Source organism: Lygodium microphyllum, chromosome 2 (genome assembly GCF_053477565.2).
Source record: "Lygodium microphyllum isolate KBCC chromosome 2, Lygodium_microphyllum_v1.1.10, whole genome shotgun sequence".
Taxonomy (NCBI): domain Eukaryota; kingdom Viridiplantae; phylum Streptophyta; class Polypodiopsida; order Schizaeales; family Lygodiaceae; genus Lygodium; species Lygodium microphyllum.
The window spans coordinates 64,237,089-64,381,267 of NC_141136.1; the positions used below are offsets into that span (position 1 = coordinate 64,237,089).

General features: G+C 40.2%; 2 protein-coding genes across 4 annotated transcripts; both read left to right on the forward strand.

The window, feature by feature from the left end:
• Positions 1-6,115: 6,115 nt before the first annotated feature.
• LOC148039820 (BTB/POZ domain-containing protein POB1-like) lies at positions 6,116-61,120 on the forward strand. The gene is made up of 6 exons (XM_087694313.1): positions 6,116-6,485; positions 41,519-41,674; positions 59,194-59,315; positions 59,397-59,460; positions 59,539-59,818; positions 59,951-61,120. Exons 1-6 carry the CDS (start codon positions 6,269-6,271, stop codon positions 60,786-60,788), a joined length of 1,677 nt encoding a protein of 558 aa, XP_087550439.1. The 5' UTR covers positions 6,116-6,268; the 3' UTR covers positions 60,789-61,120.
• A 10,154-nt stretch (positions 61,121-71,274) lies between these two features.
• Positions 71,275-98,302, forward strand: LOC148039821 (uncharacterized). 3 transcript variants are annotated; one of them, XM_087694332.1, is made up of 7 exons: positions 71,282-71,610; positions 75,576-75,967; positions 96,521-96,563; positions 96,650-97,097; positions 97,328-97,475; positions 97,567-97,951; positions 98,089-98,296. In XM_087694332.1, the coding sequence occupies exons 1-4, from the start codon at positions 71,493-71,495 to the stop codon at positions 97,081-97,083; spliced, it is 987 nt and encodes a 328-aa protein (XP_087550458.1). In that variant the 5' UTR covers positions 71,282-71,492; the 3' UTR covers positions 97,084-97,097; positions 97,328-97,475; positions 97,567-97,951; positions 98,089-98,296. The 3 variants fall into 3 exon arrangements, with proteins under 3 accessions (XP_087550467.1, XP_087550458.1, XP_087550451.1); XM_087694341.1 differs by having other exon boundaries at positions 71,275-71,610; positions 96,521-96,545; positions 97,567-98,302; XM_087694325.1 differs by having other exon boundaries at positions 97,567-98,299.
• The last annotated feature ends 45,877 nt before the right edge of the window (positions 98,303-144,179 follow it).

Here is a 144,179-nt window from a genome sequence, read left to right on the forward strand (position 1 = left end):
ATTTTTGCAAAAGGACCAAATACACCGAGAAGTTCAGCCACGGCAAAAAAAGGTCCCAAAAGGCCTATATTGCAATTGTTAAGGAAAAAGAAAGAGCATGGAGCAAAAGAAGAAGAAGACCACCAAGAGAAGGACAAACATCATTGGTCCTTCTATTATGATAGACTTTTTTAGCCTTGTATTGCCTAGCCCTAATGCTTCAGACATAAGCTTGTAAACTCCTCATGCAGCCTTGTACTATAGCTTCTGTACACTTTGTGAGGCCCTTGTTACGGCCTCTGGATGTCCACCGTGTTTGTGGTACCTAAACTTAGCCTCTTCTGCGATAACCTCTGGTGTTTTGCCATGTTTATTATGTGCCACGCTTTGTAGGTGTTGCTTTTACTAAAGCCTCTACGCACTTTGATGTGCCCACACTTTGTAAGTGTTGCTTTCACTAAAGCCTCTACACACTTTGTACTTCTGGTTGTGATTGAGGAGGGGTATTGAGATATTTGCAGTCACACCTACTTCAATCTCTTTAGATGGAGCTGTGAGGGCTCAGGACAAGAATCCCATAAGCACATTAGGAGAATGTGCTGCCTAAACTTTCCTATAAAGCATTGTACTTGCCTTTCATTTTCATGCAATATATGATGGTACTTTTGTCCTTTCAATTAAGTGACTGAGTCAATGTCCAACTACACAAGATTGTGTTTATGAGTCCAAGTCTCAATCTTGGAACCTAATTCACTTGTGTGACATTCTACCTGCAGCTCTATGTCTTCATGAGTTCACTCTATACCTTCAAGCCGCCATAGCCATGCTCAGATCCATGCATTCCAACAGTCTCGAGTTGTGGAATATTCCGTATCTTATTAAGTTATCATTATACCTTGTGCCCCTATGTGGGATTATCTTGTTATTGTAAAAAATATTACATCTAATTTAGTCTCTCGAGCATAGTCTAGTGCTCCCATAAAATCCCTACTGGGCACCATGGAGGTGACCCTTGAAAGAATCGTGGCCTCCCTTCAAAACCTCCAACAACAAAATGCTTGAATGAATGATAAGTGCAACTTCAAAAAGAACACCCTATGCATCTAGGCCTTGCGCTTCAAGAGATGTAAGACTAGGTTTGAGACTTGCAAAACAACAAAGAAAGTGATCAAATGATTCCACATGTTTATCAACCCCTAACAAGAGAACCCAAGATTAGCATGTCGAAGAAGTTAAATGGTGACCGTTTGAAGTTCAGGGTGTTTTTGCAACAAGTAAAGCTCTATATGCGCATGCAACTAGATAGGTATCCGGATGATGCTTCTAAGGTGGGATTCATTAGGACTTTGCTTTATGGTCAAGCTTTATCATGGTTCGCCCCAATCTTGAAAAAGAATATACCAATACTTCATAACTATGAGGCATTTCTTTGTGAGCTTACTTCCACATTTGGAGATGTAGACACTAGTCGAGTAGTAGAAACAAAACTTTCAGAAGCTACGACAAGGTAATTGCCGTGCCTCCACTTATGCATCTAAACTTAGGCCATCAATCTCTAATTACTTAACATGAGGAGTATTTTATCAGCCAATTCAAATGGGGTCTTCGAGATGATATCAAGTACCTCATGCTCACTATACCTAAGGCAAAAACACTCAACGATTATATCATACAAGCCATCCAATGTGATAATAGACTGTTCAAGAGAAACTAAGAAAAGCGAGAAGAATTACAGCCTTGTCAATGGAACTTAGCTCCAATCAGAGAAGAAACCAAGCTTGAACCGATGCAAATAGATAATACCAAATTCTAGCCCTTGACCCCACAAGAGAAGCAAAGATGAAGAGAGAATCATTTATGCCTATATATGTGGAAACCCTGGACACATCGCCCTAAATTGCCCAAATAAGAGGGCAAGATTCCCAAGAGTTGCTGCAACCATCCTTGAGCAAGAAAACAAGGATGTCTAATTGTAAATGAGATTGTACAACTAGACGTTGATATAAGAAAGGGTCTCTTGATCGTAGCCACACCCATGGAAACTTTCCTTATCACAATCCAAATGATCCTACCAAGAAAGACCCTTTCTCTCAAAGCCCTGGTTGACTTAGGGCCTCCCCATGTTTCATTGATGATGGCTTTGTGAATAGATACCGGATTCCAGTACTACTCGAAAAGACCAATCTTGCATTAGGTGAAGTCATGGATGGAAGACCTCTAGCATTTGGAGATATTACCAAGAAAACCTAACTACTCGTGGTAACTCTTGGTGATCACAAATCTTGTTTATGCTTTAATGCCATATCTAGTCCCACAAATCCAATCATCCTTGGGATGCCTTGGCTAAAGAAACACAACCCTGAATTTGATTGGGTTAAGTAAAAGATTACACATCGTGAAAATCAAGGAAAATCAGTATATCTAGGAGGCAAATCCTTTCTGCACACAACAAGGTGTAGGAATCGACCTACATGATATATCGTATATCAGCTCAAAAATCCAGTAAGGATGAGCTAGTCAAGTTACTAAGCCAGTATCAAGAATTCCAAGATATCTTTGAAAAAAAGAATGCAGATCTTTTGACTAAACACCGACTATATGATTGTGCTATAGAACTCCATGAGGGGGATTCAACCACCTTTTGGATCCATCTATAGGCTATCCCTTGTGATGAACTAGCCGAACTATGCAAAGACATTAATGAAAACTTAGCCGAGGGGTTTATTAGGTACTCAAAGTCTCCTACTATTGGAGTCCCAATTCCATTCGTGAAAAAGAAAGACATGTTACTTCGAATGTGTGTGGATTATCAAGAACTCAACAAGATAACTATCAAGAATCAATACCCTTTGTAGTTGATACCAGAGCTATTGGAATGCCTTGGAAAAACCAATATCTTCACAAAGATTAATCAACGATGGTCTTATAATCTTGTATGGATCAAAAAAGGGGGCGAATGGAAGATAGCCTTCCCCACAAGATATGGTCACTTCGAGTATGTTGTTATGCCATTCAATCTCACCAATACTCTTGTAGTGTTCCAAAATATGATGAATGATGTCTTTCGAGAGCATCTAGATTATTTTGTAGTAATATACTTGGATGATATCTTGGTATTCTCAAAAGATCCAAAGGAGCACGAGCACCATGCAAAATTAGTTTTGGAAAAGTGGAACTCATTGCTAGAGGAGGAGGTGATGTACGAACATGCTATGATCAAGTGTACGCATTAATTCTTGCCCATGCCATATGAATCTACACCCCATGCGAATGTACCCTTAACAGGACTTCCTCGAGCCAAGCATGCGAACCTACCCTTGCCATGTCATCATAGAACCTTGTTGAGAGTGGAAAAAGACTGAATTTTTGACTGATTTTTGTTATTTTTGAGCTCTGAATGATGATTTTTGAGGGATTTAGAGTGATGTATGGTTGTTAACGAAAGTGTTTGAGAGTGTTTTGGATGATATTGATTATGTTTTGGAAGCTTATGATGATTTTTAGTGGAAATATGAGGCTCTGTGATGTTTTGATAGGTTCTGTTGAGGTTCTGATACTTTCTATATAGCTTCTGTTTTGTTCTGATTTTCTTTTGTATGAAGCATGGATTGATGATTGATGAAGGTTGAAATATTTTGAAAGCTTATCGAATAGTTTTTTATAGTTTGAAATGGTTTTAGTATGAATTATGAGGATTTGATGTTCTCTAATGACCTTCTGTAACCCTCTGTAAACCTTCTGTAGAGCCTCCGTCTCTGCTGTGTATCTACTCTGTTCCTGTTCTGTAGATCTTCTGTAAGTGCTCTGTCGAATATATGTGTGACTTTGGGAAAGTTTTCTAACTTTTGGAAAGGATGAATCTAAGTTCAAAAGGGCTCAAACAAATGGAAGAAGCAACTGTCGAAGACTGAAGTGACAGTGACAGTAGTGAGCTATGAAGAGACACTGTAGTGGCTCTGGTGCCTCTTCACATCAGACATACCTCTTGGGAGGTGCATCCACGACCTAAGAAGGATTATTGAGAGTCATTATAGAGTCTTGTAGTGAGGAGATGATGTACTATTGAGAGATTGAGAGAGAGAGAGTCAGAGATAGCCAATTCTATCAAAACAGTATAACTGTATATGAGAGATTGAGAGAGAAAACTATGAAGACATTGGAGATGAATACTATGTGATTGATTTCCATTCAAAAATGGTGTATTCCTTTATGTTGTTTGTTCTATTGATGGATTTTGTGAAGAAGTTGAAGATTATGATTGATTCTATCAAATCCATGGGAGATATCTACTATGATGCTGTGTAAAGAATTGCTGTTTTCTTTGTTTTGATCATCAAAATAATGAAATAAAAGCTTGTTGATGTTACACGATAGATTTTCTTGCAGTAGAACTAGAAGATATGCCATGTCATCGCTTGTATCATCAATGATGTCATCATGGAACATTCTAAATATCTTTAGCCACCCTCCAAGACCTATAAAAGGAGGGGCTTGTCATAGAGCTTCTCAATCTTGCTGATGCCAATCTTGGCAGCTCGAGTTAAGACCTCCAATCAAGTAACTCCAAGTTCTAGTTCTAGTTCTTGTCTTGTCTTCCATTATACTCCTGTTGTCTTGTCACCTTGTGATCTCTTAGTACAAGATCTTGTCTACTACTATATTGTATCTTATTTATCCTCATCGAGGGAGATATTGTATCCATATCTATGGTCTTGGGTTGTGAGATCCTTCATATCCTATCGAGTCTTGTTGCCTATACCTATGGTCATGGGTGATGGGATTTTCCATATCTTGTTATCATTGTACCTTGTACCCCTATATGGAATTATCTTGAAATTAGAATTCTTGTAACAAATCTTGCATCTAGTCTAGTCTCTCGAGCACAATCTAGTACTACCATGAGAGAGAGAGAGAGAGAGTCGTACTCGAGGTACTTAACATGGGGAAAAAAAACATGGGTGGGGATGGTGGTGGTGGAAGCAATGGAGGTGCTAGAGGTGGTGGTGGCAATGGAGAAGCAATAGTGGTGCTTAAAACATGCCCAGGAGACGAGGAGGAATAAGTGGACTATGTGGAACAAGAAATGGAGATTGCCTAGAAAAGCTCGCTTCTTGCATGCACTCCAAACCATGGGAAGAAAGCACCAAAGTGAACTTGCATATATGGAGTAATTATAGTTAGAATTTGATGACCGATCATGTAAAGCTAGGATTATCAAACCTGCCATGAGAAGGGGGGAATCATAGTAGTAGTAGAAGCATACATTCATGGGTTGCCATCATGGCGGAAGATATAAGTGAAAAGGTGGTAATAGTTTATGTTCCAAAGTGGCACAAAGATGTGTGTATCTCTCTCATAGAAATTGTTTCACATAAAAATTTGCATTCAATATCCAAGAATTTAGGTCGCTAGTTTTAAGTAGTTAAAAGAAATACATCATAATACCTGAAGCGCATTGCTTGTGGAGCGAGTGAGGTATAGCTTGCGAGGTTTACAACGACGCCAACCATACGAAACATAGTAAGAGCCAGGCCGCATTGAGGGTGAGTGGGGGGAGTGAAACACCACTCCCTCCACTCACCTTTGGTCGCACCATGTTGGTTTGGGAGGAGTGGGGTTATGCAAACCCTTTCCTTCCTCTACTAAACCCTTCAAAAATTGTAGTGCTAGCATCGGGTTAATAGCGCCAATGAATGGTTATGCACAATTGAAAACAATGTGCAAAGAATCCTCCAATAGCGTGGTCATTGTTGGAATTAATACTAAAAAGCTTCCACTTCTAGCCAATCGCATGCTTCATGCTGCCTTTAATGCTCGATAAGCTTCTTGTCAAGACGACCTAGTGCAACCACACTATTTCAAAGATTGCTGTATTCTGCGCTTTTCTTCTAAGCCCTAGTGTGACCCAGCTCTAGGCGTGCGGGGCCAGCAGTTAGTACACGAGAGATGTTATTGACACCGAAAGGTGCTTCTGAGAGTAAACGCGACCATCGAATTTAGCCTCGGCGGCAATCGCCCGTAAGTAATTGACTTGGGGTTGGAATGTTGTGGGTGACGCTGAAGATTTGAGAGGATAGGGATCGTTTACATAGCGGCCGGGCGACTCTCGAAAGTCCTCCGACTCTGTCGCTCTCTCTCTTCCAAGTTCCCCCCCTCCCTCCAGCTCTTTCTCTCTCTCTCTCTCTCTCTTTCTCTATTCTACCCCCCTCTCCGTTGGTGCATTCTTCCCTCCATTTTTTCATCTCATCGCACAGGACAGCTCGCTCTACGTATTCCTAAGGGTTTGGCCATGGACCACGACGGCCTTTACCGGGGCCATGCCTCAGCTCCTCCCAACTTCGGCTTCGCCTTCAACGACAGCAATTTCTCTGATCGGATCTTGCGCATCGAGGTTATGGCCAATGCACAGTCCATGAAGTCCGAGGATGGTGCCTCCACCGTTCTTAGCATCGCTGAATGGGCACGGAATCGGAAGCGCAGAAGAGCTGATGCTAAGAGGGATCCAGGTATCCCGGTCTGAGTTTTTGCTGCTCTGTTATTGACAACGCTTATCAGAATCAATGGAAGGAGCGTGTCGCTGATTACTGCAAGCTTTGGACCTTGGCTTGTTCTAAATATCAATTTCGTTGTTCAGTAATTCCTGCGTGATACATGCATTTGTAGTCTAGGTTTTTGTGATGTATAAACATCATCTCAATGAAATTGTTTCTACTGCAAACCTGCAGTTTCCTGATAGATTGCTACACTTCTAAGAAGCAAGAGAAAGGGTCAGTAATTCTGGACGTTTTCACTTACTAAGTTGTCTGCTGTGGATGTAGAGCTTTAGGATATTGGGCAAGGTCAGTGCGCCAAACCTCTGCCTGCATAGGATAGGAGGAGCCAGCTTATAGGCAATTGCATAGGCTAGTAAAAGCTATGCTTTGGAAGAGTCTGGAGGCAGTTTTGGTCTCAGCATCCTCATGTGAACGTTGGAACATGACCAGATGGGGGATCAATTCTGGCATAAGTGTCCTTGTATGGGGGCATTTATCTCTCTATCATTCGTGAATGTTGTGTAGCGTTTGTATATAGTTTGGCAGACTTGTATGTTATCTATATGCAAGTAACCCTAATTCATCATCTTTTCTACAATGGGTAAACGTTGTTTGATTTTTGCCCATAATTGAGCACACTTGTAAATTATACGTGTGCAAGTTACAATTATTATCCTTATCTCTGGTCAAGTCTTAAGATTCCCCTCTACAACAAAGTGGCCTTGAGCCTTGGATTGGATACTTGTTACTTGTTACAATTGTAGGTAACCTCTACCTATTTGGTCAGCCATCTTGGCTGTCTAGCTGTTGCCAAATATTAACGTTAGCTGTTCATCTTTTGTAATTAACGCTAGTTAATCTTTTACTATTCTTGGGAGCAGAGCATTCTTTCTCCCTTAAGGATCATCATTCTTAATGATGGATTGTTTATAGCGTGGATGAATGGAGGAGTCCAACTCCCATCTTAGCAGCCATGTGCAATATGGTATGCGTGGATTAAGTTGTTTTCATGATGAGATAAACAAGGAAAATGATAGTGCAAGATAGGAAGAAAAGGATTTAGTCATCAACACATGAAGGAGTTGGAGTTGGAGATGAGTAGTCTCTCTTGAAGGTAATATTGTGTTTGCTCAATCTCAATTCCTTAGGGCTGAGCGCAATCACAATCAAGTTATCAAATCAAGAGAGAGCAATAAGACCTACATCTTGCGCTCATGAATCATACAAATATGTACATACGCACATATGCTTATCATTCTGAATTGGTGATAATGTCAAATTAAAGTGGTTGTATGAGAAATTAATTCATTACAGTTATCTTGCTTAGGGCTTGAGAATCAATGCATATCTTACATACTAAGGGCTCAATAATCAATCCACATCTTAAACATGCCATTCTTTTCTCCAATAAGAAAAATTGGAGGACACCAAGGAGAGCTACTTAGCCAAGTGCCTATGATTGAGTAGATTTTCACTTGCTCTCATTTTTCTTATTTTTGAGTGTAGCTCATAATTGCATGGAACAAATCTATAAGAGAGCTATTGTTTTGCCAATCATCTTTTGGCCTTTCTAAAGGATGCTCATAAAGAAGACATCGTGGAAACAAATTTCGTACCTTTTTGAAGAGCTTTTCTTTTCATACAATTGAATTGGACCCTAGGTATATAGTAGTCGGTACATCTCAAGAGTATGCTTTTATCACTTCACCACATTGTGTATGGTGTTGATCGTGACTGGTGCTTTGCTTTGTTGGTAGACGTGTTCATAGTTGTTTTTAGACACGTCTGAAATTTTTTCCAAGCATTTGTAGATGTCTAAAAAACATACATCTGTAAAACACTTTTTAGACCTGACGTTTCATCATAGTTGGTACATTTAAGGAGCATGCTTTTATCTCTTGACCATGTCATGTTTGGTGTTGAGTATGATTGATGCTTTGCTTTGTTGATGGAGGTGTTCATAGTTGTTTTCATACATGTCTGAAATTTTTTAAAGAAGTTTGTAGATGTCTAAAAAAAAAACATGTGAAAAGCATATTTTAGACTCGACAAATATTTTTTCCAAAAAAAGGGAAAATTAAAAAATGCAATGATTTCAGGTTACTTTTACTTGTTTATTGGTTCACAATTGCGTTGGCTTGGAAGTCACCTTCTTTGACTGAAAACAATTGAAAATACTTGCATGAATTCCACAAATTGTGGGAAAAATAGCTGCTTGCTTAGAAAAATAGCTTCCCCAAACTTTTTGACCACTGGGTAATATCTTTTTTTCTTAATGGGCATTGGTTAATCTCTCTCTCTCTCTCTCTCTCTCTGTGTTTCTCTTTCTCATCCTTTGAGCCATGTAGTGTATTGAGTTTGCACTATTATTGTTCATAGTCTGAAGGGTGAGCTGAAGTCTCAAAACTCCAAAGTTTGAACATTGAAGAGAAGACTTCTCTCTCTCTCTCTCTCTCTCTCTCTTTCAACCCTCAGATTGCAGTGTGCAATGCAATCAGCTTGCACCATTAAAGCTTCTCTCTCTCTCTCTCAGTTGAAGCTTGAAGGTTGAAAATTTGAATTTGAAAATTGGGGCTTTGTTATTATCAGAAGGCATTAAGCTTTGATGGCCCAATGTCTTCATTTGACACTAATGATGTCATGTCGTGTCAGGTTTTGAAGATGGGAAGAAAGCGAAAGGTTGAATGAGACTACATGACTCTTGTAAAAAGAGTTGGGAGAGGCAGGATGCATATGGATGCAAGTATTGTGGACCACATCGGATGGCAACTTGCTATGGATAAGGACACACATTTTGGGTGTGACAAGTCTTGGTGTGGAAAAGTGCAATACAACACCGAAAAGTTCAAAGGATGTATGTTGTAGATAGCATGTGGGTGTTGGAGTGTAAGACTCTATGGCAAACATCAATGCATGCGTGTTAGATTTGGGAGATGCTTCGGAGCTTGCATGGAAGCATGTATGTTGCAGATAGCATGTGGGTATTGGAATGCAAGACTCCACAGCAAACATTGATGTGCGCATGTTAGATTTGGGAGATGCTTCGTAGCTTACATAGATGGCAAAAAACTTGGTGTAAAATTTAAGAACAAGCTGCCCATTATTTGGTACAAAAATCGATTGCCTAGCCATTGAAAAAGAAATGCAAGTGTTTGGTGCGAGTGTGAACATATCTTAGACACAATGAAAAAGAAATGCACACTCATAGAATGGGTAGAAAAAGTTAAAGCTCCTTTGTCTTTGTCAAACTCTGATGAAGCTCACAACCAAGAGACGATAGATTGACGAACACCTCAATCTTTCTTTTCTTTGGCTCATATGGCCTATAGTTGTGTTTGGAGGACTAGGGCAAAGGTGCTGAGCAGGAGAGTGTGTCGTACGCTTGATGGATCCCCAAACGCAGCAAAGGTAGCCTTTGAGAGTTGAACACAAGCAAAAAGCAACCACAAAAAATTGGATCTAATGTAGACAGGTAGTAGGAGACAGAATATACAACAAATGCAAAGCGTAGAGAGAAAACGTGGCGACAGTTGTAAGAGGTAAACACAAACAATCTGGTGTGGGCGACAAGGTGGAGAGTGTAGGTGACAGTGTAGATGACTCCATGGAGGAGAGAGGATCAAACATAGATAGATAGCACTTCGATGATGGTGATAGCTCCAAAAGGCCTTGATGATAGTAAATGCAGTTTGAATGATGATGCCAGCAATTGAGGATGAACGGTTGGTAGCAAATGTAAATCAGTAAGTGATAGGATTAGTATGTGATAGTTGATGTGGGTGATGGAGATTGGAATTATATGCTAGATGATAGTAGATAGCAATGAGAAGCTCTGACCGTGATATCCTATGTGGTTGTGGTGTGGGTAGCAGAGGTACAGCTCTTGAAACTTGTAAATATGAGATTAAGACTGAATGGAGGATAGTTGGCCTATTTATAGAAAGTTTCGAGACCTCGTATTGTGCACTATTTTAAAACTCTCTCAAACCACACACCAAATTAGGGATTTAATTAATTAGGCATTTTTTGGATTGTTTAAGAGGCTAATTTAGCATGTAATGCTTGTTTTAGCTCAACACCCCCTCTTAGGTCCAAAAATTGAGCAATAAAAAAAGCCTAACTCGAAGTTTGATTTGGTTGGGTTTTCTTTATTTTTTTTCTACATATTTTTACCCTAAGGTGCCCCACCCCAAAGTAGCTAGGGCTTTAGACACAAGGTACATGTGTCAGAGATCATAGCCTGTTTTCAGGCAGCAGCTGCACAGTCCAGCTGCACAGTCGGACTGTGCAGTCGGACTGCCACGTGGCAGTCCGACTGCCTGCAGCCACTTTTACCAGGCTGCGCCCCAGTTTTGAGCCCCATTCCAGGCAGTTTTTCGCCTATTTATTGCTGACGTTTTTCAGCAGTCTCCTGATCATTCTCTGTCGCAGATTACAGACCGGTGCCGTGCAGATCTCTGTCTCTGTTCGCAGATTTCAGACAGCAGACAGTGCAGACTGCAGCAGACTTCGAGGTGGACAGCAGGTTGCATTGTCGAGGTGGAGACACGCAGTCCAGCGCACTGCGCCCGTGTATATCTTTGTATTCAGCATTCTTTATACAGCAGATCTTCAGTGTACACTGTCTCTTTCTCTCCCTTCTCTCTCTGCGTTCTCTCTCTCTCAGTCCTACGCTTCCGCACCGCTGCACTCTGACATGGTATCAGAGCAGTGTTTGAGGGCTGACTGAGCGCAGAATCAACCTGAAGAGGAGTTTCCATCGCGACACAAATTTGCGTTTTTTGCGTTTAAGGGCAGACAGGAGGGCTGCCCCTTGGAACAAGGCTGAAACGAGTGTGGGCGCACAGGAAAGGAGTACAGGTGGTGGATTTGCTGCTGTTTGACGCGGAGAAAGTTTGAGTTTTCAACCTAAAAGTGCAGGTTTTGCTTTTTCATCGCCTCCGGCGGGTGAAGAAGCTTCGGGACGCAGAAGAGCCTTAGCAGGCTGAGTTTACCCAGTCAGAGGGGGCTGCTTTTGCGTTTGAGAAGGCATTGCAGGTGAAGATGTCTACAGAGATGGACCTGGAGTTCCAGGCGATTATGGACCGGAAGGTGCCTGTCCTACCGGCTCTTCCTACAGATCAGAAGCTCGACGGCGACAACTACCGCATTTGGCGCGTTATGATGTTGGCCATTCTGGAGTCCTATGATTTGGCGGAGTTGGTACAGGAAGATATTGACCGGCCTTCGGTAAGAGATGAGTCCAAACTCTCTTCCGATGCTCGTGCGGAGTTGGCCAGGGCCCAGTCTCATTGGGACAAACTGAATGCCAGGATTCGATCCTTTCTCTTTCTATCATGCACTACAGCCGTGATCGCTCACATCGAGCACTTGACGGTGGCTCGTGAGATATGGCTGGAGCTTGATCAAATGTACAATCGGATGACCCTGATGAAGAGGGTTTCTTTGGAGGTTCAGATGCGGACCTTGTCCGTCAATAAGTCTTCTTCGCTAAGGGAACACATTAACAAGCTAAGGCAGCTACAGATGCAGGTTCAGAATGCGGGGAAGCCGATCTCCTCCGAAGACATGGCGATTACACTCTTGTCCCAGTTGCCGCCACGATTCGGTACATTTTACTCTGCCCTTATTGCTTCGGGGCGAGAGTCTACTCTTCGGTGGGAGGAGTTGGTTCCTATGGTCTTGGACCAAGAGGAACAGTTAAAGGGACAGAATGCTTCCAAGACGGAGGCGTTGACAGGTCAAGCCTCTCAGAAGAAGGGGAAGGACCAAAAGAAGAAGAAGGGGGATAACAAGTCCAAGAAGGACAAGGAGAAGGACAAGGACAAAGACTCCTCATGCCATATTTGTGGAAAGACTGGCCATTGGAAGAAGGATTGCCCTGACAAAGACTCGAAGGACACCAAGAAGAAGGAAACCAAGGATTCTGGAGCGGTGGCTGCACCCTCATCAGTTGCATTTCTACATCTAGTTGTCATTGAGGACGCTTCACCGAATGCTTCTGATGCTGCGATGGCGGCTTCCCAATCTCGAGAGTGGATTATTGATAGTGGTGCCTCACGGCACATGACTCCTTCATCAGATGGTGTTGCCCAGCTGCGACCTTCGCGTGGGCAGGTTCTCATTGGAGACAGCTCTTCAGTTTCTATTGCAGGTCGAGGTAAGATGCAGCTTATTCCGGATGGACGAGGTGGCACCCATACTTCAGAGGTTTTGCATGTACCAGGATTGGGGTACTATCTCCTTTCAGTCCATAAGATTTGCTCTCTTGGTCTTCTGGTGGAGTTTGATAGTTCTACAGTGCGAGTCCTTGATCGTGAATCGAGGAAGGTTCTATCATCTGGATATGAGGAGAACGGCATTTACAAACTGAAGTCTTCCACTGCCCTCTCCACTCTTCTTCTTACCTCACAGTCACAGTCTGAATTATGGCATGCTAGGTTTGGTCACCTGAACTATGACTATCTTCGGAAGGCGTCACGGGGACAGCTTGTTCGAGGGTTGCCGGATATAGTGGTGAGCCAGCAGCCATGTGTCTCCTGCATAAGGGGGAAGCAGCATAGGGATGCCATTCCCCACACCGCTTCGCGGCGGTCTACTTCACCGATGGAGTTAGTATCTACGGATCTATGTGGCCCTATGAGGAATGAGTCCCTGCGTGGGAGCTCTACTTCATGCTGATCGTGGATGACTATAGCAGGATGACATGGGCCTACTTTTTGGCACTAAAATCAGAAGCTTTCTCGCACTTCAAGCATTGGCTTCTCTTTGAGGAGAACCGATCAGGCCGGAAGTTGAAGACCTTGCGATCCGACAAGGGAGGTGAATTTGTCTCTAATGAATTTGCTCGGTTTTGTGCAGATAGAGGAATTCACCAGGAGTTTGCCAATACGAATACTCCACAAGAAAATGGTATTCTCGAACTGAAGAACCGCAGTGTGATCGAGATGGCGCGCACCATGATGGAGCACCGACAGACCCCCCAGGTTCTGTGGGCCGAGGCTGTGGCTACTGCAGTCCACATTCTTAACCGATCTCCTACTTCGGCCGTGGAAGGGATGACTCCATTTGAGGCGTATTTTGGGTCGAAGCCAGATGTTTCTTACTTTCGGGTCTTTGGGTGTGATGCCTATGTTCACATTCCCAAAGCTCACCGTGACAAATTCGAAGCGGCTTCCCGCAAACAGGTATTTGTTGGCTACAGCTCCCAGTCCCAAGGCTACCGACTCTATGATCCCGTCAAGCGGGATGTATATACTAGCCGTGATGTGTGGTTTGTGGAGGTTCCGGCTTCTTCAACGGGTGAGGAGCATCCCGTTCTTGGAGATCCAGGGGAGAGTTTGGCTCCTTCTACAGTTCCACTGGAGCCTATGCCGTTTGATTATGATTCTGTTTCTGATACAGAGTCTACTGTTCCACCGGCTCCTTCTGAGGAGTTACCACCGGTGGACATTCCAGCGTCTTCTACTGATGGAGAACGACGAGGGGAGGTTCGGCCTCCTCCTCGTTGGGCCCGTGACACACTCCGTGATTCAGGGATCGAGGGGGTTCCTGAGGAGTGGGGACCGCAGGATGGTCCGCGGCGGTCACGGAGGCACCAGGCGCATTCTTCGGAGCTTGTGTGCTCCAATTATTGTTTGATGTCCCGAGTTATGCAGGATCGAGAGCCCACCTCCGTGAAGGAGGCTTTACAGTCCGCCCCATGGAAGAAAGCTATGGAAGCTGAGTTGGAGGCTATTGAGAGGAATGACACTTGGTCACTTGTGCCACGCCCCCCGAAGAAGAAGGTGATTGGAGTCAAGTGGGTCTTCAAGACCAAATATCTCAGTGATGGTACTTTGGATAAGCACAAGGCTCGCCTTGTTGCTAAGGGTTTTGCCCAGCGCCCAGGGATTGACTGTCATGACACCTTTGCCCCTACAGCTCGTATGGCAACCATTAGAGCTGTTCTTGCTTTGGCTGGCCATAGGAGATAGCCTGTTTATCAGCTGGATGTGAAGTCGGCCTTCCTGAATGGTGATTTGAAGGAGGAGATCTACGTTGAGCAGCCTCTTGGCTTTGGTTCTTCGGACGGGAAAGTCTACAGGTTGAAGAAGGCCCTGTATGGTCTTAAGCAGGCCCCGCGAGCGTGGAACGAGAAGATTGATTCGTTCCTCCAATCTCAGTTGGAATATCGGCGGTCCAAGGCCGATCCGCAGCTGTATGTTCACACTTCCGAGGATGGTTGTGTGCTGTTTGTATTATATGTTGATGATTTGATTGTCACAGGTGATGATGCACAGCAGGTCCAGGAGACAAAGTCAGCTTTACATCGGACGTTCGAGATGACGGATTTGGGGCTACTCCATTTCTTTTTAGGACATGAGATTTTTCAGTCTCAGAGGGGGATCTTTCTCTCTCAACAGAGATATGTACAGGAGCTCTTGGTGTCTTTTGAGATGGAAGATTGTCGGGCCCTCTCTACTCCTATGGATCCGAACTGGAAGGCCACTTCCCACTCAGCTTCTCCTTTGGCGGATGCTTCCCGCTATCGACAGTTGATAGGGTCTTTGATTTGGCTTCTCAACACCAGGGTTGATCTATGTTTTGCTGTTGGGCTCTTGGCAGGGTTCATGAGTGAACCTAAGACGGTGCATTGGCAGGCTGCTCAGAGGATACTTCGGTATCTGAGGGGGACGTTTGATTTGGGGATTCATTACCCCGCAGGGACAGATGGGTCAGATCTTGTTTTTGCAGGTTGGAGCGACTCGGATTGGGCCGGTGACGTGGACCACAGGCGGTCTACAACAGGTTACTGTTTTACTTTGGGTGCAAGTGTTATTTCTTGGAGTAGCAAGAAGCAGCCCACGGTAGCCCTTTCGTCTACTGAGGCGGAGTATCGGGCCGCGTCTTCCACCACATGCGAGGTTGTGTGGCTTCGGAGACTGTTGGAGGAGCTTGGGTGCCCCCAGACTCGTCCTACATTGCTGCGATGTGACAATGAGAGTTGCATTGCCTTGGCGAGGAACCCTGTTTTTCATGCCCGGACGAAGCACATTGAGATCCAGTACCACTTCATCCGAGAAAAGCTTTTGGATAAGACCATCACTGTGGAGTATTGCAAGACGGAGGATAATCTTGCGGATTTGTTTACGAAGGCGCTTCCTCAGGCTCTACTTCGGCAACATTCCCGATCCCTCAGGCTTCTGCCCTGTCCAGGCTCTGAGAGGGGGTGTCAGAGATCATAGCCTGTTTTCAGGCAGCAGCTGCACAGTCCAGCTGCACAGTCGGACTGTGCAGTCGGACTGCCACGTGGCAGTCCGACTGCCTGCAGCCACTTTTACCAGGCTGCGCCCCAGTTTTGAGCCCCATTCCAGGCAGTTTTTCGCCTATTTATTGCTGACGTTTTTCAGCAGTCTCCCGATCATTCTCTGTCGCAGATTACAGACCGGTGCCGTGCAGATCTCTGTCTCTGTTCGCAGATTTCAGACAGCAGACAGTGCAGACTGCAGCAGACTTCGAGGTGGACAGCAGGTCGCATTGTCGAGGTGGAGACACGCAGTCCAGCGCACTGCGCCCGTGTATATCTTTGTATTCAGCATTCTTTATACAGCAGATCTTCAGTGTACACTGTCTCTTTCTCTCCCTTCTCTCTCTGCGTTCTCTCTCTCTCAGTCCTACGCTTCCGCACCGCTGCACTCTGACAACATGGTGGTTGCTCAAAGGCCTACCAAGACTATAGAAGCGATGGTTATCTTACCAAGGGAGTCCAAGTGGTCATGCCAAAGAGGCCAAGGCATGAGACAAAGAGCGCATGTAGGTTGCCCAATGGTCTATTTAGTCGTGTAAAGGTGGATTGAATCATAATGAATCTTTTTATTTGGGTGGTTTGATAATCATTGTTTCAGAAGGGGAAGGTGGTAGCCCTTATAAAATAAACAGGCTATCCCTATTACTACTGGGTGTCGATGACTAAGTAATAGGCTAGTGGCATGTGCAACAAATATGGGGGGGTATGTGCAAAGGATGCATGTAAAGCAAGCTAGCAAGGGCTCAGCAAGCAGGGGAGACAAACTTGGAGACTCCCATGTGCAATGTTGTGACTATGGTGGATCCAGAGTTAACCGCTCAAAAAGATTGAAAAGGGATAAATGTGTTTAGAGGCATGTTTATAGAATAGAATGCCAATGCATTGGAGTTATGTAAGAGACAATGCAGGGGTGATCATGTCATGCAAAATGCTATGCAATGGTGCTACTTGGATAATGTCCTCGTAGGGGAATTGTTCACTTGCCCAAGTGTCCTTTTACAATCATGTCATCTTGAGAGTGTGGATGAAGATACAATGTTTAAAATGCTTAATAAATATAATAATAGAATTAGAATTTGTAAGCAAGTTCATTGTCACTATGAAGAGAAGAAGTTGCCCCCTCTCAGATCGAAAGGGAAAGCTAGAGGAAAGCATCCTTTGTCAATTTGAAGAAGTAGAGGAGGGTGCAGCTAAGCCGATCTTGAGTAAAAGATACTACAATATTGTTTGATTGATTGCCTTGGCCAATATGTTAGCCTTGGTCAATATGTTCGGGCAAAATTGCCAGAAGAAGGCACAAACTCTAGGCGTATGATGCCTAGTTGCATTCGGTCCGTGGTTGGAATCATCCCGTTCGATTTGTCTTGTCACGAGGACATGTATTTTTGAAACCTCACTTAACGTATGGATCAAATTTTAATCACATGGCCAAGTAAATGTTATACATGTGAGGTGTAACTAGGATTAGAGTAAATGTACAACCCCAGGACCCAAGTAAATCACAAGATGTTGAAGGCAAAAATTGCTACAAGCTATGTCACACAGGTGCATGGTGATGTTTGGTGCTAGTTGTTGGCCTAGGTCATTCATTTGGCCATTAAGTTTCAATTGGTGATGTTTAGATTTAGGCAATCACACCTAGTATAGCCTCCTTGAGGAGCAATCTAGGTAAAGGATATGCAGGCTATCCAAAATCCCACATGCACAAAGCAAAAAAATACCACCTATTCTCAAGCTATGAAGCATTGTACTTGCCTTTTATTTGCAATGTAATATGATGGTACTTTTGTCCTTTCAGTCAAGTATCCGAGTCATTATCCAACCACACAAGATTGTGTTTATGAGTCCAAGTCTCAATCTTGAAACCTAATTCACTTGTGTGACATTTTATCTTCAACTCTACGTCTTCATGAGTTCACTCTATGTCTTCAAGCCACCATAGCTATGCTTAGATCCATGCCTTTCAACAAGTGATACTAGAGAAGTGGTTTTTAATGGTACCCAACACTAATCTAATGGTCAAGGATAGTGTGCAGACACTCAATAATGGAAGTTGCCTAGCTATTTGGCAAGTCAATTGATTTTTTTGGGTATTGAAATAATTATTGGATCAATTTTTAGTATTTAAAGATTGAAAATTAATATTAATTATGGACAATACTGAAAAAACCATTTGGGAAGGTTGCCGCTTTAAAAAATGCCCATGCAAGATTGAAAAATGTCTTTAGAAACTGGAGAGAGGTATTTTTAATGCATTCAACTTGCAAGAGAGAGGGAGGAGATGTTGCTGGTCTGATCTGTAGCCATTGGAGTGTTAGTAGATATGTTAGCTCATGTGTGAGTGTCATGAGGATGTGAAAATTTGATGCTTTGCTTATGTTTAATTGACATTTGATTAAAGGGTTAATCAAATGTGCAATTAAAATATGCACATGTGTTGCACATGTGAGGTGCAAGCTACGTTTTCTTACAGTTGAAGGCCCAAGGACCCTGTGAAAAAGATGGGTGTTAAAGGCAAAAGTTGTAACAAGTTACACTTGTTAGATTCTAGGTGAATTTTGGTGTTAGTTTGCCCCTAGAACCATTAATTGGCCATTAAGTGTCAGTGGTGATACTAGGGACTAGGCATTAATTAATGGATTAATGCTTGTCCAAGGGTCAATTAATGCATGGGACCACTTTGGGTTGCAAATGGCCTAGCCAATTAATTTTTGGATGGGCAAGGTCAATTTTTTAGGCATGGATTAAGGGCTGAATTAATTTTTAGAATTAATTAATTCTGAAAATGATTTAAATGGCTAGAAATTGCTGAAAATGGATTAAGAAAGTTGCCACTTGGCAAAACTTTCCCATGCAAGTGGGGGAAAGGCTAAATAGGGCTGAAGGGAGAGGGAAATCTCGTTTTTGCATTTTGGAGCTGTTGGACTATGGCTGCCAGCTTTTGGGGCCATTTTCTAGCCATTGTAGACCATTTTGGTGGTGGAGATTGCATATTCTTGACCTTGGGAAGTTGACAATTGCTGTTGATGCACTTTCTCTTGAAGATCACAGTCTCTGATGCTCCTATTGTTGTTGGTGCATTCGTTTGGGGCTGGTACAGCAGGGCAGCAGCTGATTTTGATCAGTTCTTCACGACAAATCTCAAAATTTTCTCTCTCTACAGCATTCTCTCATCCCCTTCAGCCTATGCTCTCAGCCATTCTCAGCCATTCGGAGGAGATCTCAGCAATTTTTGGTGGGCTGATCTGTAATTTCTGCAGTAAACCCTAATTTACAACAAAATTAGGGTTTAGCAGCCACCTTGGGATTCGGTCCAGAGATTGAAGGCTCAAGGGACTGAAATCAGCAGCTGATAATTGAGGATTATCAAGGGATTTCAGGAGCTAGCCTATCCCGAATTGATTTGGGGCAGCATTTGGCCAGCCAAGGGGCAAATGACCCAAAAGGCTTGCTGGTCATTTATGACAGCAAGAGCAATTGGTTAGCAGGAGAAGGTTGAAGAATCTCGAGTTGTACTCCTTCCAATTGAATGAAAGCTAAAGAAATACCGCAAGGGGCGCCAATTTTGGGGCCAATAGGGTGTCTACTGTCCAAGAATGTTATGGTAAAGTGTATATTTCATTTTATGTGCATTTATTTATTGCTGTAATTAAGTGCTTAATCAGGTTAAACCGCCCTATCTGAGAAGGAAGGTTGGTTTCAGTGAGTCTGTGTATGCTTTAGGATTGGGCATTATTTAGATTATTTTAGGCATTTTTTATGGTCTTCATTTTGGTCATATTTAGCATTTATTGTTAGCTGACCAACATTAAATACTAGCCGACTTGATCATATTGAGGACATATTTTTTTCCTATTTATTTAGCCTCCTTCTCTTGAGTCACTTAGTCACCATCACACTTGTGGATCTTCTAGTGGGAGAGGAGTCAGTCCCAGTGCCCACACAGCCAAGTGACTCATTGTTGTATGCGATTGTCTTGTGTTGGATATATGGATTCCATTTCCCAAGCATACATTTGAGTTCTCATCTGTATTGTGTTCTTCAGTGTTTCTTCTTTCCTTTCTCTTTGTCTTGTGTTCAACAGTTTATCTTAGCACATATTTATGCTTACGTTGTTGCATCCACTTTTGACATGGTATCCGATTTTAGGTTTGGTGTTCCTATTGTGTTTTCCTTATTGATTTCAGGACTGTCTTGACCATTGCTGATTAGGTGACTGTTGCTCTAACCAAGGCGATTTGTTTTCTTGTAGTTAATGCTGCGTTTGTTGACATCAGCATCTATACAGCCTCCATCAGCCCTTTTGCTGCTTGTGTTTCTGATCCAGCCTGCGTTTTGGTGTTTTTGCATCTTCTCTTGGTTGGGTGACTACATCCTTAGGCCGTTTTTGCTGTTTCAAGCAATTTCAAGCTGATTTTTTGACTTTTTGCAGCAGATTTTTCCTTATTTTGGTCAGATTTTGGTGAATACTGCATATGAACTCTCATTTATTGCAGTCTATGCTTATGGTTTGGCTGTGTTTCCTCTTCAACTCCCTTATTTTCTCTGCTTATTTTCTCATCCTCTCCAGATGTCTCCTCTGTGCACATCCATTGATAAGTTACATGGCCTTGACCATCTCACATGGAGTGCTGCAATGAAAGCTTGGTTTGTGCAAAAGCAATTATGGTACGTCGTATGTGGAGCTATTCCTCGTCCTTGGCGTTGTACTCCAACATCGGATGATTTTGATGACGACAACCATGAGGAAGCGGTGCTTACATGGAAGTCGAGCAATGCACGTGCCTATTTGGCCTTGCTTCGATGTATTTCTAAAGAAGTCTTACTGGCGGTTAACTCTTGTTGGACATCTTCTGAAGTATGGATGAAGTTGCAGTTGATATAAGTGGCACCTTCCACCCTGAGGCCAGTCACTCTTTACGGACAACTCCAGCAAAATACATTCGAGGCCAAAGATATCGGTCCCTTCCTTTGTTGCCTACTAGTGATGGTGATGATATCCCTCACGACTATCCAATGCAAGAGGGAGCGTGAGAGGGTGGACAGATGGGGCGGTCGTGTCTTATCTATACACCTATATAGATGCACAGAATCTTGAGAGGTATTTTGTTGACGCATCTATCAAAGTCTGATAGGTTCAAATCTTGGAGCTGGGATTGACATCCAGGTTCATGATGGGTTGTCTGACAAAGTGAAACCAGCCTTCCTTCTTGGAATGGGTGGTGATAACCTGATTTAAGAGTTAATTACAGCAATAAATAAATGCACATAAAATGAAATACACACTTTACCATAACATTCTTGGACAGTAGACACCATGTTGGCCCCAAAATTGGTGCCCCTTGCAGTATTTCTTTAGCTTTCATTCAATTGGAAGGAGTATAACTTGAGATTCTTCAATCTCCTCCTGCTAACCAATTGCTCTTGCTGTCATAAATGTCCAGCAAGCCTTTTAGGTCATTTGCCCCTTGTTTCGCCCAGGACTTCTTCTCCAATTTGACCCTTGGTTGGCCAAATGATGCCCCAAATCAATTCGGGATGGGCTGGCTCTTGAAATCCTTTGATAATCTTCAATTATCAGCCGTTGATTTTAGTCCCTTGAGCCTTCAATCTCTGGCACGGATCCCAAGGTGGCTGCTAAACCCTAATTTTTGCTGTGAATTAGGGTTTATTGCAGACATTACAGATCAGCCCACCAAAAATGGCTGAGATCTCCTCTGATCTGCTCAGGTACCAAAATCTCATCTAGTTCCTCAACCCTTCTGGCACATCACCATGAAAAGGTCTCAACAAACTGACATGAAAGGCATTGTGTATCCGCCAATGTGGAGGTAATTTCAGCCGATATGCAACATTGCTGACCCTTTCCAACACTTGAAAGGGCCCATAGTATCTCATGCTTAACTTCGGATACAACCTCTCTTTCCTTCATCTTTTTCAGCCTTGCGTTTTGAAAACGCAACAATACATAATCGCCCTTTGCAAACTGCAAAGCACGTCTATGGCGATCAGCTGCCCGCTTTTGCTTGTCTTGTGATCTCTGAAGTGCATACTTTATCTTTGCATAGGCTGCATCCAAGCATTCCACAAAGCGATCAGCCTCAAAGATCTTATCCTTAGTGTGCAAAATAGGTGGAACCTTCTTGCCACCCTTAACCACCTCAAATGGAGCCTTGCCAGTGGAACTATGCACCATATTATTGTATGCAAACTCAACCAATGGTAAATACTGCTTCCACTGTGTCTTGTGGTTTAAAACATAGCACCTCAAAAGATCCAACACTGTGGAATTTGCTTCCTCAGACTGACCATCTGTTTGTGGATGGAAGGAGGATGAGAATTTCAGCGTGGTACCCATATTCTCAAACAACCCCTTCCGGAATAGATTGGCCATCCGAGGGTCTCGATCACTGATGATCGACTCAGGCATACCATGATACTTGAAAATGTGTTGCATAAATAATCGTGCCATATGATCAGCCTTTATCTTTTTTCTCACCGGAATGAAATGGGCTTGTTTGCTAAACTTGGAAATAATAGTCCATATCCCATCATTCCTTGTAGGTATCCTAGGAAGCTCAAAGATAAAGTCCATAGCAATGCTATGCCAAGGCCTATCTGGAATAGGCAAGGGTTGCAACAAGCCCATTATCTTTTACCTATCATGCTTTACCTTTTGACATATGATGCATGCCCTAACTTACTGCTCTACATTATGCCTCAAAGCTAGCCAATAAAAGAAATGCTCCACTGCCTTGACTGTGGCATCAATATCTCTGTGTCCTGCATACGGAGGGGCATGACTTTCAATGATCACTCTAGGCCTCGACTGCTTTGTGACACACAGTCGTCCATGCAGCAACAAAAATCCATCTCTTAGCATAAAATGCTCATGCCGTTGGCCATTGCAAAGCTGATCATAAACATTAGCAAAGTGCGAATCAGTAGCATATTGCTCTTTCATGGCATCCAACTCAGTGTGATAAACCATAGTAATGGTTGAAATTGTGGCTTACGTGACAGTGCATCAGCCACAACATTCTTTTTACCATCAATGTGCACAATTTGAAAATGAAACATACAGAGAAAATTTGCCCATCTCGTATGCTTCTCTGACAACTTTGTTTGTGTCAGAAAGTACCTCAAAGTGTGATGGTCTGTCTGCACTATAAAATCAGCCCCCAAAAAATGTTTCCATGTAGACAGTGCATGAATTACAGCCAAGAGCTCTTTCTCATAAACTTGTAAATTCCTCTCTGCACCATGGAGAATTCGGCTCTCATAAGCCACAACTCGGCCATCTTGCATAAGGACACAGCCCCAATGCTGTTACCACATCCATCACACTGAACCACAAATGGCTTTCTCAGATCCGGCAACACAAGCATAGGATCTGAAGTCATCTTTTTCTTCAACTTTTCAAATGCTGAAATTTTCAGTGTTGTCGATCTAAATGGCACATCTTTCTTTTGCAAAGCATGCAATGGAGATGCAATTTCAGCAAACCCGCGTACATACTTGCTATAGTAAGAACATAAACCCAAGAAGCTACAGATCTCATGAACATTCTTCGAAGCTGGCCATGAACGTATTACTTCAACCTTAGCAGGGCTCATACGAATACCATCAGCCGATACAATATGTCCCAAGAAGTGGATTTCATGCAAAAAGAATTCACTCTTCTTGTCATTGATAACCAGCCTATGCTTACGTAGCTCATTGAAAACAATGTCCAAGTGCTTTCTATGCTCTGTCTCATTCTTTGAATAGACAATCATGTCATCAAAGAAAGTACCCACAAATGCTCTATGTGGCCGAAAGATGCGATCCATCATCCGATTAAAAGTGGTAGGAGCATTTGTAAGTCCAAAAGGCATGACAAGAAATTCATATAACTCAAAAGATGTCCTAAAAGCTATCTTAGGCACATCCTCCGGTCTAATGCATATCTGATGATATCCACTTTTCAAATCTATACGGCAGAATATTGCTACCCTCTGCAATCTATTCATAACATCATCGATTCAAGGGATCGGAAAGCGGTTCTTTATCGTGATCTTGTTTGGAGCACGATAGTCAATGCACATGCGCCATGAACCATCCTTTTTCTACACCAAAAGCACTGGAGAACAAAAAGGAGATGAGCTGGGCTGAATCACCCCTTTTTCTAACAGCTCATTTACCTGACTCATAATCTCCTCTTGTTGGGCTGCACTGACTCTATAGGGTGGCTTATTAGGAGGGCTATTTCCAGGGATAAGGTCTATGCCATGATCTTTGGGTCTTTCAGGTGGTAGCTGCCCTGGAAGTGACAGAGAGAAGCAATTAGCATACATTTTCAGAAATGACATGCGATCATTCTCTAATTTAGACATATTCCTAACATTCTCACTATCATCCTTATCCTTAGCAAAAACTAAATACGCTGAAAGATGATTTTTCATCTCTTTAGAAATAGCAGTTGCAGATACAACAAGGACAGATTCCCCTTTCAACTTTACATTAAGTGTGAGTGTCTTTCCCTTATGTTGAATAGTAATCTCTTTTGCATATGAATCAATCACTGCATGCATACGGTGACACCATGGCATACCAAGCAACACATCACAACCCTCAAGTGGAGCAATGTAAAACTCTTCGCTGTCCACATATCCCTGTATGTGCAACCGAAGATTTCCAATGAGTGGTGTGATAGGTTCTACATGACCCTTACATGCCATTCCAACTTCCCCCATGGCTCCCATCTCATCCTCTTTGATGCCTAGACGAGCTGCCATGTTAGCAAATATGAAGTTGGCTCGTGTACCATTATCAAAGAAGATCAATGCATGCTGATCCCTAATTTTGCCCCATGCTCTGCAAAACTCAGTAGCATCATCATTGGGCTGATCACTAACAACATCGGGCACCAATCCCACTGATGTTTTGGGCCTTTTACTCTTAGGATCTCCCTGATTTTCTGATTTTGCAGCTTGCTGCCTATTGGGACAGTTCTTTGCAATATGACCCTCCTGTTCACAAATAAAGCATTTATTTGCAGCCATCAATTCCCTACGTTGTGCCAATGTTTTCGAGCCCTCCCTTTGCACCGAATCCTCTAAGATTCGAAAGACAGCCACTTTCTTGAAGCGGAATGCATTGCAATGGTGGTCCACGCTCTTGATGCAAGGTAGAGCACCGTCAACATGGGTACAATTCAAGCAAATGTTTGCATCGAATTGGTTGACTAGTACCTTTGAGGTGGACATCATGACAACTTGGAACAAGCTTGATGCAAAGGAATTCAAGAATTTAGAGCAATACAATAAGAAGTTTTGGGACGCACTGCTACCCGTCACTTCTTATCGTGCCGTACCTCTTCATGAGCAAGTGGAAAAATATGTATGTGGGCTGCCCAAAGGATTCAAGGATTTTTGCATAAAATCCACCGTGTCTAGCATGTCTCAGCTCATAGAGACTGCTGCTACAGCCAATGCTTTGCTGCGTGGAAAGGATTTGGGCTTCCAAGAGAGTGGGGAGAAGCCGAATAAAAAGTTGTTTAAGGCTGAGAAAAGGGGCATATTTGAAAACCAGCCTGAAAAGAGGCCAAGAATAGGCTGCATCAAACTGCTGAATGAAGGTCAAAGCTTTGAGCCTATCTTGTGGACCACTGAAAGACTCAAACTTCATTGCTTTTCCACCCTCATCATAGTCTTTTGCTTCTTCTTTGGGAGTCAAGTTGTCATACACTGGCTGCTGCAAAAAGGGTGCATTTGCTGTATTTACATCATGACCAAGCCCAAATGAAGCATTTGGATGACTAACAGTCATTCCTTGAGCCCCATAAGCATTCGGGGGTGCAGATGCATTGCCAAACATTCCACTTTGTGCCCCAGGCATCAAGCCAATGCTACCATATATAGGGTGTTGCACATTTCTAGCCATTCCTGAATACAATGGGCCTTGCACACCATGCATTGGCTGCTGCATACCATAGGGATTTGTGCCATGCATTCCCATATGCGGCCCTTTGCCAACCATTGCATGAAAAATCGTACTACCACCAAAGTATCGTGGTTGCCCCATCATAGCATGCATGCCCGGCTGTCCAAAATCCATTTGATTGGCACTTCTATAATGGCCTTGCATTTGCATTCCTTGCCCCATAGGTACCAACTGTTTAGCTTCATTGGCCTCTTTAGGAGCTTCAAGTGAAGGATTTGGCACTACTGTCGGTGCACCTTGGTGTCCCGAAGGTGTAGAAGTTGACTTCTTCTTCTTGCCTTTGCTGTCCTTCTTCGGAGCATTCAAAAATTGGGTGAACTGAGGATCCTTTGCCAATTCAACACAGAGATTTGTTGCTGTCCTCATCCGATTCTTGAATTGGTCATCAAATTCCTCTTCACTTTGTTGGTCATCTACTTCATGACGGCTTGAAGGCCCTGCATCTTGCCCAACAGCAACATTTTCAGCTTGTTGTCCATCATGAGAGCCTTGTCCAAGATTAGGCATTGCATTTCCTTCATTCCCATGAGAATGTCTATACTGAGAGGCATCATCAGTGCTTGATTCCATCTCACTGTATGAAGACATGTTGCTGTAATTTCTCAGCTGAGCACAAAAATTAGGACTAGCACAAAGCTTGGGCTTGCAATCAGGTGCCTCGGGCCCACCAAATCAAGAGATTTGATGTATCCCGGAAATGGAACCATGAAACCAGCCTTCCTTCTTGGAATGGGTGGTGATAACCTGATTTAAGAGTTAATTACAGCAATAAATAAATGCACATAAAATGAAATACACACTTTACCATAACATTCTTGGTCAGTAGACACCCTGTTGGCCCCAAAATTGGCGCCCCTTGCGGTATTTCTTTAATTCAATTGGAAGGAGTACAACTTGAGATTCTTCAATCTCCTCCTGCTAACCAATTGCTCTTGCTGTCATAAATGTCCAGCAAGCCGTTTAGGTCATTTGCCCCTTGTTTCACCCAGGACATCTTCTCCAATTTGACCCTTGGCTGGCCAAATGATGCCCCAAATCAATTCGGGATGGGTTGGCTCTTGAAATCCCTTGATAATCTTCAATTATCAGTTGTTGATTTCAGTCCCTTGAGCCTTCAATCTCTGGCACGGATCCCAAGGTGGTTGCTAAACCCTAATTTTTGCTGTGAATTAGGGTTTATTGCAGACATTACAGATCAGCCCACCAAAAATGGATGAGATGTCCTCTGAATGGCTGAGAATTGCTGAGAACTGCTGAGAACTGCTGAGAACGGCTGATCATAGGCTGAAGGAGATGAGAGAATGCTATAGAGAGAGAAAATTTTGAGATTTGTCGCGAAGAACTGATCAAAATCAGCTGCTGTCCTGCTGTACCAGCCCCAAACGGATGCACCAATAACAATAGGAGCATCAGAGACTGTGATCTTCAGGAGAAAGTGCATCAGTAGCAATTGTGAGCTTCCCAAGGTCAAGAATATGCAATCTCCATCACCAAAATGGTCTCCAATGGTTGGGAATTGGCCCCCAAAGCTGGCAGCAATAGTCCAACACCTCTTTCCAACAGCTCCAAAATGAAAAAACGAGATTTCCCTCTCCCTTCAGCCCTATTTAGCCTTTCCCCCACTTGCATGGGAAAGTTTTGCCAAGTGGCAGCTTTCTTAATCCATTTTCAGCAATTTTCAGCCATTGAATTAATTTTCAACCCTTAATCCATGCCCAGAAAATTGACCTTGCCTATCCAAAAATTAATTGGTTAGGCCATTTGCAACCCAAATTGGTCCCATGCATTAATTGATCCTTGGACAAGCATTAATCCATTAATTAATGCCTAGTCCCTAGTGTCACCACTGACACTTAATGGCCAATTAATGGTCCTAGGGACAAACTGATACCAAAATTCACCTAGAATCTAACAAGTGTAACTTGTTACAACTTTTGCCTTTGACACCCATCTTTTTCACAGGATCCTTCGGTCTTCAACTGTGAGAAAGTAGCTTGCACCTCACATGTGCAACACATGTGCATCTTTTAATTGCACATTTGATGAATCCTTTAATCAAATGCCAATTAAACGTAAGCAAAGCATGAAAATTTCACGTCCTCGTAACACAAAGAATGGGATCAGTTCTTAGTCATGAGCTCACATGCGGTGATACTTTGGCGGTCTAGCTAAAGGCGGGGAATCCATGGTCACATATGTTCTAGAGGCATTTTTGACAAGATATTCATGTATGCTCCTTAGAGACATTGGGACAAACACAGAGATATGCTATGATCTTCTGTATTCTCAAGTACTAGTTTGATTGACATGGACATCAGGCTTTCTTCGAGGCACCTTGGTGGTGACTAGCGCAGCCATTGCTTGGGTATCTATGGTTCTACTTGGTGGTTCTATGTTGTTTGGTTTATGATTTCTTATCATTGTTCCATTGTTTATATTAGGTCACCCATGATCTGCGAGAGGGTGTTAGCAGATATGTCAGCTCATGTGTGAGTTTGTGCATGCTGCAGAGATGGGCATTATTTAGATTATTTTAGGTGTTCTTTATGGTATTCCTTTTGGTCATATTTAGCATTTATTGCTAGCCAACCAGCACTAAATGCTGGCCGACCTGATCATATTGAGGACATGTTTTTGTCTTATTTATTCAGCCTTCTCCTCCTAAGTCACTTAGTCACCACTTGTGGATCTTTTGCTAGAGAGAGGAGCCAGTCTCGGTGCCCACATAGCGAGTGACTCATTGTTCTATGCGATTGTCTCGTGTTGGATATATGGATTACATTTTCTGAGCATACATCTGAGTTCTCATTTGTATTGTGTTCTTCAATGTTTCTTCTTTCCTTTCTCTTTGTCATATGTTTAGCAGTTTATTTCAGCACGTATTTATGCTTTCATTCGTGCATCCAATTTTGGCATGGAGGACCCTCTGAGGCAGCGAGGGGTGGGAGAAGACCAATTAACAACAGGTTATAGCATTTAGAAGCTGTTGAGACAAGGCAGCAGTAGTAAATGACCAATTTTCTTTAGTTTCTACGTGAAGAAAGTCTGAATTTTCTCTCTCCTCAGCACTCTCTCATCTCCCAACCTTTCTTTATAGCCTTATGTCGAAGATTACAGCATTGAGATCACTAGAGGTTGAGAAATTTCAGATTTCTCTGTTGTAAAACCTAATTTGTAGTAGAAATTAGGGTTTAGCAGTAGCTTCGGGAAGTGTGCTAGAAATTGGAAGTTCCAAGACTTGGATTCAAGAGGGCTGAAGCTGTTTTCAATCAAATTCAAGTGGAGGGACCAACAAATTAATGAATTTGGGGTATTTTTCATCGCCATCCAAGCGGGTGAAGGCCAATTGATTGTCCGAATCAAGGGGCAAATCAAATTGAAGACTTGTTGGTCATTTTGGACAGCAAAGGGAGTTTGAATACAGAAAAGGATTGGAAATATCCCATTGTACATCAATTTCTTTTTCAATTGAGTTAAAGAAATACCGAAAGGGGCGTTAATTTTAGGGCCAACAGGGTGTCCATTGTTCAAGATTGTGAATTGAAATTCATTTCTCATTTTTGTAATAAATGTTGCTGTCGTAACTAGGTTGTAATCAGGGAATAATTACCCATCCATGGAAGGAAGGTTTGTTTTACGTCTAATTCGGTCAAATCTGTGAGGTCTGAATTGTACGTGCACAAATGATCGCTTTTTTGACTGTTGTCCACGGTTGAATTTGATCGTTTCTGCTCGTTTTTTTACCATTTTTGCTTGTTTCTTCTACTTGTTTTTTCTGAGAATTTTCCCCTTCCCAAATTGTTTTGGGCCTCTATAAACAGTGTCATTCCATTTGAATCTTCACTCTCAACTTTCAAGCTTGCTGCCTTCTTTACTCAAGTCTCATTGCTGGAGCCTTTTCTCAAGCTTACGAGTCATCTCCACCTCTTTCTTCTACTTTCTACCAACTTTCAAGTTACCTTCTCTTCTTCTCTTTCTCTTCTCACCTCTTTTTCTCCCTTTCAACTTCCAAGTTCCATCTCTGTCTTTTTCCTTCTCTTCCTCTCAATTTTCAAGTTCCCTCTCTCTCTTTTTGCTTCTTTTTCTTCATTACAACTTCCAAGTTACTCCATGCTACCTTCTCTTACCATATCCTCTTCCATCTCTCTTATCACCTCTTCTATCTCCGCCTTGATCTCTCTTACTACCTTCACCTTTTCACCATCCCTAAAGTTCTTTCTGGAGCCTTCTCTCTTTATACCTCACACCTTGGGAAAGCCACAAATTGCATCAATGCCTATTATTGGACTTGCAAGTATTGCGGGGAGGTCCAAATGAGTTGTGTGATACAACTTCTCATCCATTTGTCTAAGATAGGTGGAGAATGTCGTCTATGCTTGAAGATTCCTGAAGCGATGTCCGTTGAGATCATCAAGAAATATTCTCCTATTTCAAAGTTATCATACAAGGTATCCTCTAGTATGGCGCAAGCTCAAGAGGAGGTAGTCTCCCTCGATATGTGCACATCCTCGATCACCCCTTCGGCTACACCCATGGCTGCTATGGAGGGATTCATAGATCCCTTGGATTCCCCTTTTGCTTCAGTTGCCTCCGTCGCCATTACCACTTATGGGTTTAAGAGACTTAGGAGACAAGCCACACTTGTTGAGGCAATGGAATGTGTTTCAAGTTTACTCTCATTCCTTTGAGAGCGATAAAGGAATGTGAAAATTGAGATTACATGATTAATCATTTTCCACTCATGGGCTCAAGCGGCTCAAGAGACAAGCTAGACTTGTTGAGATAAGGAAATGTGTTTTAGGTCTATCCTCATTCCTTTGAGTGACATAGGAATGCAGAAATTGAGATTGCATGAACCATCATCGAGTCCAATTTTCATTTCTATATTCTAAGAGAAGATAGGTGGAGACGAATGGTGAAGGCTATCATCGTCGTGGGTCCATGTGAGGGGTGGCATGGAGTTATCCACAATGATATGTGCATAAAGAAGCTAGATGAGGAGAGGGAGAAAATTAACAAGTCTCTTGAGCTTATTCAAGCCGGTTGGGTGAAGTATGGATGCTCCATCCTTTTTGATGTATGGAGTGATCGAAAAAAGAGAGATATTATTAATATACTTGTCTCTTGTCCTCTTGGTACCTACTTATTGCATGTCGTGGATGTGATATGAAGTCATCTAGAACAACTGGCCAAGTCATCTACAAGCAAATCTGACAAGTCATTATAAAGGTGAGTCTTCATTCTTCAATATTTTATGTTTTTGTAAATTATCTTTTATGTTTTATTTCTTGAATATTATTTTTTATGCTTTATGTTTTATCATTTATGTTTTAATGTTTAAACTTTTATGCTTCTTGAATCTTGATTTTTGAATATCTTGACCTCTCTCTATATTTGTTTTCACCTCCACATTTGATTATCCATCTCTAAGCCATATTATATTTTAAATTTTTGTGTGTATGTAGGTGCAACCAAGCAAATATGTCCAAGTTGTCATTGACAATGCTTCAAATTGTTGGAGGATGGAATGATTGCTTAAGGAGAAATTTTCCGCTATAGTGTGGATATCTTGTGCCACACATTGTCTTGATCTCCTCATGGAGGACATAGGTAATTTGGATTGGGTGAAAAAGATTGGGACGGATGCAAATGCAATTGTCAATTTCATAAAAAAGAAGGTAAAGTGCTTGCTATTTTCCGCATGTATAGTGATGTGGAATTAAAATAGCCATAAAAAAACTCACTTTGTTGTCCATGGTTGCTCCTTGTGTATAGTCTCTGAGGAATTTAAAGCATGGATGGATGAGGAGCTTGTAGCGAGCATGAAGGAGGGCAAAGGCATTTAATGGATTTGCCTAAAAGAATCATTTTAGGCTAAGGTGTGAGCCGTGGTCATTGTGATCACATCCTAGTATAGGATTCTTTGCATGACGGATATGGAGGGCGCTACTGTAGGCCTCACTTTTTTCATGAGTGATCCGCGGAGGAGATTAAGACTTTGACAATTCTGGATGTTGGGATTTCATGGCAATAATTTAAAATTAGATTTAAGAAAATGGATATTTTATATTTTTTAATTGCAAAATGAGTCTCACTAATTTTAGTGTCTATTAGTCTTTTTCATAAGCAATGGCACAATTGATATTTTGGATGATATTACGTGAAGGGATGACATCCTCTATCTCGTTGAAAAGAGGTGGAAATGGATGAAGAGCCCTATCCACGGCCTAGTAGCTCTCTTGTATCTGGCTTTCAAGAGCCTCTTTCTCTTCATGGATCGAGAGCTAGCTCGGATAGGGATGCTTATCTCTTGAGGCTTTACATCATGAGGAAGTGTATGGTCCATTTCTCTAGGAGCTAATCAAGTATGGAGACCAAAGAAAAATGGCCTTTATTAGCACTGTGTGTTGAAAAAGGGCCTCTTTGGTTAAGCCACTATTTTGGTAGGAGTCGTTTGGATATCAGTTATCAAACATGCAGAAGGTGGCTTTAAGTATTAGCTTAGGTAATTCGATGTTGATGCCACGATAGATGGCTTTAAGTATTGGCTCATGTAATTAAAATTTAAATCTTATCATTATGTTTTTAGTAAAGGTTTTATTTTTTTTAAAATAAATTTTTAATTTTAACGAGCTGAAGTTATTTTATTAACTTCAATAGAATTGTTTATTTGGTGTGAGAGAAAAATTGGTGAGTCTATTCTTTGATATACACCAAGATCCAAAACAAACTTAGCAGCAAGTAGTTAGAACGACTTAACTATTATTGTTCTAACTTGTGTATGCTTACAAACATACATGAGATGTCGATGGCACGATATGTAATTGTGAACTTGAGTTCATACTCATTCTTAAGTCATATTACTATTTATATATCTCAACTTCGATTTTCAAGTGAATGTAGATGAGTTGAAGTAACAAGGGCCACACTTAAAGGTGTGAATAGATGGAGAGACGAAGAGTAAAATGCCATGTTCAGAGAGCTGTATATGGAGTTGGAAGAGATTGATTGTCGAGTGTCACATACTTGTAGGGGAAGGTAGGTCACTCGAGGCATCACAATTGGTAGTAGTTAGAACCTATCTGAGATTTAGTTTTGTAAGCTCTTTGCTCCTATTGCTTGTGTTTCAATGGATGCTTCTGTTTCAGAGCCCGAGTATGATTAGCATAGCAATCTCCTTAGTTATGGGGTTTTTGTTCCACACATGTTAGACTCATCTAGCGATGACTATGAGTCTCATTTGAGTAAGGGGTTTGAGGATTGATTTGAGTAGTACCCCTGACGGTCTCTACTACCTAGATACTTTTTCAGTCTTGACATTTGTGTCTCTTGCTTTTCTGTATATGAGTCTTTCATATGATACTTGTCACTTGTGACTTGTTTTAGACTCTTTTTTTGCCCTATTATACATGCCTTAAAACTTATAAATGAAATTGGAGTATATGTTTTGTCTCAAGTACTTGTTATGTTCATGAAGTATTGTTGTGCATTCTGCAGTTCAAGCTCCATAGGTTCATATTGGCTCATTGAGGTTTCATGAACTTTTTAACACCACAAAAGTAATATTACTACATTATCCCTTAATTTTATCTAATTTTTTTTCGTATATGTTTGGTATCGTACCAAGTCCATGGAGTGGACGGATCAGATAGATTGTACTTCACTATCTTGGTATGGTGCTTAGCTCAACCTGCTCTTTGGTGAAGTGAAAGTGGACCCTCACATGCCACATCTGTGGTGTGGTGATTGGTTTGTTCGCAAGGGCAATGACACTTTGGTTGTTGCAATAGATAATGGTGGGAGAGTCGCATGAAAAGTGTAGTGTTGCCAGTAAGCTTCTTAAGTAGATAGCCTCTATGGTATCATTGAAGAGAGCTCGATACTTGGCCTTCGTCATGGAAGCCGCCATCATCTCGTACCTACGGTTGGCCCAAGAGATGGGTGCCATGCCCAAGGTAAAGAGGTAGCCGTAGTGGAAATGCCATGTGTCAAGATCTCTTGTTCAGTCAGAGTCAATGTACCTCGGCAAACACAAACAAGATCCATAAGTCAGGCCATAAGAATAGGTACACCGCAAGTATCCCAAAACATGTAAATAGGCAATCCAATGTGACATCTTAGGTGCATTAAAATACTGACTAAGTAAACTAATAGAGTAAGCTAAATCTGGCCTAGTGTAAAATCAATCAAAGAAGCTTTTTCACAATAGACTTGTAGGTGTGCTTATCTAAGGGTTGATTGAGGGTGTCCTTAGAAAGACGGATAGTGAGATCTAGAGGTGTGGTTGTAAAGTCAGAGTTGGTGATAAGTAAATAATCTACATATAGTAGGATATAGGTGAACTCCTTTGAAGTAGTACATATATATAAGTTTGGGTCATAAGGGGTACAATGGTATCCTTGAGTCCTAAGGAACTCATCCGTACTTAAGAACCAAGATTGTGGTGCTTGCTTTGGCGTGCAAAGAGCTTTCTGCAAGCAAAAGACCTTATCTTTTTGGTCAGTAGAAAAAAATCTAGGAGGCTGCTCCGCATAGACTTCCTTCTCCAAATAACCATTCAAAAAGGCACTTGTGTCGTCCATTTGTTAGATTGGTCAATTGTGGTGAGGGGCGAGTGCAACCAATAGACGAAATGAAGTCAATTGTGCTATAGGAGCAAAGGCCTCATCATAGTCAATACCTTGCTTCAGTCGTTTTCCAAATAATTGTTTGGAAAGGCACTCTTGTCGTCCATCTGTTAGATTGGTCAATCGTGGTAATAAGCGGCAAGTGCAACCAATAGACGAAATGAAGTCAACTGTGTTGTAGGAGCAAAGGTCTCTTCATAGTCAATGCCTTGCTTTTGTCAAAACTCTTGCACCACAAGGTGCGCCTTATATTTTTTAAAGTTTCATTAGCTTTTAGCTTGGTTCTAAAAATTCACTTTGTTCCGATGACTTTCTTGTGGCTCGAATGATCCATCAAGATCCAAGTCTCATTTCAATCAATACTCTTAAGCTTCTTTTCCACGTCCTCTCGCCATTGGGGTGCCGAAGAGCCTTCTGTCAAGTATCTGGCTTAGAATGTGCTATATAATCAGTTGTAAATGGCAACACAAATGAAGCTTGAGGTGCAAGCTGGGCAGATCTTCTAGGGCCTTGCGGAGTGAAATCCAATAGAAGGATCCCCGAATCCCGTATGGTTTTTTGTTACCAATGAGGTAACAGGTTTCGTAGAGGGGGCTTGGAAGGTGAAGAATTTGTTGGTGGGTCAAAAGCAGATAGTAGACTCACCTCGGAAGACACCGTCTTAGTAGGAACAATGTGAGAAAAGGATAGAATCTAGTATAGAAGATTGCACAATGTCCCTCTCATCAAATACTACATCACTTCTAACAATCACCGTGTTTGTCGGAGGATCGAATAAATGATAGGCTTTCACTTAGAAGTAGTATCTTGTAAAAATCAAGAGATCAGCTCGAGAAGTGAGCTAACCTATTTTATCATCAAGGATGTGCGTATAAACACAACTCCCAAAAAGTCTAAAGTGATAAATACACGATGAGAGCAAAAGAATATCTCATATGGAGTTCTTGGAGGAACAGCCATAGTTGAGGATGTACATCAAGGTGTTAATAGCCTCAACCCAAAGGCACTTGGCGAGCTTTGTTGCGAATAGCATAGAGCGTGCTATTTTCATGATGGTTTAGTTCCTACGCCCTATGACTCCATTCTGTGAGGAGAAGTTGGTAGAAGTGAACTAGCGGAAAATACCATGCTCTTGTAGAAACTGGAAAAACTTGTGAGAGGTGAACTTGCTCCCATTATCACTTCTCATGCATCTATATGATGACCAGTTTGGTTATGTACCCAGCAACACCCAAGCAAAGAAATATGTGAAGGTAGTAGACGTATGCTGGAGAAAGTACATCCACATGTAATGAGAATGATCATCCACAGTAAAAAAGTACAATGTCCTGCTTAATGTAGCGGTGGTGTCAGAGCACAAAGATCAATATGAATCAATTTGAGAGATGTCTTAGCTCTATGCGTAGATTGCAGAGGGAATGGGGTATGGTGTTGTTTCTCGAGTTGATAGGCTTTATTGATATTGTGCAATAGCTTTAGGTGGAGAAGGCCATTAAGCATCTATCGACGCAACAACTCGTAAAGAGAGTTGTGTTCGAGATGCCCTAAGCGAAAATGCCAAAGATGCTTACTACTCATAGGCTCCTATGTAGCAATGAAAGCTTGGAAGAAGTGGAACTTAGAGCCCTTGGGTGTCAGCTCGGAAAAAAACTATCATGACGTACATGCCACTAGGTTGTATCGCACCGCAAGTAATCACTAAACCAGTCTCAAAGACGAGGAGCTCGATCGTGGTTGCCGTGAAAAAGACTATTTGACTCAACTAGCAAAGTTGTTGAATGGATAACCAATTTACTTCAAGTTGGGGGATTTAGGATACATAATTCAATGTAGTTCGGTAGTGAAAAAATTGATGTGACTATGAACCTAGATCATGAGCGAGGAGTTGTTCCCAACTTGGATGTGTTCAGCTGCAGGGGCTTAGGAGAGGAAAATTTTTGTGATGGGGGGTCATGTGATGAATAGCTCCACTATCCGCAATTCAAGGAGCAATTAAAGTACTCGGCTATGGTGGGTGGGTCTCTATAGTTACCTCATCAGGAGACAACTTGTAGATATGGATGAGACTCGTACCCTCAAATGTCTTTATGGAGACGATGTGGGCCTTTGCAGACAGACTCGAGAAGCCCTTAGTGTTGAGAACATTGTTGAATGTGATGGTTGACCAGTGGTAGTGTGGGTTTGCCCTTGACCTTGGCCCTGTTGAGGGTTACTACTATCCTACTTGGTGTGTTGGGGGTTGCTCGACTGAGGGGCGAGGGTTTGATTTTTAGCTTTTGATGCTATCTCTCTTGTCTTTGATTGGCACTTATCGTAAAAATGCCAACCTTTTGACAATATTGATAATACTGATTTTTTTTCGGTATAGTTTGCTACCTGGGTTTTAGAGATGATTGGGAGTTTCCTTGGGTCTCAGTAGTTTGGTTTTGATTTTGATTTTGATTGGAATTTTGGTTTTGTTTACCCTTTCCTTGTTGCCTCTTTTGAGAAGAAGCAATGAGAAGCCTCTCTTTAAAGGTCAAACTATGAAATTGATTGAACAACCACGCGTAACATAGCACTTGATACTCAAATTCATAGAATGTGGACATGGTGGGTTGTGAGATCATCTGGTACACAAAATGAAAGTATTTCCTTGGTAGCTTGTTCAGAAATAATGTGACTTGATTGTTCAAGGACTTGGGAGATCTTGTAGAGAACTTAGTGAGAAGACACTGATAGCCAACCAACTTGACTTTTAAGTCATCCTGGTCAATGATTTAAAGTTTTGGAGCTCATGATTCAAATTGATGCGACGGGTCCTATCTCGAGCCGCATAGTTGTTAGTCAAGTGTACCCCATGCATGGATGCTAAGTCAAAATATTGAAGCTGTGAATGAATTTCAAGTAATAAACCTTACATCAGCTCGACAATAGCGGGGGCATTTGTAGCCTTCCATGAGCAACAACCTCGTATGGGACAAGTGTGGGATTTGGGCGAGGTTTCAACCCTTGGACAAGATCCTGTAGGTTCTGGGAGTCAAGGACATGTCTCATTAGATTTGACCAAGTAGTGAAGTTCGACACGTTAAAACGAGTCTTATCATTAAAGGCATGTTTGGTTGATGAGGACAAAGAACCATGAGGTGTTGGATAAGTAGAATAAGGAGGTGGAGTGGGATAAGTGGGAGGGGGATTAGGTGGGTAGGCAGAACTAGGCGGATAGTGTCCAATGGGTGTTGATTGATGCGAAGGCATTAGAACATGAACGTTTTCATAAAGTGCCGATGAAGGTGGAGGCATCGGGATACATAAGTCCTGTCCAGTAGATGGTCGGGGCATAGCAAAATGACTAGAAAGCTAACCAGGTAATGCCATGGGGGCTAATTGTGGTACCAATTGATCCACACTCGTTGGTGGCTTGGTGGCATTCCCAAGTCGTGAAAAACCCGAAAGTGTGGCAAGGAAGGATGAACCTCCATCATGGGGACACCATCCAATTGGGGAAAAGGCGAGGTTCTAAAAGGCATGCTTATGGGTGAAGGACCCCCCGTGTGATGTGAGAAGATATGTGTAGTGCACTTATCGGAGGCTGAAGGAAGGTGTAGCAGAACTAATGGGTGGGATGGCTAGGAGATTAAATGGATTTGTCATTTGAGGAGTAGTTGAAAAAGTATTAGGTTTCTTTTGTCCATTAAATGCAAATGAAGAAATAGATGCATAACCAAAATCATATTGACCATGAGATGGAAAAATTGAAGGAAAGGTGAAGAATGAGCACTCATCATAGATTCTTTCAATTTTTATTTATCTTTTCTTGAGTGCAATTTGAAATACCTATCCTCTTTAGGGCTAATGTACCAATACTTGGTATAGATAGTTCCTTCATCATGAGCATCTCTGATGTCTTGTGGAAAAGAGGGAGTAAAATCAAAAGATTGAGAAGTATCATGTGTACTTGACATGGGAGTGAATGATGGTGGAGTAGAAAATGGCTTGTACTCCATGTTAGTTTCCATGTAAGGGTGATCAGTCCTTTGTGAAACTTTCGTTCTTCTTGCAAAATTATTAGACCAGTGCATCGAATCTAGAGGAAGAAACTTAGATTTACATGAAATTTGCTGTTGAGTTGGATACATGATATTTGGCTCGTGAAATCCCACATGGTCTGTTGACTCCATGGTAGTTTGACGACTCTCTAGCCGTGTTGGGTGGGGGAGCAATTTGTGAAGCCCACTCCGTCACATGTCTCGATGTGCTAGGCTCGGAGCATCATGTTGATATGGTGAATTTGTGTTTGAAGTCATCTTGCCCTCTTGTTCTTGCTTCTTGCAAAGGGCTTTCCAATCAAAGGCCAAGGTTTTGTGGAAGAGAACCTTACTCTGATACCATGTGAAGAAATACCCTAACATAGAAACATAAGCTAAAGCTTATGACAAAGCACAAACTCAAAAGAATGTAGTTAGGGTTAGAGTAACACAGAGACAATGAACACAATGAATATGAATGAATGAATGACTACTGAATATATACAATGCTCATGTAGCAAACAAACTGTGTAGGAATTAAAATTGTAGGCCGAACTCTAGTGTCTCAAGGACCAAAGGCAGAGGTGTTGAGTTGGAGAGCGAGTGGTACTTCTGATAGATACCGAAATGCAGCAAAGGCAGCCTCTAAGAGTTGAACACTAGCAAATGTAGACACAAAAGAGTGGATTTGATGCAGACAGGTAGTAGGAGGGAGAATATGCAGCAACCACAAACTGTAGAGAGAGAAAACTTGGCGACACTTGTTGGAGGCAAATGCAACTAGTTTGGTGTGGGTGACAGGGTGCTGAGTGTAGTTGACAATGTGGATGATCCCACAAAGGAGAGAGCAGATCAATCATAGGCAATTTGATGTAGACGACAACACTTGGATGATGGCAACAACTCTAGAAGGCCTTGATTATAGTAAACACAGCTTGAATGATGACGCCATCAGTTGAGGATGAATGCTTGGTAGCAAATGCAAATCAGGAAGTGATAGGATCAGCAAGCGACAATTGGATGTGGGTGATGGAGGTTGGAATCAGGTGCTAGATGGTGGGAGATAACAATGGGAAATTTTGATTGTGATGCCCTTTGTGAGAACGGGGTGTGGACAATAGAGATTCAGCTCATGAAACTTGCAAAAACGAGATTGAGATTGAATGGAGGGCAGCCATTCTATATATATACATTTTTGGGACCTCGAACCGTGCATTGTTTTAAAACTCTCCCGAACCGCGCACCAAATTAGGGATTTAGTTAATTAAGCATTGTTGGGGATGTTTAAGAGGTTAATTCAGTATGTAATGCTTGTTTTAACTCAACATGCCTCACCCCAAAGAGAGAGGAATACCTCAATGCTTCAACATTGAACGTGCTATCTCAAGCATGGTCTTGTTGGCGCGGTCTACTACACCATTCTGAGATAGTGTGTTTGGATGATAATACTTTATCCGAATCTTGCGCTCTTTGCAAAACATGTCAATAGCCTTGGAGCAAAACTCTCCACCATGATCAACTCTTACAATGAATATTGAAAGAAGTTTGCGTTTCAGCAAATACCTTCCAATCACAAAAGCCGGAGTATGCTTGACTTTTGTACTCCAAAAAATATGGACACATGTACTTGCTTAAATCATCAACAATAAGCATTTGATGTTTTGCCTTCCTAATGGAGAGCGTGCCCATAGGAATATTCAAGTTGGTATGCACTCTCACGAGGACGTGAAATTTTATTGCTTTGTTTGCATTTGATTATAAGTTAATTAAATGTGCTAATGTGACTTGCACATGTGAGGTGCAAGTTAATTATTTCACAATGTGGGACCTAGGACCTTGAGATATTAGTCGATGCCAAAGGCAAAAGTTGCAATAAGTTATGATTGACAGGTATTGGAAACTACTAGTCTGGAGTCTTCTTGCTAGATTTATTTCCTCCCCATTAGCTAGGAAAATTTGGTCCCTTTGATTTGATAGCTATTTCGGGTCTTTGATGCGTCCATCTGATTGGATCTTTGGCAAGTCAAAAGATCCCACTCTTGTGCAACCACATTTGAAGAAGATCTTGTTTCATTTTCTTAGTTTTAGGGCCTTTTGGTGCAATTGGGTCACCCAGAATGCATTCATTTTTGATTCTGCCTTTGGGGTTTAAAGTCATATTGCTAATTAAGGGTCTTCTGCTTTGGCAGTTGGATCTTATTTAGCATGTTGACCTTCTTTCTAGAGAGGATTTGGTTTCTTGACACTATGGTCACTCTTGTATTTCTCATGTGATAAATATAACTGCTCATTACGAGAAAATAAAAAGACGACCATGGTGTGCATTGTGTCCACACACATGGAGGTGAAAGATATAACTAACAAAAGATCCTTTGTCCTCTTGCAATGAGGCCATTTCTTGGATGATCCATCCTTCCCTTCACCTCATCCTCCTCATTTCCCTTTTCCTTCTTCCTCCATCCCTCACTAGAAATACCTGTTGGAACGGCTTTGGTGATGGTCTTGAGCTTGTCCTCCAGCACTGATGGAACCAATCCGTCCCATGTCAACATCACACACCCCCATGAGGCAAGCAAAGTGGAATAAAAAGATGCCTTACAGTTAGAAAGTACATAGTTTTGGGTTTGGTTGGCTCAAATTGAGAAGGGGTAGGGCAAACCATGGTATTTAGTTAGGTAAGAATGTTATTATATAATGGCTAGGTTGTGGATTCGCAATTCATGAGAGGGCTGGAGGGCTATGAAAATGCAGTTGGAACTGAGCACTTATTACTGTTTCATACTTTTTATTAAGCAATTGCATTATGTTTTTGCAGGCTGAGTACACATATGCTACATTACATGTATGTCTGTCTTTGTGGCTGTGTCAGTTGTCAGTACAGCTTTTTAATCTCCATTACAATGTGACTTTAATATTTACCAGAGTTTTGAACTTCAGTACTCCATGTCTTTCATGTGATTTGTGATATGTTTATGATTCTTTCTTCTCCTTTGTGTCTTTTTGAAATAAAGAGAGTTCATATATGAATAGAATGCTCCTTTGGAATGACTTCAAGAGGAGTAATATTAAGACTAAATGGATACTCGTTTTGTTTTGCAGCTGTTGAGGCAGCCATTGATTTTGTAGAGGATCAGGAAGAAGAAATAATGGTTGGTTGTCAACAAGAGGCTGATGAAGCTGATAGTGTCGAGGATGAACCTATGGCGATTGTTGAGGAGTCACCCCCTCCAAATGCAATGCTTTCGAGTCCAGTTGGTATGTGCACTTTACTGCTTCTCATGGCGCTGTTTCTTTTTCTAGTAGGAGCTCACAGTTTTTGAAGCACAAAGACATGTATCTGAAGTCTAAGTCAATTGCTATTTTAACCTCCAATGGGATGCTCGGTGGATCCAGCCCTCATTTTTTATTGGACTTTCTGTAAACAGCAGAGTTGATGACTGTTGACTCAAACATCTCTGACATGTCTCTGGCCTTGGCAATTTGACCTGATAAAACACTGCATACTGCATTTGTTTTGTGCCAGTAATGGTGATAGGCATCATCTATTTTGTTAACTGAAACTGCTCCGCTCCTTTACTTTGTGGGTTGTGTATTGCATTCTCGGACATTGTACATCATGTTACTTAGGTGTTTGCCAAGCACCTGCCTTTCTTTGGCCACATAATTAGCACAGCTTTGTCCCAAATAAATAACAACACTAGTGACGAGAATTTAGAACCACAACTTGATATTTGATGGTGATGAGAATTTGGAACCACAATTTGGTAGTTGATGCATGTGAGTATACCTCGAAGTATCTAAAGTTGAGCCAGATTGGGTAAAGCCTCCTTGAAATCCATAGAAAAATCCATCACTTAAACCTCACATAGGACATTGATGCCCAATTAAGAGCCTATTAACGTGTGGTAGGGGCTTAAGATAGAAAATACATGTTGGGAGTACTTTAAGTCTTCTATTGTCAGTTGTACATAATGGACTAGTGAAGGTTATTGTAAAAGAGTATTTCTTTCTATTGTCAACTTGGCACTTGGCCACTCCTAGCCGATCATAACTTGGTATTTTATGCATGTGAGTAGAACATAGAGTATCCAAAGTTAAGCTAGATTGGCCACTCTTAGTAGATCATAATTTGGAACCATAAAATCGATCACGTAAGCCACTCATAAGGCATTGATGCTTAACGAAGAGGGAGTCTAGTAACCTTTGGTAGGGGCTTAAGGTAGAATATGCATGTTGGAAATACTTTGTCTTCTATTGTGAGTTGTATGCAATTGACTAGTGGGAGTTATTGTAAAATACTATTTCTTTCTATTGTCAACTTGGCACTTGGCCACTCCTACTAGTTCATAAGATGTTCTCTCTCTCTTTCTCACTCTCTCTAGCTGCCTCCCCTCTTGCCACTGCTTTTCCTCCTGCCATCACCTTTTGCCATGCTTGCCCCCCTTGCCCTCTCTAGCCATCTCCCTGTGCATGCAATCCTTGCACCTCCCCCCAACGTTAAAATGACTCCCCCCCTCCTAAAGCCCCTTGAATTGAGAAATGGCTGTACATTGAAATGGCCGTCTAAATCGAGCTCTCCCACAGGCACATCAAGAAGCTCACCCCCAAAGTGGTGAAGGTCCAGATAGAGTAGATGATTACCATTGCCATCAATGAAGTGGAGGAGGAGTATGACAATGGATTGAGTATAGTGAATAGGTAGTTGAACGATAAGATTGAAAAGTTGGAATCAAAGATTGAAGCCCAAGACGAGGAGATTCAATCACTTAGGGAGCAATTGACTGAAATTCAGCTCAGCCCCGAGCTGAAGAAGGAGAAGTTCAACCTAGCATGACTTAAAGAGCTCATCCGCATCAAAGAGGAAATACAACTCCAAAAAAAGTAAGAGGAGACAATAAAGGAGGCCGTTTCTTGGGTAGAGATGCTCAAGAATGAAGTGAGCGATGTGTAGTGGTGATGCAATATCTGGTGATGAAAATGTCAGGTAGAGTGCAAAATGTGAGCAAGAGTAGAGAGTGAGAGTCAGAGAGAGAGATGCACGATGTTCTTGGATACAATCTTTTTGTGTGTATCTCTTTAGGTTTTAGATAGATATATATATGAAAGTACAAATGTGCTAAGGGTGTGTTTACACTCGTGCACATATAAAAGGCACGGTGTCCCTTTATTCCCAACAACCTCCCACCTAAAGGCAATGTGCCTTAAGAGGAGAAAAGAATCAACTAAGTCTAGGTATGTACAAAGCTGAAATACATATACCTATCCAACTCCCATCATCTGTCCACAATGAGGAAACCGCTCTGTTGGAAGACCCTTCGTGAGAAGATCTGTAGGATTATCATCTGTATGCACTTTGACAAGCTCAATGCTCTTGATGTCAAGTACATCTCAAATGAAGTAATACTTCACATGTATGTGCTTCGTCGTTGCATGAAAGACGGGATTCTATGCTAGCATGATAGCACTTTGACTATCACAATGAAGAACAGGTAACTTTGTGATGCCAAGCTTTCCTACCAGACGTGAAAGCCATAAAGTCTCCTTGCATGCCTCAGTGGCAGCCACATACTTTGCCTTTGTAGTAGACAATGCAACACACTTTTGTAGCCTTGAGATCCAAGAGATTGCTCCTCCTGTGAAGGTAAACACGTGCCCAGAAGTAGACTTTCTGCAGTCCACATGACCAACATAGTTTGCATCCGTAAAGCCAACGACGGATGCCTTCTGCTTTTCAAAGCAGATGCACAAATCCTTTGTGCCTTTGAGGGATCTCATAATACCTTTCACTGCTTCTCAATGCTTTTTACCAAGGTTTGCCATGTATCTGCTAACCACTCCCACTGGAAAGGCAATTTCAAGACGTGTAGCAACCATAGCATACATCAAACTGCCAACAGCTGAAGCATATGGTATCTTGGCCATTTCAGCTTTCTTATCATCAGATGTAGGGCTGTCCTCTGCACTGAGTTTCACATATGGAGGCATTGAAACCCCAATTGTTTCCCCCCTTTCATATTGAAACGCTGTAAAACCTTGGAGATATACTCTTGTTGAGATAGATAGAGTAATCCTTTTGATCTATCTCTCAGTATTCGCATGCCAAGAATATGATTTATATCACCAAGTGAAGGAATCGATTAGGCACGGAGATAGAGGTAGACAGACCTTACGTTCAGTGAGGGATACAGAGAGAGTGCGAGTGAGCAGAGTAGAGTGTGAGCACGTTTTTTCGGTACAATGATGAGTGTACCACTTTAGGTTTCAGATAGATATATGTATGAAAACACAATGTGCTAAGGGTGTGTTCACACCCGTGCACATATGAAAGGTACGATGGCCCTTTATTCCCAACAACCTCCCACCTAAAGGCAATGTGCCTTAAGAGGAAAAAAGAATCAGCTAAGTCTAAGTATGTACAAAGCTGAAATAAATATATCTATCCAACTCCCATCATCTGTCGGCAATGAGCAAACCGCTCTGTTGGAAGACCCTTCGTGAGAACGTCTGCAGGATTATCATCTGTATGCACTTTGACAAGCTCAATGCTCTTGCTGTTAAGTACATCTCTAATGAAGTGATACTTCACCTGTATGTGCTTTGTCTTTGCATGAAAGACAAGATTCCGTGCTAGCATGATAGCACTCTGACTATCACAATGAAGAACAAGTAACTCTGTGATGCCAAGCTCTCCCACCAGACGTGAAAGTCATAAAGCCTCCTTGCATGCCTCAGTGGCAGCTACATACTCTGCCTTTGTAGTAGACAATGCAACACACTTTTGTAGCTTGGAGATCCAAGAGACCGCTCCTTCTGTGAAAGTAAACACATATCCAGAAGTGGACTTCCTGCAGTCCGCATGACCAGCATAGTTTGCATCCGTAAAGCCAACAACAGATGCTTTCTGCTTTCCAAAGTAGATGCACAACTCCTTTGTGCCTTTGAGGTATCTCATAATATCTTTCATTGCATCCCAATGCTTCTTACCAGGGGTCACCATGTATCTGCTAACCACTCCCACTACAAAAGCAATGTCAGGACGTGTAGCAACCATAGCATACATCAAACTGCCAACAGTTGAAGCATATGGTATCTTGTCCATTTCAACCTTCTCATCATCAGATGTAGGGCTGTCCTCTGCACTGAGTTTCACATATGGAGGCAATGGAACCCCAATTGTTTTCCCCCTCTCCATATTGAAACGTTGCAAAACTTTGGAGATATACTCCTGCTGAGATAGATAGAGTAAGCCTTTAGATCTATCTCTGAGTATTCGCATGCCAAGAATGTGATTTACATCACCCAGATCTTTCATGTCAAAGCTGCCACGAAGACTTTGCTTCAATGAATCCAAGGCATGAGTATCCTTGGCAGCAATCAACATGTCATCAACATACAAAACCAAGATAATTAAGCTGCCATCTGCTGCCTTCTTGGTCTACAAGCAGTGATCCACTTGACTTCTATGAAAGCCTTGGGACTGCATGAATGTATCAAACTTATGATACCATCCTCTTGGCGCTTGTTTCAGCCCATACAAACTCCTTTTGAGTTTACATACCATTTGTTCTTTCCCTTGTTCAACAAACCCTTCAGGTTGTTGCATATATATGTCTTCATGTAGATCACCATGTAAAAATGCAGTCTTTACATCCACCTGTATGAGCTTCATATCCTCAATTGCAACCAAGCCCAAAATGGGTCTCAATGTTAGTCATCTTGACTACAGGAGACAAGATCTCATCAAAGTGAATTCCATGCTTTTGTTTGTACCCCTTTGCAACCACATACCATTTGTTTTTTCCCTTGTTCAACAAACCCTTCAGGCTGCTGCATATATATGTCTTCATGCAGATCACCATGTAAAAATGCAGTCTTTACATCCATCTGTATGAGCTCCATATCCTCAACTGCAACCAAGCCCAAAATGGTTCTCAATGTAGCTATCTTGACTACAGGAGAGAAAATCTCATCAAAGTCAATTCCATGCTCTTGTTTGTACCCCTTTGCAACCAATCTTGCCTTGTACTTTGGTGAGGACCCAGAATTGACCTTCATTTTGTAAACCCATTTGCATGGAAGGGTTTTTTGCCCTTTAGGAAATTGCACCAAGTCCCAAGTGCCATTTTTTTCAAGAGATTCCATCTCGGACAGTATGGCTTTATACCATTTCTTGCCGTCCTGTCTGTCCATTGCTTGCTTGAAGCAAGATGGTTCACCACAGTCTGTCAACATGACATACTCAGCCACATTAATTGCACCAGGAACAAATCTGTCAGGTTGTTTAGTAGCCCTAGACGATCTCCTAACCCAATGGTCATTGTTTGTTGGCTGTTCTTGAAAATTTCCATTTTCAGCATGCTGTCCTGACATTTCAGCCTGCAAATCAGCATTAACAGCTTGCTGTCCTGGCTGTTCTTGCACATGTAATGGCTCATTTTCATGGGCAATAGCTGGCTGAACATTTCCAGCATCATTTCCTGCATTTACAGGTTCATTTACGGTAGGTATTTGCTCCTATACAGCGGGCACATTTTGCTGTCCAAAAGGTATTTCTTTCCGGAATTCAACCCTACGGACCTCCTTAGTCTTTTCGGGTTGTTTATGCATGCGATCTTCTTGGAAGATAACGTCATTGTTGCGTACTATTTTCCTTTTCTCGGGATCCCACAATTTATACCCCATTTCACCCTCGTCACCATATCCTAGGAAAATGCATTTAGAGGACTTTGGCTCAAGTTTGCTGCGTTTTTCTTTACAAATGTGCACAAAAGCCTCACAGCCAAACACTTTGAGATGAGCATATGAAGGTGGCTTGCCCGACCACGCTTCTTGGGGAACTCCCCCTCCCGAAGACCTGTTTGGTAACCGATTAATCAAGTGAACGGTTGTCATAACAGCCTTTGTCCAAAAACCATGGGGTAATGCAGCATGAGATAGCATTGTACGGACTTTATCTTGTATGGTCCGATTCATACACTTTGCAACTCCATTTTGGGGTGGATTATGAGGGGCAGCGAGCTCCCTCTTTATCCCTTTGCTGTCACAAAATGCCTGAAAGGCTTTGGACACATATTCTCCACCATTGTCAGAGCGAAGACACTTAAGTGTGTTATCTGTTTGATTTTCAGCCAATGCCAATAATTTTTTAAACTTCTCAAGCACTGCATCCTTGCTATGAATAGGGTAAACCCATACTTTCCGTGTAGCAGCATCGACAAAGGCGACAAAATATTTCTTTTCCCCTAAAGATAATCTTGGCATTTGACATACATCCGAATGTACTAACTCTAGAGGAGAAGATTTCAAAGAAAGAGACTTTTTGTGAGAAGTTTGTGCATGTTTGCCATAAATACAATGATCACAATGCTCAAAATCAGCATAACGAAGACAAGGCAAGTAACCCAAACGGAAAAGAACTTTCATTCCTTTTTGACTCATGTGTCCCAACCGGCCATGCCACAAAGAAATACTTGGCTGCTCGGTCACGGCAACAACATGGTCACGCACACTAGATACATGATGTGGATACAACGTATCACTCTTGCAACCTCTGGCAATAACCCTAGATCCCTTACAGATCTTTCATTTTCCATCACCAAAGATGGTATGAAAACCATCATCATGTAGCTGCCTTGTGCTGATCAAGCTCTTCTTGAGCTGAGGTACATGCCGTATATGCTGAAGTGTAAAGACAGAGCCATGCTGAAATTGTAACTGCACACTGTCAATACCTGCAATCTCACATGCATAGTTGTCTCCAAGATGGACAATACCATGTCGACCCCTTGTATATGCGGAAAATCACTCACGATGAGGGGTGACACGAAAGGAAGCACCTGAATCAAGAATCCAGGTATGCATGTCATCATCGGTATTTGCAAGTAGAGCATGTGCACCAAAATGTGAAGAGAGAAAGAGTACATCACTCCCACTGTTACTATCATGAGTGACTACATTCACCTCTTCAATTTTTACACTGCTCTTCTTAGGCTGAATGATGGCCTTTTCCTTTCTCTTTCTTCCATTTGTAGCAGTCACGTTTAAAGTGACTCTTCTTGCCACAATGATGGCATTCAACATCTTTGCCACGTGATTTACTGCGTCCCTTGCCATCATATTTGCCCTTTTACTGTGATCTCCCGTAGTATGCAAAGCACTGGAAGACTTGCTGGATGCATTGTCCTGCCGATTCATCTCTTCCATAAGTAGAGCACTCTCTACATCAGCATACAAAAGAATCACATTAGAATTGCTCAGAGCAGTCCTGAATGTATCTCAACTCTCTCGTAGAGTGCAAAGCAAGAAAGTAGCCTTAAATTCCTCATCAATCTTGAACTTCAAGGCAACCAGCTGGCTGAAAATGGAGTTAAACTCACTCTAGTGAGTAGAGATTGCTGTATCTTCTTTCATACGCAAATCCATAAGCTTTTTCAGCCAATACACTTTACTTGCAGCGCTCTTCTGTGCATACAGTTCTTCCAGTCTAGTCCATATAGCATATGCAGAATCCAAACCTTCAATGTTGAAGAACAAGGCATCAAAAATCGATAGCTCTATGGCTGAGCGTGCAAGCTCATTCAACTCATTCCAATCGTCCTGATCCATGTCCACAGGCTTTGCCCCTTTAGTTTTGATTGGCTTTGCCTACTTCTTTTAATAGGATATTGTAGCACTGTTTTTGCCACACTACAAAATTATGTGCGCCTTCAAGCTTCTTTATATGCATCAAATTACTGCTGTCATTGCTGCCAGCCATGGTTTTCAGCTCAAAAGTGACCAAAAAACCAGTAAATGCAGGCCCAAATTGTCACCCAAGTGACCAAGGTACAAACAAGTACCAATCAGTAATAAATGACCACGCAAAAGTACAGATTTCAGATCTGTAATTCAGATTTCACAAGCACCAAACCAAGTGCTATAGCATTATCCAATTGATTACAACTGTTCCAAAGGGCATGTGCATCACATTACATGAGAAATCTAAAAATTTCAGCTGCAATTTCTGTTGTACGTGTATCCACTGTTTGACACGAACGGTCAATAGCCCCAAAATTTTGTTCTCAAAAGCGTCAAACACACATCTGCATTTCCTTTGTCATGCATAGGACTGCCCAATTTTGCCAAAATAAAGCAATTTCAGCAAAAACCCCCAAATTTCACCAAGTGTTGATGTCCAAATTGCACGGATTTCAACTTGCATGTACATAAAATGACCAAATGCTGTACAAATTTTGCCCAAATCGCAAAAGCCCCAAATTGCACAGGGTCCAATGTGCCTCAATGTCAAGAAATTGAGTTCATTTCAGCCCAAATTGCACATGTACATTAAAAGCCCCAAATGTCGGGGACAAAATGTCACAAATTCCTGCAATTTCTGAGACAGATTTGCTTGTCTTGCATCGAATTCCCCAAATTTGGGAAATGCCCTAAATCTTTGGCTCAATTTTGCACAAATCTGCACACTGTGCTTGCGCGCGCGAATGCCCGGAGGAGAGGTGTTAAAAAAAAAAGATTAAAAAAATATGTTTGGATGACTTGTCCGTTTACCCGTCAGGCCTGTCCTCGCCTACTGGTCCCGTCACGCGTCGCACGTCCTGTCAGGCTTGTCCTCGCCAGCTGGTCCCGTTACGCGTCGCGCGCCTTGTTAGGCCTGTCCTTGCCCGTTGGTCCCGTCATGTGTCGCGCGATGATGAGTGGCCTCACTGCCACCTCAAGGCAGTGCGTCTACCGTTCCGCCACATTCGCCCGATGAAGAGTGGCCTCACTGCCACCTCAAGGCAGAACGTCTACCGTTCCGCCACATTTGCCCGAGCCTTGGCGCACAGCTGGAGCTTGGCCCTTGCACACTCCGCAGCCTATCCGCTTTCTACAACTCACGACTGCCTCAGCCTGACCGACAGTTGTCTGCAGCACCTTATGCTCTGATACTAGTTTGAAGGAATCGATTAGGCACGGAGATAGAGGTAGACAGACCTTACGCTCAGTAAGGGAGACAGAGAGAGTGCGAGTGAGCAGAGTAGAGAGTGAGCATGTTTTTTCGGTAGAATGACGAGTGTACCACTTTAGGTTTTAGATAGATATATGTATGAAAGTACAATGTGCTAAGGGTGTATTCACACCCGTACACATATGAAAGACACGATGGCCCTTTATTCCCAACACCAAGATCCTTCATGTCAAAACTGCCATGAAGACTTTGCTTTAGTGATTTCAAGGCATGAGTATCCTTGCCAGCAGTCAATATGTCATCAACATACAAAACCATGATAATCAAGTTGCCATTTGCTGTCTTCTTGGTGTACAAGTAGTGATCCACTTGACTTCTATTCAAACCTTGAGATTGCATAAATGTATCAAACTTATAATACCATTCTCTTGGTGCTTGTTTCAGCCCATACAAACTCCTTTTGAGTTTACATACCATCTTCTCTTTCTCTTTTGCCACAAACCCTTCAAGCTACTGCATATATATGTCTTCATGTAGATCACCATGTAAGAATGCAGTCTTTACATCCATCTGTATGAGCTTCATATGTTCAGCTGCAACCAAGCCCAAAATGGTTCTCAATGTAGTTATCTTGACTACACGAGAGAAGATCTCATCAAAGTGTACTCCATGTTCCTGCTTGTACCCCTTCACAACCAATCTTGCTTTGTACTTTGGCGAGGAACCAAAAGTGACCATCTTGTAAACCCATTTGCATGGAAGAGTTTTTTGCCCTTTGGGCAACTGCACCAAGTCCCAAGTGCCATTTTTCTCAAGAGATTTCATCTCTAACAACATGGCTTTATACCATTTCTTGCTGTCTAGTTTGTCTATTGCTTCCTTGAAGCAAGACGGTTCACCACAGTTTGTCTATTGCTTCCTTGAAGCAAGACGGTTCACCACAGTTTGTCAACATGACATAAGCAACCATATTGTTTGCACTAGCAACGAATCTATCAGGTGCAAACAATGTGGTACTAGACAGATGGGGGGCTCCTAGACAACCTGTTCTTGGTACGGTTCGCCATGTTGCGTACTATTTTCCTTTTCTCAGGATCCCATAATCTATATCCCATTTCACCCTCGTCACTATATCTTAGGAATATGCATTTATAAGACTTTGGTTCCTGTTTGTTGTGTTCTTTTCTGTATGTGCACAAAAGCCTCGCAGCCAAACACTCACAAATGAGATAAGAAGGTGGCTTGCACGACCACTGTTCTTGAGGGACTCGCTCCCCCAAAGACCCGTTCAATGATTCATTAATCAGATGAATGGTTGACATAATAGCCTATGCTCAAAAGCCATGAGGTAAAGCAGCATGAGATAGCATCGTACGGACTTTATCTTGTATGGTTTGATTCATGTGCTTTGCAACTTCATTTTGGGGTAGATTGAGGGGTAGTGAGCTGCCTCTTTATCCCCTTGCTGTTACAAAATGCCTGAAAGGCTTTGGACACATATTCCCCACCATTGTTAGAACGAAGACACTTAAGTGTCTTATCAGTTTGATTTTCAACCAATGCCAATAATTTTTGAAACTTGTCAAGCACTTCGTCCTTGCTATGAATAGGGTAAACCCATACCTTCCATGTAGCATCATTGATAAAGGTGACAAAGTATTTCTTTCCCCCTAAAGATAACCCTGGCATTTGGCATACATCAGAGTGTACTAACTCTAGAGGAGAAGATTTCAACGAAAGAGACTTCTTATAAGACGTCTGTACATGTTTACCATAAACACAATGATCACAATGCTCAAAATTAGCATAATGAAGACAAGGCAAGTAACCCAAACGAGAAAGCACTTTCATGTCAGTTTGACTCATGTGTCCCAACCGGCCATGCCACAAAGAAACACTTGGTTGCTTGGTCACGGCAACAACATGGTCACGCACACTAGATACATGGAGAGGATACAAGGTATCACTTTTACAACCTCTGGTGATCACTCTAGATCCCTTACAGATCTTCTCTTTTCCATCTAGCTACCCTATGCTAATCAAGCTTTTCTTGAGTTGAGGTACATGTTGTACATGCCGAAGTATGAAGACAGAACCATGCTGAAACTGCAACGGCACACTACCAATACCTTCAATGTCACATGCATAGTTGTCCCCAAGATGCACAACACCATGTCAACTCCGTGTATAGTCAGAAAACCACTCACGATGAGGGGTGATATGAAAGGAAGCACTTGAATCTAGAATCCAAGTGTACATGTCATCATTCGTATTTGCATGTAAAGCATGTGGACTAAAGTGTGAAGAGACAAAGAGTGCGTCATTCCCATTGTCTCTGTCATGAGTGACTACATTCATCTCTTTAATTTTGACATTGCTCTTCTTAGGTTGACTCTCTTTCTTCTCTTCCTTTCTATCATTTGTCTTGTTGCCCTTTCCTTTCTCTTTCTTCCATTTGTAGCAGTCACATTTAAAGTGACCCTTCTTGCCACAATGATGGCATTCAACATCCTTACTATGTGATTTACTACGTCCCTTACTATCAAATTTGCCTTTCTACTGTGATCTGCCCCTAGTATGCAAAGCACTGGAAGACTTACTGGATGCATTGTTCTGCCGATTCATTTCTTCCATGAGTAGAACACTCTCTATATCAACATACAAAAGTATCACATTAGAATTGCTCATAGCAGTCCTGAATGTATCCCAACTTTTTGTCAGAGTGCAAAGCAAGAATGTAGCCTTAAATTCTTCATCAATCATGAACTTCAAGGCAACCAGCTGGCTGAAAATGGAGTTAAACTCACTCAAGTGAGTAGACACTGATGTACCCTCTTTCATACGCAAATCCACAAGCTTTTTCAGCTAGTAGACTTTGCTTCCGGCACTCTTCTGGGCATACAATTCTTCCAGTCGAGTCGAAATAGCATAGGGAGAATCCAAACCTTCAATGCTAAATAGCAAGGCATCATAAATCGATAGCTCAATGGTTGAGCATGCAAGTTCATTTAACTCATCCCAGTCTTCTTGTTGCATATCTGCGGGCTTTGCCCCTTCGGTCTTAATTGACCTTGCTTGCTTCTTTTGCAACATGATATTATAGCAGTGTTTTTGCTAGACTGTAAAGTTATATGCTTCTTCAAGCTTCTTAATGTGCATGAGATGACTGTTGTCACTGCTGTCGGCCATGATTTTCAGCTCAAATGTGGCCAAAAAATTTAGCAAATGCAGGCCCAAATTGTCATACAAGTGACCAAGGTACAAACAAGTACCAACCAGCAGTAAATGACCACGTAAAAGCAGATAATTTCAGATCTGCAAATAAATTTTTAGAAGCACTAAACCTTGTGCTACAACACTCCACAACTGATTACAGCTGTTCCAAGGACAAATACATCACATTACATGAGAAGTCACAAATTTTAGCTGCAATTTCTGTTGTACATGCACCCAGGGGCACAAAATTTGACATCCACGGTCAAAAGCCCCAAATTGTTTGTTCTCAAAGCATCAACCATACATTTGCATTGTCTTTGACATGTACAGAATAGGCCAATTTTGCCAAAATAGAGGAATCTCAGCAAAACCCCCAAAATTTTCCGAGTGCTAGGTGTCCAAATTGCATGGAATTAAACCTGCATGTACATAAAATGACCAAATTGCACAGGGTCCAATGTGCATCAATGTCAAGAAATTGGGTAAATTTCAGCCCAATTCTTGCATGTACATGAAAAGCCCCAAATGTCGGATGCAAAATGTCACAAATTTTTGCAATTTTTGAGACAAATTTCACCGTTATGTCTTACTCGCATCAAATCTGGACAAATCTACCCAAAATTTTGAACTGTGCTTACACGCATGAATGCCTGTTTGTGAGCAAAGGGCTTGCTTGCAGGGAACCTTTGGAAACATTAAAAATTTTGCAAAAGAAAAGTGATGAATCTGCCCTGTTTACAATTGCCAGCTTGTCGCCTGCTCGCGTGACCTGTACGTGACCTTGAAAAATGACGTTTTGACGTGCCTGCAACCTTGAACTGTCGCTTGATTGAAAATGTGGCCTGTTGACTTGTGCCTGACTGAAAACGACATTTTTGACTTGTGTCTAATTGAAAACGACGTTTTTGACTTGCACGAACTCTGAGAAGTGTGAACACCTTAGCCTTCGCTTTGATACCGGTTTGAAGTGAGCGATGCAATTTTCGGCAATCAAAATCTCAAGTAGAGTGCAAAACGTGAGTGAGAGTAGAGACTGAGAGTCAGAGAGAGATGCGCAATGTTCTTGGGTACAATTTTTTTATGTGTACCTCTTTAGGTTTTAGATAGATATATATGAAAGTACAAATGTGCTAAGGGTGTTTTTACACTTGTGCATATATAAAAGGCACGATGGCCCTTTATTTCCAACAAAGAAAGCCCAAGAGCGAGTACAGGAAGCGAAGCAATGGATTCAAATTGCAAAGAAGGGGAAACAGTCGGTACACATATCTATAACCATAATCAATGATACATTGGAGAAAGAACAAAAAAGGAAAATGATAGTACTCCATATTCGAGTGATGGGACTGAAGATGCATGAAAAAGTGGAAGAGGACACTAGGAGCTATATACATTAATGAATATCAAGAAAGACACATGTATTCGCTTGGAGAGTGGGTAAGAAAAGCACGGAAGGGGAGAGCTCAAAAGAGCATGTACTCATCCTTTGCTTCCCTACCATGGAGGCCAAGAGAGACTTCTTAGCTCAATGCTGTACATTGAAGGGAACTAGTGTGTTCTTGGGTGATGACCCCACACCGACCCAACTAGCCCACGTGAGGGAGTGCTTGCCAAAAATTTTGGTAGCTAGGGAGGAGGGCAAACTCGCTTCTACAGAGAAGGAAGAGTGGTAGTCATGGAGAGGTGCACCTACCACCAAATGACGGTATGAGACCTATGGGACCATCCTTGCAATGGTAGTTTGAAACTGTAATTGAGCCCTCCAACTAGATGTGGGAGCTTTTGAGGAGACATTAAGAGGGAGAGATATAATGTTCTACTTAGAGACATATCAAGGACCACATATAATACATGGGTTGGCCTTCCTTAATGGCTTGTCTAGATACCTGCTGTCTGGCGCCTTCACATGCTATACTCATCGACAAGGTGCCAACATAGTAGACTATTTACTCGCTCCATCGATGGTGCTATCTCACATCAAGGACCTCTCAATATCACCATGTCTCCTTCAAGTTGCAGTATATCATATCTACCTCTCATTTACCATTGACCTTTGTTCATTGATATACAAACCCATCATGCAACTATCATTTAGAGATACTTCTCTCCTAGAGGGATAGAGGATATTTATGAGCTGGAGATGTGAGAAAATAGGACCAGCAATGGACAAGAGAGAAACGAGACAATGATAGTGAGTGTGTTGAAGCGAGTGGAGTGTACTTGTTAAATTGAAAGTACAACTCTAGTTTAGGTCATAGGTTGACCTAACCAACCTTTCACCAACTAACTAGAGTCAAGGTAATTTACTCTAGTTCCTAGTGTCACTACTTTAATGTCTAAAGACTCTAGGTACACACATTACATTGACACTTGAATAAGTGTGCACACCACACGAAATACATTGGGCACTACCTAGAATTACCTAATTCTAGCATCCCCTTGCAATGCCAATCTCATGAACTAAAAGAATGATACAATCACTAAAGGATAATAAGTGCCAGCACTTTAGAAAAGCCTCAAACATCTCTTGTGGTAATGCTTTGGTGAAAATGTCTACAATATTTTTTTGTGTGGGTATATACATTAAGCTGATCTCTCATGCATAGCATCTCTCTTTGACATAATGGTAGTGCATCCCAATGTGTTTCGTGTGAGCATGAAGCACAGGATTTCATACTACTGCAATAGCACTCTGATTGTTAGAAAGAATGGGTGTAGGACCCTCCAATGGTAAATGTAGATCAACTAACAATCTGCACAACCATACACATTCCATTGTTGTTGTGAAGGCTGCCTTGTACTTAGCCTCACAAGATGAGGTAGACATTGTAGGTTGTTTTTTGCGTAGCGATGAAATGCATGAACAGCCTAGAAAGAAGCAATGTCCACTAGTAGATTGCCTAGTGTTTGCATCACTAGCTCAATTTGAATCATTGTAAGCTTGTAAGTGCAAGTCTCCCCCTCTAGAAATAATAATGTATGTGATTTGAGTACCTTGCAAGTATCTAAATATGCACTTAACAACTTGCCAATATATGGTCTGTGGGCTATGCATCTATGTGCTCACTTGAGATACTACATATTGAATGTCAAGATGTGTGTTGCAAAGGTAATTGAGGCAACCAATAGCTTGGCTATAAATTGCAACATTATGGATCTCTTCACCATCATGCATAGATAGAGCTTTAAGCTTAGCTCCATAGGAGTGCGCATAAGTTTGCAATCTTGCATATTAAACCTATGTAACAACTTATCCACATATTGTGACTGTGACATGATGATACCATGCTAATTTTGAGCGAACCAAATCCCTACATAGTAGTGTAGACAGCCTTGGTGATTTGGTTGATTTGAATGTAATATGTTTGTGGTAGAAAAAGCATGCCACTGTTGCATTTGTTTTCTCTTTTTTCTGTGGTTCTAATGAAGTGTGCAATAAACTTTATCTACCACCACAACCTGCTGCCATTGATGGCCCACGAGAAGGTTGCGTAACCACTAATCCTTGTGGTCTCCTGCATGAAGTACCATGCCTTGCTGGCCTTGGCCCCAACATTTCTCAAAGAAATTTTAAGAAATTTTAGAAATTGGAAAAGTCGGCAAAAAATCTCCAAATTTCTTGTCACAAAGTGTGGGAGATTGAAAATTTATTTGAAATTAGGTATGAGACGAGCTAGACGGATAAGAAATTGTAGAAATTTTTGGAAACCCCAAATTTGGAAAGTTAGGGTTTTTACTTTTTTCCCTCAAATCTATAGAAAATGGTAGGCAGGGCAGAGAAAATGGCAAGTAAGGTTGAGAAAATTGTGGGTAGGGCTGAGAATGTTACGAGCACAGCCGAGAGAGGCTATGCATGCAGAGTTGCATGGAAGAGTGCATACAGGATTGCATGTAGGCTGAAAACAGCAACAACACCTCCTCCAAAACAACAACTTCTCTTTCAAAAAGTAGCTTCTCCCTCCAAAATAGCAACTTGTCTTCCTTTGTTGATTGAGTGGGCTTTGCGTGGGTGGCACCAATTCAGCGGTGGAGAGAGAGAACCCACGTGCCTAGCTTTGATACCAAATGTTGGAAAGAGAGAGAGAGAGAGAGAGAGAGAGAGAGAGAGAGATTGATTGTGTGTGTGTGTGTTTGAACACAAGATGATGAGCAAGAGTGGATAGTAGTTCCACACTCAGAAGATGCAATTGCTCAAAGTAAGTTGGACCTATCCCGACCTATCCCTAGCTCAACTAGAGTTATTTTAACTCTAGAACTAACTCTAGAAGTGGTGACACAACTTATTACTGTAGTTGTGTTCATATTACAAATCGACGAACTAAAAGATTGAGCACTGCCCATAGAATCGGCAAATTCTAACAGAGATACTTGTTAGTACAGATTATTCAAGGGTCTAGAAATAAACATCCGTGTGAGAATCAATAAAAACCTATAATTTTTAAACATGGTAACAACATATTAGATATAAATTAGCCACTAATAAATCCATAGGCCAAGGATGCTCCACGGGCACCATGGCTACCAAAAAATGTGTGAAAAGACTCCTAACACATGTTGATGTTAAGATTGACCAATTTGTATACCACAAAATCACCTACTAGGGGAATCAATCATGTACACATAGCAAGTGCCATGGCACATGCCTAGAAAGGAGAGACATCTTCTTCATCAAAGGAGAATCATCTAAGGCAATCATGCCTTTGTCATTGTGCCTTGGAAACACATAGACATGAACCATATAAGGTGACAGGCCATCATTCCTTTGGCAAATGCCTCATGGCAACAAATAACAACTCAGCTACACATATGTGCTGTGAATTGAAATTTCCATAATAACTGGTTATTGTAAATACCTTCAACCCAAGAAAGAAATGAAGTAGGCCTATCCCCATAAAGTATAATTTATGTCACCAAATCATTTGCTAGTAGAGGTTTGTCAAAGGTCCTGCCAGCCTTGTACAACCCATCTGGCCTCAAAAGAAGTAGACTCCATATCTTCCACAAACCTCTGCATAAGGCCATAGTTCACCCTAACAAACCAACATGCTGCTGTTTCCCTGCTGATGTTGTAATTTGGGTGACTTCTTCCTAGCGGGGCTAGGGTAAGGAATAAACCCAATACTCCTACATAATTCTTGTACCATTGTGGATGAACACCCACATATGTACAACCTGCACACATAACATGACACAAGCCATGCAAGGATAGAAAGAAGCATAGAGGGACTGACTTCAGACATGCCTCCCAGTCATAGAGCTAATATGGGATCACCCCCAAGCTTTGGACCAGGAGCAGTCACTTGGACAAGCAGTAACAGCAGTTTTTCTATCTGTGAATGCTGTTATTTACTAGTCTTCTAGTAAATAACAGCAGTCTTCTATCTATGATGCTGTTGTTTACTAGCCTTCTAGTCACTATCAGGCTTAGTACCCGTTTAGTGGATGTAGAAGATGTTGTTATTGTTGGTTTTTTATTTTTCTCTCTTTTTTTATTTTTTGCTGGCTGGGTTGGTTCGGCGGGTTGTTGGGGGGGGGGGGGGGGTTAGGTTGTATGGCTTCACAATTCGAGTGGTTTGTGCTTTCTTATGTTTTCAACTTGTGATGCTGTCAGAAAATGAATCTCAAACACCAGCAATGAATGCATGGAGCTCGGATCTGGGGATGGTTTTGAGAGTTAAAACTCTACATATCAGTTCTGCCATTCTTGCTGCTGAAAGCCGTTTCTTTTTCAAAGTAAGGTGCCTAGTTAGGCAGTTCTATGGTGATTGTTGGGAAAATAGGATATTCTTTGGTTACTAACCCATGATTTTGCAGCTCTTTTCTAATGGCATGAGAGAGTCAGAACAACGGGATGTTACTCTCCGTATAAGTGTGTCAGGTGCTCATTATTTCTACAGCACTTCCTCTTTTCTTTTGTTTTTTAGGTGCATTAACAAATGGCACTCTTTTGTTACAGAGGAGGCTGCCTTGATGGACATGCTACAGTTCATGTACACAGGCAGATTGGAAGCTAGCTCCTCTTTAGCTTTGCTGGATGTTCTTATGGCAGCTGATAAGTTTGAGGTAGCATCTTGCATGTGCCACTGTAGCAGGCTCTTGCGAAATCTTCCAATGACACCTGATTCTGCATTGCTCTATCTGGACTTGCCAACAAGTGTACTTCTGGCAGATGCAATGCAGCCGCTAACAGATGCAGCAAAAAGATTTCTTGTTTCACAGTACAAAGATATCACGAGGTGATAAACTCTGTACATATTGCATTCTTTAGTTGTGGCCTGAAGTTGTAAAGCTATGCGCTCTTTAGTTGCAGGCTTAATCAGATGTGGAGTTCTGAATGTGTATGTCTTAATATTGTTTTGTTTTGGTAGATTTCAAGAAGAAGTGATGAACCTTCCACTAGCAGGAATTGAAGCTGTACTTTCAAGTGATGAACTGCAAGTTGCATCTGAAGATTCTGTTTATGATATGGTTCTTAAGTGGGCTAAAGCCCACTACCCCAAACCGGAGGAAAGGAGGGAGATTTTGGGATCCAAGCTGATTAGTCTCATTAGGTTTCCTATGATGACAAGCAGGAAACTGAGAAAGGTTCTAGCATCTTCTGAATTAGACCACGAGATTGCATCAAAGGTTGTCCTGGAGGCTTTGTTTTATAAAGCTGAAGTGCCTCACAGGCAGCGGCAGCTGGCAATGGAGGATACAATGTTCAAAAAGTATTGTGAAAGGGCATACAAGTATAGGCCAGTTAAGGTGGTAGACTTTGACAGCCCACATCAGCAATGTATTGTCTTCTTGGACTTGAAGAAGGAGGAGTGTATTGCCTTGTATCCACAGGGAAGGGTTTATTCTCAAGCATTCCATCTTGGAGGGCAAGGTTTTTTCTTATCTGCTCATTGTAACATGGATCAACAAAGTGCTTTCCAATGCTTTGGTTTATTTTTAGGTATGCAGGAAAAAGGTTCTGTGAGTTTTTCAGTTGATTATGAGTTCAGTGCTCGCTCTAAAGAACACAATAGAGAATTTACTGCCAAGCACTCTGGTACATACAAATTTACGGGGGGAAAAGCAGTAGGCTATAGAAATCTTTTCAGTAAGTCGTGGCCAGAGTTCATATCTGAGGAGAGTGATGTCTTTATTAACAATGTACTGCACTTGCGGGCAGAGCTAACAATTCGTTCTGAGCAAGCAGTGAAGGCCGATGATCAATGATGACCAGTCTTGGGATTAATTTGCTACACTGTGGTGAAATGGGACTTTGTAGAGATCCATTTTGTGATGGGGGCCAAAAAGGGCACCATGATGACAGGACTTAATGCTTAATTGCCTCTGCAAAACAACTGGCTTTGATTACATGCTATGGGCTACCTGCCGGAACTGCTTTTATCTTCACGAGTCAACAGCCTTGTTGATGGCTAGCCAAGTGAGGTCTGTTTAAGTTCTGGTCTCTCACTGTAAATTTCATATAGTGAGATTGATTGCAGAGTCGGTTTCTGTAATCACAATGTTCAAAACAAAAGTGAATTTAAAGTACTTAACTGTAACATCTGCATGGGAGTGTTTTCTATACTGTTGTGCTTTTCATGTGTGCTGTATATAGATGTTATTCTCACCGCAAACGCACTGCCATTTGGAAAGCAATGAAAGTACAGCATTATTGTGCTGATTCACACTAGTACAATATGAGGATGGCTGTATGTGTGACTGGATCAGTGTTGATTTGTATTGTATACCCCGCTGTAATGTATCAGGATACTCTTGGCTCTCAAAATGCTACATTATTTTACGGGGTGGTTGCACACTTGCCCTAGACGGGGTTCTTGTCCATAAGGTGTGCATGTACATGTACACCATACTTGCATCATACTTAGCAGGCTTGACGGGCATGCCAAGCCTACACCAGTCTTTGGGCTCAATATATGTACTACAAGATGTGCAAGCAAAGCTCCCACGAAATTAAAGATGGTTGTAAATTGAAGAATGATGAGCATTGATGTAGACATTTTCCTTACCAATTACTGATAATGGTGCAGGCCTACTTTATATGTTGCTGACAATGAACTCTATGCAAATATTGCATCTGCTAGAACAACACCTTTGGCCCCTTGAAGGTTTAAAGTGCTTGCTTATGATGAATGACATTATTTGGGAGTATGTGTCAACAGTGACCTGATATGGCTGAATGACACATTATACAGCCTGTAAATCTCTTTGATCGTGCATGTTCCTCTTTTACACTACAACATTGAACAACATTTTTACTTTGTGTAATTACAAAGGGTTCATTGCTTTTGTGTAATCATGTAGTGTTCATTGTTAGCATAGACCCTTGCTAAGGGAGAGCTGAATTATTTGTTGAAGCTGTGTCTCAAGACTACTGTTTACATTGGTTCACTTCTCATTTTGTCACATTCAAAAATAATCTCCTAATTGACTTTCTGGTCACATGAAAATTTTGGGATTCCACTCATACAAAAACAAAAAACCATCAAGGTAGCACCCATTATCTAAAGGCAACCTTCAGCTCCAACCCTTGCGTGCCAAGGGACCAGGACATTCTAGCAAGGGAGGTAAATTGACCATCCTACAAGATAAGAAGGAAGACATTGTAAAATAAGTGAAGTTGTTAAGCAGTAAGAAAGCAAGATAGCTCAGTAAGAATAAAAGCCAAGTTGAACTTAGCTAATGATCAGCGACAAGCTCTCCCATGCAAATTATTAAATCTTTCAAGAGTATCACAAAAGCTAGACTGAGAGCCAAGCATTGTAGCATGAATAGCCAAAAGAGTAAGTGAAAGGGTAAATATGCCTATCCTCACAAATTATAGAAAATTCATAAAGACTAGTACAAGTTTTGATGTATGTGCAAGCATGCTATCCTCTCTAGGACAATAGAGTAGCCTAAATGAGAGGTAGTTTGCCATAGTGTGTGTGGACTCCCCTAAAACAAGAGGTGATTCCATCTTAGTCCCATGTATTGAGCTAGAGTCACTAGACATAAGTGGATGCTGAAGTTTGAATATGTGAACAAGAAAAGATCTAGTTGTGCGATGATTGAAATGATTTAAAATTCAAGACTTCTTAGATTGATATTTCATCTTACAAATAATGGTGCATGTGTTGCAAGATTAAGACTTGTTTTAGCACTATCAACATTACAGAATGAAATAATTAATATCAAAATTTCTCTCAACCTTGCCAAATTTAAATACCATTTATCAAAAGGGTGTGTATTTCAAGATCGATTGTGCTTCATGATGAAGTATAGTAGTTAAAGCCCATTGGCATTAGTAGAATATCATTAGTTCGCAAAGGGTAGATTACAACACATAGAAGAAATAAGCCTCTCAAGAGCATCTCTCTTACAAATGGCAACAATATTTAATACCACTTATAGCTACAAATTGGGAAACATTGTGCACATTTATAGGCAAATGATAGAGATTTTGTAAGATAAATGTCTTTGCATAAATCTTAACCTTGGAAAACTTCAACTTAACTTTTGTAGCATACGCAACATTTGCAAAGCACATGAGAAATTGTTGTCACTTTTGCAAAAGCCATTGTACAAACTCTAATCTCAACTTTTGGAGCCTTTGATTTTTAGGACTTTTTTAAAATTGTACTTCGTGTCTTCCCTTTTCTTGTGCTTAATGCTCTCTCTTTACCTTATTCTTGACCCTTGCATGGGGCTTCTACATTTGGCCTCCTTGATCATGCTCTGTCTTTACTTTATTCTTGATACTTTCTTTGGCACTCCTTGATCATGCCTTGTGCTTAATGCTCTCTCTTCACCTTGTTCTCAATCCTTTCTTTGAACTTCTTCCTATGGCTATCTTAATCATGCCTTGAGATTAATGGGCTAGCATAGTGGTTGATAAGCTTTACAGTCATAGTCACAATCAATAATCGATTAGATAATGAGGGTGAGAGTTAGGTCAAATCGGGGAAAGGTTGTCAACACCCTCTTATTCACAAAAAAAATCACTAAAATTAGTTACTCTCTCTACATACACATATATTCGTATCATGATATATATGCATGTAAAACTTATTCTCAACATTTTGTCGACACTCAATTCTCACTTTCTCTTCTCTATCTTCCCTCTTATCTCTCTTCACTCTCTACCTTTATACAAACACCAATGGACACATACACACTCACTCTATGTACACTCCATAGATCTCTCCCTCTCTCTCTCTCTCTCATTTGGCATGCATTTAATGCATCATTAACTAGGGTTCTCTATATAATGATCCCCAAAAATGCTATTTGACTAGTAGCATCAACAAACAACTTGAGTTTACTTATCGATGAATTTCTCATCCTCTCTCTCTCTCTCTCTCTCTCTCTCTCTCTCTCTCTCTCTCTCTCTCTCTAAACCAATCATATCATCTTTCATAACTTCACAAGTTGTTAACAATGTGTATATATTTGTGAGCTCTCACTTCCAAACCAAGTGTGTGATATAACATGGTCAACTCCTATTGTTGAAGGAGGGTGAGCTTTGCATCAATAAAATAGATTAATTCTTGCTAGCACGTGAATGGCCAAATGCAAACTATCCTAGTTCATGATAGAAATGATAAGGAGGCTAGTCAAGTATTTATTCTAGACACCTTAGTTTCAATTGACTACCTTATTGAGCAAGGAAATGGAACCACATCATGTTCATAACAAATCTTACTAGCAACTGATGCAAGCCAAGATGGACAAACAATGACCAATGTGGATGACTCACTAAAATGACCTCATGCAATGAACCAAAACAGTGGTGCAATAGTTGATCTAGATGATGAGCCTTGCATGGGAATGGGGGCAACCATTGGAACCATAAATGCAGTAAAGCACATTAAACTTGTGGGGGATAGTATTGAGTGCTACATTAGTTGCTCTATAGCACCACTGTGTTAGAGAGGGTGGTAGAAATCCCACCTTTATATCGTAGTAATGTGGGTGTATGAGTCGACACTAATGGCAATCAATACATGTCCAATGGAGAGTATGGAGCAAAAGTATGATACATTGTCGAACAAAGCCTATGTCAATGTGAATAATCTTTATTGGCATAGTTTGATGAAGCAAGTGTGTGGGTACTAGAGTGCCCAAACACATGTTGCTTTGGTCACTTCTCTCTCTCAGGTTCAAGGAATTAAGAAGAAATCGATATGAGGTGCTAAATTTGAACAACAAAACTCCAACTCTTGGAATGCCAACTAATGGTTTGCAAAGCTTAGCATGTTTCTATTATAATGGACCCCCAGTTTGCTTTCCAAATGTGAGTATTTGGCATATGATATGATGTCATGATCAAGGATAGCAAGATCGTTATTAATCACAATACACATAAATTGAAGGAGAAAGTACTTGTAGAGCTAATATAAAGGAGAATTGATTGAGGTACAAATAGTACTTGTAGAGCTAGTATAAAGGGGCATTGATTGAGGTACAGAGTAGTTGTAGAGATAATGTATAGGAATGCTAAAGGACAATATAATAGATGGTGAAAGACTTCGATGCAAATGGGACTTGAGACTTACAAATGGTAGTGGCTAAAGGGCTTGCAAAAAATGCCTTGATTTTTGAGCATGGAGTCTCTAGAACTAACTCTAAACGATGATCAAGGAACTCCAACCCCTCATAAGAATGCATAATGCATTGTGGTGCAAAAGGTGAGGCCTAGTATAGCTACAAGAGCATTTATTAAAACATATTGCCTTTCCCTAAACATTTTATGGGGTGGATGGTCATAAGTAGGTTCAAGCATATTTCATGTAGCCCTTGTGGAAGTAACACCAATGGATAGAGTCTCAGCAACGAAAGCTCAAACAATGTTGTGCATGTTGGTTTTTCCATGGTAGCCTCTTTCTAGTCAAGTTATTGATGATGACAATAGGTGCTCTCTCTTCAAGTTCTCAATTATAATGATAGCATTAGGGGTTGATCTAGTGAACCACATGTGACAGAATGGAATTGGTGACCTACACAATAGTTGCATAAGTTTAGACCACGTGCAACACATTAATAATTGGACTACCATGGCAACATGTGTGTATAAACCAAGGTAACAATCTTACATCTCTATCATGCACAATGAAGTTTACATCATAATATTAAAGCTTACATTGTTAATTTGTTACATGTCCAAGGATTGATGATCATGATGATATGTGGGATGAAAGAATAATGCACACATCTTGTTTTAGTTAAAGCTCCATTAAGGTGCAGGCACCCCATACCCAAAATTTTAGTATTTGTGGGAGATGAGGCTAATTCCAACTGGAGGGCCATTAGCACAATGCTTGAAGTAAAGAATATCATGGAGGGTAGGGAGAGGTCTTGCCTATTGCATCAGGAGTAGACCCTACAAATACACAGATGCTACTAGGTGTACACGAACTTGCAAGGTGAGCACATGCATCAACTAAAGATGACATGACGCCTCAAGGTGCATTTGTGCACAATGAGTAAGATGAAAGGCTAAAAATTGTAACATACCTATGATGAACTTGTTGGCTTAGTTGGTGGCATACTCAATATCCATGCTAGCAAAAACATTTTGCTTGGGTGAGTTGTATCCTATCTCTAGTCCTTTTGTGTGTCATTTTAGTTAGCTCAACTTAATAGAAATTTACTTTTCTTTTTTGTAGGTGGTAGAGAATATATCTCATGTGCAACTACAAACTTGGCTAAGCATGCATGCTTGGTGGCTAGTAGTTAAGGGCTTCAAAGCCATCATCACTTGCATGATGTGTGCATTAGTCATATAGAAAATGCACATTACTAGAAAGCAAAAGATGACATGAAAGTTCCATGATGCAAGGCTAAGTGGGAAGAAGCTTAGAAAGCAGATGCAAAACAAGGGAACAGTCTCAATGCCAACTATAGTGCAAAGATAGTTGAAGAGGTTACACGTGCAACTTAATTGCCTTGATAGCTAGATTTTAGAGGTGATAACATAATACTCACAAAGCAAAACATAAGAGTCACCTTTTGTGTGAATAAAGGAAGACAATCCTACTCATAGATCAAAGCATGTAGTTCAAAACTAGCCTAGAAGGAAGGGAGCAAATAACTCAAGAAAATGCTAGACTAATGTTTGTTGGTGTTTATTCTCAATGATGGGACAACTCTTATTCTTTCAAGAGTTCCAAACACTCATCGATATAACCATCTCTCATGTAATCGACTCACATTTTGATCTCAAAACCATTCACTCTCTCCTCACCATCCCATGCAAGTGAGAAAAGTGACTATTAAGAGTTCATGGTAGAGTCACCCTCTCATCTTCATGCATTATGGTGTTCTCACGATTCAAGCATTGCCCTTTAATTTGTCCCCACTACATTCCAACCAATCCAATCCACAAGTGTTGTATCAAAAAGAGGAAATCTAGAGAAGAAGGAAATGTACCAATATCAACCTCGCACTCTAAATCAAATGTTGTTGTTGATGAAGAACCGTAATTAATGAGATGAGAATTAGAATTCTTGGAGGAGCAAATGTCTTCATGTTGAATGATTACGTAGCCTAATTGGTGTCACTTATAGCTTTGATAGCTATGTCGTGGTGTTGGATGATTGCATAGCCTAATTGTTGTCACTTATAGCTTTGGCTAGCAATCTAACTTACCCTACTTGTAATGTAAGAGGCATGTGGCTAGTATGACCTAAGAGTACCTAGTGCTTCGACTAGCCTCTACCTAAAGATGTGGTAGTTTTAGGAATGGATTACCTAAATTTAGGTATTCTAAGGTGAAAACACTTGCATAGTGTTGTGTGAGAGAGTTAGTCCTCGAGAGGTGTCAAGAAGCTACCCTAGGCTCAATGCATGTGTGCCTACAAAGGGAGCACCTAAGGATGGGAATGGAGTATGTAGGGGTGAGATGTGCACCTTAGGTGGGTTGTGCCCATATCTACATTACCTTTACAAAGGATATTCCTAGCAATGGGTAGGTATATCAGGAAAGTGCGATATGCAATGGGTGTAAGTAATTACACGTGTATGTATGTGTGAATGGAACCTATAGGTACAAGCCTATGTAATGTTTTGTGAGCAATTACTATTGTGTGTACACAAGTGACCTAAGTGCATGTGATTGTCTTGTGTGCACAAATGCCTCATGTGCATGCACATGTGTGTGACTAGTGGTTACGTGGGTAGGTGGAAGTGTGTATGTGGATACAAGTGCATGCATAGCCCATGTGCATGCACACGTGTGTGACTAGTGGTTATGTGGGTGGGTGGAAAGTGTGTATGTGAATACAAGTACATGTATAGCCCAATGTGCAATGCCCATGTGCTAAAGTGTGCGAGTGCTTCTGTGAATGAGTATTAGTGCATGAGTATGTTAATGTTTATGTGTGTGGGTTTAGGTATGTGAGTGATTGTGTATGTGGGGAAATACATGAGTATGTTTACGTTTATGTGAGTGTGGGTTTAGGTATGTGAGTGAGTATGTTTATGTTTATGTGAGTGTGGGTTTAGGTATGTGAGTGAGTGGGTATGTGGGAAAATGCATGTGGATGAGTGCTTATGTGAATGAGTGTATGTGGTTGGATGAGAATGTGTGTGCCACATTGCAACGTTGGAGAGTGAATGTTAGTGTGGGCTTATGTGTCACCTTGGAGAAGAATCACATGTGGTATGCAGCCTATCCTATGAATAACTCACTATTAAGAGTTTCAAAACCAAACAATTTACAATTTCATTGCACATAGGCCCAAATCCTTATAGAAGTTTCCATAGATGGGACATCAAACTTGCATTTACAACAGTTTATAGCACTAAAGCCAAATATGTTTGATTCCTTGGACTTATCTAACTAACTTTATTTCACCATAGTGAAGGTAGTGTCAAATAATATGGCAAAGCTTGAGAGAGAAAATGATATTTTGAGGTCATGTACTTTAGTATGGTATCCCCATTTCTATCTTGGTCTTCATATTTGAAACCCATGATTCGCCTTCCCTCAAGATGGATGCAAGCTACTTTATGCAAACTCGATGATAGGGTTTTCTAGTAGCCATAGCCTTGCTCTCTCCTTGACATGTCCAAGATTGTGAATTTAGTCGCTTCATGCTTCTTCTATAGCTAGCTAGATTCTTTTATAGGGCCGATCCAAAAGCAAGCCTCCAAAAGCATAAGGCCACATTTGAAAAGCAAAAACTACGAGTCCTTCATAAGAAAGAGAACCCTTCTTGCACCCTCCATACATTCAAGACTTCTTGGAACTACTTTGTCACATAGGGCCTTCTATAGTAATTAAAAGTATTCATCCATGGATAAAATGCTTTTCGATGATAGGATTGCATTATTAATATACATGGTATTATTGCATTGTACATAGCATGGCATTTACAAGTTTTCAAAATCTAATAGATAGGTGGCATTACTTAGGCCTAAATTTGATAGATTATTAAAAGTAGGTGGGTGTCCTTGTTATTTGTGATCTACATTCTTAAATTATTGATAAGACATCAAATTCGAATTTTTTTGAACTATAGTACTACATTATGTGCCAATACCTTCTTGAGGGTTTGTCCTTGTGATGCTTATGTGGTTCCTTGCGTTGCCATCCCCAAAATTTTATGTGCTCTTTGGGTAATAGTACAACTAGTCTCTTTCCTCAATATTTGTGGAACTTGCACTCTTCACACTTGCACCTTGTTAGCAATTCATTCTTGGCCTACTCTTTCATTTATCTATGCCCTCATGATGTAGTGCTTCTAACCCTATGGAGTGAGTGTCCTTTGTGATCAAGTGATGTGGGTGGGTCGGTCTCTATGGGTCTATGAGTGAGTACCCCACACACAAAGAGATAAAGAGAGACTTCAAGGCTTGTGTCTTTTTGCAGGCTTTTTTTAAAAAAAGTGTTGTTTTGTTTTCTTCTTCTCTAAGCCTATTCTAGCCTACTCAATCTCAATTTGTCAAACAATCAATTCTCTATTGATTTGACATTGCGAATCTAGCCATGTGAGTTTCAGAGCAAGCAAGGTGCAAAAATGGGAAATCAATTTCTCACCTCTCCATTCATTCTCAAGTGCACAAGCCCCCTATTCCACCACATGGTGGGAATGTGACCGTTGTTGGGTGTTTGCTTTCACCCTTTGTCCTAGAAATGGAACCAAAGATGGCACTTGCACTTAGCTATGGGACATTGGATGGATTCTCATTCTTTTAAAAGTTTCAAACACTCATTGACACAACCATTTCTCACATAGGTGATTGATATTCTAATCTCAAAGCCATTTGCTATATTCTCACATCCCATGCAAGTAGTAAGAAAACTTAGGACATCGTAGTTTGAATGCCTTCAAAAAGGTTCACCAATGGCTTCATTACTCAAGCATTTTCCTTTGATCCATCCCAACTACTCCATTGCAATTGGACTCATCCACAGGTGCTTCATTGAAAAAAGAAAATGTAGAGAAAGAAAATGTATCAACATTAACCTCACACTCTATCTCTCACCTTCCAAGCTATCGAAGGAGGGGCAAAAAAGAAGAAAGAAAAGAAGAGAGAAGAGCTTCACTCTCCAAGTCTCTCTCTCACTCTCAACAAGGTTTCATAGGAGGACTTAAGATTCAATGTCTCTTTAATCTTGCTTGCCACATTTGTCTCGAGATTCTCTAAGTCATGCTTTCCTTTTGTTCTAACGCTTCCATGTTTACTTTATGGCCATGCTCTTTACACATGAAGCAACCATTTGAATTTGACCTCCAAAAAGAGCTCCAGGCCACGAGGGTTGAATAGATCAAGCACATTATGCTTGGCATTGGAGGTTGCAAAGATGCACAATACCTTGTCAAGTGATCTCACCAAGAGACCTTGCTCACGAGCTAATATGACAACCTTGAAAAAGGTGCTCTTGAAAAGGTCTAAGTGTACCACATGCAATCAATAGAAGGGTTATCTTATTTGACAAAACTTGGATAAATTTATTGCATTACATTTACAAAAAGGGGCTTTTTTATTGCAATTTGAAAAAAACGTAGCCCACATTGGGCACTCATGCATAATTTAGTCATGTTCTTATTGGGATTCCACATTTGCAAAGTATCCCACAACCTAGAAATCTGAATTGTTGGAGAACTACCTAGGCTTGATATGTTTGTAGAAACCATAATTGAAACTCAAGTTGGGGGACTTACCATGAGATAAAAATACAAACCAGCCTCTGAAAAGTTTGTGCATTTTTGCTTGAGTAGTGGGGGGGGGGGATATGCAATAGAAGCCTTGTCAATTTTCTTGCCCTAGCCATTTTGGTCCTCCTTACTTCATTGTGCACCAATAAAATCATTTTCAAGTTGCAACTTTATGTAAGCAAGATCCACAAAAATCCTAGAAGTTGCTTAACGATAGCCCATGTCTAGTCTATCGTTTAACCTTGAAACTTTGCCATTTCCCTTAGGCATCTCCTAATTGGGAGGGTGTTTGGAGGAAGAGGGCTATATACATGGAGCCTCGAGGCAATCCAAGGGGCTAGCTAGGCGTTACAAGACTATCATTCTACCACTTGTCTAGAAGTAAAGAGCATGAAAGGTACCTTAAGGCTCCATTAAGTTTGCATGCTTTGACAATTCTTGGGTGTCGCTTAGACTTCCCCATGTTTGAGACAAAACATTTGGTATTTTCCCCTAGTGTTGAAGGCCATCCTTCTTGGTGGTTTCATATGGCAAGGCATGGCCATTTTTGTTAACTTGGTAGTATAACTTTTAATTAGTGAAGTGGTCTCATCGCTTTATTGGAGCATGCCATGCCATGTGGGGTCGGATCTCCAGGACATCATATGTCATGAAAGGACTGTGCTTGCGTTCGCTGTGAATACAGGTCACAGCCGGAAAAGCAGAGAAGAAGAAGAAGAAGAAGAAGAAGAAGAAGAAAGACAGACAGGAGGAGGAGGAGAAGAAGAAGATGAATTCAAAGGTCAAGGAACCCGACTCGGCGCCACCCCCAGAACAATGGTTTCCTTTGACCCTCGGGTCTACCTTTCGGGAGCCCTCTTCGTCTACCCGGTTCTACAGCCTGCGATGTGAGCCTCTCCTAAGCTCTTTGATTGATCTGAATGCCTCGTCTGTCTGCTCAGATTTTATCTTGTGGCGAAACAACATAGATCAACCCGACCAAGCTCCATATTTTCGTCTCATTGAATCTTTGGGTACACAATTGTATGTTACTGACGGAGTATTATGATCTGACAAGGTGCTTTGCCGTATGTTGGCTTTGGTGTGTCCAAATTATGTAAGGGTGTCGATGCGAAAGTAAGGATCTTGCAATCTATGAATTGGCTCCGGTCTGCGGTTGCTTGTTATGTCATTGCAATCTGTGAATTGTTTCTGGTTTGCAGTTGCTTGTGTATGTCATTGCACCTTCTGCATGCCGAGAGCTAGTAATGCATTGTCCCATGTTAGCAATGGCTAGAGGAACAATGTCTGTTTTTCCCTGAAGTGTTAGCATAAAGGTGAGGACTTGCATATGTATTTCAAAGCCCCTTCGTACCTAGGGTAGGGATACATATGTTGCGTATGTACTTCAAAGCCCCTTGGCACCAACGGTATGGATACCTATAGTTGCATGTATTTTAGGCCATTTTTAGGACTGTAGGTTTTATCCTCAATTCGGCATGCAGTAGTTCATGGTTTGAGGGTTTGATATGTGGCCCGCAAGCTACAAAAAGTCCTTTAGTGCATATCATTTGAATAGTGCTCTTGAAGCTCACGAGCTGAGCTTGAGGAGCGCTGAGCATAATTAAAACTTGACTTGGCACTGTGTGGAAGTGATGAGCTGATGCACCAAAATGCTGCAATTTACAGCACTGTAGATGAAGACCGTATTAAGAGAACTTGCATGGAAACACAAATGCAAGACAGTGCATTTAGATCTGAAAAGGCTGAAAATGCAGGTAGCTCTATACAAGGATGATGGACATCAACCTGCCCAGCTCGCACCAAAGTGCAGCAGTAAGCACATAAACAGGTAGCAAACAGCGAGAAATTGCAGGGTAGATGGGCAAACTGCTGCATGCTGATCAAAGTGCAACAAAATCAGTGTCTGGATAGATTGGTACTGCCGCAACATAAACAGCTGGCAGGGTGAAGTTGTGGCTGATCAATCTGCAGCACGATTGGTCTGAATTGGTGCAAACAGCAAACACGAGACTGAACAGCATATGCACTGATGCTAGTCACATACGTGCACAATTAGGCGCACACATGGGAATTTGGGATGTAAGCACCCTGCACAATGTAGTATTCTTAACAATTAAATCATTTTTGTAACTAAAGATTCAACTAAAATAAAAATGATAGAATGAACACTTTCAAAAGCTGGCAAGCCTGCATCTTGTAATTGACTCAAAATACCAATGAAAGCATTTAAATGCTATGAGGCAAGCTTAGACTCATCAAGCTTCAAGTTGACTAACTTTTGCATGAGATGTACCTGATTGATAGGAGTTGTATTCTCATACGTCGCCTTGAGTTTCTCCCAAACTGCATAAGTAGTAGTAAGTCCCTTGATATCAACCAAGATATCATCTGTGATAGCCATTTTAATGTAAGTAATGGTCTTTTTATTCATTTTAGCCCAATCCTCATATGACAAAGCAACAGGCTTATGTTTTGCCAAAGCATCATCACAATCCTTTAGAAAAAATATTCCCTACATACGATCTTTTCAAAGATCAAAGCCATTGCTATCAAATTTACGAATCTCAAAGAGATTCTGTGTGTCAGATGTAGATGGACTACCAGCCATCTTCAGCAATAAAAGACTACAATAAAATGCTGAATACTTTCAGCCAAGAGCAATGTTGCTGAATATAACATCAAGTGCACACACTTAATATTGCCAAAGGTGTCCAAGAAGCAGATGTTTTGTTGCAATTTTAGTCTCAAGTACTGATTACAGCATGTACATGAATTAGATCTGATACATTTGCATAAACGACAGCTCCCACTTCAGTAATACATCACAATAATGCCCAAATGCAATAACCCAACTGCTGTGTACACTGTATACCATTGTTTCATTGCATAATGAGTATTTAGTAATATATGTACCAAGAGAAGCTGCCCTTTTGTAACATTTGATACATCCCAAGTCCAAATTTCTCCCACTTAGCAGTGAATATGTTGTAATTTTAATGTCAAAGCTCGAAATGGCTCAAAATGCATCATTGATGTGAAAAGCCCCAAAATTTTTGCAGTAAATCTGCTCCAATCACATCAATACATCATCCCAAGTGTCAAATACGAGCAAATGTTGTAGAAATTTCACAAATTTTGCAAAACTCCGAAATTTCGGGATCCAAATGTGCACAAATTACAATGAAATTGGCTCACTTGAGCAAAATTTCGCTTGTACATGAAAATCCGCAAAATTTTTGGGGCAAATGTGCACAGTGTTTGCAATTTTTGGGTTAGATTGTCCTATTTTACTTCACGGTTCCCAAATCCAAGAAAAACCCCAAATTTTTAATCCAAGATGGCACACTATGCTTGTGCACATGAACATCTAGTAAGGGAAGGAGAAGAAAAATTGCACAATATTAAAAAAATGTAAGAGAGTTGGGCCTGTTGTCGCTGACCAAGCCTTTTTACCTGCTGGATTTGCTCATCGTCATCTGTTGGATTTGCATGCCAAACTTGCCGGCTGCACCTGATGTCAACAGCTTGGTCGCGTGTCGACAGCCTAGACATGTTTGCTGCAAATGTTGTCGCAGCTGCCGCCTGTCTTGCCTGACAGAGCTGACGCCTGAAAAAAGCTTACCACAACTGGTCACTCACGACTGCCGATGAGTGCTGGTCACGACTGCCTGCTGGGGATGACTGCTGTTTGGATAGACAATGATTGCCTGTTCCGGTCCTCCAGCTCACACAAACACGTTTTCCAATGTTTTGATACTAGTTTGTAGAGTGTGAGAGGAAGCACTTAGGAAATGCGCAAGTGAATTGAGATGTGTGTGGCTGTTGAGTGAGTAGTGAGAGAGAGTGAAGAGTTGAGGGATAAATGTGTACTAGTGTGGTACACAAAGAATTAAGGAATGTATTTTATACTTAGGTTATGGTACACTTACACTGGCAAGGGTGTGTTCACATGTGTAAAGTAATATATACACGGGAGTAGCATAAGGGCCTTCACACCCAACACATTGAAGCCATCTGTAGTTGAGAGGATGCATGGAGTCATACAAACATTTGCATAACTACGAAGCTTATACTCTTGCTAGCAATTGGTAGCTAATAAATAGTGAGTGTAATGTGTATATTTGGCAATGTAAGCATCTAATTATGTAAAGGCTGAAGTATTAGCTTGTATAGTGTATAGTTAGTACACACACACACACACACACTCTCTCTCTCTCTCTCTCTCCCCCCCCCCCCCCCAACAAAACACACATTTATATTTATATATTTATTTTCATATTTTTTTGAGTTCCCATTTTCCCATTTCACTATGTTGGACTGAGGCTGAAACTCTGTTTCATGATGCCGAAACACGTATTTGTTTCCCCATTTCGGAAACTCTCGGCAACTGTGGGCTGGACACTTCTCAAGTGCTACTAAACTCTCCCTCGTTGCATTGAGTCAATGCTTATTCTATAAAAAGGGCTCATTTCCTCTCATCCTACATCAGATTTCCTTGTTGTAAAGTCATGTATGTTAGCTGAATATAGCCCCAATGTTGCTCACAGCTATCTCCACCGTTGTCCTCCACTTCTTCATTATTAAATCTCTCCTTATGGCTATTTTAGAGGACAACAGAGTTGCAAATTTTGAATAATTGTCATATTCAGCTTCAATATTAATTCTTTCCATTTTGTTGAAGTGTCGAGTCTTGGAAATAACTGATATAGGGCATTTAGAGAAGATTATACATAAAGTATGTCACAACCTCACAGAAAACCTTTTTAAGTAGTTTGTTAGGATTACTTGTAAATAGGAAGTAGGCTGTAAGAGAGAAAGTGTCTCAACTTCTATGTTCCTTTTGACACAGATGAATTCAAACCAGCATCAATAGATACCACACGTCCTGGATCACTCTTCAAAAGTACAGACAATAAGGTCACCGTTGACTTCTGCAACAATCAAGTTGGAAAACCGAAGGTCTCATTTCAGGGAAATAGCGAAGACTGCAAAGAGCTTGATGGAATCATTTTTTTTGATGGGAAGAGTTTTAGATTAGAGCGTCTCCATAGGGCTGTGAAGAGCCTCCGTCATATGCGACTTCCTGGAGAATCTTCAGCAACTGCGAATTCTATTAGCAGCAGCAATGCTCTTAGTGCTGCAGGTACATCAGCTGCTGACCATGCACCCTCTCCAGGAAATTTGAATGGTGGAGCAGTTGGATTGGCTTCAAATGTTAGCGTAGAGAAAATAACTCCACTGGTAAGACTTTATTTGACTCTGTCATCTAGATTGCGATCTTTTGTCTAATATTGTTAATGTCCCAGATTACTTTCAATTTGTTGGAAGCTACCATTCATATTTCTTTATATCTTTCAGATACTTATACTTATTAAATTTTTCGGAATCAATTTTTATTTGCACTTCAATGCAAACACCTCTTGTTTACGTAAGGTTCTTTGAATGTTCCAGATTGTAATCAGCTTAGCCAAGATGTTTAAAGGCACTTATTCAATGCAAACTCCTCTTGTTTACGTAAGGTTCTTTGAATGTTCCAGATTGTAACCAGCTTAGCCAAGATGTTTAAAGGGACTTATTCAGCAAATAGAGAACCTTCCACTGTCTTGAGTAGATTTTTGTTGCAGAATTTACCATAGAAACCTGCTGAGGAGTAAGATATAGAGCAGATTTTGAGCAGTGAATACAAAAATAAAGGGTCACAGCAATCAAGAAGTCAGAAGCATCGATTGTTAGACTGATCCTTGTGAGATAAACTGCAGGAGGGGGTTTAGATTTGGAAACACGAATCAAAGTCTTTGAAACAATTTGGTTATTCTAAGAAAGTTCTTCTTGATGATGTACTGTTCGATGATGGTGGAAATTCAGACCAGTTTTTGTGAGATGTTGAGAAATCCATGAGGATGTTTAGATTTCTTGGAAGTTTGAATCAAAGTTCTCAGAGCACTTTGATAATCCCAGAAAGTATTTTTTGATGATAGACTGTTTCATGATGGTTAGCATGTAGGAGAATTGTATTTAGAATCAAAGGCATCTTTTTTTCATAATGAGGTAGAAGGTTTCTCTAGGTCAGTTAATTACGACACCTAATCTGACTTGAATGCCTGCATTGCAGAAAATTGGAATACTACAGGTGGGAAAACTTAGTATCCACTAATTGTCAGTACAAAGCACAATACATTTAACGTTTATCAAGTACAGCTTCAAGTTAGAAACCAGAAGATCACCCAAAACCAGATAATTTTGTTGTATATTTTTGAAATTGTACATTTCATGTAGAAACATGTGAAAGCTGACAAGAAACAAAAAGCAAAAAGCAAAAATCACATGGGAAACCATGAAAGAAGTTTGTCCATTCAAGGGCATTTGGAAGCAATTGATTGTAAGCTCTATGCATGTAGAAAGTAAGGCTGCAGGCATGTCAACATTTCATGTGCTCACAGTGGTGCCACTGAAGCCATGCCAACTGAGCTTAGTTTTGCTCTTCTTCTGGAGTTACAGATCTAGAGGTTCCATAGTTGGTGTATCTGCCCAAGGTTGGTCCATGAAGAACACACATGCAGAACAAGGCTACAGGAGGAAGAGGGCCATGTCCAAAACTGCTGAATACCAAGGCTGTGTGATTCACACATGCTTGATACATGAGCGAATAGCCTCCACTGCAGTACTGACGAGATCACCCAGTTCGAAGATCCTGAGATCAGTTCAGACCAGTATAATAATCAGGTTGGCCGGATGAAATCCAATAACTTTGTGGGACAAGGAATCAATCTGTTCCACTCAGATGAGGAGTATCAAGTTGGTGCAATGACAGAATACCATATGCACACATAATCAATCATGTGTGTTATCACAGAGGTTATCTAATGTGCCTATACCAGACCCTAGTATCGGTGTGGGTTGGCACATGAAGCTAATTTTACAGGCTTGATGAAGGTTGGAGGTAAGATAGGTGAGTTGGGGTGTGTTCAGACTGATGCATAAGGATACAGTTTAGAGGCAGTTGCCTAGGTCATTTTTACGTAAGTGACACTGGACAGGTTCAGTTGTGCCATTTAGAGATCCTTAACCCAAAGACAGTTCTCAAATTAGGAGCCCATCTAGTGTTGTGGAGGTACATGTGCTATTGTGGAAGCCAAGTTTGTATCAGCTTAAGGCTCCCCTTGGGGACCTCACATGGTAGTAGGATGCCAGGAAACCATGACTGGATGGATAGATGTGTTTGGTAGCACAAACCATGGTTACATGCTGCTACTTGACTTTTTTTGTGATTATCTGATTATTGCAAGTTTGTAGATAAAAGTAATAAGATGATGATAATGTCTTATCCAAAATCAAAGACTACAGCTGGGTGGGAAACAATAGTAAATTGTATTTTCCTTCAATAGTTGTGTTACAGTCCTTTAAAGAAATCTGGTTAAGCGCAACAAGTTTCTGAAGGTTTTAAGGTAAGGACAGATGTGCTTCAACTATGAATAAAAAGGCCACATGAGACTCAAGAGTCCTAAACTAAGGATGCCAAAACCCTCCACAGAAAGAAGACACTTTTTGGGATGAAACCAAAGTCAACCAATCGATTAGTTCTATTAGGTAATTCATGTTAATGTTGACTCTCACATTCCAGTTGTGTTTTTACATATAGAATTATTATATATTGAATTGAGTTTTTACATATAGATTTATTATTAGGCATTGAATGACTTAACACATTCAATGGCAAATATAGACCAGGATAATCACATATCTTCCTTAGTGTATAAAAGTAAACCCATGATTATTCAGGCCAATTTTTGGTAGAATTGTCATAGAAGCTTCTTATAATGCAATGCAATCGTGAAATAGATTATTGCCTAGTGTGTTCTTGGCCATATTATTGCATTTGTTCTTTCATTTGTTAGCAAGTATGAACTAAGTGTGTTTGGGAATATAGGATTGAAGAAGTTACTTCATGATTTTCAGGATGTCTTTCTTGGCCAATTGCCAGAACGTTTACCTAGAATATGGATAGTTGATCAATGCATAAGTCTTGTCCTTGGTGCTTAGCTTGTTAGTATTTCTCCCTCAGTACAAGCCAAGTTGATTTACATGTCTTGTCCAAACAAATTAATGATCATATATTGATGCGCTGTATCTATCCAAGTAAATCTTCATAGGGTACTCCAATTTTGCGCAGAAAAGAGATACAATTGGGATGACTGAACTAGTGATTGCGTATTCGTTATCTTCAGATACCTATTCATGAAACATGTATCTATTGGTTATCTTAAGATACAATTGGGATGACTGAACTAGCGATTGTGTATTGGTTATCTTAAGATACCTATTCATGAAACATGTATCTATTACATTGCTTTTTGACTTGACAATTAAAAGATGATATATCAATAGTTTGGATGCGAATTAAAATACATACATCTTTTAGATGGGTTGTTACACTTATCATGTTTCTCTTAAGTTTTGGTGTGAACGCTCCCTTATCCAGGGGCACTTTTTACCTTCTAGTTGGAGAAGGGTTTTTGCCCCATGTGAACACATGTCAATGGGTGTGGTACTTAAGTACCTTAGGGATTGTACTTTTATATTATTCTCACGTAGTGGATTTGACATTTCAATACTCTCTCCTCTCTTGCTATTCACTTGTTCATTGTGAGTGTGTGCATGCGTGTTGAATGATAGTAAAGGTGATGGCCATTTTCTAGCTTCTTGTCCTAGTCCTACCCCATCCCCATACCATCCTAGTCCTGTCCCCATGTTAGAGCCCCCTCTCATGGTAATAGGGGATGGCAACTCGTGCTCAGTGCTGCCGTCCCTATTCCCATTCCCGTTCCATGTTCCTATGTGTTGAACGTTAACCTAACAGTGCTATTAGAGCCATACCTCTTCTCAATTGCCACCACTCAGTTTGTAAGCCGCCACCGCCATTGTCACCATTGAGCCATATGCTAGGCCACTCTCTGGCAGCATGCTTCAATCCCATCAAATCTTGCTTGCTGCCTATGACATTTGGTTGCCCTCGTTGACCTGCTCAATCGCTTGCGCTGCCTTGCTCGACACTTCTTGTAGCGACAGCCTGTGTGTCTCACATCAGCTGTACACGCTTGACAGCTCAAGCCTGAAGCACTATCTGTCCCATCGTGTCACACCTCCTGCAATCGTTGTCAATCCGTGCCTCCTCATGCTTCCCCTAACAAGCCATGATAGTTTTGCGTTGAGCCAATATGGAATGATATTTGACTTGACAATTCCTTTTCTCCACTGACAACCCGTTACTCGCTTGCACCAATCAGCCATGCCGCCCCTCAACAACTCCATCTCATCATGTGCAGCTTATCCACGTCACGTAGCTGTTGCGTTGACAACTTGTTCAAAGTGCCGACAATATTTAATGTTAAAAAAATTCAGCTTCCTTTGGCCTTAATCAACATTAACCCAACAAATAAACTCTTGTTCACATGCAGGCCCATCCTAGGCACAAAAATTTGGGGATTTTGTAACATGCATCAATTTCCCTTAAATTTCGTAAAAAATTTGGGGTTTTTACCTAAAAACCCCTATATTTCACTAGAATTTTTGGGGATTTTGCATTTGTACTATAAAATTGCTCGATTATGCGTAAAAATTTGGGGCTTTTCATGTTCAAGCTCAAATTTCACAAAATTTCAGTAAGTAAATTTGGGGCTTTTGTGAAATTCTCCCAAATTCATTGACATTGAGACTAATTACACCTTCTACATCAACATTCGCACACATTGGAGTCATTTCAGTTACAAATTCTTTTTTGTCATCATCAATTTTGTGTAAAATTGTAAGCTTTTTGGCCTTTTCTTTGCTTTACTTTTGTGCTGTCCCTGCATTTGCACTTTGGACAGTAGCTGGTTACAAAAACCAGAAATTTGTAGCAAGCAATGGCGGGGCGAAATGATTTGCTCAATATGTTTGAGGACTTTAATAAATTGGATGGGACTAATTATCCCATGTGGGTATACATGATGAAGCATGTTCTCCTTACCAAGGAGCTTTGGGGTTATGTGTGGTTTAGAGGTTAGACATGCATGCGCAGCTACATAGAATGCTACAGGTTCTTCTTGCTCATGCATTGTCACCATTGAATCTTTTGCTTCAGCTCCTCATGTAGTTCAGAGGTTAGGCTCGTAGGCTTGGCTACATGGAATCTATAGGTTTTTCTAGCTTATCCATTGTTACCAGTGGATCTTCCGCTCCAGCTCCTCATGCATCTCCCATAGTAGATAAGTTAAGATGGGATGGGTGTGATGCCCAAGCTCGTGCTTTGATTGCACTCTCGTGCAAGAGCCAAGTTATCACGCATAGTCAGTCATGTATAACAACCAAGGATGCTTGAGATAAGCTTGCTTTGTTGTATTAGGTGTGTAGTGAGGCTTGTGTAGCCTATTTGCTTAAGCAGCTTGAGATGGAGCATATGATAGAGTGATTCTGTGGATGCATACATTACAAATTTCAAAAGACATCGTGGAGCAGCTTGCAAATATTGATGAAATAATTCCTGGACATGACTTGTCATTGTTGGGCATATGCTTTGAGACACAAATTAGAAGTGTTTGCATACTTTAAAACTTTCTTGGCCTTAGCTGAAAATGGCACTTATCTTGGCTTCTTTCCGGATAGATTGTGCTTCAAGTGTCACATCGATTGTACATCATATAACATCTTCAGGTCACGAGAGTTTAATTCTTTTTTGGCTGAAAAGGGCATTACACATCAATGTACTATGCCTTGTACACATAAAAAAATGGTGTGGCTGAAAGAAAAAATCGTACTTTGATGGAAATAGCATGTTGTATGCTTTCACACAATAAGTTGTCCCCAAAGTTTTGGCTGGATGCTATTATGTGTGTAGTGTATGTGCTGAATCGTAGCCCCACTGAAGTATTAGCTGAATGTATGCCTTATGAGGTTTGGAATGGGTGGAAACCCATGGTGTCACATATTCTTGTCTTTGGTTGTTTGGCATATGCTTTGGTGCCACAACCATGAAGACATAAATTGCAAGACAAGGTTGTCAAATGCATTTAAAGGGTATCGCTTGTACCAACCCTCCACCAAGAAGATTTTTGCTAGTAGAGATTTGGGGTCAGCCTTTCATGGATTGCAAAAATCAGCCCAATGTGGGGTCTATGGACATGTTTGATAGTTTATTGCCATTGTTTTAGCAAAGTGCAGCTGATTATGGTCAACTTTAGTAACCTATTGAAGGTTTACAGTAGCAAAATCAGCTGCAAACACATGCTAAGTAGCAGCCTAATCATCAGCCCATTGATCAAGGCATTGCTGATGATGAAGCGGCTGATGAGAGGATTGCTATTCGGGAAGCTAAAACAATCTCTAGATGGATGTTAGATATATTATGGGACAACAAATAGTCCATTCCAATTCTTAGTAGAACTAGAGCAGCCACTCGCCACGCACAGGGTAACTTGGTTGCGCAGGCAGTCGTAGCTATTGCATGCAATGTGAGGAACCCGTCTCTTTACATGATGTCTTACAGAATGAACATTGGATGGTAGCTATGTTGTCACGAGGACATGAAATTTGGAGGTGCTCCAATCTTGCCAATAACATTTGATTAAGATATTAATAAAATGTGCAAGGTTGTTGAGCACATGTGATGCACATGGTAGTTATTTCATGGTAATAGGCTAATGACCTTGAGGATGCAGTTGGTGCTAAAGGCAAAAGTTGTAATAAGTTATACCTAATGGGTACTAGATGGTCCTTAGTGTCAAATTTTGGCCTAGACCAATATTGGCCACTAGTGTCAGTAGTGATATGAAAGATTAGGCATTAATTGATTAATTAGTGCCAGTCTAAGGTTCAATAACTGCTGAGGGATACTTGGAAGACAAATTGGCCTAGCCAATTTAATTATTGGTTGGTGAAAGAAAATTTTAAAGCACTAGAGTAATTATTAAATTAATTTTTAAAAATTAGTATTCTGAAAAGTAATTTATTAAGCTAGATAATGATGAAAAATGGGATTAGAATTGTTGGCAAAACTTGCCTATCCAAGTGGAAAAAAGGTATTGAGGGGCTAGTGGAGTCTATTTGACCCTTTGTGAGAGAGAAGGAGGCTGTTAGTGTGAGAGTGCGCAACGGAAGAACACGAACACAGAGGAGAGGAGAGAGAAAGCAGGGAATGAAGGAAGAAAGTCTGCACTGACCGAGATGAATGCTGAATACACTGAAATGGACAGAGCAGTCCCTGCACGCAGCCCGGAGCGTCAGTGAGGGCACCAGAACAGACTGGAAGCAATGGCAGCACCAATGGCGGAGCGGGAGACGACGGAGACAGTGTTGTACCTGCAGAATACAATGCTGGAATGACTGGGGGGGCTGCTATATATAGCCCCCAGGCCAGTAAACTGGCCGACCTGCCAAATCTGGCCGACCTGGCCAGATTTGGCCGACCAGCCAGATCTGGCCGACTTTGGCCAGATCTGGCCGACCTGCCCAGAAAACTGGGCTGACTGCACAAAAACAGCCCAGTATGGGCTGTGTGTCTCCCGCAGGCTGTGGACTGATGAAAACAGCCACTAAAGGACTGACAGAGCTCCTCTGTCTCCTGTCAGATTCTGACAGGAGCTCACAACCAGGAGATGACAGACTGAGAATGATAAAGAGCAGGCTAACAGTTAGAGAGCAAGGAGAGCTTGTTGATGTGATTTGTAGTCACTAGGGGCCAATCCTATAGCATGTTATAGGAGTTTAGAGCCCTGTAGGAGCTGGTGACAGCAGCCCAAGGTTCTTCTAGTGTAGATTACAGCCTATAGAAGGGGGCAATAGTCTTTTTGGTGGTCCTAAGCCAAAGGTGATAACTTCCATGGTTGTTTGAGTAGAGCAACATTAGCTTTTCAGTGTTTCTCAGGATGAAACTCTGAAATCACTCTCTACAACATTCTCTCTCATCTCCCAGGCATCTCTCAACTTATCTCAATATTTTTCAATAGTTTGAGCCATCAGAGAAAGAGATTTTAGTCAATCTCTGTTGTAAACCTTAATTTGTAGTAGAAATTAGGGTTTTGACAGCCATCTCGGGATGCATGCTTAGAATTGAGGCCTAGGACTTGAATTCTAGGAGCTGTAATTGAGGAATTTTAGGGAGATTGAAGAGGCCAGCCAGCCAATATCAGATTTGGGGCTGAATTTGTCTTTCAAGGAGTAGGGTGAAAGCCAATCCCCAAGCAAACCAAGGGGGCAAATTGGTTTGGAGGCTTATTGGTGAATTTTGATAGTGAGGGGCACTTGGATTAGTAGAGGAGATAAGGGAATCTCCGTTGTACTCCTTTCATTTGCAATATAAGATAAAGAAATACTGCAAAGGGTGCTTGTTTTGGGGCCAATCGGGTGTTCAATATTCAATATTAAAGTGGTAAAGTGTGTATTTTTAGTTTACGTGAATTTTATGCTTGCTGTAATTAGTGCTTAATCAGGTTATTTACCACCCTATGCGTGGAGGAAGGTTGGTTTCATATGCAATCAGAAATGGACTCTATTCATAAAAATAGCACATGGGAGTTATGTGACTTGCTTGTTGGCAAGCCTGCTATAGGCACAAAGTGGGTTTACAAATTAAAATGCAGATTTGATCGTAGCATTGATCACTACAAGGCATGTCTTGTTGCCAAAGGGTATGCCCGAAAAACATGGGATTGACTATAGTGAGAAGTTTGCACCTACTCCATGTATGACCACCATTCGCAATGTCATTGCTTTGCTTGCTCATTTTGATTGGCATGTGTATGAGCTGGATGTGAAGGCTGCTTGTTGAATGGTGATCTTCATGAGGAGGTTTATGTCATACCCCCTCTTGGCTTTGTTTAGAAAGACTCAGAAAGCAAAGAGTGCTGTTTGCATAAGGCTCTCATGGTTTGAAACATGCACTTATGGCATGGTATGAAAGGATCCATGTATACTTGATTGCTCTTGGCCTCAGTAATTCACACATTGAAAGCACACTTTATGTGCACAAAGATGGGGATAACCTCTTGATTCTCATTCTTTATGTGGATGACATGATGTTGATTGGACGCCATGAGACACAGATTTCAGCCTTAGAAGCTGAATTGTAGCGTGCTTTTGATGTGACAAATCTTGGCCACTTGGAACTACTATCTTGGTATACAGTTTATTGTAGTTGAGGGGGGCATTATTTTGCAACAGTAAGTACATTGGGCAGCTCCTTGAGCTTTTTTAGATGCAAGAGTGCAAGCCTATCTCTACTCCAGTTGAGACATGCCGCATGTTTACACTTGAGGATGTAGGAGATTCATTTTATGTTTCTTTTTATCAGCTGGATGTTGGCTGTTTATTGTGTTTGCGTAGTATACGGCCGGATATTCAGTTTGGGATCTCTTAGTTAGCATGCTTTATGCACAAACCTAGTACTATACATAGGTAAACTGTTAAACATGTCTTTCTTTATCTCAAAGGCACTTAGACATTGGGCCCTTTTTATCTTAAGGGCACTTCTCTTTGCTTGCATGCATTCAAAAACAATGATTGGCTTGGTTGTTTTGAAACAAGAGTGTCCACCAATGGTAATTGTTTCATGTTTGGTGATTGATTATTTCTTGGTTGAGCAAGAAGCAGTTTATAGTGGCCACATCTAGTTATGAAGTTGAATACAGGGCATCATTTACAACTACATTCGAATGTGTATGGCCCAGACACCTTTTGGTCGAGCTTAGTGTGGGACAATAGTCACCCACTCACATGGTAGATGCGAGGAATCTTGTTTTTCATACTTGCACTAAGCACATTGAGAATTTGAGATGCATTATTGTTGTGTTAGAGAGAGGCTCCATGCAGGGGAGATTAACTTGGTTTATATCTCTATGGACGACAACTTGGTAGATGTGTTTACAAAAGCTCTCTCTAGAGAGAAGTTTGAAGCCTTTCGCAAGGCTCCAGGCTTGGTACCATTTAGGGATTTGCCTATACCTTGTATACATTCATATCATTCACTCCAGGGAGATTTGTTACATTTATCATGTTCCTCATAAGTTCTTGTGTGAACACTCCCTTATCTAAGGGTACTTTTTACCTTCTAGTTGGAGAAGGGTCAATGGGCATGGTACAGAATATCTTAGAGTTTGTAAATCATTCTCACATAGTGGATATGACATTTCAACACTCTCTCCTCTCTTGGTGTTTACTTGTTCATAGTTAGTGCACGCATGTGTGTGTTGCTGAACCCTAACTACTGTCTTATCTCTTGTTGTTCACTTGTTCACTGTGAGTGTTGTTGAACGCATGTGTGTTGTTGAACACTAACCACTCTGTTCTCTCTTATTGTTCACTTGTTCACTGTGAGTGCGTGTGTGCTGCTGGACATGGGTAATACTCATGTTATCATGGCTCGGTCATTGTTGCCATGTACTTTCGCTCTACTTGGAGGGTTCTTGATGTCTTTACACCCATACAGTTGAACTAGAGCTTCACCATTGTTTTGGGTCTTCTAAAGGTAGACTTTTAGAGTGTTTTGGTGACAATAACAATTTAGAGACTCTTGATTCTTAAACTTCTCTACCATAGCTTTCCTCCTCTTCCATGCATTTGCATAGGGAGAGGATGGTGTTGTTCTATGGTAGTGGAGTAGCACTCTTTACATGTTCATGCTAGAGAGGGATAGTGAGAGGGTGGAGGTTAGGCATGCTCATCCTTGAAATACATACATGTGATATGATATGGACCACTAATGTGCTGATTTTTACAAGTATCACTATTTAGTGGTTTCAAACCTTGGAGTTAATTTGACTCTAGGTCCGTTTTGAGATGTTTTAATGGTGAGTGGGATTCACGTGGGAGGGCACCCTAGCAAGATGGTTGGAGGTGTTGGGATTATGCTTAATGTCACAGGGACGTGAAATTTTGAGATGCTCTAATCTTGTCGATAGCATGTGATTAAAATATTAGTCAAATGTGGAAGGTTGCTTAGTACATGTAATGCACATGGCAATTATTTCAGTTGGTGTCAGTTTTGACCCTAGGATAGTTGTTTGGCCAATAAGTTGTATGTAGTGACACTAGGGACTAGCATTAATTAATTAAATAATGTGAGTCTAAGGGTCAACAGAGGTTGGTGACCACTCCCAAGTTACAAATGGCCTAGCTATTCTTATTATGGAGGGGCACATTTAATTTTAGCTTGGGTAGAAAGTGCGAAAATTAATTTTGCAGGATTATCTAATTCTGAAAATTAATTAAATGGTTGGATAATGCTGATAAATGGATTTAGAAGGCTGCCACTTCGCAAGAATGCCCATGCAAACCAAGAAAACTTTTTTGGAGCTAGGTCTCAGCCATTCATTCAATTTACAAGTTGGGAGAGAGGAGGAGTTTTGGTCAGAGAACAACAATTTGCTGCAGAAGACAGCCATTTGGGAGCCTCAATAGGCAGGGGATAGCAAGGAGACACCTTCTAGGGGTTGGCAATAGCATTCTTGATTAGGTGTGTAAAGAAATACCCTAATATAGAAACATAAACAGAAATCGTATGAAAAAAGCACAAACTGATAAAAGAACACAGTTAGGGTTAGGGTAACTCAGAGACAATGAATACAGTAAATGAATGAAGTGATATGACTACCGAATATACGATGCTCATGCAGCAAATACACTAAGTAGTGAATGAATACTGAACCTCGAACTCTTGTATCTCAAGGATGAGGGCAAGGGAAATGAGTTGGAGAGAGTGTCGTACTCTGAATGGATCCTGAATTGTAGCAAGGTAGCCTTCGGATGTTGAACACTAGCAAACGCAGCAGTGAGAAGCTGGATCTGATGCAGACAGCAGTGAGGAGAGAGAAAGCCTAAAAATACAAACAGTAGGTGAGAGAGAGACTAAAAATGCAGGCAGGACAGCTTGCAGAAGAGAGAAAGACTAAAAACGCAGACTGCAGAAGAGAGAAATACTAAAAACGTAGGTAAGACAGCTTGCAAGAGAGAGAAAACTGCCAAACGCAGGCTGGACAATGTGGCGACAGCTTGTAGAAGCTGGGCGATAGCTGGAGGAGAGAGAAAACTGCCAAACACAGGCTGCAGAAGACGTGGTAGGTAGTACGGCAGCAGGTCTGTGCAGGAACAGCAGTCACCTTGCTGGGATCAGCTCCAAATTGTGAGAAGAGGGCTAGAAATCAGGCTCCAACTGATGTAGACAGCAATGGACAGCTTTGGCTGAGATGTCCTCTGCGAATGGGGTGTGGGCAACAAGTTGAAACACCTGAAATCTGCAAAAACGAGATTAGGGCTCAATGGAGGGCAGTATACCTATTTATAGAAAGTTTGGGCCCTCCCAAGTGGGTTTTGCTTATGGGGCACATTAACTCTCTAGGATCGTGTTTCTTTTAAGTAAACTAGGTTTCTTCATTAATTAGGCATGTTTTGGGGCTGATTAAGTAAAGCTAATGCATTTTTAGCTTAACACCCCCTCTCAAGCCCAACCACGGTGCCACAAGAATAGAGGCTAGCCAATTCCTTGCTTTGTTTATCTTTTACCCCAAGGCGTCCCACCCCAAATCAGCTAGAGCATCGGACAAAGGGTGCGCGCCAGTTGCCCAGTGGCCTACTAAGACTACAGAGGTGATGTTTATCTTACCAAGGGAGCCCAAGTGATCACCCCAGAGAGGACAGAGCATCGGACAAAGGGTGCACGTCGGCTATCCAGTGGCTGACCAAGCCCTACAAAGGTGGATGGAATTAGCTATGGACTTGTTTTTTTTTTAAAATTTAGGGCTTTTTAGGTTTTGATAGATTAAGCATTAGGTAAGGGTTGCAAATCAGTTTTCGTCCTATTGAGTATCCGTGCCCTAAACGAGAGAGTGATACGGGATGGTCAGTAGACCCGAGACCTTCACAAAGACAAGCATACTATCCCTACCATTATTGGGTATTAGTGACAAAGAAAATGGCTAAGGTGTGTGTATAGCAAATATATCAAGCAAGCAAGATGAGAAAAGCAAGCAAGTAAGGCGGAAAAGGTTGCCTTGAAGACTGCCATGTGCAATGCCACGAATATGGTGGATCCTAGAGTCAACCACTCCAAAAGACCGAAAAGGGATAAATACGCACAGAATTGCAATTGGCAAATGATCCTTATCTCATACACTTTTTGAATCCCTTAGAGGAGGGCAACAAAGGCAAGAAGAGGAAATTGGCTTCAAGAGCTTTGGAACAATAAGATGTATCGAAGGAAGAGCCAATACAACAGTGTGATGTTTCAAATGTGGATAGTGAGCATAAGCAAATGGTGCCGGGGCAATGATTTTTGAATAGCAGGGCATGCATGCAATTATAGGGCAGCTAGGTTACTTTGGTGGTGGCACTAGTTTTTATGCTATGGTGGGTGAGGGACCGCATATGGGGATGTATGACACAACTCCTTATCATATGCAGTAACTAATGCGTGATGTGCAAGGTCCAATGTATTTGAGTATGGCTAGTAATATGTATAATCCATGCATAACAATGTTGGCATGATGTTGGGGCACAAACAGCTCAGTGTGTTTGGGACTCATGGTATTAGTGCTAGTGATATAAGTGCTTCGTATAGTGTTATTCATGAGGAAAAATGCTGCTAGTAATGCATACAATGTATAGGAAAATATATCTTGGTATGGCTGGTAGTATGTAAATTCCCATACATAGTCACATTGCAATGGTTGAAAGTATGTAAGCATGAATGTTTCCTTATGCATCTCGTGCTCCTAGCATGTCAGGTACACAAGAGGGACTAGTCAACTGGATGCAATGCTACATATTAGTTTAGTTGGAATTGCAATAATGTGAAATTATAAAGCATAGCAATGCTTAAGGGGAAGAAAGATCTACAACCTAGTGGAGGTTTCTAGGCAAGTACAATCAGAGGTAAAGTTCCATATGCTTCTTGGTAAAGCTTTAGCGTTGTTTCACTAATAGGTGCAAAGTGGATGGAAGAGGATGACTTAGTAGACCATCCTCAATTGTTGCAGCTTTACCTAGATGCCTTTTAAATACAGTCAACTTCAATTCGGGCTTGTTCAAGTCCAGTAGAGCAGGGTTTGGAGTATTGCTTGATGCTCAAGGGGAAGGTAGCACTTCCACTCAGCCAGTTGTGGATAGCTCTTGTATGTAGTGGATCTCGGATGTATTCAGCATGCATCCAAGGAATTATGTTGATGGTATGCTTGCCATGAGATCACTACTCAAGTGTACTAGTCACTGTGAGATGTATGCAGATAAATATGAGTTTCACCTAGGCACTGAAACTATACTTTTGTATGAGTTTATGATCAGTTTAGCATGGGTTTTTGCCTCAAATTTGAGACAAATTTTTTGATTAGTTTAAGCTTAGTTTTTTGATGAATTTGAGAAGCGTTTATGCTCACTTTTGAGATCAGTTTTGCATCTGTTTTTGCATTAGTTATTGATCAGTTTTTGCAATTAGTTTGTGATCAGTTCTCAGATCAAGAAATGATAAGTTGATATTGAGTTTTCAATGGTTTATAGCTGGTTCCATGGATAGTAGCATATTAGTAAATGCCATTGGTAGTTTCAACTATGGTTTAGGCTGAGAATATACTTTACTATGGTTTTGAAGTCAGAACAGTTGAGAAACATGAGTTATGGATGGATCTATTGGGTTTCTAGTAACAGTTTTGGACTAATTTTTAGTTTTATGTTATGATGCTGGCTAGAAATTTTCAGCTGGTTTGGGGCATATGGCATGGTTAGACAACAGTGGTCGATGTTGTGACTGTGATGCCTTATGGAAATTCGAGTGTAGTATGCTTTTCCTTTGGCACAATGCAATGCGATTGAGGATGATTGCAAGGATTTCAAGGGGAAGGTTGGTCATGGGGATGTGAAATTTTGAGATGCTCTTATCTTGCCGATAACATTTGATTAAGATATTAATCAAATATGCAAGGTTGTTTAGCACATGTGATGCATATGGCAGTTATTTCATGGTAACAAGTCAAGGATCTCGAGGATGCAGTGGGTGTCAAAGGCAATGACAAGCACAAGTACACCGGCAAGTAGTGGGACACTCTGATGACAGGTTGCAGGCTAGGCATTAGATTTGACGGGCCCTGGTCAATGCCAGGATAAATCCGTCACGTCTTCCTTTCTTTTTTAAAAAATATCTCCTTAATTTTTGCAATTATTTTACCGGCCGTTCACATGCATAGGCAAAAAGTAAAATTTTACCCAAGAAAATTGGGGCTTTTCTTTGATTTGGGGACTTCAGTGAAGACAATACAATCCGGCTCAGAAATTGCACATTTGGTGCACATCTGCTCGAGAAATTTTGGGGATTCTCACATTTTTGTGGAATTTCTTCAATTTCACTAAAATTCGTGCACTCTGAATCCAATAAATTTGGGGCTTTTGCAAAATCCCTTCAATCTATGCAACAAATGTTTGGTACATGCACTTGGGTACATGTATTGATGCTATCTGGATGGATTACCCTCTAAAAATTTGGGGCTTTTGATCAAAATTGCCAAATTTGTGCATAGGAGTGCCTTTGGAGCAGAAATTGCTGTGAAATTTTGGGAATTTCACATGTAATTGGTGGCTTGGTCGCTAAATGTGTCAGTAATTGCTTGAGGAGTGTAGCAATAGACACCTTTTAACTTTGAAATCCTATTTGAGATCTGAAATTTCTGCAATCTCGGGATTTTTTCATTGTTAGTTGGTACTTTTATGTATCGTGGTTACTTGTGTCACATTTGGGCTTACCTTTGGTGATTGGTTAGTCAATTTGGGTTTGCAAATTATGGTTGGAAACAGTGACAACAATAATCTTTTGCACATTAAGAAGCTTGAGGGTGGACATAATTTTGCAATTTGGCAAAAATTGTGCTACAATGTCTTGGTGTAGAAGAAACATGTAAAGCCCATCAAAACAAAAGGAATCAAAACAGTGACAATAGTAATCTTTTGCACATTAAGAAGCTTGAGGGTGCACATAATTTTGCAATTTGGCAAAAATTGTGCTACAATGTCTTGGTGTAGAAGAAACATGTAAAGCCCATCAAAACAAAGGGAATCAAACCAGCAGATATGGAACAAGATGAGTGGGATGACTTGGACAAGCTTGCTCTCTCTACCATTGAGCTCTTAGTGTTAGACAACTTGCTCTTAGACATTGAGAAGCTGAATTTGGCATATACAATGTGGCAAAGGCTCGAAGAATTGTATGCTCAGAAAAGTGCAGCTAGCAAGGTTTATCGGCTGAAAAGATTAATGGACTTTCGCAGGAAAGAAGGAACAGCCATGTCTGTACATTTGAATGTGTTTAACTTAATTTTCAGTCAGTTGATTGCTTTGGATTTCCATATTGATGAAGAGTTCAAGGCTACTTTCTTGCTATGTACTTTGCCTGAAAGTTGGGATACTTTGAGGACAGCTATGAGTAATTCGAATGCTCAGCTGTTATACTTTGATGTGGAGAGTTCTTTGATGATGGAAGAATTCGATAGGTAGAATAACTTAGAAAACAAGTCTTTTAATGCATTACACACTAGAGGCAGATTTCAGCACAAGGGCAGTTCTGAAAATAGAGCACGCAGCAAGTCTCTTGGAAAAAATGTGGGGTGCCATCATTGTGGCAAAAAAGGGCACTACAAACGGGATTGTTTTCAATTGAAGAAAGAGAAGGGCATAAACAAAAACACTGAAGACAACAAGGTTGAAAGAAAGGACAGCCAGCTCGCAAAGAAGAGCAATGAGAAAATAGAAGAGGTTAATGTGGTCACTCTTGATACTGACAGTGATGGTGATGTACTTTTTGCTTCTTCTTTGAGTGCACATGTATTGATTGCAGATTTTGAGGATGATATGCACACTTGGATACTTGATTTAGATGTGTCCTTTCACGTCACACCACATCATGAGTGGTTCTCTGAATACAATGGTGGTGTACGTGGTGTTGTCCACTTGGGGGATAACTATGCATGTAAAAATGCAGGCATTGACAGTGTGAAACTGAAATTTCAGCATGGCTCCGTGTTTGTTTTGCATAATGTGAAACATGTACCTCAGCTCAAGAAGAGCTTGATAAGCATAGGGCAGCTAGATGATGAATGCTATCACACCACCTTTGGGGATAGCAAATGGAAAATTTGTAAGGGCTCTCGCATTGTTACCAAGGGGTCCAAAAGTGATACGTTGTATCCTTTGCATGTATCTAGTGTACGTAACCATGTAGTCGCCATAACTGAGCAGCCAAGTGTTTCTTTATTGCATAGCCGGTTGGGACACATGAGTCAATTTGGAATTAAAGTGCTCTCTTGTTTGGCTAATTTTGAACAGTGCGATCATTGTATTTATGGTAAACATGCTTAAACTTAACATAAAAATTTTCTTTCTCTAAAGTCTTTACTCTTAGAGTTGGTACATTCAGATGTATGTCAAATGCCAGGATTATCTTTAGGGGGGAAGAAGTATTTCATTACCTTTGTTGATGATGCTACATACAAAGTATGGGTTTATCCAATCTGTTGCAAAAACGAGGCCTTGGATAAATTCAAAAAAATCCTGGCACTTGCTGAAAATCAGACCAACAAGACATTAAAATGCATTCGCTTTGACAATGGTGGGGAATACGTGTCCAAAGCCTTTTAGGACTTCTGTGACAACAAAGGGATTAAAAGGGAGCTTACTGTCCCCCATAATTTGCCCCAAAACGGTATTGTAGAGTGTATGAACAAGACCATTCAAGACAAGGTTCGTACAATGCTATCACATGTTGCTTTACCTCATGGATTTTGAGCAGAGGCTGTTATGACAATCCGTACACTTGATTAATCGGCCACCAAACAGGTTTTTTGGGGTGGGGGGGAGTTCCTCAAGAAGAGTGGTCGGGCAAGCCACCTTCGTATGCTCACTTGAGAGTGTTTGGCTGCGAGGCATTTGTGCACACATTTGCAAGGAAGAACACAACAAACTTGAGCCAAAGTCTTGTAAATGTATTTTCCTAGGATATGGTGATGAAGGTGAGATGGGGTATGGATTATGGGATCTTGAGAAAAGAAAAGTAGTATGCATCAATGATGTTTTCTTTTGGAAAGATCGCATGCACAAACAGCTTAAAAGAACAGAGGAGGTCAGAAGGGTTGTATTCTGGAAGGATGTACCGATAGGACAGCAAAGAATGCTCGTTAGACAGCAGCAAATACCTGTTGTAAATGTCTCTGAAAATGCAGGGAATGATATTGAAAATGAGTAGCAGTATCTTGCCCACGATGTCCCACAAATTCAGCAAGAACATGTGCCTTTGGAACAACCTGAACTAGCTGTACAACACGTTGAATCTGCAGAACAGCAAGCTGTTAATACAGATTTGCAGGTTGAACAGCTAGCAAATCTTGACCATTGCGTCCGTAGGTCGACCAGAGTGCAAAAACAGTCAAATAGGTTCGTTCCTGGTGTAAACTATGTGGCTGATTATGTCATGTCAACAAATTGTGCTGAACCGTCATGCTTCCAAAAAGCAATGGATAGAGAGGATAGTAAGAAATGGCACAAAGCAATGCTATTAGAGATGGAATCCCTCATGAAGGATGGCACTTGGGATTTGGTGCATTTGCCAAAAGGACAAAAAGTGCTACCTTGCAAATGGGTTAACAAAATGAAAGTCACCTCTGGTTCTTTGCCAAAGTACAAGGCACACTTGGTTCCTGAAGGGTACAAGCAAGAACATGGAATTGATTTTGATAAAATCTTTTCTCTTGTAGTCAAAATGACTACTTTGTGAACCATCTTGGGCTCGGTTGCATCTGAAGATATGAAACTCATACAAATGGATGTAAAAACCGATTTTTACATGGTGATTTGCATGAGGAGATCTATATGCATCAGCCTGAAGGTTTTGTTGCAGAGGGAAAATAGCACATGGTATGTAAACTCAATAAGAGTTTGTATGGGTTGAAGCAGGCACCACGAGAATGGTATTACAAGTTTGAATGTAATTTGATACATTCATGCAATCTTAAGGATTTCATCGTTCTCAAGTTGATCACTCCTTATACACCAAGAAGGCAACAGATGGCACCCTTATTCTCTTGGTTTTGTATGTGGATGATATGTTGATTGTAGGCAAGGATGTTCATGCCTTGGGACTCCTTGAAGCAGAGTTTACGCAATAGCTTTGATATGAAGGATCTTGGTGAGGCCAATCACATTCTTGGCATGCGTATACTTAGAGACAGATTGAAGGGTCTTCTTTATATATCAAAGCAAGAGCATGTCACTAAAGTTTTGCAGTGTTTCAATATGGAGGGGGGCAAAGCCATTAGTGTACCATTGCCTCCATATGTGAAACTTAGTGCAGATGACAGCCCTACATCAAATGATGGAAAGGCTGAAATGGCTAAGATACCATATGCTTCAGCTGTTGGTAGCTTGATGTATGCTATGGTTGCTACATGTCCTGACCTTGCATTTGCAGTGGGAGTGGTTAGCAGATACATGGCATATCCTAGCAAAAAGCATTGGGAAGCAGTGAAGGGTATCATGAGATACCTCAAGGGCCCAAAGGATTTGTGTATTTGCTTTGGTAAGCAGAAGTAATCTGTTGTTGGGCTCATGAATGCAGACTATGTTGGCCATCCTGACTGTAGGAAGTCTACTTCAAGATATGTGTTCATGTTCACAGGCGGAATAGTGTCTTGGATATCTAGGCTGCAAAAATGTGTCGCATTGTCTACTACAAAGGCAGAATATGTGGCTGCCACTAAGGCATGCAAAGAGGCTTTATGGCTTTCATGTTTGGTGAGAGAACTTGGTATTATAGAGGTTCCTATCCTTCACTGTGATAGTCAGAGTGCTATTATGCTAGCAAGGAATCTTGTCTTTCACGCAAAGACAAAGCACATATAGGTGACGTATCACTTTATCAGGGATGTACTTGACAGCAAGGGCATTGAGCTTGTCAAGGTGCATACAGATGATAACCTTGCAGACCTTCTCACGAAGGGTCTTCCAGCCAAGCGGTTTGCTCATTGTCACCAGATGATGGAAGCTTAGTACATACATAGACTTAGTTGATTCTTTTCTCTACCTTGAGGCACGTTGCCTTTGGGTGGGAAGTTGTTGGAAATAAAGGCTCACCGTGCCGTTTACAATGTTCGGGTGTGAAGGCACCCTTACACTCTTGTACTTTATATATTATCAAAACCTAAAAGAGTGGTACACTCGTCTTTGTACCGAACATCCATTGTTTTGTGCTCACACTCCTCTCTACTGCTCTCTACTCTTTGTGCAGTATCTGATGCTCTCACCCTCAGCTCACACAGTCTAGATCCGTCAGGCTCCATCAGAGGGTGCTTACATGTAGAGAAAGGAGTGTTTGCATCACTCCACTTTTGATGACAGATGCAATGCGACACTCCCTTTCTCATGGACAAGCTGCTTGCAGCCTTTCTGGATCAGGAGGGCCAGAAGTGCCAATGATGGGCTCTCTAAAGCCTCCTTCCTTACTCTTTAGGAGATGAACTTGGCAGCTGTAGAGGAGATCTTCAATACAGGAGCATTTAGAATTGTATCTTATAATTCAGTTCTGTGCATTCTTCATTTCAGCTCATGTTCTTTCATTTGTCTTTCCCTTTTCTCCTTGGGTTGAGTTTTCCATTGCCAGTGATTTTAATGGTGTCCATCGATGGGATTTTTCTCAAGCTTCAATTGTTATGGTCGAAATGGTCAATGATGCTTTAATGACCATATAATTTATTGATGCTTTTACATTATGCCTGATGAGGATATTGTCTATGGATGCAGGTTCAAGTCGAAGAGATTCCTCTGGGTAATATAGAAGTTTCAGGTATTTGTAATTGCTTTTCTTGTTTAATAGGATACTAAATTTCATGAAAGTTCACGATAAATCTCCCTGATTTTTTGATGTTATAGCTGAGAAGAAACCAAATAAAAGAAAAGCAGAGCTGAAAATAATGAAAGGGAGAATTTCTCCAGCAGCACCTTCACCAGTGGTGGATGCCAAAGTCAGCAATGAAGTACTACCTGACGCAAGTGAGGTTGATGGGAAAGAGCAAAAGCTCAAGTCTGCTGAAGCCCCACAGACAGAAGTCAATATCGAGGAAGAGGAACATGAAAGTGATTATGAGATTGAAGATGTTGATGTGAGTGAGGATGATGATGGGGTAAATGCAGCAGAAGCCCTAAGAGCCCAGGCCAGTGTAGCTGAAAAGCAGCAGAGTTCAAGTGACAGCAGTGGGAGCAGTGGAAGTGGTAGTAGCAGTGGTAGCGAAAGTGGCAGTAGCAGCAGTGGATCTGATGGGAGTGATGATGATGAAGAATCTGCTAGTTTGGGAGATGATATTTAAGCCATTTGTGAGAGGTAATAGTTTTTGTAGAGCTGTTTAAAGTGTTTCTGCTTCCTTCTAGGTATTTTTGATAGACCATAGTATCTGTACCAGTATGCAAATTTAAAGTAATGGTTAACAATAGGAGCTGTATCAGGTAACAATTTCAAACTGGTGGTTACAATGATAACTGTATTATCCAATATATGGAGCTCATTTAAAATTGAGACTAGTTTCATTGCATGTGGAACTTGGTTGTTCACAGATATGTTTGTTTATTGCTGCTCCCTTTTCCACACAAAACGCAAGGGAGAGACTATTAATTAAACTGACTCGGCTCTTCGTTGTAACCTGATGGGTGTAATGGACAAGGCAAATGAAATGCATCATGTTGTACCGTCATGATCTCCCAGGTAAACTTTGCACCATGTCATGTTTCAGACAGTCTGTTTAAAAATCCAAAGATGAAGTCAAAAAATATTATCTCATGTTGTTTTGCTGCAGGAATTATTTCGGAGGATATACCTCAGTTCAGCTTTTGAAGCTAGAATTTGCCAGGATAGTTTGTTCTGCTTGAACAGCGTGGTAGCTATTGGCACCTGCATATGCAGACTAGTGAGCTTGAAAGGAGTGTGAGGAGGGTACCTCCTTGCATCTCCCCAGTAAAAATGCACTGGTTAATTATTTTTCTTGCAGTACTGTTTCTGCAGAACAATTGGTCATGTATGCAAAGCAATTAAGGGAGTGTCATGTTTGTGATAAGTTGCAGTTCTCAAAATGATCCAGTCTCCTGAATTGTACTTTGTGCTTTTGCATAGATTGAGCATAGTATGCAGTTATTTTGTTGTAAGGCAATTCATTCAACATCAGCAATATTCAGAAAGCCAGTGTAAGGCTCTTCTTGCTCCTGTCAGTCCTGGGAATCACTGCTCTCGTGCGTTTTAATGATAATCATAGTGATTGACCAGCGTTATGCTTGTAAACTTGCATGGTTAATGACAGACATTCATATGTGTCGAATTGCAGTGGTGTGCACTGGCTTATATGCTGGCCAGAGATTGGCTCCATTTTGATGTGCCTCACCAACATTGCTGAGACTAGGAACTCTTAATGATGCTGAATATCATTCTCAATTCAGTTGGCTAATGTTGTGAGGATTAGGATTTTAGAGAATGGTTTTTTGAGGTTTGTGATTAGCTCAACCTTATGTTAAGTATGTAATGCACATTTTCCCAGGGCTATTGCCTACAACTTAGTTTTGAGTTGTTGAGTGGCCCTGAGCTTAATGAATCATGCTATTCTTTTTCTCAATCTTCAACATGCTCTCAGAAGACCAGTTTCTCTGAAAGAGCTAATCTATAAAAGCAGTGGTGCCTTCGAAGTATTTTACTGAGATCAAGTATGTTGTGCTCCTTTTGTCGATGGTGTTCTTGTGTTATTTGGTGTGGGGTAGTCGGTTGGGTGTCATCTCCTTCAAAACAAGGATTCTCAATTGTGTTGTTCTTGTGTTATTTGGTGTGGGATAGTTGGTTGGGTGTAATCTCCTTCAAAACAAGAATGCTGAATTCAAAGTTCCATCTTTAGGAGATTAAGGAATTGAATTGTGGTCAATTAGATATTGTGGTTTGGTTGATCGGTCAGGTGAAAGGGTGGTAGTGAAACTGGCATGAGAAGCATGCAGTATCTTCTTTAAAAGTTCTATCTGTATGGTTAAAGGGAAGTGGAAAGAATCAGCACACTTTGGCATAACATTTGTGTAGGTAGGTCAGTTGGACATGAAATTAAATGTTGTATCAAGGGTTCATTAATGTGTTCCATGACAAGTCCTGTTTTGTTCATTTCTCATTTTATCTAGTATTGAGAAGCTTATTGTATTTTTTCACTTCAATTTAATGCTTTCTTATGTAAAGGTCCTATTATTTTCTTTACATTGGTTTAGATTTAATACTTCTCTTAATCAATAGTGTTTGAGTGTATATGCTCTAAGATGGTAGTTGGGTGTTAGCAAGTAGCAAGACCCTAACAACTGTCAAATTGAATCAACTTTAGTTACTTATCACATATGGCAACTTTTCAGAGAAATAAAACATGCTCTAAAATCACATTAGAACGAAAAATTTGAGTTTTCAATTTATGCAAGGAGTTCCCATTGATTCGGATTTAGTGCTTCGCTCTTAATTAGCAATATTTGAGTGTATATGCTTTAAGATGATAGTTGGATGGTAGTAAGTAACAAGACCCTAATTGTCAAATCGAATTAAAGTTAGTTACTTATCACACATGGCAACTTTTCATAGAAAGAAAAAGAAACAATAAAAAGAACAAAAATCATTCGGAGAACCCTAGGCTACGTGTATACTTGCTTTGTGTTTGTCTTGTGTTTGTCTTTGGATTTTACTCTTGCCATCTCTTCTTACTTTGTGGGTTGTTCAATTTTGGAGGGCCTTTGGTATCCCAAAAAAGAAAAAGTTTGTCACTTGTTATGGCTTTGTGAGAGAGTAAGGTACAACACAATATAATAGACATAAGTACAAGCCAAAGAACATGATAGTAAAAACACGTCATGCTATATTGATGAAGTTGATGGTTGTTTACTTATACGTCCCTACAAGCTTCAAAGGACATATGTTGGATGGAGGACTCTAGGTGCACAAGGTTGGTGTAGTTGTGATCTATTAGTGGTAGCAAATGGTTATTGTTAGGATGTTGCTTAATCAATTGAGGCACATTGTTATGTTAATATGTGATAATCCAAAGGGTATTAGTTTGATAGTTGGGGATTGGGGGCTCTTAATTTTGGGAGCCTCACCGGGGGAGAATGTTGGCCCCTTTGGATTGCCCAATTGATCTCACACCTTGAGGAGCAAACACCATTGGTGCCAAGGTGCTTAGGAGCCCCATAGTAGGGGCCCATCATAGGTTGCCATATGATAAATGTGCATACTAATTTTATTAATCTTTCTCACTTTACCTAATAGAAAATTCCAAATGGGCCATCTCATTTATAAGGCTAGACATATTTCAAGATCTAAAATGGACATCAATGTCTAGTATCATCATGGCTTCTCCTTTTGTGAGGGTTTTACCAAGTAACCCAGAGGTGGGCATTTGAGTAAACCTTAAAGACCCCCTCTTAATGGAATTATTTATCCCGATATCAAGTTGATAGACATTGAGCTAACTTATCACTTCTAAGAGATTTGGTAAAGATACTAGCATAATTATCATCTATAGAAGAAGGCTTTAGATCCACAATTCCATCTTAAGTACATAGTAATATTTAATCTCTAGTTTTATGTGGGCATGGAATACAATTGTATTGGTAATCTTTGTACGAGTTTGATTGTCACACTTTAGGAGTGTCGCCTCTTGCATTGCAACTCCCATGTCTCTCAAAATCTTCCTTGTCCAAAGTAATTTATAAACAACAAATCACATTTCTTCTACCTTTGTTGAAGTTAATGCCATTGTTGGTTACTTTTATTGATTGAAGAAATAGATCCTAATCCAAGAGAAAGTTAATGCCATTGTTGGTTACTTGTACTTGGTCTTTGTTGAAGGTAATATTGCATTTTGTTAATTCTTATTGACAGAAGAGAAAACTCTGGATCCAAGTGAGAAGCAATATCAAACCATTGATATTCTACAAGAAATATCTCTTGTTGAATCTAAGTAATAATGCCTCACTAAAGTCTTTCTTGATGCCACACTTTAGTGTACGCTTCAAGGACTTTTAACATTTGCAAACTGTTCTCGCTTTGGAGACTTTATTAGTTGATGGCATAGCTTGCATTGCTTCTTTTGAACAATGGCCATTCCTCCTTGATGGCATATGCATGATTCATGAAGACCAAGTCATGATTGGTAATATCACATTCATACAAGCATACCCAAGGAAGATACACTTTTTTCTCTTGGTTTTTGTCTTGCTCTCTATGATACATCACTTAGATCCAAAATGTTTTTGAAATGTGTGGTAGAGGGATTCTTATTAGAGCGGATTTCCAAGGTTGTCTTTTATCATCTTAATATAACTTTTCTTGAGGGTGTACATTTTCATGTGATGATTGACTAGAAATGAATTTGGTAATCCCTTCCCGTTTAGCATACACCACGTTGACTCCATGGTTATTGCTTGTGTCACTTGACAAAGTTGTTGAATATGGTTCTCCTTGTAATATTTGACTCTCATTGGAAGTGAATTCTCCTCCTTGCAATGTAGAATTTCATCTTCTTGTCGATTTGATTCTCCACAAGCTTTTCCCAAAGAAAATATACCAACATCTTCTTACTAGAGTTTGACATCTTACTATAAGGATCAACATGCACCAACTCTACACAAGTCTTATTACATTATTGTTGCTCTCCTTTGAAAATGAATTGTTTCTATTGCTTACCCATCAACTCTAGATAAGTCTTTGTACATTATTATTGCTCTCCTTTGAAAATGAATTGTTTCTATTGCTTACCCATCAACCAAGCTTCAATTGCATTTGACTAAAGTTACAAAATTGTGCATGTCCCTTCTCCTCTTCCCCTTCTCTTGAGCACATGAAAAGCAATGTGGCCAAATTGCTTATGTCAAAATTTACTAGTATCCTTCCCAATGGTGGCTTACAAGAGCTTAGCTTTCTTTGTTTCTTTCCCATCAAACAAGCTTCACATGTTTGCTATGCTTCAACAAAAATAAGTGTGCACAACCACTCTTAGCCTTTTGTGTCTCTTTGAGCACATAAAAACCAATGTGGATAAATCACTCATGCCAAAGATTACTTATATCCTCCTTGATGATGGTTGTAAGACATGCAAGCTATTGTAGTTTGTCATACCTCACTCCTTTTTTGATCACATTTCTAGCTCCATTAAAAATCTTTACTTCCACATTGATAAAGGTGACTTTGAGACCATGATTTGCAATGATAGATGTAGAGTAGGTTCTTGTTGATTTGAGAGACATATAAGACATTGGAAAGCTTAGAATTGAAGTAAAACATTAAATAGTTCTTATTCCTTGGCCCTTTTACATTGTTCTTGATCATCACTTACCAATGATGAGTTCTATTAGTTGTATTAGAGAGCTATGCCACCCTTTCTTGATTTTGGTGATGTGATGGAAACCTTTCACTATCTAATACGAAAGAGCCATCCATATTTGAAGTCTTGAGTTAAGGAAATAACCACCTCAACCACAAAGAACAACTCCACTTCACTTCAAGACACAAAGTGTACATTTGGAAGAAGACTTTGTCATACCATTCCTTTTGTCATAGTTTTTTCCTTTTTATCTTCATTCACCATGTGAGTGGCCTCTCCATAGTAGGGAACTTCTATTTGAACTCTTCATCCTATCTTTCATTTGCTTCTCATAATTATCTTTGGAATTTTCTATAACATCTTAGAGTTTAATTTCATTGTAACTCTTTAGCTACATCTCCTCCTCTAGTAGCTTGACATTGAGCCCCTAAAAAATGAGAGAAGGGGCCCTAATTTATGCATTTAATGCCATTAAGAAGGACTCTTTTTTTTTTGGTTGGGGGGGAGATTGAGAGAAAATACAATGCAAGAACATGAGAATGAGAATGCTAAATTGCAAGAGTCAAAGTAGACGATGCTTTTGCATTGTTATGGATGCGTTCATGTAATCATAAATAGGTTAGCCTGTTGTGTGGAAAAAAGGTGGATCCATAAAGTGGATGAGTAGTTCCATAAAGTGTTAGGAGGAAAAGTGAGGCATATGGATAAAATACGATAAGGTTTTTCAAAGGAAGCATTGCATACACATGTATGATGCTAAATATCCTCCAACACCCTCAAGAGAGACAATCATACAAAAGGCATAATCAACTTTGAAAATAATCTCAATGAGTTTCTTATTGATCATCTCCCTTTAGAAAATGAGGTGAGGTGCAAGTACAAGGACTAGTAAAGGTTTAGATCTTTTTTACAAGGGAGATGAAATTTATCATGGGATATCACATTGGTAAGAAAGTAGGCCTAGTTTTGATTACTCAATACATGTTCCAAATGAAGATAGCCACCTTGATAAAGTTCCTTGGTGAAATAATACTTGAGATCAATGTGTTTGAGCTTTAGTAGAACATGATTGAGATAATGATTGTGAGATACGAGTGGTTATCATAAAGGGTGGTAAATGAAGATGTACTAGAGCAAAAGTCAAGCTAACTATTGAATCATTTGCATAATCCAAAGGTAGTCCTTAGCTATAAGCACAACAACAACATGATTGTCCTTTGTTGTTGATGAGGCCATGAAGTTTTGTTTCTTATACTTTAGTGGATGGTTGCTCCTCCCAGAACTAGAAGATAACCTAATGTAGAATGCCAAGTTACGATGTTTCCACCCCAATCATCATAGCATGCATGCAAGCGGTATGTGGCTCGATCCAAAATAAAACTTGAGGCTAATAATTGGGCATCATAAGGATCATTTGTGAGGGGTGAAATAGTGGAGTGCTCAAGTTTTGTGTGGTAGAAAAAGGAGAAAGCATAGAGGAACAATCCTTGAATCACAATTTGTGCTAACTTTAAGATATATATCTTTGGCATTGAGCTTCACTTGAATGCTAAGGAAGTAAAAGAGAGGACTATTGTGCCAACTTTAAGATATATATCTTTGGCATTGAGCTTCACTTGAATGCTAAGGAAGTAAAAGAGAGGACTATTGTGCCAACTTTAAGATATATATCTTTGGCATTGAGCTTCACTTGAATGCTAAGGAAGTAAAAGAGAGGACTATTGTTTGTACAAGAAAAATGGACGACACAATGAGCTATTATGCTTGGGTTAGAGATTTGGGTGAGGAAACATCTATATGGAGACAATTGATGATGAATATAATACTATTGTTGTACATGTACATATTGGGATATGCACTTACCCTATGGGAACCATATTCGAACTTGTACACTTATTCATGCAAAGACCCATGTAAGAAGGTAGTTTGATATCAATGTGATCAAGAAGAAAATTATAGTAAGCAACTAAAGTAGTGATGGTGTGAAAATAGGTCATTCTCAAGATAAGATAGTACATATCGGTATAATCAAATGCCATAAACCTAAGTGAGACATTGAGTGACAAGGTGGGATTTCTATCAGGTTGTTGTACCATGGGGGTTGTATATTCAAAGAAGGTTCCATTTGTAAGACACCACACTCGTGCCAAAGGCGAGTGGAACAAGATCCCATGTGTCATTTTAATGCAAAGTGTACAATTTCTCCACCATAGCCAGCATCCATTTAGCTTTGTGAGGTCCCTCTCAAAGTCTTTGGTGAATACTAGGGTTGTAGTGCTCTTGGGGAATGGATGGTAGCTTGGCCACATGGAGTTATCTAGTTGTGATGAGAGTGGTTGCGTAGAGCTCCTCAAGGGTACGATTATGGGGAGGGAGAGAGGGACCAGGTAGGGAATCAAGACTAAAAGCATCGTTGGCCAAAGTGGTGTGTGGGAGGATAAAAAGGACTTGGAAGAGAAGTTGAGATAAGAGGAAATGGAGATAGTGATAGAGATGGGCGCTATTATTGAGTGAATGTTGGATTGCGAGGATGTTGATGAGGAAGTGATGACTTGGGGTGTAAGGAGGAGATTGTGCGAGAGAAGTCTGAAGTAACAGATGATATTGAGGAACGTGCGTTGGCGGGTTGGGTTACCGACTCTTGCAAGGAAGCCATGGTCTGGGCAATGCCACTGTGTGTGAGTCTTGAGAGCATAGAAGAGGCTGGAGTGTGTGAGGTGCTAGGGATTCGTCGGAATAATTTGGGGACATCACAAGCATATGCGGAACTTGCATCTACCACCATGCATGGCGCACGTTCCCGGCATCGAGAGCCATGCGAGGATTGGAGAGCCCTTCTTATCGACTTGAATCTAACCATTCAATCCAAGTTCATCGATTCGTCGAAGGGTGAGCGTTTGCTAAGTGTCATTCATTTGATCTCTGCAATATTGTATTGGTGCAAGCATGTAGTTGCATTGCAGGGCATGTGCTTGGAGCACCTAGATCCAAGGCATATTTGAATGCATCTTCAATATGGTGAATGAGTGGCACTAGGGCCACGACTTGGGAATATACTAGCTACGATCTGCATGTTATGGCCAATGACCACTTGGCTCTGAAGTCACAAGCGGTTAATTATCAATAGGGCAATGTTAGCTTTTAGCATCCCTTACATTGTCCATAGCTTGTGGTCCCTGTGTTAGCACAACAATAGTAGATTATGCAACATGGTGCATGGTACACTATTATGCTTGCTTTCGTAGTTGGTCACTAGAGTGGAAGAATAAATAGGTGCTCAATGTGTGGTTGGAATATTAATGGACTCTATTTTTCTTGCAGGTTTGTGGGTATGGATGCTTAAATGGTTGATGGTATAGATTAGACATCATCTAATGATATATCTTTTAGTACCATCAAGGAAACATCACATGAGAGTGAGTATAATGATGGGATCAAAATACCATAGCCTTGTATGCCAAAGCCACTCATATATATCTTACAACACTACTTTGTCTTTGACCGGACTAATTACTCTTTGATGGAGTTAGACATGATTGGGTTGAGGCCTATTATGCTATAAGTTTTGAAGGCACATGACATCACAAGGTGCTTGGACTTAAAAAAGTGGAGGAGGATGAGATGTAGGTTATTGGAGTCCAATATCTTGATGAATTTCCATGCATATGTTTGAGATCAAGGGAGCACCTAAGGATTGCCCATGTGGAGGAGTAGAGCATCGTGGAGTTTGCACATATAGGTGCCAAAAGTAAGGCTCATCATGGGTCTAGTGCAATAATTAGGCACTTAAAAGAATAGTGGTGTTTGGACAATCACCATTATGAAATTTCTATTGCTTTCATGAAGGCATTTTTTGATGCTTATGGATGTAATGATTGAGGAACACATCATCCATACCTATTGTAGATCTGTATCTTGGGAACAAAGTTGTCGTAAATGCAAGGGTAACTAAGATCTACCCCATCAATTGAACTCAACTAGGGGGGCTATTGGGACAGATCATGATGGGGCATAAGACAAGGCTTGTAGTCAAGTGATCCACTAAACACACCCCATAATCATTACATTCCATTGTTGAGTGGTTTTACCATCAAGATGGCAAAAAGGATTGTAGAGGTAGAAAAGCATGAAGGGATAAGAATTCAAAGAGATGTGCTTGCTCATTTTGAATCACTATAGAGTTCATGCACCATTCAGACAATGTCAATGTGTATGTCCATGCTCCTCCTGGGCATGACTTAGGCTCAAGAGAAGATTGATATCATCTTCTAGTGCACCTAAGTGTGATCCAAAGCTGCATGTATGATCTATTCGACATGGAAACATGTCACCACATGGCCAAAATGAGCTTCTCCAAGAAGAAATTCTAGAAGAAAAGAGGAGCCAACTTGGATTGTGTGATCTTCATGTTCTCTATGATCAAAGAAGAGGTCTAGATGATGTTGCTCTAGATGTGAATCAAAGGTATTCATCTTCATTGTTTTTGTGCTTTGGTATTTAGCAATGCAAAATGATATCTTGATATATGGTGTTGAGTACAGGTAGACCATGTGATAAGACTTGAATCTCCATGTGTGTGAAGGAAAATGAGCTTCTCACCCAAGGAAAAGTGCTCTATTTCCAACCATACAATCCTGTGGTAAGCCAACAAGATGGAGAGACCATTCATTTTGATAATTCAAGATGAGTGGTTGCTTGAGATGGCGATGCGCTTATCTCCTTACAATGCACGAGCCATTGACAACACTTTCAAAACCAATGTGTATGGGCTTCCTCTCTATGCAATTATGCCACCAACTTGGTTGGCATCCCACTATGGTTTATGATCTGTATGTCTAACCCTAGCTCTAATAAGTAGAGGCTACTTCTATAGATGACTCTCCAAAGGGTTTTCTCTCACATGTGACATTGACAAGTGCCTCCCAGAGCTCGAGGAGCTCTCAAAGATCATTGATAACGATCTCTACTCTTGGGTTTTGGACTACATGTACTCATCTATGTCAGATGTGATGCATTCAAGTGTAGAAGGCGAGTTTGATGCCAAATAATAGGCACACTTGTAGGAGCATGTTGAAAGTCCCAATATTCAATGGTATATTACCAATGGGATATAGCAATGGGTGGTGTAGCCTTCCTTGTATTTGGGGGAAGCACTAGCCCAAGTTTGGTTGTCTCTTCTAGTACAACAGAGTGGACACTATGAACCTAGTGGAGAGACTATGAAAATACATAAAGTACACACTACTTGATTGCCATATCAGCCTCTCTACCATGAATCTACTCCATGCCCTCATTAGGCTCAAAATTTGGTGCTCGAACAGGAAAAATAGCATTGGCGCTCTTCAAACAAAAGCAAGAGATCGATAATATAGGGTTTTACTATATACATTTAGCTATTTTAAATGTGTGTCTTGCATTGACAAGCCTTTTTCATGCAGTTGGTTTAGAGTGATATAGCATCCACAACTCTAGCAAATCATACACCAAAATTTTGGCACAAGAAGAGCAAATTCCATAGAATACCATATTGGGGAATATGGGCATTTCCCATAAGTTTGGGACACGTGGTCAAATCTTTAGATTTGTCATAACTTGAACACTATAACTCCAAATGGAGTGCTCTATAGCTCAATAGATTCCATTTTTCAAGCGCTTTCCAATGATAGGTCACATCATATGGTTTTGAGAAACTTATAGGGATGTTATCAGGGTGCCACCTTTTTAGTATTCAAAAAATGGGAGATTCCTAAACTCACTAATATTGTGTTATAGAGATAAAAGGATAATCCCACCTCCATATTGATCTTGAACAATTATGCATTATTTTTCAAGATGCATAGTACATCAGGTCTAGGCATGTGGTATCATGTGAGCATATAGTCTACTTATTGTGATAGCTTGGATTGGGCCACCAAGTGTACCTTTACAACTTGTAGCTAATTATCCAAAGACACTACACATATTTAAGTACAATCCTTCTAGTGATAGACAATGCAAAAGCCTTGAAGTCATCACCTTCTTGCATTAATGACAAGGTATATTGTTGCCCTTTGCCTCAACGAGTGTGGTGATGATAGTGCACTCCCGCATGAGACCTATGACTTTTAGATCATGCTCCTCATATCCTTTCTTTCTTAAGTAGCAAAGTAGATATTCTTTGGTTCTCTCCTCATTTTTTAGGATGTTTTCCAGGGTGTTTGAGATGAACCCCAACTAAGCTCTGGGTTCCTCTAGGTCATCAATGTGTGGGGTACGAGCTGTTAGTACTCCTTTAAAGAGCTCCTACTACTTAACCATGACAATAACCTCCAACTGCATTTTGTTGTGGCTTTCACTAAATAATGCTACACCTAGGTTGTTGGAGGGGTTTATCGAAGTTATTTTGTATAAAATTTATGTTTCATTCTCTAACTGGCCCATGACTCCTATCAAGCTGTCAAATATTGCTTCATATAACCCTTGATATGCAACCTTCCATTGGCCTTGTGCCTATTGATGCTCTTATGTTTGGTTTTCATGCAATCTCATCTTAGCTCTTTCCTAGCTCAACTAAAGAAAATTCTTTGTGTTCATGTCTAGGATTTGCTTGTACAATTTCTCTATGTCTTCCTCCTTAACTTTAAGTACCTCCTCTTTCTGTTGGATCTCAAAATCCATCTCTTGCAATTTTGAGTCCTTTTCCATGATCTGAATTTTCCGGTTTGTACTTGTTCCTTTGATGCAACTAGAAACTTCTTATAAGCCTCCCGAGTTTCATCGAGTCATTTCTATAGGTCCTTTCTCACTACTATGCTTCCACTTTATCTCTTCTAAGCTCCTCACAAATCCTTCCAAAGCTTACACCTTGCTTATTGCACTCCATTCTCCCATATGGGGCTTTTGGAAAATTCTTTTGGACATGATATGTTATCTTGACTTGTCATTGTGGTTTCCTTTTTCCTTTAATGAGTTCATCAATCTGTGCTTTCGTACCCCCAATTGAGTCACTAACTTGCAAATAGTCATTGACTTAGATGATGGGCGAATAGTCATTGACTTAGATGATGGTGATTTCTCTGATACTTTCTCTTTCCCTTTGTACAAATTTTCTTTTACTACCAAGATCTATGCTAGTTGAGATCTTGGTTGATCTTTTTGTGCAAGACCTCCTCAAGGGAAGCCTTAATTTTCCTCTCACATTCCTCTTGGCTTTGTTTCATTCAGACTTTTAACTTTTTCCACCCCTTTCCTTGATCTCCTCTTTGCAATCTTGTAATTATTCGTCATTCTTCTATTTCTCCTTCATCTGATTCTCCTAATGAAGAGGATGAACTAAGCTCAATCTCTTCTCTCTATTTCTTCTTTCTTTTCTTTGGCTCATCAATAGGGTTTGGTTTTTTGCTTTCTTCCTCTATCTCTTCTCCTTTTCTAGGGTACACACCTCTATGCAATTTAGATTCAAATTGGAATATTTTATGAGGACTTTATTTGCCTTGATTAAGGACTTAGTAACAAATTCAAACAAGAGGGTGTTGAAAGCCTATTTGATAATATTCCTTGTTATGGTATCTTCCAATAACCACTTGGGAACTCTAAATGGGATGGTGGTGGCTTTGTTATGGGTGAAGAGGTGATGGAACACTTGTGGTGTGCCTCAAAGGTCCTCATCCACAATGGCTTTTAATATTATACCCCTTCATTGCTTATGAGAGTGTCATCCCACCATTGTGCAACATATGGTGTTTTCTCTATGCTATTATATTTGCATGGCTTAGATTTTATGCTTAGAGTTTCTTCTATCAATTGTGGTTTGAGCCCAAAGTTTATTGTTCTCTCCATATATCAGTCACCTTGTTTTACAACACAGGAGAACCTACTAGATTCAGTATTTGGGTGAGAGTCTTTGATGAGAGTTGAGAATGCCATAAAGTGAACATTAGCATCCATGGCTTGAATATAGTCAGTTAAGTCATACTTGCCTATCAAATCCCTTGTAGTTGAATATGTGTTGATTGATCTTGCCAGAATAATAGTATGTCTTCATTGAGGGGGTCTTTAATTAGCACTGGGCACAGAATGGATAACACAAGAGGGGTGGGGCCATACTGGGGCTACCAATTGAAAAAAGAATTTATGTTCCAAAATTCATTAGAATAATTTGAAAACAAAAAATTGAAGTACAATTCACTTATTGATACTTTACTTGATTAACCTTTTTACCACAAAAATTGATGCTCCCGATAGAAAATAATACAAGCTTCTAAGATTGTAGACTTGGTTTAGTGTGTGCAATTTTTTTTGAGTTGTTCAAAAAATAATCTCACTTTTATGAGTATCTACAACACTAATGATTTTATCTATTGAAAACAATATCTTTGAGGATCCACAAGTGCATCCAAGTTGATCAATTGAACCATAAGATGCACATGTAAGACATGAGACTAGCGAATAATGAGGGTCCATTAAAGTGACTTGCAATGTGAAACTCTTCTTTGGTTAGGATCTTGTCCTTTATTAGTCAATGGAGAAACTCTATAGGTGCATGGAGCTTGCGAGCCTTAAGGATTGATTGTAAGGACATTAAATTGTAGTAGATTAGATCATTACCCACAACAAATTTGTTGCATGATATCTTTTGAAGCATTGTTGGTACCAATTTCATGCAAAGAGATTAAATGAGGTACATTGGCATTTAAGGTCTTCTACCTAGAGGGGTCGTAAAGTCTTGTAGGTACAACTTGGATGAAAAGAATGTGGTATTTTTGGAGTTGAGGTTTAGATAGTTCACAAGAGAGTTGGTCTTCAATAGGAATGTGTATATGAAATAGATACTCATGCTCTTTGCATGTGGGATACCATTGGGATGCGAGCACAATCATTTCAACATTAGCAAAAAAGCTTCGAGAAAGTATCAAAGGTAGAGTCTAGTTGTGAGAAACACTCTATTGGGCTACATTAGGTTTTTTTGGGCCAATTATTTTGCCATTTTATAGATGTAGTAGCACTTGCACTTCATTAGATGGCTAGGGTGAATGGCTTGTAATCACGGACTCTAAAGGGGGGTGAATTGAGTTGTGAATGGGGGATGGTGAAGTAGCTCAACCAAAGGTTCTATAGTGGTGGGTTGTTTGCTAGGTTCATACTTTCTCTTACTATGGATGTTTCTTGGTAATTGAGGGGTTCTTTATAGTCTACTTAGGTCCATAAACCATGGTGGTCCTAACATGCTTTTGGAGATGAACAATGGTGTTTTGTATAACAGTGGTCTTGCACGATGGATTCTATGGCCTTGTAGGAAAGGAAAAGTCAAAAGATTTAGTCTATGATTCTTGAGTTGTAGCAATAGTGTGGGACTGCTGCTCCTGTGGTTTCCAAGCATGAGTGTATGTGTGGGCCTCCTTAGGGCAAGAGAGTTCTTTTGATTACTCACTAAAATTGGTGTGGTTTGCTTAGGAAGTGAGAGATATGTGCAACCTTGATAATATCCTTGAGTATATAGGAGGGCCTTGGAAATCTAGTGGGGTGATGTTTGAGGTTTGTGATGGTTAAGATAATGCTTACGACATGTTCTCTTATAACGAGTAGTGGCCTTTGAAGGTTGGAACCTTGTGTGAAAAGTGGATTAGAATTCTTGATAGAGACAAGTTGACTAAACATAAATACTCACAAGCCATTGGTTTTGAGCTTGTGCAATTAGTAGCTCTGATAGGAGGGCCTATTTTTTTGAGGTTGTCTCATAGAAGTCATGTTATTAGGGTTGGGCCGTAAAGTTAGTTCCCCAAGGCTAATGTCTAAGATAACCCTTGCACCTAGAAATTTCAGGTATATGCAATTATCAATTTTGTTGACATGGTAGTATTGTGATGAATTTAAATGAGAATTCTAGTATGATTTCGATTGAAACTCTTCTTCCCTCGTTAAAACATAGAAGGAGACTTGAATGCTCTATGTTTCCATTCCCAATTGTATTCCCAATTGTACTTCTCACTTATCTAGTAGTGAATAAGATTGACTGCATAGGGTTGTAGCTTTGCGTTAGTGGGTTGCAATGTTGGTTGGCCTAATTCTAGACAATAATATGATGGAAGGGTGCTGTAATCAACACCTTCATCAATAAGCACATTGGTTGTGATATCTTTGGTAGTAGTCAACTGGATTTAGATATAAGTGGGGGGAATTATAATGTCATACTCTATTCTTAGGTTACTAATAGTTTTTGGTCAGATATTGAAGTTTCTAGAAAGGAGACTAGGCTAGTGGGTGAGTTGTGTGGGTTGCTCCATTTATTCATACCATGTTTACTTGGCCACTATGATGGTTTGTATGGAGACATCGAGCTCCTTCATGGGTGGCTCATGCAAATAATATCCTGGAGGATAGGAGCATTTAATGCGACTTCCATTGAGGTGACCAATGCTTTGCTCATTCCAGGTTTCTAACTCTACATTGCCTATCCTATTGATGGAATGTATGTAGTAGGGTCTGAGACCTTGACTTTTTCTTTTTGGGTGGCCTTCAATTGAGTATAATAGCATGAGGTTACCTTTCCCAAAGGATCATTGCCTGATGTGTTTATCAAACTAGGCCTTTTTTTAGCCTTTCCCAGTAAAGCAAGGTGTGAGTTGCGATTAGGTGTGTCGTCTTAGTTAAGCGTTCAAGTTCTATAAGGCATTTGGTCCAAGATTTCATACCTTCCCAACATTCTTGGACTATGAAATCATGAAGAATTTGGATAAGGAACTCAATTGGCAACCGGTGCTCTCTTAGTCTATCAAAAATTTGTTTGACATGCTTCAAATGCTCATGTAGTGACTTGCTGTAAATGAGTATATCATCAAAGAATACCAACACAAAGTGGAAAAGCCATGGATGTAATATTTTGTTCATTAGGCTCTAAAATGTGGGGGGGAATTATTGATCCCAAACGGCATGATAAGGAAATGGTACAAGGCACGGTCAGTCTGGAAGGCTGCCTTAACTTCATCATCCACTCTCATTCTGATTTGGTGGTAGCCTGATCGCAAATCAATCTTGGTGAATAGTCCCATAAGTCAATCTGAAGGATGTTTGGTATATGGCCATTTTATAGATTCTTCAATAAGCCTATAGTGTAGCCACGAGCTATCTTAATCTGATGTAGAATTCAAGACAATCTTTCTCACAACATTAGTTCAGATTTTATTTGTTTCTTTCTCTTGGCCATTTGCTTGAGGATAGTAGGGACTAGAGTTTCTATGTAGGATTAGGAATGTGGATAGAGTCTATTCAATCACTTCATTCAAGAAATGATTTTTCTAGTCAGTGACAATCTCAATGTGGTAGTAAAGTGTGATATGACTTGCTCCCATAAGAAGGCATCATTCCTTCTTGTGGCCCTCACGTTTGGCCACTTTGTCATGTAATCAGTCGCTATGATAATGTAGTATGCTTGTGAGTACTAAGTGACATGGCTAATGGGTTCCATCAAGTATGTCCCCCACTTTTCAAAGGGTTGGCAAGTGATTATAGGGGAGAATTCCATTTTGTCATTTTCAATTGGAAGTTTTATGCATTGACACTTGTTGCAGTGTTTGACAAACCATGCCACATAATGAAAGAGAGTGAGCCACCATGTTTGAGAACTTTCCTTGTAGTGATGCTTGTGTCAAAGTATCCTTCTATGATTCCTCAGTGTGCTTCTTGTAGCACACGCTCAATTTCATGCTCAACACATATATGAATAAGACTATCCTACCCTAATCCATAGAGTTGACTAGCAATCGTCTAATACAATTGGGTCTTGATTAGAAGATGGGTGAGACACCTTTTCAATGGGTCTTTTTAGAAGATGGGTGAGACATATTTTCAATTGGGTCTTGATTAGAAGATGGGTGAGACACCTTTTCAATGGGTCTTTTTAGAAGTGTAATTTCTAATATATAGACGATATCATCCATCCAATGAGGTTAAGATCTACCTTGAAGAGTCAAGATTCCTATTGAATACAGAACAAATGGGCACCAGGGAGATTATTATTGATCCCAATAGCTTTCTCTCCAATGGTGATGCGAGAGGGTGGCAATAAAGTGTTGCTTTCCCTTGCATACAACCATTGAGAGAAATCCGATTCTAGCAAAATTAGAAGCTACCTAGTAATTGACCCATGGCATATGGCTTGTTGACCAAATAGAGCAATGTATAAAGGTCTATGGAAAACATGAATGGGGTAGTCAACTAGTGTCAAAATTTATTGATGGTGTACACCATTGCTAATCCTTTTTGCTTGTTTGTGGAATAATTCATTTTGGCATTCGTGAATTGTCCCATAGCAAAGCTCATGGACATATATACATGCTGGGTTGGCACAACACAACTCCAATTACAATTTTAGATGCATTAATATGCACTTGGAAGATGATTGTCCAATTTGGGGCTCATAAAATGGGTGCTATCATGAGAGCCTTTTTCAAAGCTTCATACAAGGCATGGCATTCCTCTTTCCATTTCCAGATAATTACCAATTTATAAAGAGACCGTATTATGAAAGCATGGTTTAGTGCAAAGTGATGATAATAGCACTATGCATTGTACATTGTGTACTAAGGTGATGGACTAGTACGCTAGGATGTGATGGGTGACAGAATGTGGATGCACACTAGGTGAGTAAGATATGAAGCGTACATGCACCTGTGTGCACATGTTCATTGTGTATTGTGCACCATGTGCCATGCACTATGCATTGTGTATTGACCCATGCACTAGTGTACTCTGAAGGTGCATGTGTAGGATTACCTAAAGTTGGTATATATGAACATATATGAAATGTAATTGAATTAATACACTTACTATATGGTTGGGTACCTATGCACTTCTTGGTTTGAGTCATGAATGCTTCCATTGTTTCTCCTTCAATAAACTTCCCTACTACTAATTGATTCTCCAAGTTCTAAATCCTTGTTTGGTTTCTCATTTTGTTTACTGACTCTTAATACATTCCAAGTGTCTAATACCTTGGTCATATATATAGAATCAAGGTAAAAAAACCATCAAAACAACTTCTAACTAAGATATATAATGCATATGTGTTCCTTCATTTCCAAACCCATAGAAGATCTACATTTGGAGGAATCATAATACTTGAATTTGATGGGTCATGAGTGGGTTGTGACTTTGGGTTAGTTTGAAGCATTGTTTCTAGAAGCTCATATGAATCAATGATAGTTATAAATTTAAACTTCTACAAAGTGTAATTTGTACCATCTAGCTTTTCTTCCTTAAAGGGTGGTGGACAAACAAACTCTCAATGTTTGAATTGTCAATACACTACCACCACTAACTAATGCACTAGACAACATTTCTTCTCTTCATTGTTGAAGCCCTTGTCTCTCACATACTCTTCACTTCTAAGAGTCTCTTGGGCTATGATACCATGTAAAGAAATGATACATTAGATCAAACAAAATTCAAGCAAGTAATAGAGAATACATAACAAATGTGAGAATATAAACTTCTTTAATTCCAAACAAACTAATACAAAGATGGCTCTATCCACCTATGTACTTCCACTATGAAGCTTAAATGGCGATCTAGATAGATGATAGGTAAAGAGCTCAATGCTAGCTAGAAGAACTTTGATTGGGTAAAGTATGGATTGATGGTAGCATTAGAGGGGTCTTTCTTTTATAGAGTGGGAAGGTAGTCTAGTCATCCTGTCAAACCATATTATGAACCTTCCCTGATTGGCCAATGAATATTCACTTTACCATTAGGCTAGCGATACTATCCTCAGACTTCTATTAGAGAGACCATTGCCCCCCTTGAGAACCTTCTAGTTAGGGGCTCCTTCCGTGACATGCGAACCCTAAAATAGGGGTCCTTGTAGCTCCCACACCCCCTCAACTCGATGCAACGTGTCTCAAGTTGCTACCAGCCTAATTACTCAATCTAATCCAAAGGCAAGATATACAAAGGTCACCTTTGTGCCATTAGTCACATTGACCTCATCTGACATATAAGTGAAGACCCAACCAATGTATGGGTTCACACATGGCTTCTCCTCATAATGTAGGCCTTACAACTTTGAGTACCATGGATTATTGATAGCAGTGGGGCATTGAGCATACCTAACATTCATGACTAGGTTTCGCATATATAGTTGTTGTTTGGGGGTATCTATAGACTCCAGGGTTGAATCTCATATACATGAAGGATTGTGGCAGGATATAGCCTTGAGAAATTTCCAAGACCCAAGAATCTTTAGATTTCATATGATGTAGAGTGTGTTAGAAGCCAGTCATACATGCCTACCAATGTTCCTTATGTCTGGGCATAATGTTGTTGAAGATTTATTATATGATGGTATTTTTATATGGATATTTTGTATGGATATAAAGGATCTTGTAATGATAGTAATTGAACTTTCAAGTGCATGGATGCACCATCATGAAGATAATGATATTGTAGTGGTATGCAATGTATTCATATGTGTACATAAAATTATTGTTAGACTGCTATGTTTGAATGCTAGATGCAATGAGGTTGTTCATGCCTAGATATGGCTAGTCGTGGATGTGTTTGAAAGATGTGTCATGGCTATTTTGATGTGATTGTTGATTAACATTGATGTCAAGTCTTCCAACAAGCTAGTTAATACTATCTAGAGTATAGATTGAAAGATGTGTCATGGCTATTTTGATGTGATTGTTGCTTAACATTGAGTCTTGATGTCAAGTCTTCCACCAAGCTGGTTAATTCTATCTAGAGTATAGATTGTCACCTAGATGAGAGGTCAAATGTTGAGGAAGGTTTTCCATTATGGAGGTATGAGAACTAATGGGGCTCTAGTCATTTAGATAATACTTCTATTGAGAGCCTCTAATAGAAAAATAAATTTTCAATGGGCATGATACATGGTGATGGACATTAGAGGGACTCATATTAAAAGAGGGGAGTTAATGGTTTGGATTAGGGTTGCAATATCCAATGTAAGGACATTAGAGTATGCATAGAATTTTGGGATGGAGTAGAAATATCCTAATAGTCTCAATTGTGGTCTCGTTAATTAAAATTTGTTTTAATTAGTTTAAAATATTATTTTCACTATTTTGTGTATGTGATCTAAATGCATTCAACAAACCTTATATACAGTGCAGATTAATAAATTTATTTTTATATTTCTCAAAGTATGATAGGGCACGATTGAATAGCTAAAGCATATTGGATATGTGCATAAAAAGCAAGTGGATGGTCCATCATAAAGATGCTAGCTCGATGAATGGATGGACCCAATGAGTCGAGTGCTTTCCAAAGATAAAAATATGAACATGGCTGAATGATGACTTATTGGGGGGTTGAGGTTGAGATTATACCTTATGGGGAAAGGGTCAAGCCCAACTTTCCCTCATCTCTCTCTCTCTTTGAACTAGGTGTAGTGATTAGTTTGCTCTTAGCCTTGGCTTGTTACAAAGTGATCTTTAAAGTTGGGTACTAAAGTGTTGATAGAGGTTGTTAAGGGCATAGGTCCCTCCAATTGATCCTATGGGTTAAGGCTATATAGTTTTCTATGTGTAGATTCAAAAGTTATCTACTTGGCAAAGTCCATCAATCCTAAGGGGTTTAGACAGTACCGCTTAAGTTAGGGATATGATTAAATACCAAACATCCTCTCCCCTCTCTAAGCTAGCGGTAGATAGGTCACACATGGTATCATAGTAAAATATGATTGCAAGTCAAATAAAATTAGATTTTAGTTGAAAAGTTAGAAAGCTGATGGGACTCTAAAAATTATGATGTTATTGTCAAATATCACATCCAACTAATGACAATGATTTTCAAGAAAAGAAAATCTTGTTGAAACAAGTGAAACAACCTAAATTTAAAGATGAAGGATCTAAGATAGAGACCAATGCAGAAGTTTGGATTGAGATCATGAAAGACTATTCTCTGTAGTAGGCACGAGTTTCACAAATTAGTTAATATTTTTCTATCTCTTGCTTACATGAGATGTTGCTTATATTTACCATAGCTTAAATCAAAATTGAAGAAAAGTAAAAATACCAATTAATTAAGAGATTAGAGTTGAAAGACAATATGCAACACCAAAAACCAAGTTATAATATTCCCTCCATGCATGGGTGAGTATATCCCTCACACATGCATATATTTTAATCCAATTATTTTAGTGCTCAAAATACAAAAGGTATCTCAAAATAGGCCTATACATTTTTCTTTCTTGCACGGGTCATCTTTCCCAATTATTTTCTCAAAAGTAAGCTAATTTTTCTAAATGTAATATCTAAAAATAATATTCCTAATCTATTCCATGTAATACATCAAAATAATAATAAAATAAGGTTTCTAGGATTTTATTAACTAGTCTTTGAATAGTCCATTGGCGCTTATGTGCATATAACTGTCACACTACAAAATGTTCATTCAAAATATAATATCCTCTCCTAATAATCTATCATCTCCTAATAATCTATCATATGAAGCATAAATCACATTAGTCCATATCATTTAATTACTAAGCATGAGCAAGCAGTATTATGTGTAGACCTAGACACAACAAGTTACAATCATGGGGTATTAAAATCCATTAAAAAATAATAAAACAAATCATCACTCTATTTTTCTATAATTTTTTATAATTTGCATAACGTTATTAAAAGAGGTTGGTGGCTTGGGAAGTAGTTAAAGTCTTTTTACATGGGATAAAATAGGCATGTTTACTAAACCTATCCAACAATTGTCCAATTCATATCATTATGGGCTTAAATAGTGGATATACAGGTGATGAAATCCATGAAAATCTATTCCCACAAACTGGTAGATATGGGTAAAGGCATAAGTAGACCAAATGTTTTGCCATGATGTAGTTTAACCCTTTGACAAAGTAAACATTCAGACACAAATGGAGTTGCATCATGAAAAATTAGGCCAATGAAAATATTCTTTGATAGCAATTAAAGTGAATTGAATATCTCTAGGTCCCAGTAGGGTGGTGCATGCATTTCGTGTATAACCATGACTCTAAATAGTATAGACACATACAACTTCTTGTGGAAATAGAAAAATCCATTGACAAAAGTATGATAATTAGAAACAATAATGTTAGAGTTATGCATATGATGCCATATATCATTAAGATCACAGTTAGAAGCATAAGTAGAAACCATGGTATCAATAAATTGAATTGCTACTGAATACATATGATTTAAAGAAATAATTTTCATTTTATCAAAACCTATGAGATGATAAGAAGAAACATGATCATAGGGATGATGGCTAAGGACGTTAACTACAACATTCGCATGCTCAGATAGAGAGTGTGAGAGGCTCTTTTCACTCTTCTCAAGGTGAAATAGATCTTTTACTTATCTCAAGGTGAAAGAGACATTTTTCAAAACTCTATTTCACATAAGTTTCATCCTTCCCTCTTTTCAAGATCTACCCAACTCTCCACAAGTCATGATTTGCATCAAAACCACTATCAAGTGGTTTTACTAAGGAGAGAGAAGAAGCCAAATATGAGATAAGTGAAGTATGGTTGCTACCTTGAAGGCCCCAAAACCACTCTAGTTATCTTCTCTGGCTCCATGACTTGGTGACAATGTTGATGTCATCATGTTGACAACCTCTAAGGATCCACCATTTCTAGTGAGCAATGCCGTCGAGAAAAACACATCACCTTGCTATACTTTGCCTTCACAAAACTTAGTTTTATTAAGCTTTAAATTATAAATATTTTTAAAAAAGAAATCTTGGAATAGACATCTAATGATTCTTTTTTGTTTGAGGAAAGGTGGGGGGGGGGGGACTACTCTAATACTATCCATTTTCTACGTTCATAAACGAAGGTCCTTATTTCCTTGCAAAACCCTAGGAGTTTAATTTTGATTCATAATGCAATGACCAAGCCTTCTAGCACCCCATAATTTAATGTGCCAGAGATTTACCCTTTAGCAACAAATCAATCATTTGCATAACAATTCACTTGAGTTTAATTGCATCTTCAAGGGTGGGACACACAATGAAGCCTACCTATTCAAGATGAAAATGATCACATTGCATGTATTCTCCATGGCAATTTTGATACGCAACAAACACAAAAGCAGAAACATAATAGCTGCAAGTCTTTCCAATTTACACAATTTGATGGCAAGAAAGATAGTGAGCTTGTCTTGTTGTGGTTAAGCTAGTTCAATGATTATTTTGATCAAGAATCATTTCCCAAGAAGGACAAGCTCAATTGTACCATAAATTATCTATCTAACAAAGCATCCCCATGGTGAAATGTACTCCACCAAAGTATCGATTGTCCTATCACCTAGGATGCATTCAAAAATAATTTCAAGTATTCCTTCTTACTCCCTTAATTTCATCTCAATGCTTAAACAAATTGGGCCAATCTTTCATGGCAAGAGGAAAATACATCTACTGTTGTTACATATGTTGGAGAAGGTATCAAAAGACATGCTCCAACAAAAGCATGAAGACAAACTCCAATATAGTGTACAAGCTAAGCTTCATTCTCTTAAACCTCTTTCTTTACAAGTTGCTATATCATATGCACACAATGTTGAAAAAAAGTTTCAAGCTATCTCACATATCCTCGATTCACAACAATCTTCTCAACCCCTCTTTCACAATAGTAAACAGAATCCAAAGAAGCCTTTCACTTACCATCATCCAAATTCTTTGTAACCTTCCCATCCTACCAATTTTACATCTAAAAATAGATCTAAATAAAAAGTTGGAACAACTAGGGTAAAATTCCAAACTACAAATCTCAATATTCAACATAAAAAGTTTAAGCGGATATGTTACCATTGTGGTTGACCTAGCCATCTATGAGTAAACTTTAAATTGCCAAACAACAACAACAATAATACCACCAAAAACATCACTACTCAACTCCACAATATAGAAGAAGTGTTTGATTATGCTCTTAACTAGACCATCGACTCTTTGCAATAAGTGGAAACAATTATAGGTAAGCAAGGTACACATCTCTCTTCATGCTTTATTAAAAATGCAAGGATTTATGCATGATTCAAATGTAGTCATTTTGCATGATGATGGTAGTTCACATGATTTCATTTTTAAGAAATTGATTAGAAGACTACATTTGGAAACCATTCCATCATTGTATAAGGTAAAATAACATATAATGAAACCTGTGGAGTTAAAGGACTAGAAATAACTATGGGCTCTTATAAAGAAAAATGTGATTTTTTGTGGCTCTTTTATAGTCTTTTGATATTATTCTAGATATGTTCTTTTGCCACAAGCATAGATTGTCATGCTCATTCAATAGCCTTTGATTTTCAAGGAGATGCATATTACCTTGCATGGTAATTTAAAATTAGAGTTATCTCCTTTGATTTTAAATATCCAAGCCAAGTGTGGCCTTAAGAAAGAAAGGCAAAGCATGTATGATTTATGCCACAAAGGTTGAGGATCTTGAGATTGCAATTCTAATGCCATCACAAAAGCACTTTCTGGCTATCTATAAAAACTATTTTATAGATGATTACATGCCCCAGTTATTACCATTGTCTAGAGGTAAGCTAGACCACCATATAGAATTGTTTCCTAGAGCTTCTTCTCTGCATAAGGCACCTTATAGGCATAATCCACCTCACCAAAATGAAATTCAACAATAAGTCATTGAACTTTTAGATAAAGCCTCACTCATCCTATCTTGTCACCCTTTAGATCACTTGTACTTGTTGTAGAGAAGAAAAATAAAACATATCGCATGTGTATTGACTATAGGACACTCAATAAAGTCACCATAAAAAAATTAAAGAGAGCCATACTTTTTACTAAAATTGATTTAAAATCATGTTAAACATCAAATTGGGATGAACTTTGTTGGGATTGTTAACACCACTTTTCACATACAATTTGGTCACCATGAATTTATTGTCATGCCTTTTGACTTAACAAATGCACTACCACCTTTGCTAAGATTATGATGAATAAACCTTTTGTAACATTTTTCTTTTTAGTAAATCAAAGACTAAACATGAAGAACACCTAAAAATAGTGTTTTATTTGCTAAAACCTAAGCACCTTTATGCTAACCCTACTAAAAGTGTTTTCTTTTAAGATCAAATTGAATATCTAGATCATATTGTTTCCACACAAGGCATTAGTGTAGATCCAAAGAAAGTGCATACTATTAATGAATAGCATGTTCCTAGGAATATTCATGAAGTTCATCCTTTTCTAGAATAAGATAGCTTCTATTGAAATTTTTTGCACAATTTTTATTTGATTACTTTATATTTAAAACTATTGATGCATAAAAATATTATTTTTCATCCGGGGACTAGTTAGAATTTTTTTTTTCACATCATGGCAATTAACATGTGCCTACTAGGCAATCAAAAGCGAAAGATGGTGCCTTAAATATGTGTCTCATCGATGTGGCGAGATCATGTTCAAGCTCCATGGTTCTCAATGCTAACGATGAACCTTGTTGTGAATATTATGTGACTTGTATCAATACACATGGGACTAAAACTGATGGAATGATGTACTTAAGGTGCACCTTCACTGGTTGGGCTTGCGCCGAGTGGGGTTGGAGTGCATCTCATCACGATGGGCTTGTGTTGGTATGAAATGGTGACACATGTGAGCATATCCATCATCCTTTAACTCAGCATGAGCAGATAGGATAATGTGGAGCACGCTTTTTGTATGGTGGTGGCGATGGCCAATACACATACTCGTGTGTGGCTTAGTTCACGGTGGGAAATGAAAGCATATGCTTGTCCCATCCTCATTTCTTGTTTTCTTTTTCTCCATGTATGTTATAGGGCATTTGTGCTTCCCCTCTTTCTCTTTACTTAAAAAACACATTGGTGATGAGGTCGTGCCTTTCTGCCCCGTAACCACACTTGATCTCAAGTTAGAACACATAGCAATGGTTCCACTTGTTAACAAAAGATAGCTACCTGGTTGATCTTGCTAGTATTCATATGCTTGTCTCAAAGATTAAGCCCTGCATATGTAAGTATAAACTCTCTTGTACTGTGAAACTGCGAATGGCTCATTAAATCGGTTAAAGTCTCTTTGATGGTACCTTGCTAGTCAGATAACCGTAGTAATTCTAGAGCTAACATGTACACCAAATCTTGACTTCGCAAAGGGACATATTGATTAGATAAAAGACCGATGTAGGCTTGCCCAATAACATGGTATATTATCACTAGTGAGGTATCTTCCGTGAGGATTATCACATTGTTCACAATGATACGCATATTTATCATTGTAATGATCAAGTTGTTGATCATATTGATCACTACACTATTGGTAGTTATGTTGCTCCCCATGTGCATACTCATATACATATGCATGTTGTTTCCCATGTACATAATGTTGGCTAGATGGTTGCTTATATCACTCATAATAATGATCAAGCTACTGATCCTATTAACCACTACATTGCTGGTAGAAATATTGCTCCTCATGTACATAATTATATTTGCATGCTACTACCTAGATGGTTGTGCATGCCCATGATCATAATGTAGCTCATAAAAATGTACATAATCATAAGGTGTATGCTATTTCTCATAATATGCACAATCACCATGTTTAAGTTGAGAGAGACAAACAAAGGGGCAAAAGCTCAAAGAGTAGTATACTTTTTTTTTCTCTTCATTATTCCATCACACACTGAAAATCAAAGTACACCTAAAACTAGGTCTAAAGTGATTGTGCACACTAACTAGAGTTAGCCTGTGACTTGACTTATTTATGAAGCACATATTAGTGACAGCTAAGGATCTAGCTATTATGTCAGGGTTTTGATAAGGTACGATGGACCAAGCTTGCATAGCTATCAATAGTCCCCCTCAAGCTCAAGTCATTTCTTGTATCCCAAGCAATGATCTAAAATGAGTAAACTTATCTTTACCAAGTGATTTGATAAAGATGTTTGCCACTTGGTCTTTAGTGAATGAGATCTGTCCTGCCTTGAAGCACCATTTCCTTGATGAAATGGTAATGTACCTCTATGTGTTGTGACCTAGCATGATAAACTAGATTGCTTGCCAGGAACACACTGCTCATGTTATCACAATATAGCTTGATTTGTTTATCCATATAAATCCCCAAGTCATCCATCAACTTAAACAGCAACCAAGGAGCCTCACATGTAGCTAATGTTGCACCCCTGTATTCTGCTTCTTTACTTGAGAGAGCCACAATAGGTTGTTTCTTACTACTGCAACTGACCATGCTACTTCCAAGACCAAATTTATATCCACTGGTTGATCTATTGTCATACACACAGCCATCCAATCTACATTACTATAACATGTAAGCTCAACAAGCTTACTATGCTCATAGAAAAGCCCATGCGGCAATGTGCCCTTCACATATCTAAAGATCCTTCTTACAGCATCTAGGTGAGGTTTCCTTGGTTATTGCATAAATTGGCTAACCAACGCAACTACATAACTCAAGTCTGGTCTAGTGATAATAAGATAGATCAGACTGCCAACCATCTATCTGTACATAGTCACATTCTTTATCACATTTCTTGTATCAACACCTAGCTTTACATTCTACTCTAGTGATTTGTCCACATTCTAGCATACCATACTTCTCCAACATATTCTGTGGATACTGTTTTTGTAGCATCCAAATCCCATGAGGTGTATGCATAACTTCAATCCCTAAGAAAAAATTTAGCTCTCCCAAGTCTGTAATTTGAAATTCTTTCTACAACATGGCTTTTGTGCCATGAATGCCCTATATGTCATCACTTGTGATCACCAAATCATCTACACAGATCACCAAAATCACATATCCTATCTCTATTTTCATGGTAAATAAATTGTGATTAGCTTTGCCCATTTGAAATCCAAGTGTTTGCAAACAAGTAGGAAGTGATCCTTGCATTCCATGCCCGTGGGGCTTGCTTCATGCCATACAATGCTTTCTTCAATTTGCATACATATGACGGATAGTCGGGATGCACATATCCCTCTAGCTGATCCATATAAACCTCTTCCACCAAGTCACCATTCAGGAATGCATTTTTAACGTCCATCTAATAAAGATTCTAGCCTTTGGATGCAACCAATGCAATAATAATCCATACAATTAGAATCTTAGCAACAAGACTAAAGGTTTCCTCATAATCCAGCCCATACTACTAGGCATATCCTTTCACTACAAATCTAGCTTTTTACCTCTCTAGTGAGCCACCAGACTTACGTTTTACTTATAGAACCACTTGCAAATAATAGGAATTTTTCGCTCAACAAAATCCCAAGTTCTTTTTTTCTACAAAGCCTCATAATCATCATCCATAGGCTTGCACCATTTCTCATCCTTAACTGCTTCTGCAAAAGATTTAGGCTCTTTGCATTTCTACACTTCTGTCATGTATATATAATGTCTCACTGAGTATCCACTATAGATAAGTTTATCCACATGTTTCCTTTCTCTTTATGATCTTTGCAACAACTGAGGTGAACTAGATTTTGCTCTCTCATGAGGTATGCCAAACTCGCTATCCAAACTCTCAATAGAGTCATATCTTGAAGTCAATGAACCTGTAACATAATCAAAAACCTTCTTTTTTCCTTTATCTCTTCCTCTCACTGACATATCCATGTCAATGGACGAAGACCCATGGCTCCATAGTCTTCCTAATCAAGGACTTTGCTAGATGTACCTTGAGTAGGTCCATTGGTAGAAATAATGTTTTGTTGTCCATTTTCAATATATGTGCCCTGTGAAGGGTCATCATGTATTGTAACCTGCTTAGCACCATACTAAGATGCTAACTTATCAAACACTATGTCACAGTTGAGCAATATCTCATGCATAGTCAAAACAAAGTACTCATATGCCTTCCTTTCATGTGAGTACCCAATGAAAACACACTTCATTGGTTTAAGGCCGAGTTCCTTCCATTTTTCATCTGGAACATGAACATAGGCAATACTACCAAATACTTTCAAATGTTAGATGTCAGGCTTGTAGCCATAGAGCTGCTCATAAGGAGTCTTTTCATATATTCCTACTATAGGTGTTCTATTCATAATTACACAGCTATAAGTGTTGCTTCAACCCAATAAGGCAAAGATATGTCCTTCTCATTCAACATGGCCCTAGCTACCTCCATAATCACCTTGTTCTTTCTTTCAATCACTCCATTCTTCTGAGGAGTATAGCTACAAAGGTCAACTACCTCCTGATCCCATGCTTTGCTAAGTATTTGTCAGACTCCTTTGACACTACTCTCCACCACAATCAGACCAACGTTTGGGAATTCCTAGTGTGATTAATATTTGGACACATGGTCAAATCTTATCCCCTTACTTGAAGGTGAAATTTTCCCTAGATACTATATAAGCAATCCCCCCAAGTCCCACTCTCAAATATGGTGTTAAGATTTAGCCACTTGGTCAAATCTTTACTTCCTATTTGAAAGTGGAACTTGGGAGATTCCCAAATTCTCTAATATGGTATTCTATTTTTTTTTCTGGTTTTGTGTGCTTTCGCTTGAATAGTCTGAATGGCACCTTCTGAGCCTCCTATGCTTGTGATTCAGCATCTTTTCCTTCCAATCCATGATTATTATCTCTTGTTGGATACTAATTGCATTCGTAAGGTTGGTCTTCATCTTTTTGTGGCCCTAAAGTTCCCTCCAATGGATGTGAAACTTTGTTAATCTTGTCTAGAAACTTACAAGAAGCTTTTGGGCTTAGTTTATGGCTATCGGTTTTGTTTATCCCCTGAGGCCCTGTTCATTTATTATCCACTACAGAGATTCTTGCCCTATTGTAGAAGGAGACCTCTACTTCTTTGGTAGCATATAAGGTTATCACCAGTTCAAGAGTATCAGTGGCACATCTTTCCTCTCCCTTATGGAAGCAATTGTGCTAGTTTCTCCAAGACCAATTTATATCAGGAAAGTCTATATTCAAGTGCTTGTCCAAGAAATTATTCACTGTGTCTGTTAGAATCTTTGAGGGGGTTAAGTTTAATTTGATAACCTTTCTATTGGCTAAAATAAATAAGTATTTTCAGCATGTAAAGAAGGTTTATCTCATTACTATTTTCTTTGGGGTTTTTCTATAGAAAATCATTCAATTGGCACCTCCCTTAGGTGGCGTTCTTGTGCTTGATCCTCTCCCACTTCCTCAATAGTCTTCTCCTTTTGTTCCTTCTCCTCCTTGTATGCAAGCCAACTCAAATTTAGCAGATGTGCCTCCTATCAGGTTCATTCGTAAGAAGTGTTGCACACAAGGTCCTCTTGATCTTATCAGTGTTCTGTCATCTGTGGTACAGACTCTGATACATGAGATATCTAGTAGCTCCCTTCCTCCATTCCTTGCATGTCCTAATTTGTCTATGGTACAATGGGAAGGTACACTAGATTCACAAATTTATTCATCCCTCCAAACATTGATTACTAGCACCTTGTTTTCCCAGCTCATGTTAAATGTCCAAACTACAATGGAAATAGCTTTGACTTCCTATCTCCAATTTGTCTACACATGAGTCTCTACCTCTTTGTAGGACAACATGGATTCCTTGGCCTATCAATTGAACAAGGCACTAGAAGATTTGGCTTCTCAAAGGTTTGTCCTAAGTTATATACATAAGAAAATGCAAGGAGCTACTATTTTAATGGATTCTCAGAAAGCTACTATTAGAGAGTTGGAAGTTAAAGTTACAAGCTTAGAGGTAGATAAGGTGTCCATTACTAAAGAGAAGGATGATGATTTGGCAAAGATGCTTATTTTAGCCACGAATCTTAGTGTTTTTGAGGGTGAATTAAAACATGCCCAAGTGACTATGGAATTTCAATAGAAGCATATTGATGAGTTGTTGTTTGAAATAGTTACCCTCTCTATTCCCTCTCCTGCCCCTATTATTCCTTCTGTTGTACCTTCTAAAGAGGAGCTGGAGAAATTACATGAACAGGCTAGGTTGTGTGATGCCTTTACTGCCAACGTGGAAATGTTATAGCATAATATGGATTATGTGAAGGAAGCTTTTAATCGTTACAATGAACTTGTCTCCCCCTCTGCTCTCTTTATGACTTAAATATCATCAACAAAGGTCGGCCTCTAGAGGGTGGTTGGCATGATCTTTGGTCGAGTAATTTGCTTAACTTAGTGTTTGATAGGGCCTTGGATAACATGCTAGATCCTCAAGTTAGATTGCTCTCTTTCATGTATGTTAAAGGAGATTTGCAAATTCTAGATGAGGAGGATTTGAAAATTTATGTGGGGGATGTGGTTTTGCAAGCTATATTGTATATATACATTCTATGGAGTGCTTAATCTTGTGGATGATCTTGTAAAATTTTCACCAATGCCCATCATGGTGTAGAGGAGTTCATTGGAATCCTCCTTTGGATGATGCTGATATGGGTCCACGCCATCGACAGAGTACTATTTATAAGTTTGATATCTAGTAGTTGTGTTCTAAAGTGTTGCAACACATTACTGATAATCCCTTGTTTACTGAGGAGTTCTTCCAAAATTTTAAAGTCTATTGTTCTATTTAGCCTCATGATCTTTTTTTATATTCTCTCATTATGCTGCTCACCTTCTTGCTTATATTCATCTTCTTACTACTAATCCTGATTCCATTCCTATTTTTATCTTTTACCCCTACTTTATTCCCTCATATTTCAATTTTTACTTCATGCCCTTTTATTGCTAATTCTACTACATTTTCTCCTTCTACAAATCCTTCTCTTGTTGTTTCTTTTATTCCTTCCACCTTTTGTTCAGAATCACTTAAAGCCTTTTTAGTATTATTTCCTATTTCCAACATCATTATCCTTACACTTTCCATCTTTCTATGATCTGTCATATCCACCTCTTCAATGTTCTATCCTCATTCCTATTCCACCTCCTATGGAATATATCAATCTTCCACCTCAGTATGTATTGGATAATTGTGGATTTGATAATGATATCCTCCATCGACGGTAGTGGGCTTGATATGATTCTTTGACAGAATGTGTATAAAATTTGGCCTCCCATTCCTAGATCCTGGGAAACTTCTTTACCATGCTTAGTCTGAGGATACTTCTATACGTCTTACTGCACATTTTTGATGGTATCTTTCCTTCATGCATCAACAATCCAAACTAAACACTCAGAAGACCATTCCAAATTTGACAATAAATCCTAGTGAGGAAGTGATTGTTGCTCAGATGGATGTGATGTACTACTTTGCACAGGTGTTTCCTGTTGGGGGTAATTTTGCCTAGTCGCCTGTATATTACTACACTGACAGACCCACCATTGCACACTACAGGTGGTAGGCGCCCGTCACCATCACTTTATTCTTTATTCTTTTAGTGATAGTTTGAATAAAGGAAGGCTCGGTTACACATTGTAATGGTTGGAGTTTCCATTTGGTCTCTCTCTCTTTCTTGCTCTTGCTCTCTCGACGTAGCTCTTCCAAGCAAGCTTTGATCATTCTCACCTTTCAACTAGTATCAGAGCTTGGATTCATGACTACTCGAGCTTGGTTCATGGAGTCTTCAACTTCCTATTGATTACCTACACTCATTGGGTCTTGACAACACAAAATGTACACACAAAAAATTTAAAATATCTCCCATGGCAATTTTCTCCATCATATACACGAGCAAAATCGTTGATCCTTGCATGACCCCCCCCCCCTTCTCTCCCACTAGCCAAAGGACTTAAGCCTTAAAAGTACCAAATCAGTGGGGATAAGTTATCCATGTGAACTCCTCCTTAGGCATATGTGCACACGTATACACATGAACACATACACCTTTCATAAATAAAGATATAATTTACACTTATGAACTCACTCTTGATGTACGGTTGTGCATTTACTTAAAAGCATAGGAACATGTGCAAAAAGAATGGTTTTTTACAAACACGTGCTAATTATTTTCAATAGCGTATGTGTGTTATTTCTTATCATGAAAACTCCACCTTAGTTGTCGGCAAAATACGTAAGAAATTATGCATGCATGAAAAAGAAAAATGGAAAGAAAAGAAAAGTCATCGAGTTAGTCTAATTCTAACTAAAAGCCAAAGAGTAGTTAACTAAAAGAGAGTAAGAGTTCAATTGTAAGTAGGACTTTACAAAAGAATGACACATGGTGAGAGAGAGATAAGCAATGATTAGAAAGAGTGTGTACTTTTTCTCCCATCTCTTGCCACATAAGTACTCATTCTCCTATTTTTCCAACTATCATATAAAAAATTTTAGAAAAATCCTAGTACTTTTTAATCTCCACAAGACACCTCATTTCTCATATCCTAATTTTTCACAAAAAAATAAAAAATGATATTCTTTTTTCTTGATTGAAAATTCTTAAGTTGCCACATCAGTACTCCTCCAATTTTTCCAATTTTCATTAAAAAAATTGGGATATTTTTAGCCACTTTCAACCTCATCAGGACACCTCATACCCTCTTTCTAATTTTCTCTTAAAATCAAAAAACAAGATTTTTTTGAAAAATCTCAAACTACCACCTCACTAGAAATATCCTACACATGGCATTTTTATGTTTTAAAAAAATTAAGAAATTTTAACAATCTGATACCCAATTAATCAACCCATCACCCATCATTTTCATGGTGCCACCATATGTGACACCTCAAAGACCGCTTATGCAGATAGCATCCCACACCCCCCCCCTCCCCCTTCCTCTCCTATAAATAAGACCCCTCCCTTCCATTGTAAGAGCATGAATGTGGAGTTAAACAAACTCTGCTATAAAGAATGGTGATCAAAGAAGCGACGATGACACCCTTATGCTGCCAAAATATTCTCTTAATTTTCTTCTTTCTCTAAAATCCAAAAATATCATAATCATGCCGCTAAGAAGACGATTTGTGGCATCACCCCCAAATGTGGCTACGCCGCCAACATCATCACTTAATGTAAAGCCGGCTACGAATAATCCTATCCAAAACCAGGTTCTAAAATAAATTTTAAAAATACTATTTTATTTTTTAAAAATAATAATAGTCATTTTATTCTTGAAAGCATGAATTAGATTATTACTTTAAAGTAGAAAATCTCAATAAATTAATGATCAAATTAACATTTTGGTTATCTTTTTCTTTATCGAATGATAATTCTTTTTTAGAAAGAAATAATTAATTATAATTATAGTTAAAGCTAGATTAGGTTCTAGTCATTGGAAATAATTAGAAAATTAGTTGTATATATACATGGGATAATAAATTTAATTTTTTAAAATGATTATTATGCTCTTAAAAAATCCTAACACAGAATGTTATACTAAAGAATAAACAAGTATGCTTGAAAATTTTCTAACTTAGAATGTTATGTTAACTATTATGCTCTATGAAATTTTACATAAAATGTTAAGTCTAAAATCTTATCTAGCATCATATCTAGTTTAAGGCTTATCCAAGGTAATCTATTAGAAAACTAACATTATTAGAATATTAGAATTAGTATTAAAAAAGCATACATAGAATATTAGAATTCTTTTCATGATTGAGCTAACCATAAATTTTAGTATCACACTTCTAAGAATGATATTAGTGAAATCCTTAGAAATATTAAATATTAACTAAGGATAAATTAATTAAATCCATCTCTGAAAGTTAAGTATAGTTATAGTAATAATTATTGAGATGCTATCATTGAAATTTGAGTTATTATCTTGACTAAAAATTAATTATTTCTATGAACGTTTAAACATAAAGGACTTATTTCTATTATACTAATAATTGTTAATAGAATTGAAGACTCCTTTATAAGAATACTATCACTCTTGGGTGACAAAATAGATAAATACGAAAGTATAGAAAAGGGTTGATTTAGTAAACTTAGAAAAAAATATCATAGAGCACTACAAGATATAGACCTTATACCGACGTTTAAAGCGACGAAAATACAAACAATAAAATTTGCCCCCGTCGTCGCAAAAAGCGTCGTTATTAACGATGCCATAGAAACGTCGCTATGAGCATCGTAGCGATGCCAATAGCGATGCAACCAGTAAATTTGCGATGCTAATAGTGACGGTAACAGGGATTAAAATTTTTTTGTGGTAGGGCAGCTTGCATATAGCACTGTGTGCTGTATGAGAGTCATACAAAATAGTTTCTGCACTACTATATACAAAGCACTTGCAAACAAAAAGAATGTATACTGAAATCATAAAACTAATACATGAAATAAATACGTGATCGCATAAGAAGCGATTGGTACAATCATGACAGGATATCACTAATACATAGAAAATGTCTATATAGATCAGGCGACTAAAAAATAAAGGTGTGTGAGCTCCAAGGATCCAAGGGTGAGCTACAAATCCTCGTCCCCCGAAAGCTCGTCCCGCCGCAAAGGAGCATGGAATGGACTCTGCAGAAAAATAAACAACACATCAACTCACCATACAATAATGCATTCAAATATCTCATGGTAACTACGGACAAGAAAGATGAGTGACTTACAGGGCCGCCGCGTCTATACAATCGGTCGATCAATGCATTGAGACTGTGCCTCTCTGCATATCGAGTCTCAAGGCCTATCGGATCGCGATTTGTAATGGAGTGCTGCAAAGAAAACAAAATGCTAACTGTTAGAAACATGATTGTCAGTACAAATAATATTTCAAAAAAACAAACAAGCAAAACAAAAGAAAAACTTACAAACTCCTCCAAATATGTCGTGTGGCCACCACTCCCAAGATGATGGACCACTCCAGCCTCGAGTTGTACCCTCGCCGCCTCGCGCTGTTGACTCCAACGCCCTAGAGAATCTGTAGCCTCCTCCCTCAGTCGACGCCAGTCGTCTGCATCTAACCACTCGGGCTTTGCAGCCCCACTCTTGATTGCCTTGCGTGCATCGAATCGTCTATGTGACATGTGTGCACGCATGCAATCCATCATCTAGACCGTAAAGAATCTATCTACTGCGGTTGGCACCGAAAACTCCTCGTGCAAGGATACTACTATGTAGTCCTTGCTCCCCTCCGGTACGTTCTTCCAATGATCCAGGACGTTGTGCCGAAAAACTTGTTGGCACAACTCTCTCGTGCGAGCCATCACCCTCCTTGCCTCATCATTTATGATGATGGCTCCTGACCTACTATCGACCAGATATCCATAAACCCTAGGAATCTGCCTAAGATGGGTCCTCTCCCATCTGTGTCCACGCTCCTGGGCATATCCAAGAGACCCCTCTACATTCGGTGTACTGACGGGGGTAATCTCTCTCGGAGTGGCACCCAAAGGGGTGCCACCTGTTGACGGCTGCGTAAAAGCCGGAGTAACTGGAGTAGACGTCCCCACAGGTGTGACAAATCCTGGAGGTGACGTAGCTCCAGCTGAACGACGAGACGGGGACACCACATCCGTGTCTCCACAGCAGCATCCCCTTGATCCCGATGCACTCTCTCCCTCTGGCCCAAGTCGTGGGCGTCGAGATCGTCTGCTCGAAGCCGAAGCATCCGATCGCGCTGAAGCAGATTTAGCAGAGCGCCCTGATGAAGAACAAGACAGTTCTTGGTCTGCCATCTCTCTGAATCTTGCGAGCTGGTATGGAGACATGCATGCGAAGATGTCCTGCAACTCCTCATCGCTCATCCCTCGACTCATCCTGAAAATTTCACCTGCACAGATAAAAAATGATGTTAGAATAATCAATTTAAATCATACAAAGCACAGTAATATAAACCATTTTTTAAAAATCTCTCTTAAAATGCATATCTTATATACCTTTATAAGAGATCGGTCAACGAATTGAGTAAGTGGATGCTCCAAGTATGAAGTATCCTATGGTCCCATGTTAATCTCCTGACACAACTCCGCATACACTGGAAGGTCGATAGACATGTCACCACAAAAGAATGAGTCCGCCTCGTTCTCAAAAAATTCTTGGACTCCTGTATTTCCATCATTGTTGGCCGATGTTGGCTCCAAGCTTTCGACGGCCTCCACCCCTTATAATATCGACCCCTCTATTTGCATATTATCTTCATCTATGCTCGGAACATCGCTTTGATTATATACTCTCGCACTTCGGGGAGTTGAAGGTATAATATACCACCATCGAGGTTGTCAGGGGTTTGGATAGAAGATTATCTGTTTACAAACACGTACAAGAGAGTGATTAACCATTGTGACATAAACCATGTCGTAATACAATTAGCAAGCAAATGACTCCATGCACCTGTTCACAATGGACCGGCAACACAAAGGTGTCGCGCAAATCCGTCCATTTTTTCGAAATCTATTTCGAGAAATCCCGATGGACCTCGTCGAACTATTGCTCCAGCTCCTCCAAGTACCACTTTTAACCGCTACACATCGAATAGTATCATGGAGAAGCTACGGTAATCCACTGTAATAATACTTTGTAAGTTTCCAAAATACTCCATCTCATCCACAACTGTGTTTGGATCCGTTGCTCGTCGCTGACTCTCTTGCTCGAACCTTGCCATGACACCACAGTCCATTGTGGAGCGCATTTTGTCAATACGCTCCACGCGAAAATGTCGTCCACGTGACCATGCTGCACTATATATTTTGTACTGTACATTGAAACACTCAAATTAGATGTCGCATATAAAATTTAGATACGATAGATTCTAAACCCCTCATCACCTTTGGATTACATCCCCTCGAGAATTCCCACTCCTCCATTGAGATCTCTGTCCCTTCGCTGGATGATGCGGTCAAGGCTCCATGCAACCATCATGTTGACATAAACCGTGGCATCTCCTCCATGCCTTCGGGATATCGAATCGGTCGATGACGCGTACTACTTCGGAATTCAACTCGCGCTTCCTCTCGATCTTGCCTTGCAATCTGGTACTTGGCAAGCCATGTCTCCATGGAGGCATGGTGCAACATACAAAAGCGATTCACCTTCTCTTCCATTGAGGCATCCATTCTTTTTTCTACCCCATTTTCAACCACCACATCTCCAGTTAGTCTATCATCGTCCTTTAGCGTCCATAGCATTTCATTGTCAGATTCCACCATTAGTAGCCATTGTGAAATATGCACTAACGCCTCTGACACCAAGCAACCTTCGGCCATGCTACCTTCTGTCCGAGCTCATTGTCGCACAAAGCCTTTCAAGGTTTTCATAAAGCGCTCCAGAAAGAACATCCATTGAGTATGGACAGGTCCAGCAATCTCCACTTCGTCCACAAGATGCACAAGAAGGTGGATTTGTATCGTGAGCATGCTAGTGGGCAGGTATTTCTCAAAGAGACAGACTGTCTCCACTGCTCCCCGCCTCGCGGATTCAATAAAGGACATCTTAATCTCTTTCTGTGAGATCCATTGCACCAAAGTCGATAACTTGTAAATAGCCCCGCGAATTTCTGGAGTAAGGCATCCTGCGATCGTGATCAGAAGGACAAACTGCCACAAATGAGAGAGCATTATGAATAATGGCACTTTCCAAATTGCAAAATGCCCACGCTAATTACAATCCATTCGTAGCACAAACCTGACATATCTTATACCAATCATGAGATTTTAGCCCCGACAATTGGTCGTCTTTAGAAAATGCGGACCTGAGAGAACACATCATACCCATCGGAGTGTAGATAGACTTGATTACTTGCTTCACAATGCGCTTTTCTTTAGTGGACAAAACCCAAGGAGCGCGAGGAAGCTGCACGCAACCATCAGCACTCGACTGCGGCCAAAGCGCCTCCATCTTACCTACCTCCTTCAAATCCATTCGTGTCCCTATAGTGTCTCTCTTTCCTGTGATGTGGTCCCATAGTAAGCTGCCCACATTCTTGAAAATATGCATGGGATCTAACAAGTGGTTGACCTGTAAATGGGTCCAATATGGCAACTCGTAGAAAACTGAGAACCGTCGCATTCCATTTGGATGTGATTCCTCCTGGAGTATTTTCAGCTCATACCAACTTGCGGCATTCATACATGTTGGAGGTCGTCCAAGGAAACCTTCCCTGAGTTCATGATCCTCCGGCAAGAAAGCGGTGTGTCCTTGATATACCATCTTCTTCATGGTTTGTGGCCTTCAGGAGTCTAACTGTGGCCCGCACATTGGACATGCATGATAACCTGAGGAACCAGACCTGTTCCAACACCATGACCTAGTGAATACTTGATTGAATGAGATAAAATATAGATATTACCAGCGAGAAATGAGACCTGCTCACCTAAGCACTCTCCTAATCTTGGAAAGTCATGCATCGTCCACATGAGAATGGCTCGAATATTGGCTGACCGCCGACCATCCGCATGCTCATATCTTGCACAGTGACCCCCTCCTCCCACAAAATCTTAAGCTCATCGACTAATGGACGAAGATACACGTCCATATTTTTTACTTTGTAGCGGCTTGGGACGAGCAAGCTAAGGATGAGATGCCCTTTCTTCGTAGAAATCCATGGAGGGATGTTGTAGTTGACAAGGACTATAGGCCACACATTGTAAGAAGTTGAGCGCAGACCGAATAGATTCACGCCATCCATTGCGAGACCGAGCCGAAGATTCCTTGGCTCTCGCTCAAAGCCTGGGAAGGTAGAGTCAATGTGGCTCCATGCACGCGAATCCACTGATATTCGTTGAACTCCATCCGTGGACCTATTCTGCACATGCCACGTTGTCAAGCTCGCCATGCCGGACGTACAAAACATGTGGTTTATGCGGGGAATGAGCAGAAAGTGTCTGAGAACTTTTTGAGGGATGGTTTTCCCTTGTAAGTCCTGTCGATACCTGTGAGCACCACACTTTGGACATGTCTCCATAGTCTCGTATTCTTCTCGAAACAATATGCAATCATTGATATATGCATGGATGTTATTGTAGTCCATGCCAAGCTTCCGTAAAACATGTCGTGCATCATCACGAGACTCAGGCATGGTATTTGCAGGTGGTAATATATGATATTTCAATAACCTGAAAAAAATCATAAAACACCTTGAAAAAGCATAAATGTTTATAATAATAGTGTCAAAAAAAAAAATCAATGAAGCCTATGTGCAAGGTACCTGAATAACTCGGTCACACTCATATCGCTCCACCCGTATTTTGCTTGCAAACTTGAGTGCAAGCAGTGTCTTCAACCGAGATACTCGGCACCCATCATATAATGGTATGGATGCTTCCTCTCTAAGCGGATCAGAAGTCTTGACATCCATGGGAATCAATGTATCGATCATTGCCTCCATCTCAGGCTCCAAGATTGTAGGTAGGTCTAGAAGGTTGTCTATCTCCTTTGGCATTGACGGTATAGATTGGCCTTGCGAGTGGTGGATTGGCTCCTGCACTCCATCCATCGCATGCCCACGAACTCTTCTAATTGGCCGCAAAGGGTGCACTCCCCCTTGGGACGAGACATCACCTCCCTGGATAGAAAATTTGCCAACAAGACCCAATCTTATTGTATATGGTTTTCAATTAGCTTGCGAGTACAATGCATGATTGATATTAACTTCAAATTACCATTTGCTGAAAATCCGCAATCGCCTGATCAATGATCTCAGATTGAAACTCGCCAAATCATCGTACGTGTTCTATAGACAATCGACGTTTTCGTCTAATTGCCAACCAACTTGCATTGAGAGCAACAACATGGGACACTCTGATTAAGATACGCCTTGCGATCTTGAACAATAAGACCTTCTTCGTTTTCCATCTTATCTACATTACAACAAATGAGTCTCAAATGGATGGCTTTATGGAGATGTATGTCAAGTTGCAAGTTGACCATAAGCTCTCGCTTGAGAGGTTTTAGCCTCTGCAAGAGATTGAGAAGCAAATTTTGTAAAACATTGAGGTTGATATTGATGCATCCATGGTGTTGAAATCTAAACTTCAAGATATAAGAAATGCTTTACTGATTGATGTAAAGAATGCATGGGACATAGTAGTTGAGAGATTTATTGATGTTATATCTCGGCCATATACCATGCTCAAGGATTTGTTTGTCCCGGTAGATAATTATTCATTATTGTAAAAAAAAAAGCATTGGTTCATAAGGTTCATGAGTCGAAGACTAAATGTTTGGACTTGACTAAAAGATTGGATAATGCCTTAGGTGCTAAAAGGAAAAGTGATGAATATGTTACTTCATCATTGCAACAAAAAGATTGGTGACAAGGATGCTATGATTAATGAAGTTCTTCACGACGTGAATATAGAGTTGAAGGGGATGGAACACGATTCTTCTTTGGGATTTAGTGGTGATCAGTCAATTATTGAGGTGTCTTCTTGTGCAACCATTATACCTTATATACCTAGCTACGGTCTCTAGGTTATGTACTTTGAGTATCTTAGAGGGGCTCTACTAGGATTACTTATACAACTGCAGTAGAGGGCTTTGAGTATAAGTAATCCATTTATGAGCATCATTGAGGATCTCTTAATCTAATAATAAATCAGTCTCAACAAAAAACATCTTAGTAATGTGGTTTTTTTGTCCTAGGTCCATGTATAAAAATTAATGCCATCTGTGAAATTTATCAACTATAGTTATACAATTTGTTCCAATCAATTCTACTCATAGTCATAACATTTGAAGAAAATATCCTATGCTCAATTTAAGGGATTCTTCTTCTATAGCAATACTTTTGGGTTCATTTTGATGAAGTACCATAATGACCATTAGCTAGGGTATCATTTTCTTTTAGTCCTTCCGTTGACTAATTGGCATGATTACTAATTTGTTATGCCTATAAAGTTAATACAAAAACAATGAATTATGCATATCACAATTAGATCCCCTACTTGGACATTATGAAGGATATGACCAATTTTAAGCCATCTTAAAGAGTCACCAATGTACATGGTGTTGAGATATCGAGCTCCACTCGTGATATGCCAGGGTGACCGTTGTGCATTTATGTCACCGACTTGTCAGTTTTGCAGATGCGGTTGGTACACCGCCCATGAATAATAGCTAGATGATAGCTATCCTTATCTACTCTAGTTCGTGGCTCAGTTAGTATGCCACCTTAGTTATTTGAGTTTGGTTTGAGACCCATATATAGGGTTCTTCTATTTCTTTGTATTAGAGTTCTTTTTGGCTTACACAACTAAGAAGAGAAAAACTGTTTTCAGCCTCCACCTCTGTGTGTATTCCCCCATTGTGCAAGCAAGAAAGCTACAAGTGAGACTCTTTCCTTCTCTCCCACAATCTTGACATGGTATCAGAGCCTTGTTCATGGTAAGGGGCTCAAGAAAGCAAGCCAAGCTTGCGGTGTTCTGGTAAGAGGAGTAGTGTTGCTTTCATTTTCTATTTTGGAAGCAGATCTCTGCAGGTAGCACAACCAGAAATTGCAAGAGTGCATTGTCTCAGGTTGAGATGCCCTTCGTGGTGAAGCAAGAGGGCAGTATATGCTGCGGGATAGGGCTTTAGCCCTTGGCAACCCTGTTTTTTTGATTTGAGGCCATTTCGGGGTCTATTTTGGAGGCGGAAGTTTTCTGCATGCACTCAGGAAAAGGCCCAGTTTTATCCTGTGTGACCACTGTTCTACAGGTCGGTGAAAAGTTACTGTAGAAATTGCATCGTATGCTTGTGTGCAAAGACATTGGGAGTTACAGAATCATCCTTGTTGCCTGTTGATGCAAAATTGTCACTAGGAAGTGACTGTGTGGTCAAATACCACTTTCGTCAGTTTTGCAGATTAGCCCTTGTGAGGCTGAAACTGTGTTCTTTGCAGTGACAGAACTATTTGCAGTGTTCTGTAATGGCGTCTGATTCTCTCTCACAGATTGTCACTGAAAAGCTTGACAAGAACAACTTCCAAGCATGGAAGTTTAGAATGACGAATTTCCTTATGGGAAAAGGATATTGGGAATTTGTTGCAGGAAATGAAGAAGAACCAGTTCTTCCTGATGTTCCCAATCAACAGCAAATGCAGGCATTCAAAGCATGGCATGAGAGAGCCAGGAAAGTTATGTACTGGCTGTCTATCAGTATTTCAGACTCTATGATTGTGCATATTCAAGATGCAAGTACGCCAAAGGAGGCATGGGATACTTTGTCAAAAATGTATAGCACAAATACGCAAGCCAGGAAAATGCAGCTCAAGCAAGAGTTGCATAATGTGCAAAGAGAAAATATGAGCATCAATGACTACCACATGAAGGTGGAGAAGATTGTAGATGCACTTGCTTCCATTGGGTCGCCAGTGGAAGATGATGATTTAGTTTCTGTGACCTTGAATGGTCTAGGAAAGGATTATGCACAGTTTCGGACATCCATTTCAGTTCGTGAAAGATTTCCTGATTTTGAGGAGTTGATTGCTCTTCTAATTTCTGAGGAGTGGAGAAATGGTGGTGCATCTTCTTCAGGAGGAACTTCAAAAGAAGCTGTCTTCTACTCAAATGCTGGAAGAGGTAGAGGCAAAGGTAGAGGAGGCCGATCTAGAGGCCGTGGTAGAAATCAGAATATGCAGCAAACTCAAGAAAACCAGTCCTATGGAGGAGGACGTGGTAACTCTAGAGGCAGGGGGAGCCAAAGAGGTCGTGGTGGATGGCAAAGAGGCCAAAATGCAAACAGCAATGTTGAATGCTACTACTGTGGTAAAATGGGTCATATGGCTAAAGACTGCTATAAAAAGCAGAATGACATCATGAATGGAAAACTGCAACAAGGGAACTATGCATCTTCTAGTAGACAGGGTGATAACAGAAATGAGCATTTGTTTATGGTGCAACACATGAACAATTCTGTGACAAGTGCAGAAGAAAGCAATGATGTATGGTATGTTGACTCAGGTGCATCAAACCACATGACAAGTCATGCAGAATGGATGGAGGATGCAAGGAAAATGAAAAAACCAGGATTTGTGGAGACTGGTGATGATACTGCACATCCGATTGTGCAGATTGGAAAATTTCCTTTGTCTATGCAGGATGGGAAAAAGAAATACATGTCCGATGTATTTCATGTCCCGAATATCACCAAGAATCTAGTTTTTTTTGGTCAAATGGTTGAACAGGGCTTGCAGGTCAGATTTAATCCTCATGGATGCTTTGTTGAGGATATGAAAAATAAAGGTTGCTTGATAGCAAAAGGAAATAAGAAGGGCAGAATGTTTACGTTGGATGCAGACATGTTTGAATTGAGTGCAGCAATGTTTGCACATGGGACCGGTGTAGTTGCAGATATTGATATCTGGCATAAACACATTGGTCATGTTAATGTACAGCGACTTAAATCAATGCAGGCCCAAAATATTATTGCAGGATTGCCTAAATTCAAGGTTTCAGAAATGCATAAGGTATGTGAAGCCTGCCAATTTGGAAAACAGGCAAGGAAACCATTTCCTAGACATGTTCAAGAGAGTGAGAAGCCATTGGAATTAATCCACTCTGATGTGTGGACTACTAAAGCTGCATCTCTTGGAGGCTGTCATTATTTTGTCACTTTTATTGATGACTATAGCAGAAAAGTGTGGGTGTATTTTATGAAAAAGAAAAGTGAAGTTTTTGTGTATTTCAAAACTCTTAAAGCTATGGTTGACAAAGAAACAGGCCTGCAAATAAAATGCCTAAGGTCAGATGGAGGGGGAGAGTACCTCTCAAATGAGTTTGCAAGGTTCTTGCAGGAGCATGGCATAAAGCAGCAATATTCATGCAGTCATATCCCACAACAAAATGGAATTGCAGAAAGGAAAAATAGGCATATTGGAGAGGTATCTCGTGCCATGCTCAACGAAAAAGACTTGCCAGATTTTTACTAGGTTGAAGCAGTTGCTACAGCAGTCTATATAATGAACAGGACTCCCATTGCAGCAATACATGGGATGACTCCAGAGGAGAGGTATACTGGTAGGAAACCAGATATTTCTCATTTGAAAATTTTTGGTTGCATTGCCTATGTACATGTGCCAGATGAGTTGAGATCCAAGTTGGATCCAAAAGCTGAGAAGTGCATCTTTATTGGTTACTCTCTGCAGCAAAAAGGTATAGATGTTATAACCCTTCTACTCGTAAGTTTACAGTGAGCAAACATGTTGTTTTTGATGAGATGAGTAGCTGGTATAAACCAGTAAATGTGATTGATGATGTAGATGCACAAAATGGTAATGCTGCACAGAATTCACAGTAGCAGTCACAAAATATTAGTGGACCTGGAGTGTCCTCTAGCAGTGGTTCATATTCTTCGCCATGGACAGGCAGATTGAGATCAGGAGAATCTCCTCAAAACAATGCAGATAGTGGTATGCAGGTTTCACGAAAAGGAAAAGAGAAGGTAGATCAGCCCATGTTTGATGTGAATGCAGGTCACTCTTATGTGGATGGTGAATCCAGTGGCTCAGAACAGAGCATTGATGATGAGTTGGGTATTCCTTCTATTGTTACACCTGGAGTAAGGAAGACCAGGGATGTTTTGAGAGCACCTGGGAGTGAACCTACTTTGCGCAGGTCTACCAGAGCTAGGTATCCTGTGGATAGGCTGAAATATGATGGATTTACAGCCATTCACTATGCATATATGGTCAAAGTGATACAGGAACCAGAGCCCACTTCTTTTGAGCAAGCCATGGGAAAAGAAAAATGGGAGAAAGCCATGGATGAAGAAATGGATGCCTTGGAAGCAAATGCTACATGGGAATTGGTACCTTTGCCTAAAGGTAAGAATGCAATTGGCTGTAAGTGGGTTTATAAAGTGAAGCACAATGCAGATGGTTCTGTGAACAGATACAAGGCAAGATTAGTAGTCAAGGGGTATGCACAAACATATGGCATTGACTATGAAGAAACATTCAGTCCGGTTGCAAGGATGGCAACCGTAAGAGCAGTCATTGCTATGGCTGCATCAAAGGAATGGTCTTTACATCAGATGGATGTAAAGAATGCCTTCTTGCATGGTGATTTGCAAGAAGAGGTCTATATGGAGCAGCCACCAGGTTATGTGCATGATGTTCATCCTGAGTTTGTTTGCAGGTTGAAGAAAGCATTGTATGGCTTGAAGCAAGCACCTAGAGCATGGTCTGACAAGATAGGACAGTATCTTGTCACTATTGGCTTTCAGATTTCCAAGGCAGATTTCTCACTTTATGTGAGAAAAATAGATAAAGGTATTATGCTACTTGTCATTTATGTTGATGATTTGATTATGACAGGTGACAGTGATGAAGATATCCTTCATGTGAAAATGCTATTGAAGCAGAAGTTTGAGATGAAGGATTTGGGAGAGCTGTGTTATTTCTTGGGCATTGAGGTGATTAGATCACCAAGTGGGATACAGCTCTTGCAGAGGCAGTATGGATTGGACATGATGTCCAAATATGGGATGACAGGCTGTAAGCCTATTTCAGTTCCTTTGGAGCAGAATGTGAAGCTGAGCGCAGATGCAGGTGAGCTTCTGGAAGACCCTACTATATACAGACGCATAGTAGGAAGCTTGATTTATATGACTATTACCAGGCCAGATTTGAGCTATGCTGTTGGATTGGTAAGTCAGTTATGCAGGCTCCAAGGAAACCGCATTTGGATGCGGCTAGATGCATACTCAGGTATGTGAAGTCCACATTGCAGTATGGACTATTTTATGAGACTGGGGTTCAGATACAGTTGCATGGATACACTGATGTTGATTGGGCTGGTAGCATTTCTGATAGACGATCTACCAGTGGATATGTGTTCTCTTTTGGGAGTGCTGCAGTCACTTGGAGCAGCAAGAAACAGCCTACAGTTGCCTTATCCAGCAGAGAGGCTGAGTACAGGGGTGCAGCAATGGCTGCATGTGAGGTAGCTTGGTTGCATAAGCTACTTTATGATATGCATCAGCCTACAGATGGGCCAGTTGTCATTTATTGTGACAACATGAGTAGTATACACTTGGCAAATAACCCAGTCTATCATGCTAGAACAAAGCACATTGAGGTGCATTATCACTATGTGCGGGAGAGGGTTTTACTAGGTCTTATTGATCTAGTTTATATCAGCACAGAAGATCAGGTAGCCGACATATTTACGAAGGCATTGGGCGCAGAGAAGCTGCGCAAGTTCAGAGACATGCTTGGTGTGCAGGAATTGGGATTGAGCTCGAGGGGGAGTGTTGAGATATCGAGCTCCACTCGTGATATGCCAGGGTGACCGTTGTGCATTTATGTCACTGACTTGTCAGTTGCAGATGCAGTTGGTACACC

What these genes read in the sequence shown, in the direction of transcription:
- LOC148039820 (XM_087694313.1), top strand. Translation starts at nt 6,269, where the DNA reads ATGGACCACGACGGCCTTTACCGGGGCCATGCCTCAGCTCCTCCCAAC. An exon ending in AAAGCCGTTTCTTTTTCAAA is followed by an intron (nt 59,316 to 59,396) that starts GTAAGGTGCCTA and finishes ATGATTTTGCAG; the next exon opens with CTCTTTTCTAATGGCATGAG. An exon ending in TCTCCGTATAAGTGTGTCAG is followed by an intron (nt 59,461 to 59,538) that starts GTGCTCATTATT and finishes CTTTTGTTACAG; the next exon opens with AGGAGGCTGCCTTGATGGAC.
- LOC148039821 (XM_087694325.1), top strand. Translation starts at nt 71,493, where the DNA reads ATGAATTCAAAGGTCAAGGAACCCGACTCGGCGCCACCCCCAGAACAA. An exon ending in CCGGTTCTACAGCCTGCGAT is followed by an intron (nt 71,611 to 75,575) that starts GTGAGCCTCTCC and finishes CTTTTGACACAG; the next exon opens with ATGAATTCAAACCAGCATCA. An exon ending in GGGTAATATAGAAGTTTCAG is followed by an intron (nt 96,564 to 96,649) that starts GTATTTGTAATT and finishes TTGATGTTATAG; the next exon opens with CTGAGAAGAAACCAAATAAA.